This window comes from Spermophilus citellus (assembly GCF_964194105.1).
Source record: "Spermophilus citellus genome assembly, chromosome: 14".
Lineage (NCBI taxonomy): Eukaryota > Metazoa > Chordata > Mammalia > Rodentia > Sciuridae > Spermophilus > Spermophilus citellus.
The window spans coordinates 68,957,581-69,101,759 of NC_138194.1; the positions used below are offsets into that span (position 1 = coordinate 68,957,581).

Sequence of the window (144,179 nt, forward strand, 5' to 3'; positions counted from 1 at the left end):
ATGCTAGTTATTATCACTCTTTAAATCCACAAGCAATTCACTCAAATTAGTTTTGGAGCATTTATAAAACATGCATGAAAGTCTAGCTATCTATTATATCAGTTTTAAAAAAAGCTTTGTTTTTCAAATAGCCAACTGCAATCCATTACAAAGTCCTGAAATGAAAAGAAAAACCATGATCCACTAAGAAAGCAGACTGTGACTAAGGATTTATAAATATTTTATTGGTGGTTTTACTTAATGCTGAATGCAGACAATACAAAGAAATCGGCACTGAAAAGGAAACATTAAGCTTTAAAAAGTGTAATATATTTACATATATTGACCAGTTTTGTATATGTTTAGGTTTACAAACAAATGTAAAACTAATTCCAAAGCTTTCATTCTGAATATACTTTGGTTCTTTTTTTTTCTTTTTTTGCTATACCAAGTATGATTAACTTTGTTTGTATCTAACCTAAAAGCAAGACTCTGCAAGCTGATCCTGAAACAAACAGTAAAGCAGGAATTTTAAAACAGCTCTTTAAGGGAGGATAAAGCCATATGAAAGAAAAAAGCCTCAATAACAGATATATAAATACAAAGGAGGAAATACCAAGGAGCGAAAAGAATCACAGAAGTACCAATTCTACACTAACTGTAATTTCTGGTTCTAGCAACAATTCAACTAGCAATAGCTTAGATGCTGTTGCTCTAGAAAATAAAGCCATTAATTCTTTCACTACAATTTTCAGACTTCACTCAATGGACAATTATTAAGCATTCAGATTCTTTTGTAATAACCTAAGAAGTGATTTATACATACAGAAACATTAACAAAAGAGGCCTTCAAACACACTGCTGAAAGCTGCAATATAGTCTGGGGGCCAGATATCAATGTACATGATGTTAGCAGTCAGAAAGAGTTGATGACACTCAGCACAGTATGGCTCAGGGCTGTTAACTGAGGAGTACTCCACCCGTTCCTGCCGTAGGAGAATTACTGACGTGGATGGGACTGCGACAAAAAGTCTGACAGGCCTCTAAATAGGACTCCACATTAAATAATTATGATACAACTGTGACAACACAGCTAGCTTATAGAACTGACGTTTTCAAAGAAATAGCACTACAGAATTCTAGTGACAATTAAATATGAGAATTATTTTCCCCTGCTAACTATTCAGTAGAAAAAGAGTTTGCTGACTGCATTTTTGATGAACAGGATACCTCTAATATATATACCAGAGGAAATTAGAAAGTGAGCAAAGTGAACTCCTTAAGTTGATTTTTTCAGATACTAACAAGCAAAGTAGTTTATAATAAACCAGAATCACCCTAAAGCAAAGATTAAATCAATCAGTTTTGAAGGAAATATAGTTCCTCTCAAAAGTTTTGTTTGGTTTGTGACTAGACTTCAAAATATTGAGATAAACCAAACAGATTCTAACAATATTAATTTGCTATACAAGATTTTTCAAATGTACTCTAAGTTGAAAGGTTTTGCCCTCTCCCCAGAGAAAGTAAATAAAAAGAAAAAAGGGGCTCTCGCAAAAATAAGCAAAACTAAAAACACCACCTAAACCATTCATAAAAAGAACACTTTTTTCTTTTTGGACACTTCAGTTGGTCCAAGATCAGGGTTTCTATCCAAAGGACTTCCTACCCTCTTCCCTTAGCTTCTATTCTCTAGTCATTTCCATGTTTTTATCAAACAGGCTATGAGTAGATTTTCTTAAGAAGTCAAGGTTGAGTGAGAGGTAGCATTAGGATGCCCTATACTTGACTATAGTATGAAGTTCAAATGAACACATTATTCTTCTAAAAGAATTACAATAAGTAAAAGTGCATAAAAAGAAATGTTCAGCTCTCGCTGCCTTGCACTAAGAAAAATTTTCAGAAACTGAGAATCAATGTTGGGAGCCAAGAAATAATCATTTGCCTCATCTCCTTGAGCTCCTTTAATGCACTAGTTCAGGCTGGTTTTCCACAAAGGGCAGCACTCCGCTCACATAGTAGGCAATGCCAAGAGACAGTAAAGCAATGACAAAGATCAGGAGCAGGACCCTCCAGAAGCCCAGATCCTCTACGAACTCCTGCCATGTGGTTCGAAAGCTGGAAAGGACTCCTTCACCTTGCTGTAGGTTGGGATTGAGGAGAGAATGGCTTTCCATGGCACTGTGGAAAGACAAAGAAAGACACATTTCACCCATTTCAAAAACATAAAACAGTATGTTATTTACAAAAGGCCAAACTTATAATACCAAAGTTACAAGGAAAAAACTGACTTATGTATATGCTCTCACTCACCTCCCTGATCATTCCCATATCCACAGGTATCTGGACAGTCTACCCCGAACTATAAATTGAGAAACTGCAGCGATTATTACTTGGTTTAGTATCTAGCAGAATCAAATTAAAAATCCTAATCATATGTCCCAAGAGGAAGTCTTGACATAGTTAAATGAGTTGTTTTCATCAAGATATAAACACACTTAATATTTAGAAGATTCAGAATGAAAACTCCTAATTTGAAATTTTATGTGAATGAAAATAAGCATTTACATATAAGTGTGTGAATGTAAATGTTGAATGAGAATTTTAATTAATTTTAGTTCAATAATCTGATCAATGAAGGAATTACTTCTTCAAATGTAATTTTGTAACAATGGAAGCTTATTTCTCAGTCTGATGTACATGTGGACTGGTCCAGTCATTAGGAATTCTTAATAGTTTCTTCCTAGTGGTTTTGGCCTTGTCTTATAAAATAATATTGAATAAGGTAGTGCAAACACTATCAAAACACTGATTCTGATATTTAAAACACTGTCATTGAGAAATATGGCCAGAGAGAAAACAGAATGTCTACTTTGGTATTTGAAGGAAGCACTATTATGAACTGAAAGCTTTATGAGATCAGCACCCATAGTTCTGTCACAACATGCAGGCCCTATAACATGGTATCATTTAGATTAAAGCCATAAAGATGAGAATCTTAGGCATGAACTCTCTATTAGTTATAAAAGCTCATTACTATCCTTCCTATACCCTTTCTCTTCACATTCCTCCAACTATCTAGGCACAGAATAATGAAAACAACAAAACAATGTCTTTAGAGTCTTATTTACCATGAACTATGAAAATATACAAAACTGGCAGTTTTTTTTAATGCTACAACATTATTTTACTTTTTGGCACTGTTAACGAAAGGTCCTTTAACCTTTATTGGTATTAGGGCTTCTCTAGTCACAGCCAGATGCCTTCCTCATGGGCCAGTCTGTTCAACATCCAAACTCTTTTCATATTAAAAATGCTTGCTCTCAGCCAGGCACAGTGATACACTCCTGTAATTTCAGCAATCAAGGAAGCTGAAAAAGGAGGATTGCAAATTCAAGGCCAACCTCGGCTGGCAACTTATTGAGATCCTGTCTCAAAATAAAAAATAAAAAAGGGCTTGGGATATATCTCAGTGGTAAAGTGCCTCTGGGTTCAGTACCAAAAATAAATAAATTTTAAAAATAAATAAAAGGGATGGGGAAGTGGCTTAATGGGACAGCACCCATGAGTTCAAACCCCAGTACTGGGAGGGTTGGGGGGAAGCAGCTTCATCTCTAAATAAGAGAAGACATTTTCAGTAGGGATCTACAATAATATGAGAATTGTATATAGATGTTTATACTGTGTATAGATGTTCATAGCAGCATTATTCATAATATCCCAGACATGGAAACCAGACATGGATCTACAATAATATGGGAACATTAGAACAAGCAAGTTTCAAAGATTAGAACATTGAGAAGACCTGAACAAGTGTTAACCATAAGCAGATCAAGTTCAGGACAGGTTTAGTTTGACCTATGTGAAGTTTTTTTGACTGTCTGAACTGACATGCTTTCATACTCAAAGATGTAAGGTATCAAATGAGAATTCAGTGAGCACTCTCTAGGAGATCAGGAAGCTCAGCCAAAATCAGATTTTCCTTTTGGTACTAGGTATTGAACGCAGGGGCACTTAACCACTCAGCCACATCCTCAATATATTTTTTTATATTGAGGCAGGGTTTTGCTAAGTTGCTTAGGGCCTCACTAAGTTGCTGAGACTAGCTTTGAACTTGTGATCCTCTTGCCTCAGCCTCTCAAGTCATGCACCTCCAAGTCATGCTGGTCAAGGCATGCACCTCCATGACCAGCCCAATCAGATTTTTTTAAAAATATTTTTTAGTTGCCAATGGTCCTTTATTATTTTTTTTTATTTATATGTGGTGCTGAGAATCAAACCCAGAGCCTCACATATGCTAGGCAAGCACTCCACTACTGAGTCACAACCCCAGCCTCCAATCAGAATTTTTGATAGAGAGATTATCCGATGAAATGCTTTCCACTGTTTGGAGGCTACCTGACACTAGTGTAATCGTGTGCGTGCATACGTGTGTGTGTGTGTGTGTGTGTGTGTGTGTGTGTTTAATCTTTATTTTTAAACATGTGTTATCTATACTTTCTCTGTCATCCCATTACTCTATAATAAAAAAAGAAACTAAATTAACCTTAGGATACTATGTAGGAGTAGAAAAATGTTATTCAACAACTTCATCTATAGGCCCCTAAACAGAAGTTAGGTTATGTATCTGGGAACCCCAAGGAAAACACTGTATTAAAGCATTTAAAACCTTCCTTCATCTTCTGCCCTAGAATATGTTAGCTCCTAGCTGAGCCATAATGCTGTATGCTAGCTAATCCCTTTAAACTTCTTTCTCCTACCTTTCTTGAGACATGATTTCACATGCTATAAAACTCATCTTTTAAAACTATACAGTTCAGGGGCTTTTAGTACATTCACAAAGTTGTAAACTATCTCCACCATCTAATCCCAAAATGTTTTCTTCATCTCTCTAAGAAATTCTGTACCCATCAGTTACTCCACATTGCTCCTCCCTGAAGCTCCTTGTAACCATTAACCTTACCCTCCTGTCTTTGTGGATTTGCCTGTTCTAGAAAAATCATATAAGCAGAATCATATGATATGTGGCCTTGTGTGCCTGGCTTCTATGCAGTATGTTTTCAATACTGCCTCATGTTGGAGCATGTATCAGATTTCATCTTTTTTTGGTGGATAATATTCCATTCAATGAACAGGTGACAGTTTGTTTATTCTTTCCTCAGTTAATAGGCTTGTGGTGGTTTCCATGTCTGGGATATTATGAATAATGCTGCTATGAATATCTATACACAAGTTTTTGTATGAACATATGATTTCAGTTGTCTCTGGTATGCACCTAGAAGTGGAATTGTTGGGTTGTTTTCTAAAGTGGTTGCACTAGTTTATGTTCTGTCCAGCAAAGTGAAGGTCCAATTTCTCCCTATCCTCCATAACACCTATTACTGTCTGTAGATGGACACAATACCTTTATTTTATTTATTTATTTTTATGGGGTGCTGAGGTTCAAATCCAATGCCTCACACGTGCCAGGTAAGCACGCTACCACTGAGCTACAGCCCTGGCCCCCTGTCTGTGTTTTTGATTATAGTCATCCTAGTAGATGTGAAGTGATATTTGACTGTGGTTTTGATGTACATTTTCCTAATGACACTTCCTTTAAATTTAATTTAAGCCTCAATCACTGCATTTGTACCACGACACTTCGGGGTCTAAATAAGGCAAGAAAGCTAGATAATAAAAGTATTAATGATTTAATTTTTGAAGAATTGGCTTTATGCAAAGGTGTAAATAATACAAATTCTCATGCTGAATTTAAATGACAGGTTTGTGAAAAAAAGCAGGGGTTAATATTTGATACTGAGCCACTCAGCAACTAATCACTTCTTAGTCAAGTAATTAAAAAGGAAAAAAAAAAAAAGCTAAAAGTGTATTTCTGATAAAAAAGGATCCTGGAAACTGGCTATTAACAAAATAAAGGTCTCAAAAATACACCAAGTAAAAACACATTCTTGGACATTCTTCATACTAAAGAAGCTTAAAATAATGTAATATTATTTTAGAAAGGTGAAGATAAATTTCAAATTATCTTGAAGGAACATGACCTTTAACAAAGAATAGTTAACATTGCTAAAGTGCTTACGACACTGACTGTTGACCCAGATCGTATAAGTGAGAGAAAAGGGCTTGCAAATGCATCTTTAACTTCATTTATCTAAAATTTGTCAGTTTTTGATGGTAACATGAAGAGCATGAGAACTTTAAGAGGTAAAACTCTTAAATTGCTTTAGGATAATAAAAAAAATGAGTAAAAGTATCTAAACAAAGTAGACCTAAGCTTAAAAGTGGCATTTTTAATGGTCCTCCGTAGTATACCAGCCAGCACAGAAAGGAGGAGGAAGGCAATCATGGGTGCAAAGAAATCAGATGAAGGAAGGTTGATGATGAAAAACATTTCATTTAGAACCTACAGATACCTGATCCCAATGGTCTAAGTGACTGGTGTCACACTAAAGTGAGTTCCTGGTCAATCAGATATTAAGTGAACAGCTGATGTGGGCTCTTTTGTTCCATTTGTATTCTACAGAAAAATTTGGGAACAAACAGTAGTAAACTCATCACCCTTCTCACCCCACTGTATAATGTAGAGGCCAAAACTCCAGGGTGATCCACCAAACTGCATGCTACTAAAAACTAGGCCAGGCCTACTGACTTCCCTTGTTGAGCCAGTGAGGCTGCACAAAAGATAATTTGCCATCTTTTCAAAACTTCCTGAACCGTGTTCTCTGCTGCCTCCAGATGAAAAGTGATGAGATATTTAGGACCTCATCAGTCACCACATCTTAGCTTCAATTACTTAGAGGAAACCCAACTTTTATTAGTTCTAACTCCTGTGAAAGCCACTTTCAATGACTGAATTGTGCGTGTGTTCAGTCTGATCTATTTTCCCTCTTCTTATTTCTCAATTCTACTTCCCTACCTTTGAAACTATCTTTTTGATCTTTCTAATATTGTCCAAGTTCTCAGTCTTATCTTTCTCTTCCTTTTTTGAAATTTGATTCTTTTTGTGATCTGTACTTAAAATTCTCAAATTCCTGTTTCCTTCTGTCAGATTCAGATTTTAACTATCTCTTCTCCCTTGTACTGCTAATATGGCAGGTGGCTGGCTGAACATTATGTGCATGGAGCATGAAAGTACTTTCTGTTAAAAGCTTCTCAATTGTAATCTGAATACTTAAAGACCTATATAGAGTTCAAAGATAAGTAAAAACCCTGCACTTGAGAGCAAAGAAACCAAATTCACTGAGGTCCTACAAAAATATCCAGGTACTTAGTGACTTGCCCCTTAAAAAATTATATCTCAAGTACCTTTCACTCTCAGCTGTCTGCATGGTCTCCAGTTTTGAGTGGGTTCCTCTGTTAAATCCTTTTACCTCCTGTTCTTCCAAAGATTCCAGCAATCGGATGACATCTTTATTCACTCCCCTGCGCTTTGCCAGAACTAAAGGAGTAGCACCTTGATGATTGCTAAGAAAATTCATAAAAATAAAGATATATAAGCAGTTATATTATCCTGTTAGTTCTTACTTGTTTAGATCTCAGTGAAGAAATGGGATCAATTAACTCAAAATAAACTTTGTAGCACAGCCAATGTTCAAGCCAGAAGCTGATGCTTGAATCAACCTACTTTCTTCTTTCCAGGGAAAAGGAAAAGGAGAATCCACAAGCAAAAGAATGGGTAAATGACAGTAAATAAAAAGAGAACATCTCAGAGATTAATGGGACAGTCTAGTTCTAGACTCACTGTTATTAGACACATTTTATTTTTAAAATCTTAAAAGAATTTTTTAAAAAGCTACTTTTGTTCACTCAGCTATTTAACAGTAGTACCAAGACAGAACCCTAATCACACTGCATCCTACAGTTAATTCCCACCACATTCTGTCCTGCAGTAACATTTACTGTCTTGTTCAGGTTCAGAAGCATTGCAGCATCAATAAACCAGGGCAGCAAGTAACTGTCACTTAAACCTCAAACTCAGTTTTAAAGGTGGCCTGACATCTTTCTCATACAAGAAACAGGCTATTACTAAATCAAATAAAAACCCATTATTTCACCAAACTTCCTCAGTCCAAAGACCCTGAGCCCCAGAGAGATTATGAAGTTGGTATATTATGTGACAGAAGGCAAATGAACTTTGGAGTCAGGAACTAAGTTCACATTCCAGCTCTGTCCCTCATAGCTGTGTGATCTCTTCTCAACTCCTTCATGTAAAAAATGAAGAGAACAAATTACTTTAAAAGCTACTGGTTCTGAGGATGAAATGAATTGCAACGTAAGCAACACAGTCTAGCTCACAATAGATTACCTTCTTTCCTTCTTTCCCCGTCTTTAGTTCTTTCCTTCTTTCCCCATCTTAACTATGCAATTAATTAGTAGAAACTAGCCACAATTTTCATTATTATAATGCTTCAGCATAAATCTAGAAGTTAGTCTCTTGTTCTCTCACTTGCCTAACAAGATCTCACTGTCTTCAATGCTTTCCTGAACCTGTCATTACAACTGATCAATGAGGAAACAAAATCAAGACTCTTGAGATTAGACCACTGGTTTAAAGACTAACGATAAAAAATTACTAGACTTCAAAAACTACAAAGAACTTACCATATATCAATTTTGAGTCCATTGGAAACTAAGAATTGGATGGTATCCACATGGCCACAGAGATGAAGAGCTGTGTTTCCTTGGTAATCTGTGGCTAGAAGGTCAGCACCAAATTTATGCAACAGCTGGCAGATGTCTACATTCCCTCGGGCTGCTGCAAGGTGAAGGCCTGTCCTGCCCCTGCTGTCACGGATATTTGGGTCAAAGCCACTTTCCAGAAGCCGTTTAGAATAGTTAAAGTCTCCATCAATACAGGCTTGTAGCAAGGGCACATTAGTTTGAGAAGAATCATTTACAAAAACGTAGGACATTGTTCTAATGTGAACAGGATATGCCTGTAATAAAATATGAGGTAAGTGAGATTTGATGAAGCCAAACTGAATCAAGACAATGAAGTCAACCATGAAAGTACTATTTCTTACCCTCTTGGCTGCTTGCCTATAATAAGATTTCTTTACTGAACAGAAAAAACAATAAGAAAGTTATCAATTATATTTTATTTTTCATTAAAATATACCATTTTCTTCATATTTGTTAGATCAAAATTACAATTAAATAACTATGAAGCTCTGTTTTGCTTTTTACCATGTAAGTAATTCACTTTCATATATTTGCTTTTCCTTGTATTTGTGATATTTTGTATGGTAAACAAAATTACTTGAATTAAAAAAAATAACTTAATTGGCACTCAATAAGGACTTGTTAGAATGTTGTTATTTATAGCACAAATTTCAAGTTTTCATAGAAGAGAAAAGTTAAAGAAAATAACAAACTGAATTTAAAAACTGGAAATATCATGAAATCAACACAGATTCACATACATTTTGACATTATCAACCCCATTGTGCTGTGTTGTGTGGTCATCTCAATACATGATTTCGCTAAACTCCCACTATCTGAAGACAAGAGAAATGAGAAAAAGTAGGCCTTCCTGGGAATGTAGAGGTGGGACAACAGCAGCAATCCCAACTGTGCCCACTGTAACATCTCTCTCTTTCTCTCTCTCTCTCTTGTGCCCTGGTTCACTGAAGAAAAAGTTCAAGCCTGTCAAAGAAAATTTTAATAGGAAACTAAAAACAAACCAAATCAAGATAATATAAAAGCTGAGAAGAATGCATTTACAGAGATTTCTTTCTTACTCTAAGGTTACAAAAGCTTGGGAACAAATGGGCACAGTTTGCATTTCTCAGGAGAAGTCTTTCTTTCTGGAACACTAAGGGAACTAACTGGATGCTAGACCAGTCTCATCTTGTGTCTAAGCTCCAGGGCATTCAGGAAAGCAGGACTGGCTGTGGATTCTGGTGGGACTGTTGGCCCACCCTTGTTTTAGTCTATTTCTGCAGCAGAGCCACCATCTGTCCAGGTCTGAGCTAACTTTACACTGAACTCTGCTGCTGCTGTGGGTTCTCTGGGGGAAAGAGAGGCAGTAACATAGACTGAGGCCCTGCTCTGATCCAGACATCAACTCAAGGCTTTTTAATGAACTTTACCTAAATTTCCCAAACATTCCATGGTAAAGCTTATTATTCTTAAATTTCAGTGAGAGTCACTGTAGAATTTTAAGTCATTAAAATTATTAAGAAATAGTATCACCTTCTGCCATTCAGAAAATGACTTGGATAGCAGCATGGAGGGGCTGGATTAAAGAGGAAAATACTAAAGGTAGGGAGATCAATGAATAGGTTAATGTAGCAATCTAGGCAAGAAATGATGAGAGTCTGACCTAAGATAGCAGCAGGGAGGAGGGGACATCCTGGAGAACAGATGACTTAGTCGATATGACTGAGTGGATGTGATGAGAGTGCACCTGGTCAAGATGATTCCAAATAAGGGGAGAAAGTGCTTATGATCAAGAATTATAGAGGTCAAGATGAAATAAACTTCAGATTATAATACTAAATAATGATTTTTTTAAAAAATTAACTCCATGAAAAGAATTTACTCAATAAAATAGGAACCTGTTTTGGAGGGTAATCTCCCCATTTTCCCCTATAGTGTTTACTGGTTTGGATAATAAAAATAGGTTTTCACAAACTTTTGAAAAAATATAACACCATATATCAAGTGCTTTTTGATAAGTAATATATTCTGTCTAAATTCTGTAAGAATAGATACTGAAAAAAGATCTCCTTGGTGTTTTGACTCAAATATAGTAAGAATTCTCATGACTGTCAGAATGGGATTCCTTTTTAGTGTGGGCTCAGTAAGAAGATAAGCCTTTCTTTTCTATTCAATTTTAGCTCAGAATAAGTGTAGTGCATTTTGTCACCTTCTTTGTCCCTGAGAAACTTGCAAACCTTACCCCCATGTTTACTAAGCCCAATACAGATGAACAGTGTTGTTCATCTTGATCACAGAATCTCCTCTAACACGAGGCCACAGTTTACTAAGGGTTTCACATATTGTGAGGGAGTCCCCAGCAGAAAGTACTTAAGCCAGGTATAAGATCAGATCTTTCCTCCAGTGGCCACTCAACAGTTTCTCTGAATTCTTAAGCAGGTTCAACAAAAATATTCAGTAATGTGCCAGCAAGGATCTACATACAATAAAAAAAATTTTTAAGTTATAGCTAAGGTGTGGCATGAGAAAGAATGTGCTGTCTATTCCACACCGACAGACCCAGTGGGGCCTGTGGGCATTCTCCAGAAAACCTGCATGTGGCAGCAGCTCTTCAGGCTAGTGAAGTAACTGACCAGGAATAAAGCAGTGAAAAGCAAGAAGGAAGGGCTTAATGTGGAGCTGCAATGTTGCCCACAAACAAGAAAGCATGAAAGAAGAAAAATGAAAATATGTGCCATCAGCAGAGAACAAACTAGGTTCCAAAAATATACTCGCGGTCATTTTTTTTTTTTTTTTTTTGTACCAGGGATTGAACCCAGGGGCACTCAACCACTGATCCACACCCCCAGCCCCCCCTTTTTTTTTTTTAAATTTTATTTAGAGACAGGGTCTCACTGAGTTGCTTAGCACCTTGTTGGCTGCTGAAGCTAGCTTTGAATTCATGATCCTCCTGGCTCAGCCTCCCAAACCACTTGGATTACAGGCCTGCACCACTGCACCTGGCTCACAAATGTACTCGCAATCATTTTTTGGAATTCAGAATGCATACCTTTTTACATTATAAATGGAGGCTGGCTCCCAAATCACACCACAAAAGCACTGTTTTACTTCTTTAAACTCTTTTTGAGGTGCTGGGAATTGAACCCACAGCCTTACACCTGGTAGGCAAGTACTCTACCACTGAGCCACATTTCCAATCCTTAAAAAAAGCTTTTTTTTTTTTTTTTTTTTGTACAAGAGATTGAACCCAGGGGTGCTTACCACTGAGCCACATCACCAGCCCTTTTTTATTTTTATCAGAGACAGGGTCTCACTGAGTTGCTTAGGGCCTCAATAAGTTGCTGAGGCTAGGTTGGAACTCACGATCCTCCTGCCTCAGCCTCCCAAGTTGCTATGATTACAGGCATGCACTACAATACTTGGCTTACAAAAGCATTTTTTAGAAATAAAATACTATTTATGAGAGTGTGGAGGAACAGTGAAAACAGCCAAGAGGATACAGTTAAGAAAAAAATACTTTTATATGGGTGTGGTGGCACTTGCTTTCACAGGTGGGGAAAGGAGGGAGAGACATAAGACATGGTCTGACTCTCCTCAAAGAGATTACCCTTAGGAGCGTACAACAGAGAGGAAGTTTTCCTGTTGGTTGGAGGCTGTCAGGAGCTTGACCACTTCACCTAGAATACGAGTGGAGCTGAAATTCCTGGGTTCGAACCCCAGCTCAGCTACTTACCAGCTGTATGACTCCAGCACTCAATATGCAAGTTATTCTCCTCACAGGCTGAGCACAATACTCTGCTATACTGAAGAAAGCTTGCCTAGAACCTCAATCCTTTAGTATCAGGGCAGCTTCTAGGATTGAGGAGATATCTAGATATCTAGATAACTCCTCCACCCCAACTCCCCACAAGAGTGAACTGGTTCCTGGCAGGGGAAAATCACCAGGCCTGGTGATACAACAGCAAACAACACCTTCTAAAAAGCAAAACAAACAAACAAACACTAAGCTCTGCACATTCTCACAGATGTTAGGTAAGAAAAAAAAAAAGTTATAGTTCATCTTAAACTAAAGATGGATTTTAAAAGACTGGGAAATAAAGTCCTAATAATTGTATGGCCAGGATTCCAATTCCTTGAGTCTTCTGTCCTAAATAAAGATAAACTATGAAAATATTTACTTTGGGTTCTTGAAAAAGAAAAGGGACATCCTCTTTCTGAGAGTGTAGTAACAAGTAAATTAAAAAGAGGAATTGAGACTATATCCTTTTAGGATATCCCAGTACTCTGAAAAACATTAGAGGAAAGACATTTTTTAAGTAGAATCTTCTAAATTATATTTTCAAAGTACAAAAATAATAAACATTCAAAAAGAGCAATTTTGAGATAGAGCTGAATCCACCACTAACAGATATACTTTTTACTTTATACCTAAATTTGTAAAGAGTTTACACTTTGTGGTATATGTAACATTTTAGTCTACTTTGGCTGTGTCTAAAATTCCCATTATTGTGATTTTTTTCAACAAGATATCAATTACTCCATAATTAAAATTTCATTAACACAGTAAAGAAGAAAATTAATTTGAAATGTGTGAATACTTTTTATAATAGGGGATTCATTATGTAATACGCAGTTCATTATGTAAACATAAACTTAAAAGTTCATATACTAATTATAACTAGGTTAATCAGGTATTACTTAATAGATGTTGTTAGGAAATTAAGCTTAATAAAAAGAAAAAGAATATTTTTTTGTCTGTTATTAGTTGTTATAATATTTTTGACACCTATTAAACTATTATACTGCAGATACTAAGTGTTTTTCCTATGATAATTAATTTAACCCTTTCAGAAACCTTATAAGTTTAAGTACTAAAATTATCCTCATTGCATGAGTGAAAACACCAAGTTATTAAGTTTGTTTTGTAAGATTCTTCTTTACATAATGAATTAGCTTAGCAAACTTTTCTACCAAAGATTACGTAAAGGTAAATATTAGTCTAGCATATACATTCCAAATTAACTCCCTATAACCATTTCATTCAAAGTGAACTTCTTTCTAAACCATAGTAAAATACTATCCAGAGATGTTTCTTCCTTTATAGGAAACAGCCTAGCACACATATTCTGAAGTAACCTTTTGTAATCATCTCATACAAAGTAAGCTTTTTAAAGTATGTAAAAAACAATAACATATTTGGAAATCTCTTCCATATGCAGGAAATAACTCATTTTTCTCAAGTATTTAATGGTTGACATAAAAAGAAAAGCCTTACCTAAATTCTTCTTTCTCCCAGAAAAATCAAAAAACACCAACCAAGGATTTCTGATGTATTTCTGTATAAATATTTGTTACTATTTTGTTTGAATTATTAAAGTTTAGTTATAATTCAACTTTTAGAAATCATATTAGCTTAAAATAAATAAATTGTTCACAAAATTAATACTGCTTTAAAAAAAAAAAAAAACAGGGATTAAACCAAGGGGTGTTTAACCATTAAATCACTTCCCCAACCCTTTTTTATGTGTTATTAGAGATAGGGTCTCACTGAGTTGCTGAGGTTAGGTCTGAACTCGTGATCCTCCTGCCTCAGCCTCCTGAGTTGGCTGGAATTACAGACATGTGTCACCATGCCTGGCTGATATTTTGTTTTATTCTAATACTTTTCAGTATTTTGCAGAATCTTTATTATATAATTTTGCCACATTTAAAATTCTTAGCAAGGGATCTCATCCCTAGGAAGTTTCAGTTTATTTATTTTGAGTACTGGGGAATGAACCCAGGGTGCTCTAGTACGAGCTACATCCCCAGCTCCTTTTTTATTTATTTATTTTTTTGAGACAGGATCTTGCTAAGCTTTTGAGGCTGGCCTCAAACTTCCTATCCTCCTGCCTCAGGCTCCCAAATTGCTGGGATTACAAGTGTGTGCCACCACTCCTGGTGAAGTTTCTAGTTTATAATCTGTAACCATATAATGAAAAATTAAATAAGCATTGGAAGATCAATTGGAAGTTTTTTCTATACATGTATTACTTCTGTAATAAAGTTAATTAATTTTTTACAAATGACATTTTTTTTTTTCCTAGAAACAGCAGTACTTCATTCAAATGGCTTAATGGTGCCACCTTGTGGCCTACCTACTTTTTGAGTTCAGCTTTAGCATCTGGTAAGTTGAAAAACAAAAGGAACACTTTTGGGCAACCCCTAACCCCTATCTAGTCCCCTTGTATCCTACATAACCTTTGTCTCTTTTTCTTCTCACTTGAATAAATCCTCTTTTACACTCAAAAAAAAAAAGGAGCACCTTTGAAAGTTTTCTTCATTTCATTTCAGTTACTTATCATAAGCATCACTGATTATAAACTTGTGAACATTCAGAATTGGGATAAAGTTAAATTTTTCTTTTAGAAAACATTTACCAAGAAAATTTATAGGATAAGTGATTCCAGCTATTCTAAAATCCAAACCTCATTAAAGTCACCTTAGCAGACTAATGTATATATAAAGTACTAATTAACGATATTTTAATTCATTTATTCAGTGTTTCAAAATATAGGAACTACAATTTTCACAAAATTTTCCTTATTTTCTAAATATCTCACAAAATTTAAACCAGTTGGAAGGCACAAGATTGTGTTCTTGGAAGAAACTTAACTATTTCCTTGAGATATTGTAGAGCTGGAAGGGTCATCCAGGGTCATCCAACCTAATCTCTTCATTTTACTAATAAGGATACTCAGAATCAGAGAGCTGCAACTTCACAGGCTACTGTACTCATTACCCATCACCCCCAAGGTTCTAATCCTATACATGATTCACTGTAGGAATATAAAGTATATTGCCTTCAATATGATAGTTTATTTTTCACAATTCTATTGTAATTTGTCCCCTTCTACACTCTAAATTTGTGCTAGGTGGGTGCTAGCATCCTTCATGCAAAGTATGCATTCTAGTGACAAGAGGATAGACAAGGGCCTTCCTCCCTGGATTAGACCACCCCACAGAGGATTTCTGAGGTGTGGACTCATATCTAAAGCTACACACATCACTCTAGTCTACTACATTTATGGCACAGGTAGAACCTTAAAATTCAGGAACTCCTTATATGCCCTTATTGAACCTACATTATACCCCAACTTCTAGTGGCCCTTGTAAATAAGTAGGACATACAATAAAAACAACTAGAGAGTAGACTAAGAAACCAACTTAGCCAAATGACCAAAGTGGTATGTAGAGGAGCAAAAGCTATGTGATGGAGATAAGCTAGGCTTTTCAACAAATGATGCTAGAGTTAATGGACATTTGTGGTATAAGAAAACATACTTGGTCTTTGTTCCTGATTGTAGTCACAGAGCTAAAATCATTAGAATTTCTTTAGAAAAGTGTCTCCTGCTATTTGTAAGAAGCCCTTTCAACTACACTTGAGTTTGTGCTAATGAGCTGTTTCATTAGCACAACCTTACCCTATCTATCTCCTGATTTGTAGCCTTTATAACATTAAAAAAAAAAACATAAAATGATCAAAATTTGACAGAAAAATTCACTACATAGGGAGAAATTTCCTCTTTCTGCCCACTGGATATAATAAGCTTTAAAGATGAGACCCTTGCAGGAAGAAATAAATGACTGATAAGGAAGAGAGCTTAGGAGTGCCTGACACCTTAAAGGGAGCCTTTGGTTCTTTTTTTTTGCTTTTGGCTAGGAGTAACCTACTGGGGAGGCATCTTTTGATGCCCAGTAAAAAAAAGTAGAAAGTCTATGCTTATAGATGGCCCTAGGTTCAAGAAAGAAAAATAGATTACCCTCACCTAGGTTTCCTAGCCCAGATTATGAGGATGATAGGCAGAAGTCGTATTTTTTGGCTAAAGTTTTCCTTAAGCTGTCACTTAGGAATCTAAACAAGAAGTGGGAAACACCAATATTCTAATGCAGAACTGACTCACTCAGCAGTCCCAATAGCTTCAGCAGAATAATGATTTTGAGTGGAAGAGCAATAAATGACAACAGTTTTCTTCCTGATTGAGACTTGGTGTCTCCATTAAAATGGCAGATCTATGAGTTGGCTTTGTTTACATCTAGTACTCAGAGAGTTCTGAGAAATCTTTCAGAAATGGGAACAGACAATAATAAAACCCTATACCAGTTTGTCATGGAACTATTTTTAGACAGCTCAGAGACCCATCAGGCCATTGTGCCAATGTGGAGAAGGAAAGAGTAGTCAGTGACTAAGGATCTCAAGTTTTAATAGCTACATGGCTCTTCTAGACTTGCTGCATTCCAGGCATGTCTATTAAATAAATAGTTTTTGGGGGGATTTTGTACACTGTCGATTAAAATAGCTTGCTAGTTTTAGCAAATACAAGCCTCATTTTCCTTCTAGCTCTCCTCAATTTCTCAAAACCACTTAAAATTTTGTCATTTGCTCTTTGACAAATACCAAGGAGACTGGAAATAATATATTAAAAATAAAAGTTCTGGGGCTGGGGATGTGGCTCAAGCGGTAGCGCGCTCGCCTGGCATGCGTGCGGCCCGGGTTCAATCCTCAGCACCACATACAAACAAAGATGTTGTGTCCGCCAATAACTAAAAAATAAATATTAAAATTCTCTCTCTTTCTCTCTCTCCCTCTCTCACTCTCTCTTTAAAAAAAATAAAAAAATAAAATAAAATAAAAGTTCTATATGGCCTGAGGTTAGGAGCATGATAAACTATAAAACTTGAGAATTATTTTTAAGAAACTTTAAATGATTGCTACTCTGAGTTTTTGTTCTGGTACTAAAGAGAAATGCATTAAGAATTATGATAGGCAAGCTGTTCTTTAAAATGCTATCAACAGATCATGACTTCATAGTCTTCAAACAATAAACAGAAAAATAAGTTTCTTATTTTTAAAAAAATAGAACAAATCTACTTCCAAAATTCACAAGTTTTTGATTCGGGGAAATGATCTATAGTATGAAATGTTTAGTCTCTTAAATTGCAGAAAGTATATGAACAGACACAGCTGGGTATGATGGAGCATGCCTGAAATCCCAATGACTCAGAAGGCTGAAGCAGGAGGATTGCAAGTTTGATACCAATCTCAGCAACTTAGCAAGGGCCTAAGCAACTTAGCAAGACCCTGTCTCAAAATAAAAATGGGCCAGGGATGTGGCTTAGTGGTTAAGCACCCCTGGGTTTGTGACAAGGAAATAAACAAAAAAAGCAGACACAGAAATAAGAACGAATTAAATACAAATTTAAGTTCAAGTTAAAATACACAATACCTTTATTTTTATGCAGTGCTGTGGATCAAACCTCACATGTGCTAGTCAAGCACTCTACCACTGAGCTACAACCCCAGCCCTCAAGTTAAAAATTTACCACTGATGTTTTAGCATATCTCCTGTAGCAATACTAACACAAATGTATCTAAAATATTATCTATCTGGGGCTGGGGATGTGGCTCAAGCGGTAGCGTGCTCACCTGGCATGCGTGCGGCCCGGGTTTGATCCTCAGCACCACATACCAACAAAGATGTTGTGTCTGCCGAGAACTGAAAAATAAACGTTGAAAAAAAAAAAAAAACAGATCTTTCACACTGAGTCAAGCCTTCACGTGATTGCAGCCCCAGCCAACATCTTGGCTACAATCTGAGGAGAGATTATGATCCAGATTTCTGGTACTCAGAAACTGTATAAGAGAATACATGTTACTTTAAAAAAAATAAATAAATTAAATAAAATATTATCTATCATCTAATACCATGTCCTTCCATACAACTTCTATCTTCTTTAGCCCAAATTTTAGTTTTTAATTCGCTTATTTAATGATTTTAGGTATGTAATTTATCCACATAAAAAAATAAACCCAAGAGTTCCTCAGACTTCTTAACCTAAAATACCTTTATCTCTACTTCACCTCAGTTGCCCTTACTTGGATTTTGCACATTTGGAAGTTAGTTCCACCACCCAGACCTTGACCCACAACTCCATCAGGATCTTCCATCTTTTCTACTCCTTACACTATGAATTTTTCATTTGTTTCTCAATCTCTCCTTTAGCCCCCTTCTGGCCACCCCAAGCAGGAAGAAATCTGCCTGTGCAACCGACTCTAACTCTATTCAGCCAGCTTCTAAGGCAGATCACTGAAATTGTTCAATATGAAGGCTTTCAGATTGGTTTCTTTCACTTAGGAACATGCATTTAAGAGCCAGTACATGACTATAACCCTAGCTACTCTGGAGGCTGAAGCAGGTTGATTCAATCTGAGGCCTGCCTGAGGAACACAGCAAGACACCACCCCCTGCCACCTAACAAAAAAGAGAAAAAAGGAAAGAAAAGAATACACATGCATTTAAGTTTATTCTATTTCTTTCATAGCTTGACAGTTCATTCCTCCATAGTGCTGAATATTACACTGTCTGAATGTGCCACAGTTTACTCATTCAGCTACTGAATGGCATCTTGGTTGCTTCCAACTGTTGGCAATTTTGAAAAAAAAAAAAAGCTACTGTAAACACTGTGGGCAGGTTTTTGTGTGGACCTATGTTTTTAACTCCTCTGCAAACAAAGATGGTTTTATTTCCTTTCCAATCTGTATAGCTTTTATGTCCTTATCTTTTTGTACTGTTTCATCTATGATTTCCAAAACAGTGTTGAAAGGCAGTGGTAAGAGAGAACATCTTTGCCTTCTTCTTGATCTTAATGGAAATGCTTCAAGTTTCTCACTGTTAAGTATGATGTTAGCTGTTTTGTCTATATGCTTTATCAAATTGATGAAGTTTCCCTTTATTCCAAGTTTACTGACAGATTCGGTTTTTATCATAAACAAATATTGGATTTTGTTAAATGCTTTTTTTGGCATCTACTTGATCATGTGATTTCTTCTTCTTTATTGATGTAATGAATTACATTGACTTTCAAATGTTGAAACTACCCTAGGGGACCTGGGATAAACCCCATTTGGTGGTGGTATATAACTTTTATATTGTTGAATTTAACTTGCTAATATTTTGTTAAAGATTTTTGTGAGTGCTTCCGGTCTGTAATTATTTTTTTTTTCTTGCAATGTCTTTGGTTTTGGTTTAGGATAATACTACACTAACAAAATGAATTAAGTATTCCCTTAGCCTCCATAATTTGTAAGAGAGAGCTGGTATAACTTTTTTATTTAAATATCTGGTAGAATTCATCATCCTGGCGCTGTTTTAGAAGAAGGTTGGTTTTTATTCAATTTCTTTGAAAAATACAGGTTTATTCAAATAGTCTATTTCTTCTTGTTTGAATTATGATCGTTATATCTTTTAAGCAACTGGCTCATTTTATCTAAGCTATCAACTTTGTGGGTATAGAGTTCATTTCTTTTATTATCCTTTTAATGTCTATGGGATCTGTAGTGATGCCCTTTCATTCCTAATATCAGTAATTTGTGTTCTTTCTTGGTTTATTGATCTTTTTTTTTATTGTTGGTTGTTCAAAACATTACATAGTTCTTAATATACCATATTTCACAGATTGATTCAAGTGGGTTATGAACTCCCATTTTTACCCCGTATACAGATTGCTGTGTCACATCAGTTACATTTCCATTGATTTACAAATTGCCTTTCTAGTGACTGATGTATTCTGCTGTCTATCCCATTCTCCACTATCCCCCCTCCCCTCTCCTCCCCTCCCCTCCCCTTCTCTCTCTCCACCCCCTCTACTATAAATCATTTCTTCCACTTATATAATTTTTCTCCTACCCCTCCTTTCCTCTTATATGTAATTGTGTATAACCCTGAGGCTCACCTTCCAGTTCCATGCAATTTCCCTTCTCTCTCCCTTTCCCTCCCGCCTATCATCCCTGTTTAATGTTAATCTTCTTCTCAAGCTCTTCGTCTCTACCCTGTCCTTGGTTACTCCCCTTATATCAAAGAAGACATTTGGCATTTGTTTTTTAAGGATTGGCTAGCTTCGCTTAGCATAATCTGCTCTAATGCCATCCATTTCCCTCCAAATTCTGATTTTGTCATTTCTTATTGCAGAGTAATACTCCATTGTGTATAAATGCCACATTTTTTAATCCATTCATCTATTGAAGGGCTTCTAGGTTGGTTCCACAATCTTGCTATCGTGAATTGTGCTGCTATGAACATCGATGTAGCAGTGTCCCTGTAGCATGCTCTTGTTAGGTCTTTAGGGAATAGACCGAGAAGGGGAATAGCTGGGTCAAATGGTGGTTCCATTCCCAGCTTTCCAAGAAATCTCCATACTGCTTTCCAAATTGGCTGCACCATTTTGCAGTCCCACCAACAATGAACAAGTGTACCCATTTCCCCGCATCCTCGCCAGCACTTGTTGTCGTTGGACTTCTTAATGGCTGCCAATCTTACTGGAGTGAGATGGTATCTTAGGGTGGTTTTGATTTGCATTTCTCTGACTGCTAGCGATGTTGAGCATTTTTTCATGTACTTGTTAATTGACTGTATGTCCTCCTCTGAGAAGTGTCTGTTCAGGTCCTTGGCCCATTTGTTGATTGGGTTATTTGTTATCTTATTATCTAATTTTTTGAGTTCTTTGTATACTCTGGATATTAGGGCTCTATCTGAAGTGTGTGGAGTAAAGATTTGTTCCCAGGATGTAGGCTCCCTGTTTATCTCTCTTATTGTTTCTTTTGTTGAGAGAAAACTTTTTAGTTTGAGTAAGTCCCATTTGTTGATTCTAGTTGTTAACTCTTGCGCTATGGGTGTCCTATTGAGGAATTTGGAGCCCGACCCCACAGTATGTAGATCATAGCCGACTTTTTCTTCTATCAGACGCCGTGTCTCTGATTTAATATCGAGCTCCTTGATCCATTTTGAGTTAACTTTTGTGCATGGAGAGAGAAAGGGATTCAGCTTCATTTTGATGCAAATGGATTTCCAGTTTTCCCAGCACCATTTGTTGAAGATGCTATCCTTCCTCCATTGCATGCTTTTAGCCCCTTTATCAAATATAAGATAGTTGTAGTTTTGTGGATTGGTTACTGTGTCTTTTATTCTGTACCATTGGTCCACTCGCCTGTTTTGGTACCAGTACCATGCTGTTTTTGTTACTATTGCTCTGTAGTATAGTTTGAAGTCTAGTATCGCTATACCGCCTGATTCACACTTCCTGCTTAGCATTGTTTTTGCTATTCTGGGTCTTTTATTATTCCATATGAATTTCCTGATTGTTTTATCTATTTCTACAAGAAATGCTGTTAGGATTTTGATTGGGATAGCATTGAACTTATAGAGAACTTTTGGTAATATCGCCATTTTGATGATGTTAGTTCTGCCTATCCATGAACAGGGTATATTTTTCCATCTTCTGAGGTCTTCTTCTATATCTCTCTTTAGGGTTCTGTAGTTTTCATTGTATAGGTCTTTCACCTCTTTTGTTAGGTTGATTCCCAAGTATTTTATTTTGGGGGGGGATATTGTGAATGGAGTAGTTGTCCTCATTTCCGTTTCAGAGGATTTGTCGCTGATATACAGGAATGCATTTGATTTATGCGTGTTGATTTTATATCCTGCCACTTTCCTGAATTCATTTATTAACTCTAATAGTTTCTTTGTAGAGCCTTTTGGGTCTGTTAGGTATAGAATCATATCGTCTGCAAATAGTGATAATTTAAGTTCTTCTTTTCCTATTTTTATGCCTTTAATTTCTTTCGTCTGTCTAATTGCTCTGGCCAGTGTTTCGAGGACTATGTTGAACAGAAGTGATGAGAGAGGGCATCCCTGTCTTGTACCAGATCTTAGAGGGAATGCCTTCAATTTTTCTCCATTCAGAATGATGCTGGCCTGTGGCTTATCATAGATTGCTTTTACAATGTTGAGGTATGATCCTGTTATCCCTAATTTTTCTAGAGTTTTGAACATAAAGGGATGCTGTACTTTGTCGAATGCTTTTTCTGCATCTATCGAGATGATCATATGGTTCTTATCTTTGAGTCTATTGATGTGGTGAATAACATTTATTGATTTCCGTATATTGAACCAGCCTTGCATCCCAGGGATGAATCCTACTTGATCATGGTGTATAGTTTTTTTGATATGATTTTGAATCCGATTCGCCAGAATTTTATTGAGGATTTTTGCATCTAGGTTCATTAGAGATATTGGTCTGTAGTTTTCTTTCTTTGAAGTGTCTCTGTCTGGTTTAGGTATCAGGGTGATGTTGGCCTCGTAGAATGTCTTTGGAAGTTCTCCCTCTTTTTCTATTTCCTGAAATAGCTTGAAAAGTATTGGTGTTAGTTCCTCTTTAAAGGTTTTGTAAAACTCTGCTGTATACCCGTCCGGTCCTGGGCTTTTCTTAGTTGGTAGTCTTTTGATGGTTTCTTCTATTTCCTCTATTGTTATTGGTCTGTTTAGGCTGTCTATATCTTCCTGACTCAATCTGGGCAGATCATATGACTTAAGAAATTTCTTGGTTTATTAATCTTTTTAAAAAAAAAAAAAAACACAAACAGCATTTGGTTTGACTGATAAGTAACTTCCTATTTTTAATTTCACTGATTGTTCTAATTCTTATTTATTTTCCTCTTAATTTGGATTTTATTGCTCTTCTTCTAGCTTCCTAAGGTAGGAATTTAGATGATTTTACATCTTCTTTTCTCATACATGCGTTCAATGCTATAAATTTCCCTCTAAGCACTGCTTTTGCTGTATCCCACAGATTTTGATGTTTTCATTTTCATTTAATTAGTAATATTAATTTCTCTAGAAATTTCTTCAAGCCATGTGTTATTAATCTCCAAGTATTTTGAGTATTTTCCAGCTATCTTTGTTATTGGTATTTAATTTAATTGCTTTGTGCTCTGAAAGTAGATACTATATTACTTCTGGTTTTTCACATTTGTTAAAGTGTGTTTTATGGCTATGAATGTGGCCTATCTTGGTGAATGTTTCACATCCTTGAGAAGAATGTGCATTCTGCCATTTTGGATGCAGCAGTCTAAGATGTCAATTTTACCCAGTTGATTAATGGTGTTGCTGAGTTCAAATATGTCCTTAATGGCTTTCTGTCTGTTGGACCTGTCCATTTCTTTTTTTTTTTTTTTTAATTTTTTTTTATTGGTTGTTCACAACATTACAAAGCTCTTGACATATCATATTTCATACAGTAGACTGAAGTGGGTTATGAACCCCCAATTTTTACCCCAAATGCAGATTGCAGAATCACGTCGGTTACACATCCACAATTTTACATAATGCCCTATTAGTAACTGTTGTATTCTGCTACCTTTCCTATCCTCTACTATCCCCTCCCCTTCCCTCACATCTTCTCTCTCTACCCCATCTACTGTAATTCATTTCTCTCCTTGTTTATTTTCCCATTCCTCTCACAACCTCTTATATGTAATTTTGTATAGCAATGAGGGTCTCCCTTCATTTCCATGCAATTTCCCTTTTCTCTCCCTTTCCCTCCCATCTCATGTCTCTGTTTAATGTTAATCTTTTCTTCCTGCTCTTCCTCCCTGCTCTGTTCATAGTTGCTCTCATTATATCAAAGAAGACATTTGCTATTTGTTTTTTAGGGATTGGCTAGCTTCACTAAGCATAATCTGCTCTAGTGCCATCCATTTCCCTGCAAATTCTATGATTTTGTCATTTTTTATTGCTGCGCAGTACTCCATTGTGTATAGATGCCACATTTTTTTTTATCCATTCATCTATTGAAGGGCATCTAGGTTGGTTCCACAGTCTAGCTATTGTGAATTGTGCTGCTATGAACATCAATGTGGCAGTATCCCTGTAGTATGCTCTTTTAAGGTCTTCAGGGAATATGGACTTGTCCATTTCTGATAGAAGTGTGTTAAAGTCTCTGACTAGAATAACAGATTCATCTATTTAGCCTTCCAGTCATACAGTTTTTGCCTCATGTACTTTGATGCTATTTCTGGGCACATACACCTTAAGGATGTTACATTTTCTTGAAGAATTGTTCCCCTTTATCATTATTCAATGACTTTCTTAATCTCTGATAGCTTTCTTTGCTCTGACTGAAATTATCATAGCCACTCTTGCTTTTTAAAAAATTAGTTTTAGTATGATCCCTTTCTCTATCCACTTACTTTTAATCTACATGTCATCAGATTTAAAAGGTCTTTATTACATACAACATATAGCAGGATTTTGTTTGTTTTTTGATCGACACATAATGTTTATGCATATTTATGAGGGACAATGTACAATGTGATTTTGACTCATGTATACATTAGAAAGGTATCTTGCTTTTTTTGATCCAATTTTTAATTGATACATTTATGCCACTGATATATAAAATGACTATTGATATAGCTTGGTTAATATATTAGACAACATATATATTCATTACTATTTTCTACTCATTGACTTTATTCTTTGTTCCTATTTTTATCTTTCACTCTTTTTTCTGCCTTTTGTGGTTTTAATTGAGAATTTTATATTTTTCCATTTTTCTCTCTTAACATATTGGGTATTTAAAAAAACCTTTTGGGAGCATATTTTTATACAAATTTTTCTAGCTGCTGAAAGATCTCACTGTATTAACTGGAAGCAATATAATGGTACTGTAATTTCACATTGTCTGATTCCTTCAAAACTTAAAATATTCTCTCTCTTCTTTGAGATCTCTTTGACTAATTCCTTTTTTTTTCCTTTTCTTTTTTCTTTCTTTCTTTTTTCTTTTCTTTTCTTTTTTTTTTTTTTTTTTTTTTTTTTTTGTAGCAGAGTTTGAACTGAAGGGTGCTTAACCAATGAGCCACATCCCCAGCCATTTTATTTTGAGACAGGGTCTCACTAGATTGCTTAAAACCTTCCTAAGTTGCTGAGGCTGGCTTTGAACCTGTGATTCCCCTTCCCTCAGTCTCCTCCCAAGTCACTGGGATTATAGGCATGAGCCACCACACCTAGCAACACTGATTCTTTATTTTACAGAAACTGAAATCTTATTGATGAGTTTTAGCTTTTGTGTCAAAGAAAAATTCTCAATTTGTCATCTCTTAATTTCATCAGGGTTATGTGAATCAATTTCAATACTGTCAATTTCACACTTTACTTGGAAACTCTGAACTTAGAATTATTTTGTAATAAAACATTTGATATGTATTAGTATTTGCAAAAATTATTTTTAAATAAACTACTGCTTTTATTTTTATAACTGGCTTTTAAAATACAATTTTTAAAATATATCCACAATTCTTTGATATACCTCTGTTCAGTAGGTAGAACTTTATTCTGCTTCCTGTCTATATGGGCCAGATTTATTAACTCACATCTAACAAACAGAATATGGTGAAAGGGGCTTCCAGGACTAGGTCACAAAAGACACTGTAGCTCTTGTGTATCACTAGCTCTGAATAAGGCAAGATACCATGTTATATGACACTTTAGTACTTCAAAGGAGACCATGTTGTGAGGCACTGAGTCCTCTTGCCTTAGCAAGGAATTGAAGGTTCATTTTGTCTTGGTTTTGAAAACTATACATTATTACGATTATTAGCAGTAGAACAGCTATTTTATTTCCATCAATCATTGATAAAATAATCCAAGTCTAGCTACTAAGTAGCTGAAGTTAGAAGTAAAAATGAATAATAATGAATGAATATAATGCTTTCAAATAATTTATAAAAGATTCACAGCTAACTTCTCCCCAAAGACTTGTCCAAACTTGCAATCCCCAATTCCTTTTCTCCTATTTGCTCTTGAAACAACACCAATCAGGTTTTCTCCCTCTTACTCTTGAAAGTACTCTGCAAGGTCGCCAATGACCTTCATATTGCCAATGGCAATAGTTATCTTCTAGTCTTCACTTCATCAGACTTGACAAATCAGCAGAAGGCAATACTGTTGATCACTTCCTCCTTGATAAACTCTATAACTTTGGCCTTCAGCACTCCACACTCACCTTCTTTTCCACCTACCTTCAAAAGCTTCTTCCTGGTCTCCTCTGAACTTGACTTCTTTTTCTTTGTTTTTGGTACTGAGGATTTAAACCCAGGGTCACTTAACCATACTCAGCCACATCCCCAGCCCTTTTTATATTTTATTTGGAGACAGGGTCTCACTGAGATGCTCAGGGCCTTGCTAAATTACTGAGGCTGGATCTGAACTCTCAATACTTCTGCTTCAATTGCCTGAGCCGCTGGTATTACAGGCGTGCACCATCACATCTGGCTCCTCTGAACTTCTTAATCCTGCCCATTTGTGAACACAGAAAGTTCCCCAGCTCAATCCTCATTTCCTCAGATTATATCTCAATTTCACAGTCTCAAATGCAGTCTTTCTACTGATGTGCAAATTTCTACTCCCATTTAAACCTTGCCTTTGAATTCTAGTCTCTCATCACCCATTTGAATAGGCATCTTAAACCTAACTAAATTAAACTGATTCCTGCTTCATCCACCTGCAGATACCTCTTCACCTTTGGTCTTTTTATCTCAGTATATAGCCACTGCATCCTTTCAATAGCTCAGGACAAAGGCCATGTCATGCTTCAGTCTTTCATTCTCTCATTCCAGTCAATTCATTATCAATCCTGTCAATCCTCCTGGAATATGACTGCTTCTTTCTATATAGTCCTCCTTTATCCATGGTTGCTTTCCATGGCTTCAGTTACCCAGGGTCAACTGTGGTCTGAAATATCAAATGAAAAATTCCATAAATAATTCCTAAGTTTTAAATTGTGCACCATTCTATGTAGTAATGAAATCTCAAGCTCTCCAACTCTGTTCCCAATGGAACATAAAGCATCTTTTTGTTCAGTGTATCATCTCTGTATATGCTACCAGCCCTTTAGTCACTTAGTAGCTTTCTCAGTTATCAGATCAACTGTTGCAGTATCAGTGTTATATATGCTTATATTCAAGTAACCCCTATATAGTAGTCTACATCACTATGCCTATGTCATTCACCTTGCTTCATCTCATCACACAGGCATTGTGTCACAAGAAGGGTGAGTATAGTATATCAGAAATTTTGAGAGAGACCACATTCACAAAACTTTTATTATAGTGTAATGTTATAATTCTTATTTTATTATTGTTTTTAAATATCTTACTAATGCCTAATTTATATAGTAAATTTTTATCATAGGTATGTATGTATAGGAAAACACAGCAAACTATATGTGGGATTTGGTCCCATCCAAGGTTTCAAGCATCCACTAGAGGTATTGAAACATATTCCTCACAAATAAGAAGTAACTACGGTACCTCTATTACTACCACCTGGTCTAGGACACTACCATTACTTATATTATAGCACCACCTCCTGACTGGTCTCTGTTTCCAGGCTAGCTCTTACAGTTGATTCTGAATATAGCTGCCACAGTGATACTTTAAAAACATTGTCAGATCCCCCTCATTCCTCTGTTCAGATCCCTCTTACCACCTCCCTCCCATTGGAAGTAAAAGTCAAAGTCTTTACCAGGATCCATTAGGTTTCTGACCTCATCCTCCTCTCTCCCCGCCATGCCCATCCCCACTATCCATCTGTTCAAACCCAATGGGCTCCTTGCTGGGCCTCCAATAAAGCTGGCAGATTCTGGGCTTTTGTACTCACTTGATATGCTCTTCCTCTGATGGATCATGGTTATTCCACACTCCTTCACTTCGCTCAGGAGCGTTCTCTAAGGCACTAATCCTTATTTTAAAACACATCTGCTCCTTCCATGGCACTTCCTATCCCTCTTAACTACTTTTTCTTCTTAGCAACTGTTACCACCTAACTGGATATATTTTAATTCTTAATATGTTTATCATCCCTGCCTTATTCTGGTAGAATATTAGCTCTATGTGAAAAAGAAATTTGTTTTGTCACTCTTAAACTTTAGAATGGCATCTAACCATGAAAGGTAATCTGTATACATTTGCTGTTGAATGTTGAATGAATATTGAATACACAAACTCAAATCCTGAGAAGGCTAACAGACTTGGGATGCTATAATATCCAACCTCTTTCCACAATGGGAAATACAATTTCCAGTCTAACAATGATAGGAACTGTGAAAATCCTTTATCTTCCATATTAACTAATTCAATTTGCTCTAAGTAACACAGTGAAAGTCTATTTTTTTTAATTTCACAGCCTCTCTCCAATATGCTTTGTAGAGCCTGTTAAATATTAACTTACTGCTATATCAAAAAATCTTTAATTTCTTTCTGATACTGCTAACATAATATTGTGAAAGCTATATGAAATCATCAAAACTGATATGGAAACAGAAGTAATGAAGCATGTTAACAACCAAACAGGTCTCTCTCTATTTCAAATCAGATTGTTCTGAAGTAGTGAGGACCACAATCCAATATTAACTTCATTATCACTATAATCCTTGGTGAGCAAACATTTTTCTCACTAAACTCCTTTTAAATAAAAAGTAGTTGGTACAGGACTCTTGCTTATAGTCACGAATATTAAGTCTGAGAGAAATCAGTTTGAGCTACAAATCAAATTAGTAAATAAAAATTACAGGGAATTACCATGTTTGGACCAATAACAGAAGCAGACAATAGAATAAGGGAGATGAAGCTCAAATTCTGCTCATCCTTTGCCAGTTGCCTGACCTCCCACAAGTTAATTTTGACTGTGCTTCAGCTTCCTTATCTGCAAGTTGGAAATGGTATCTTATAACATTGTGCAAGGATTCAATAAAATTAGTAGTATTTAAAACACTTGGCACAACAGTGACACAAAATAAGCACTGAAGATAGCTACTATTGTAATATAAAGAAAATCATCCCCACACCACTGATAAAACAGCTCTTTAAACCAAGAATCTCCTAGGAAACTACTGTTCCCTGAAGAATGAAAAGTGTTACAATTCAGTGGCACACGTTTACCTTATGTTTGGCAGCCAATTCTGAACACAGTGGAACGTTCTAAAGAATAAATGCCTTTTTCTCAAGGCAGCTGGACAATCTGGAGAGAAAATGATCTGCTTCTTAGCACTGCATATTAATTAGGAGTGGAGGTCTGTGATCACCTGAGGCCTACGTGGAAAGTGTGCAAATCCTGTCTTATCACGGACACTCCAGGGCCACATGCCATTCTGGACAGTGCACTCACATCTCCACAGCTTCCATTTACGGACTCCTCATTACTTTCCGTGCTGATGAAAGCACCAGGTGTCCTAGGACCAGGGCAGGCTTCCCGCTGAACCCCGCGGGAGCGCGTCCCCACCGCCCCAGGTCTCCCCATCGCGGCCGCGGGTGCACAGGACACCCTCTCAGGACAAGCACAACCATGGTCCGCAAAAGCAAGCATGAACCCTCGTGGACCTTTCCCCGGCCTTAACCGACAGCACAGCCCGCGAGGAAGCCCCCTCGGACCCGCGACGGCCCCCTCGGCCTGGCTCCCCGCGGCCACCGGGCAAGGTTCGGGGAGCCCGGCGCCTTCGCTTTTCAGGGCCCACGACCAGGTCTCAGGCCCGGCTCTGCGGGCCTGATTCAGGGCTGGCCTGGGGATATCAGGGATTCCCGCCCAGGTACAGCCTCGGGCCCCTGGCCCAGTTACCTGTGAGACAAGCAGGGCGACAGCGGCAGCAGCACCTCCCAGCTGGCAGCAGAGGAGGAGTTCGTCCACTGAGACAGACAGAGTGCTCGCTGGGCCAGAGCGGCCTAGCTGCACGGCTGCCGGCGCGCCCCCTGCAGGTGGGAGGTCTGCGCAGCGGCTCGGCCTGCTCCGAAATAAGGGAAGATCATCTAACAGAGGTTTATCCAGTTGGAGCCTGGGAGCATTTTGCACTTTTTACCTCCTTTTCTAAGTATACGTTCTACCCCCTTGATTAAATGGAGGTTTCAAAGGCAAGGGCCGTTTTATTAGGTGTTATAAGCATCAATAAATAGTTGCTGGCCACTAGGCAAATCTTGCACAGAACCCAAATAGCAATAGCCAACTAATGGCTAATAGTTCTTATTCTAAAATAGGACCCAGATTTATTTTTCAAAAATAGATTGAATGTTCACACCTCACTTTGTAGTAGTCCTTGACTTATTGCAACATGTGTACAGCCAAAACTAAAAGTGTGGTGGGAAGTTCATGACCCAAACATTCTTTCATGCAAAACTTTCTTCTTCTTTTTAGTTGACTAACTTGGGTCCTACATCCAAAGACTTCCCCTCCACAGTAACCGTGCCTCATCTGAATTCCAGCACCACTCACTCAACCAAGCCACCCTCTAAGATGTCTCAGGTCCATCCATTCAAGGACCATCTAGTCAGTCTACTAGTTCTTGGCACAATTATGTAAATGTTCAGGATTTCTATCAAATTTGAGGAGATCACAATCAAATTTTTTCATATAAGAATTATAAGATCTCCAATCGAGGAGAGGAGGGAAAATAATGGGAGGGATGAAGGAAAGGAAAAGGGGGGGGTGGGATTGAAATCAAATTCCTTGCATGTAGTATTTTGTCAGAATGAACCCAAATGCTATGCATAATTATAATGCTCTAATAAAATTTTTTAAAAAAGAATTATAAGATCTCAGGGCCATTATAAGACCTCACATTTTCTTGTGTGGTGCCTAGTCATAAATATTACTCTTTGAGTTAATGACACATTAATCAATTTGCCATTGATGTCCTCCTGGTGGTCATGTATTGAGTTTATATCTTCACTGATGTTAATAAATTGTGTCAAATCAGCAAGTAATTTAAGCCTTTCTACAATATATTCATACAATTACTTCATCTTCATTAATTGGTATGTCAAATAATCTAAGAGGTTATTCATTACTTACATTTAAATTTATCTTTTCCTCTTCATGAATTACTGCTTTGATTCGATTTTTTTTTTTAAATTTTGGGACTCTGAAGATAGCTTTTTCTCCTCTGATGAGATTAAAGAAATGAACTGCCAGCAACACATATACTGACAGCAACACATATACAGTGGCTTCTTCATGTCACTGCACCTGGGGACTATGACATAATGGGTACTAGGAGTGTTCATGGAAGTTACTCTTCACTCCAGTAATAACTTAATGCCACATGGAAGTGACCATGAACCACAAGAATATATCCTGCTAATATAAAGCAAGTATTCCTAAGCACTTTTCTGTTTAGCAGGAGCCCCCAAAATACCTGTAACCACCTAGTGCTGCTATCTAGGGGAGAAGAATATCTGGGGATATCTGAGTGGAAAGATAACAGCAGTCTTAGTTGTAGCTAAAATACATTAATTTTGCAAACTCTAAAAAAGTGAATCATACTTCTGTGAGTCCTGTTGTGATATGAACTGATTAATATAATCAATAAGTAAGTCATAGACATAGAAATGAAAGCTGTCTTCTTTTTAAAATTTTATTTTTCTGTACTTTGTACCTCACAGAATGTACCCAACTCAGGATATAGTGGTGGTTGTGGTGAACTACATCCTGGGTTTGAGTACAGTCATGGGTCTACATGACTTTGAAATAGATTATCGCCCCCCCACTCAGCTGTTTGGACCTGAGACACAGTTAATTAAGTTGTAAGCTAACTGGATTTTTTTTAGCTTCTGTAACTTGCTTGCTTGCATGATGCTTAGAAAAGCCCTTAAATTGTAGGTTTTGTCCTTAAATTCCCAAGACACAGGCCTGGAAATTGCTGTTCTCCCACAAACCATAGGTCTCTATGGGTGGGTAACAGTCCCTGGCCAGGTAAATAAAGCTCTCTTTTGTTTGAGTTAGGATTTAGAGTGTTTTCTGAGGCAGCTCCCCATGACAGTCTTTCTAAGGGACTATGTGAATATACTTCAAGAGTCCCTCCCAGGGTTCTAGGAGGGCCTCATACACAGGAGGACTGTGTATTAGTTTCCTATTGTCACTGTAACAGATTATCACCATTTAATGGCTTAAAACATTTTTTATCTTACAGGTCAGAAGGTCAGAAGCCCATGATCCATTTCTCTGGACTAAAATCCAAGTTCAGCATTGTGCTCCTTCTGGAGGCTCTCAGGAGAACCCGATTCCTTACCTTCTCTTGCTTCTAGAGGCACCTCCATTCCCTGGTTCCTGGATCCTTCCTCCATCTTCAAAGCCAGCAGCATAGCATCTTATGTTCTCTCTGGATTTTGCTTCCATCCTTGTGTCTTCTCTAATTTTGAGTCTCCTGCCTTCTAAGGGCTCTTATGCTTACATTGGATACACTTGGATAAACCAGAACAATCTCCCCATTTTAAGATCTTAATCACCTCTACAAAGCCTTTTTACCATGCAAGGTAACATTTTTATAAATTCTGGGGATTAGGATATAAACATCTTTGAGGGACTTGTTATCCAGCCTATCATAAGGGCCTGGAAGCTTACATTTCATTCTCTTCAGATAAATCTGCCTTTTTGTCTTCACTATCCTAAGTCTGGTTCAAGTTCTGCTTGCGATGGTTCTAGGGGGGAGGCACACCTGTAATTGCAGCTACGATGGGAGTTACAACGGGAAAGAAGGAAAATACTATCAGGGCAAACAAATTGGGATCTAACTCAGAAGGTAGTGATGTCTTTGAATGGTGACATTTAATCAAGACTCAAAGCATAAGGAGTTCTTTGTGTAATGACAGGAGAAGTGATATAAACAGAGGGGACAGTTTGTGTGGCCTGTGAATGGTGACATCAGAGGGTCAAGGTGGCCAAGTTGTATCTCTAACATTGAATCCTTGGCATTGCCACAATGACTGGCACATAGCACATATTCAGGAATATTAGCTTAGTAGTTCTCAACCCTGGTGAGACCAAGACAAAGGACAGGTAACTGATTATCAAAGAAATATAAATGAGTAGATAGCACTCCCTATCCATCGCTTGGTTGCTCACAACCTCCAGGGGAAAAGAAGGATCACATTTTCCAATGCAAGCAGTCACCCCCTGGACAGCCCTCTTTCTGCCCTTTTGGTCACTTTTGGTTATGTAGGCAGAATAAGAGGAGGAGGAGGCGGCATGAGAAGAGAGGCAACCTAAAATCTATAAAAGAGGCAAAACACCCCCACTCCCTTGGGCACCAGCTCTGGACCCCCTCTTCTCCAGAGGAGTCAGAGTCAGTCAGAGTTTCTCTCTCTCTCTCTCTCTCTCTCTCTCTCTCTCTCTCTCTCTCTCTCTCTCTCTTTCTCTCTCTCCCTTCTATCCTTTAATTAAAACTTTTGCTCTTGCTTCAGTATTTCTAGATATTTAATCTTCAATTCCAGGGGAATGAGGATCTGGTCCTGATTTTCAAGACCATTTTCTCTGGCAGCACATTACAGTCACCACAGTTTAAAAATACCAGATCCTGGGCTGGGGATGTGGCTCAAGCGGTGGCGCGCTCGCCTCGCATGCGTGCGGCCCGGGTTCGATCCTCAGCACCACATACCAACAAAGATGTTGTGTCCTCCGAGAACTAAAAAATAAATATTAAAAATTCTCTATCTCTCTCTCTCTCACTCTCTCTCCTCTCTCACTCTCTCTTTTAAAAAAAAAAAAATACCAGAACCTGGTGAAGACCAATTCAGAATTGTTTAGAAGCAGGGCCCCAGCATCTGTATTCTTACTGATTTTATTATTTTATTTTTTGCATGCTGGGAATCAAACCCAGGACCTCACGCTTGCTAGGTAAGTATTCTACCCACAAGCCATAATCTCCAGCCCGACATCCATATTTTTAAAAGCTACTCAGGAAATTCTAATGTGCATCCAGGTATGGGTCGAGAACCATTGTATTAGATATAGCTGAGTAAATGAATGAAGGAAATAAAACATTTGCCCAGGGTAGGATTTTCACTTGGGAAGTTTCCTTCTTATCAGGGAAAAAGAAAGCTTTTGGCTTTACTGGATGCGGGCTTCTGTGTAGTCTTAGAAAATGCAGAAGACTCTCAGAAACATTTGAACACTTATCAGGAGAGGCTCAAAGCGATCTAGGAACCCATCAGCATAACCAGTTGTCTTTTCAGAAAAGAGATGTGGTCAGAAAGGGGAGGGGTTTCAAAAACACTATGTACCTGCAAAGGAAGGGGCACTTCTTACTGGGTTTGAGTTTTGCTCCCATGTTCCAAAAGTGCATTTTGTTTGTAATACTGAGGAATAACCAGAAGGGGGAGACATGTTCCAGAAAAGTGCAGCTTCTGCAGGTCTCCCTTCTGCCTCCAAGCCGGCTCCATCAGGTGTTTTAACACAGTTCTCAGGCACAGCCACAGAATGGGAAAGCCCCCGGCTATGAGCTAAGTGGTACTTATTTGTCTATGCCGGAGTTAGATTGATTTCAGCTCCATAGTAGTTTTAAACATTTAAATCATGGGGTCCGGGGGCTGGGGGTGGGGGTTGGCTTGGGAAGAGGCATGCCTGGGTGCCAGTCTTCAACATTGTCTTTGCAAAACAGTTTGAGGAAAATTTTGAAGCCTGGAAGAATGATACTAGTTATACAACCAGCATAACTAGCAAGTGTTTAAGCAAAACTTTCAGAGGGGAGCTCTCTCCCTTTGTTAATTGCAAAGTAAACATTTTAGATCTTGGAATTTTTGGAGTTACTGAGCTTAACAGCTAGAACTCTGGGAAGCAGGAAAAAGCCCAGCTTCTTGCTGCAACCTTATTTGGTGTTTTTCTTCACGTACCCACATATGCCAGAACCATGCAGAGTTTCACATGTACATGAAATAATGCATTCAAAAGGAACATATGCAGTCTCTCGCCCCAGTTAACCTTCCCTTCCCAAAGTTAAGTATCGGATTCCTATTTGCAAAAGTTTAAGCAAATGCTGTGCAAATCCCTACTGCTTCTGGGAGTCCTCAATCTAGTGTGTAGTAGTGGTCAACAAGGCCTGCAGTCAAGAAGAGCTAGAAGTGAAGTAGAGGGGGTCAGTCTCTCTGCATCTGCATGTCATTCTATCTGATTGTGAAAAGACCTTCAGAGAGTAATAGCCCTGTATGAAAAGGTCTCCCAATTTTCATGCAAAGTCCTCTTTGGATCAATTCTAAACTGGAACCATTCAGGAAAGGAGATTCTTAGTTCCCCAAGTAGCCAAATGGACCAAACAGAGCAGAACAAACAATCCAGGATTCGGTACAGATCCTTACAACTAAGTGTGCAGTGGAGGAAACTGAGGGCTAAGTCAGGGGACTTGCCTAAAGTCACATGGACAACTAGAGGCAGAAGGAAGCACAGAATTCAGTTTAGGAGGATAATATGGCTCCTCCCACTTCACTAAGTTGTGGAACTTAGATACTTTTAAGTATTGTAAGCAGAAACTGTAGAAAATTTTCATGCATCACTTCTGAGTTCCCTTGTGGGTTAAGAGTCTAATCAGTCTGCAGACCTTCTTTACTTCTCAAGCACTAGACTGCCTTGACTCTGTAATCTCTGGGCCCCTAAATTCCAGAGGCTCTTTGGTAAGGAGCAATGCCTGTGGCCAGCAGGTCTCAAAATCACTGAACAATGAGATATGAACTATTAGGCATTTAAAAGTAGAATTTTGACTGGATTGCAGCATATGTGAGAACTGGGATTCTGAAACTCCTAAGAAATCATCTCCCAAAGGCTATATCATCAAAAACGTCAATAAAAGCTCTCCTGAGTGTATAAGAAAATGATGATGTCAGACGCTCAGTCATTTATTTTATTCTACAAAACATGCCCCAGAAATTCTCAAAGTCAGTAGCCTTATAAATGTTCTCAGAGGCAGGCAAGCAAGGGCAACAGAAAATCAGATCAAAAAAGCTCCTAGTTCAGTTTACTCTTGCCTTTTCTCCATTTATTTTTTTTTTCTGGCCCCATTTCCTATCTAACCCTTTAATAAGCCCCCTCCTTAGAGACAGAACTAGTTAGGGCTTGTTATATCTGGGCACTGGAAAAGCTGAGGGTTCACGCTGGTCCTCAAAAGCCTGGGGATGTCTGCTTAGACCAGATAATGAGCAGCTTAGAAGATTCCAGTCATCCTGTGTGTTGTTAAGTGCTTACTTCAACCCTCACATGGAGCTTAGCTCACCCCAGGGACTCAAACTGAACTGAAAATTTTGGCTTAGAGGGATCTGAACTCTCCTCTTAATCTCAAAACAAACTCCTGGCGATTACTCAGACAGAAGCAAAGCACACTTCTTTCTCAGGTTAAACCTTGTCTATTCTGTTTTGCTTCTCTCAGAATCCTGATCCAACACTTTCATTTCTACCTTACAAAATTCTAGTACCAATGTCAGGGTAAAGCCTGAGGATGTTCTACTCTGACTTTTGAGAATCTAGCCATACTCTGACAACTATTTTGCAACCATTTCTGGACCAAGTGTCTATGACACAAGAGTAACAAATGCAATTTTAAACTTCTGCTCTTGACCAGCAAGATAGGGAACTTCTGGCATCTGTACGGAGAAAAAAAGGTAGGTAAGTAATAAAAACTGCTCTTAGCTTATGCATTTGTTTTGAGGCAAACAGAATGAGAAAAGACTCTTAACAGTGTACTACAAATTATTTTTAATTTTTTCAAAAATGTTAAAACATATTTTACATGTCTATCTTATTCTAGCTCACAAGGTACATTAAAAATAAATGGAATTAATTGATGTCATGATTTGAATGTGTCCACCAAACTCATATGTTGAAAAGTAATTCCCAATGTGAGAGTATTAAGAGGTGGGATATTTAAGGAGTGATTGAGTGATGAAGGAAGAATGCCCTAGATGGAATTATCACCTTATAAACGGACTTGAGGGAGGGATTTTAATCCTTCCATCTCTCCTGCCACATGAGGATGCAGCATTCATGTTCCCTGGAGGAAGCAGAAACAGGGCGCCATCTTGGAAGCAGATAGCAATTCCTCTTGGAACCTGCCAGCACCTTGGCCTTGGACTTCTTAACTTCCAGAACTGTGAGAAATAAATGCCTGTTATTTATAAATTATCCACTTTCAGGGCTTTGTTTGTTTTAGTGCCAAGGATTGAACCCAGGGCCTTGCATATGCTAGGCAATGCTCTGCCCCTGAGCTACATCCCTAAACTCCAGACCCAGTTATTTTGTTGTAACAGCACAAACCAACTGAACAATTACCTTTTCTGTTGTTCTTGTTCTGCTAATCATCAAGCCAGATTTTTAAAAAAGTCTCAGGGAAGGGATTTTGCAAAAAAGGAAGTAATGTTTTAGAATTTTTCCACAGTAAATTCACTGCACAGTCTATCTGTATTGTGAATCTCCAGATTGCCTGTCATCTCTGTTGTAATTTTTATTAACAAAAAGAGAAAAAGAGATGAAGGGGAAAAAAAAGAGAGAATAAAGAATGTCTATGACACAAGAGTAACAAATACTTTTAGAACATAGTTGATATAAATCCAGTTACCTGTAAAAATCTTGGGTTTAACCACTGTGATATGTACTCAGTCCATACATAAAAATAAACCTTGATCTACCATCTTACTATTTTCTTCCTTAATGCATTGATATATAAGTTATGGGAAGTAGAACCACATTCCCTTTGGGCATAGTAGGGTACTTATTGGCCTCTGGAAAGGGGGATGCTCCATCAGCTATTGTGAGGCAGTATTTAGGAATCAACTCAAAGTTGATTTTTTTAAAAATATATATTATTTTAGTTGTAGGTGGACACAATACTTTTATTTTATTTATTTATGTGGTGCTGAGGATCAAACCCAGTGCTTCACACGTGCTAGGCAAGTGCTTTATCACTGAGCCCCAGCCCCAGCCCTCAAAGTTGATTTTTGAAAAGAACTTGTCTCCAGGTGATTGACTTTCACAACATATGTAAGAAGCTTAATACTTACCATTCCACTTTTTTTACTCATCATTTTTCTTTTGTGGAAAATCAAGTTCTGGACTTCCCTTGATTGGGACCAAGAGTTTTCCATTATCTCTTTCCCTGCACACAAGACCTCATTACTAAGGGGAGCTCCCCAGAAATTCTGCTGGGACCAGTTTCCAGCAAGAATAAGAGCATGCATGTCCACGGCAAAGCCATCTCCCATGTACCAGTCTCCACTTGCCACTCCAAGTGCCTCCACCCACACAACTGCCGCAATCTAGAATCCATCAAATATATGCTCACATGGAAAACTCATCAGAAGGTTCAGACATGTCTGTGTTTCCACATTTCTGGGAAAGATACTATATTTGGTTGGTGCAGTCGTGCAAAAATCACTAGAGTCAGCACCTTTAAATCAACTGAATGAGTAACCTCTTTCAAGATATCACACAAGAAAAGACCATCTGGCCACTAAAGACTTGACCCTACAGAAAAGCACCAAAGACCCAAACCCACCAACAACATCATGCAATTTTCTATAGCTCTGATTTTTCTTATCTGGTGTCGAGTTTCTCACAACTAAACACTCAGGGTCACTCCAGGTGAACTGAGCTTCACGAAATAATTACAAAAGAGACAGAGATACCTTTTTCTATGGGTCCTGTGACAGCTCCTCCAACCTTAAGGGTCCACAGAAAGCGAGCACGTGCTGAATACTTTTACTGAGAAGAAGCCATTCAAATGCGGCAAGGAGTCGGGTTTCAGGAGGTTGAGTCTAGCTTCCTGATATCTGCTGTCAGCAGGTTGACTGACATCTAGGAAGGCCACACCCAAAGGCAGAACAAGAGAAGGGGACACACACAGGGCGTTTCCATGGAACATTCTATCCCAAACAGGAGAGAGAGGAAGGATTATGAAAGAATAGGTGAGTGTAGCTCAACCCCATGGATGACACACCTACACCTGAAGACACTCCTTCTACTTCCCGGACAGAGACAATGCCCAAGTCACCATGAAATGAAGTGATTGGTCAGAGCCTCTTGCTTCAGGACTGGAAGGCGTGGCTCCCCACAATCTGGAAAATTATTATACAATGACTTACTTCTTAAGAATACACCTGTTGGTCTGGGGTTGTGGCTTAGTGGAAGAGCGCTTGCCTCCCATGTATGGGGCACTGAGTTCAACCCTCAGCATCACATAAATAAATAAAAGAAAGGTACTGTGTCCATCAACAACTAAAAAAATTAAAAAAGAGAATACAACTGTTAGCTACTAAAAAGCAACTTATAAGCAAAGTGCAATTATACATCAATAAAGTGGGAAAAGGGACAACTATAAAGTTTAAAAGCCATCTTATTTTTTTTTTTAGAGAGAGAGAGAGAATTTTTAATATTTATTTTTTAGTTCTCGGCGGACACAACATCTTTGTTTGTATGTGGTGCTGAGGATCGAACCGGGGCCGCACGCATGCCAGGCGAGCGCGCTACCGCTTGAGCCACATCCCAGCCCTTAAAAGCCATCTTATAAGGAATGACTGGTTAGCTGTACTTTTTCTAAGTTAACTCAGCACCTCTTATTTTTGTGTGACAGCAAAACATACCTACCTTTTTTCTTGGCATTTTTCTTGGATCACTGACAACAGGAATGAGATTACTTCATGAAGGAGAAAGATATTTTCCACTCCATCTCCTGCAATCTTGGGTCCTCACAGGCCCCCGACGTCACTTGCCTGATGGGCCACTGTGCCCACACCACACCTGGGAGGAGGAATAACTAAACAGAACTCAGGAAGTAGAGTTACCTTTGTCGCTGAGTTTGCTTCTGTGATTTTTTTTTTTTTTTTTTAGGATCATTTGGCCACTGTTTTCCCACTGACGCTTGAAACCTATTTGGTTTCCACAAATTAAGACTGCTGAGCTCTTTTTGAATTTACTAATTGAAATGTTTAACATAAAATTTTTGTGGTTGTCATTATAGTTTGAATCTGGAGTGTCCCCAGGCTCGTGTATTGAAGACTTGATCCTCAATGCAGCAATGTCCAGAGGGGAGGCTTTTGGTGAGCAGTTGGACGGTGAAAGCTGCAATCTCATCAGTGGGCTAATCCATGGATGGATTCATAATCTGATGGCATTGTTTAGAGGTGATAGAAACTGAAGGAGGTGTGTCCTTAGAGAGAGGGGGAACTTGGGGGCATGCCCTTGGGTACTGTGTCCCCTCCCTGTCCCCTTTCTGTGTTCTAGGTGTTGTGGGGTGAGAAGCTTTCTTTTGCCGTGCCCTCTGCATGATGTTCTGTTTCCCCTTTGAAACCATGAGCAGAAATAAACCTTGCCTCTTCTGTTTTTCTCAGGTACTTAGGCACAGTGATGAAAAGCTGACTAATACTGTTGTCCACAAAGGGAGGTGTGCAAGCTCTAAGCACACCACAGGCTGATCCACTCCCCTGGCCCTGGGGAAGAAGCCAGCTCTGCAGACAAGGGCTGTGCCTACTTCCCCCCACTGGAGCCAACTGGCTCTGACAAAAGGACTGCCCACGATTTAATCAGCTCTCCCCTTTTATCTCATTATAATTTTTTTGAAATTTGCAAACTCAAGTGTTGTTTTCCTGTGGACAAATTGCTTATGCTAATTATTTTGGAAGATTAATACCTGTAAACACATGCATGTTTTAGTTTTAGTTTCTAGAAGTAACGTTGGTGAATGAGGTGTATCAGGAGAAAATGTGGCTGTCAGGCAACCATTTTTGCAGGTAGAGTTGCCCCTTGGTATCTGTAGGGGATTCATTCCAGGATTCCCTGTGGCTACTAAAATCCATGAATTCTCAGGTCCCTTATATAAAATGGCACAGTATGTGCTAGGAGCAGTGGTGCACACCTGTAATCCCAGTGGCTCAGGAGGCTGAGGCAGGAGGATCACGAGTTCAAAGCCAGCCTCAGCAATTTAGCAAGACCCTAAGCAACTCAGTGAGAGTCTGTCTCTAAATAAAATACAAAAAGGGGGGGGGCCTGGGAATGTGGCTTAGTGATTAAGTGCCTCTGAGTTCAATCCCTGTTTTAAAAAAAATGGCACAGTATGTGTATATAATCTACAATATACTCCATATACTTTAAATCTCTTTAGATTACTTACAATTCCTAATAAAATGTAAATGCTATGTACTTGTTGTCATTATATTGTTTAGGGAATAATAACAAGAAAAAAATCTGTACCTATTTAGCACAGACACAATCATCATAGGCTTAACTGCATTTTTGATCCACAAGTACACATCTCCTTCAGTTTCTATCATCTTTAAACAATGCCATCAGATTATGAATCCATCCTTGGATTAGCCACCCACCCTTAAGAGTTACACAAGGCTGTTGACAGTGGCCTACCTTATAAAGGCTGTGTGCAGACTGATGTCAGTACTGGGGTGGCTGTGCTGGTGGGAGGGGCCCTCTGTGAAAGGAGGTCGTCATCTCCAGGACTGACAGGGGTCCCACTCATCAACTCTCCCAGGGCCTGCAGCAGGAAGACCACTCTGGCAGTTGGAGTTGACTTTTTGCCCAATGATCAAGTATTTCAATCCAGAAGCAATTCAAACTCCCCAACTCCTTCTAGATTAAAAATAGGCCCAAGGAATACCCAGACAGGCTAATTGCCCCTTCTCCTCTCATAAAGCTACCAAGGGATGTGTATATGTCATTTTACAAATTAGGTTGTGAATCTTATTTCTACTATCCCTATTCCTGTAATTTTCCTGGTATGTAGCATGGAATGAAACTCATCACTTGTATTTTTCTTCTTGTATTCAGATATTTGATGATAACCTAACTGTTTTGAGAGAAAAAAAAAATGTCAAACAAATATTCTGGTTTTGCCATCCTCAAATCCTCAAAACTGTTCCATTTATATTGTCAGGACACTGTCTCAGTACGTGCGTGTATACTGATCCCTCTTACTCTGAGCTTTACCTGCTGACTACTCCATTAGCCTGCAGATTTGCCAGCACAGAGCAGCTTCTCTCATTGCTTCCTAAACACCGTTCTTATTCTCCCACCTGTATCTACATTTGCCTTTCTCTAATGTGCCCCTTCCTGCACCCCCTGCATCTCTACTCTTTCATCGCAATCTCTCTTCCCCTTGGTGCTTTACTGATAGCCCTGCAACTTCCTTTGACACACAGGCCACACTATACTTTTGACACTGACTACAAGGATCTGGGATTATTCTTCTCACACGTGGAGTTGAAACACAAGTAATGGACACAATGAAATGATACTTTTTCACCTACAAAGACAGCAACTCCAATTACTTTAATCTATTACATGTATCTTCCTTTTTGATTGTTTGTTTGTGTGGTGCTGGGTGGAGATTGAACCCAGGGCCTCATACGTGCTAGGCAAGCGCTTTACCACACTTTCTGACACTCCCAAACCCTCTTTGCATCTTCTTACAAATTCTCCTTACATTTGACAGTCCCTTACACTGCGTAAGTGTTTTCTACTAAAAAGAGAAAGACTTTGGCTATTCTTAAGTAAGCAAACTAGTAAATCAGCTTCCGGTATGACTATTGGTATTGACTTATAAACACTCTGATGTTTTAGTAGACTATATTTCAAAAAGACCATCCACAGAATTTTCATCAGTAAATTCTATATTCAACAGAATATATTTCATATTTATTATGTCATTTTACTACCAAGTTAGAAAATAACATTAGAATATCTCACTTTTTCCCTAATTACATTGTATAGATTCCTCTGTTCCTCTTCTTTATTGGGGTCCTAATTCTATACATAATTACATTAATTATCAAGAGACAACTGAATAAGGAAACTGTATAAGAAAACGTCTTATGATAAAACACACATATTTTTAAAGCTAAGAGACATAGAAGGTATTTGATGTCAAGTGCAGGGCCTTATATCTTTCTAAAATAAAAACATTCAGAACAGGTTGATGCTTATTGAACTGAATTCAATATTCTAAGGACAGAATGCAATTATAGCAGTGAAGAAACATAGGAGCAGGCAGCCTATTATTTTGAGGTCATCTGTACTATTAGGCCCATACGTAAGAGAGAAATCAGCATTTTACCCAACCCCTGTACTAGCTCTGTGGTTAGATCAGAGAAGTCTGGATTTCTTTTCCAGTGATTCCATTTCTTAGAGCCATGTTTTCCTCTGCTGATTAGTCACATGTTTAGAACATGACCCTGAACACAATTTAGAACAAGCCTTTCAGGCATGTAATGTCAGAACATCAGCAGATTTCATGAAAGCAGGTACATGTCCATTTTAGAAAAAAAATATAGAATGAATTTCATATTAGTTGACTCAAATCTGCCATTTGTTGTTGATGAGCCATTAAAAACAAACTGTAGCTTTAGTTCCTATATCTCTTTATCTTGAGATCTACACGGAGTACTGCAGTAGTCTTGATGAATGGTCTATCTGAATGTTGGAAAAAGTGGAAAGAAGTCAAGAAATTTCCTGATGGTAGGAAGCCCGTGTTCAACTCTCAAGTTCCTTCGCTGTCTTGAGAGCATTAAAAAAAAAAGTTTTAAAAGGTGAGACTTCTCTTCAAAGATCTTCTTCTTTTATGGTCCCAAAAACACAGTCAACTTCTGCTCTCTTAATCTTTCTTTTTCTTGGTAGAAAACTAGAATAGTCCTTCTGTTGTAAAGTAAGCAGAGAGATCAGGTTCATAAATAAGAGGAAATAATTTTCATAATAACAATAACAAAAAATTCAAGGATTTACCTGTTTAAGCAGTAGTTTTTTAAAAAGGTTTTAACCTGCCGGAAGCTTAATTTGGGGTTGATGCCCATCTGGTAGGGCCAAGGACAGCGCCCCCTGCAGGGCTTCAGAGGAAGCCATATCCTAAGTGGCTTTTTGAGCCCTGTCACTTCAGGAAAAGTTTAGCTCTGCCTGTCTTGTCCCTCTCTCCAATCTTAAAGTCATGTGACTTTCCATTTTTAACATTAATCTCAAATCTTCAGACCATAAAAACAAATTCTAAAATATCATTATGCTTATTTTCAAGCATTTTAAGAGGTCATGGTTACCACAAACCTTCAGTGAGCATGTAGTTTCCTTTCAGTACTTAAGAAATCTCAGAGACAGGGCCTTCGGGGACACCTCACCAGGCAGATGGGTTAAAACTATTTTCTATGAGAAATATGTCTTGATAAAGAAGCCCTTTAGGGGCTGGGGATGTGGCTCAAGTGGTAGCGCGCTCGCCTGGCATGCGTGCGGCCCGGGTTCGATCCTCAGCACCACATACAAACAAAGATGTTGTATCCGCCGAAAACTAAAAAATAAATATTAAAAAAAATTTAAAAAAAGAAGCCCTTTGACAGAGTGGTTGAAGAGATAGATTTAATTTGTTAAAAAAATAAAGACCACTTGGATTCAGACTCTGGCTCTGGCTTTGTGATCTTTGGCCAGCTACTTAACTTTTCTGTGTGTCAGTCCCGAAACCAAGGATAATAACAGGACCTGAGTTGTTAGGAGGATTAAATGAGTTTTATAGTTGGCCCTCAGAATCCATGGGCTCCATATCCACAGGTTTAACCAACCAGTGATGGAAATTATTTTTTAAATTTGCATCTGTACGGACCATGTAGACTTTTTCTTGTTATTCCCTAGAGAATTCAATATTATAAGTATTTCAATAATAAAGTTTTACATAGCACTTATACTGTATCAGATATTACAAGTAATCTAGAGATGGTTTAAAATACATAGGAAGATGTATATAGATTACAAGCAAATACTACGCCATTTAATTTATATAAAAGGCCTGAGCATCCAAAGATTTCAGCATCCCCCTTAGATACTGAGGGACAACTATACACGGAGATTCTAACTATGCCTGGCTCCAAATGAAGCCTTGCTCAATAAATTGGGATTCAATATATTTGGACATCAGGCCCCTTGCTGACAAGCTGGCCCTGCTCAGAACTTGAGCACATTGGCCTGTTGTAAAATTGCTGCTCATCTGGAAGGACAACTGAATTAGCATCACTGTCAGTCATGGCTGTGCTGTTTGTCCTGTGGTCTGTAGCTCCCCTTCCCCGGCCCCCATCAGACTCATCTGGAGGCTTGGTAAACAGATTGCTGGGCCCCTCCCCTGGAGTTTCTGATCCAGTAAGTTTGGAGCCCAAGAATTTGAGTTCAAATGATGCCCACACTGCTGGCCCAGGGACTATGCTTCGTGAACCACAATTCTAGCATAATAGTTCCAATCCTGGTTGTATATCAGAACCACTTGGAGAACTTTTAAAAATTCCATTGCCCAGGTTCTTCAGACCAATGAAATCAGAATCGCCAAGGTGGGGTCCAGCCATCCTTAGTTTCTAGAGCTCCCCAGGTAATTCCAATGTGGAGCCCAGGTTGAGAACCCCTGTTATACGCTGCCAGTATGCTGCTGCAACAGTGGAATCAAAATGATGAGGCTATTCCCCTCTATGGTTTGCAGGAAATGGAGCTGAAGCTTGGTGCAGTGTTGGTGCTTGTGGGTGCACTGGGGTGCTTGTTATCAATGCTGATTTCCAATGTCCCCACCGCAGATCTATTGCATCAATATTTAGGGGTGAGGACCAGGAGTCTGACTTTTAAGATGCACTTCAGGAGTCCCTGATACATATTTAGGTTTCTGGTTTCTCTGAAGACACATAGCTTATAGATGGTAGAGTTCCTGTCTCGGATCTAACCAGAAACCCTATCATGAAAGAGAAAGCTTTGGTTATGCCATTTTGTTTTCTGAGCTCACTCAAGAAAAGGACCTTATGTACTCACATATTTACAAATATATTCTTATATATGAGGGACCATTATATACATAACAGACCCTGAGACAGATGCTAGATGGATGATTCATCCCATTCAAACACTACTTAGAGGTCACCTTTATTTCATTGACTTACACTACAATTTGGACATAGAAAGCAATAATTAGCAAGTAGTTAAGGGCACAATTCTGGGATTAGACTGCTGGCTTCATTCCCCACTGATTACTGTTCAACCTTGGGTATGTCATTTAACTCTCTGAACCTTAGTTTCCTCAGTGGGTTTACAGAGATCTTTGGAGAGGACAAATGTGTTAATTCACAAAGAAGAGCTCAGAATAGTGCCTGGCAATAACAAATCCTTAATGATGTTGTTTATGATGATTCTATTATTGTTATCTACACGGAACTAAATACTCAAAGAAGTATCTTATAAACTTCAAAGTTGTTTCAAACAGGGTACATTGCTAAAAAAAAAAAATCTATGAAACGAAAACATACTGAATGCACTAAAATACATAAACTCAAAAGAGAACTTTCCAAAAAAATGCATGGGATGCAGAAGAAAATCACTAAGGAATTTTGTGTTCCTCTTGGAAACTTTTCATGTGAAAATTTCCTTAGCCCCGCTGGATGTTACAACAAAAACAACTGTACTTTTGTGACAGCCCTCGGATCTACACAGAGCTTCTGGGCAATTCTGGCTTATTCTTGGAAATAGAATTACTTTGGGTAAAGAGGAAAAAAGAGCAGATTTATCAAAATTATAATGTTTCAATTACATCCTTTTACTCACAGACCTGGCTTTGTTGAACATGGTATTTTTGACTTTTGCCTTGATCCAGGACTTCAATCTGCTAAATAGATTAGTAAAATGTCAGTCAGCACAGCCCAGAGAAAGCAAGCACACAAATCATCTATTTAACTAGCACATTTCCCTTCCACCATAATCCTCTTAATGGTCCCCAAGGCTGTCAGTCCCTAGGCACACATGCTTGTCATCTACGAACCCCCCTTCATCTGCCAGGATCTAAATGTCACAGACACACCAGTCCCCAAAAGTGCAGGGAGGCTCTGTGTTTAACACTGGCGGTTGGCTGCCTATGGATTTTGCGATTTGACACAGCGTTTAAAAGGACCTCACACGAAATGAAACTCGCTTCTAAATCCTGAGATAATCCACGGAGCTCCAATCCATATGCTGAATCAAAGCCAAGTGAGGCTTCGCTTAATCAAAAGGCACCATTAATCAAATGAAGAATCACACTGAAGTTCAAAGACACTTCACTATATCTCATGTCCATGAGGTAAACTTAATATACCAGTCAGGATCCAGGAGGAAACAGATGGTACACCCCTGGGGTAACCATGAGAATTTTAAAAGGAACTATTTAGCATTTAATGGAGGTGTGGGCGGGTTTAAAGCGAGTCAGCCCAGGGATGCTGGACCCCCTGGGGGCTGCAGGGAGGGTGGTGGGGGCGGGGATTCTTACCACCTCCCAGCTTGCAGGGACAGTGGGGGTGGGGGAAGAGCTACTACTGGAACCACCATAGCCTAGCTGCAGACTTCAGTAGAGGGATGTGAAGCCAGAGGGACTCACCAGGGACAGGACTGGAGAAATAAGTTGTCCAACCCCACTTTTTCCACTACTCTCCAGCCTCCTACTGGGATTCCCACTGGGTGGTTCCGTGGAAGGCAAGGTCAAAGTCCTCACTGATCAGTCTCAGGGCACAGCGCAGTGGGTGGAGAGTGAACCTTAGGGGCAGACAGTATCTGGCACATCTAGAGAATGTGACCTAACCAGGGCTGGAGGACAGCGTTCTTAGACTTTTCTTCATGGAAAAGAAAAGGATCATTAAACCAGTCTGCATCACGTGCATGGCTCCTGCCAGGCACAGGGCACGCTGCTCGACAATGGTGGATGTCTCTGCACTAACTGCTTTTCTGTTCCAACACACACACTCCTTGAAGCTGGGTCTTGGTTTCCAGCCAGCAAGTGGTAAACTCGGCCATTCATAGATGATAGGATGAAGGGGTGAAGGAGGAAATTCTTTACTGCTGCTTATCACTCACAAGACTATGGAATGGGACATTCCAGAATAACTGAGGTAAACATCATTAAAAGCATGATCTTTTCACTATGGTTAATTTTGCTGTAAAATAAATTGCTTTCAGGGGAAATACACAGGATTTCCTTTAGGTTAGCAGAACAGAAATGTTCATGTATTTGAAGCCCATACCTCAATAATTTTAACCAGTTGTTAAGTTTGGTAAATGAGAAATTAATATTCTGATGTCATATGTGTTTGCTATTTTATTTTTTATTATTTTGTAATATGTTAGAGTTTATAGTCTTGTGCTGTGAATACAGAACATGGGGGGAAAATTCTCATAATTTTTTTCTCCCCTATTCTCCTTCCTTGAGACACACCAGAAGCATCACCTGTTGCTGGGCACAGTGGCTCACATCTATGGACACCCACTTGGGAGGCTGAGGTGGGAAGATCACTTGAGCCTGGGAGTCTGAAGCCAGCCTAGGCAACATAGCAATACCCCATTTTCCAAAAAGCACCAGTTGCCTTTTGAATAATCTTGCTTTGCCCCAAAAACAGAGGTGGGATTGTTAGAAAGAGTGAGAGAGAAAAATACATATGATGATGGCAATTGGGGGTGGATGAGAGGTATGGATGAGGCAACAGGAATTAAAAAGCCACCTTGTTCTTGGCCACTTTTGAGAAAATCAATTTAAGGTGAGACCCACTATCAAGAACACTGAAGGAAGAAAACACAAAAAACTAGGTATAGATTAATCAAAATACAATTTTTATGTATTTTCAATTCAGAAAGTTATTCATCAGTCTATTCCCGATAGGACTTCCATGTATTCAGATTATGGTTCAATGCACAAAATAATAACCATATGCTTTCAGGAATCTTTAGTAATACATCTATTGTATAAAATACATCTACTTTCCTTTCTCAGTGTCTTTTAGAATCCTTTAGGTGGCAGAGGTTGTTGGTGGTCTACTCCATTATCCATTCTGCTCTCTACCCAGTTTTGTTTGGAAAGACAACACATCCTGCTAAAAAGACTACATTTGCCTGACTCCCTTGTGGGTGGAAAGACTGGCGCTGTAGCAGCCACATGGTGCGTGAGGTCTTTGGTGGCACTGTAGAACCACCATCTCAGCCCTAGACTGCCTACCTCTAGGCTTATTTTAGGTGAGAGAGAAACACACTTCTATTTTGCCTAAGGCACTTGCTTTGTCTTGTTTTGTTTTCTGTTATATGCAGCTAAACCTAATCCTAACTTTATTTTCAAATAAAACAATCCTTTAAAATTCTGCTCAAGTTAAAAGCAGTAGATATTAACAAAACTGATTTAGGCTCTTCTGTAGGCACATCACTTTTTTTCCTTCTCATGGTTAAAATTGCCTTTAAGAATTTAAGGTGATGTTTGTTGTGGTTGTGTGTTTACATCATTCTTTATTGAATTTATTTGATTTGAATTTTTAAAATCTCTTCATGAACAGGTCAAGTCTTACCTTTGAAGGCATTGCCTAGTGCTAACCTGCCTAATTAAATTAGCACGAAATTTCTTTTTTTTTTAATTTTATTTATTTATGAGTTATTGGCGGACACAACATCTTTGTTTGTATGTGGTGCTGGAGGATCGAACCCAGGCCGCACGCATGCCAGGCGAGCGCGCTACCGCTTGAGCCACATCCCCAGCCCCAGCACTAAATTTCTTTTTCTCATTCCATGTTAATAGGAAAAACCAGTACTTTTTAATTTAATCAGCTTCTAGGGACCCTCTGCTTTATTTATAGGGTTTATTTAGTCACAATTTTCTCAATTTTTCCCTCTTCCCCCAGATTCTTCAAGATTATCAAAATCTGGACTCAGGACCCACCTTGCCAAGTGGGGACGTCTGTCCTGGTGCACACAGACCTTCTATAGATGACATGTGCATGTATCAGTTCAGACTGTGTTTGCCTAGAATGGCACAGTCTTGCACTTATATAGTGTTATGGTTTAGATATGAGGGGTTCCACAAAGCACTTGTGTGAGACAATGCAAGGAAGCTTAGAGGTGAAATGATCGGGTTATGTGAGTCTTAACCTAATCAGTGCATTAATCCCCCAATAGAGATTAACTGGGTGGTAACCATAAGCAGGTACGGTGTGGATGGAGGAAGTGGGTCTCAGAGGCCCTGTCTTTGGGGCTTTTATTTTGTCTGTGATGAGGGGAGCATGTTCTCTCTCTCTCTCTCTCTCTCTCTCTCTCTCTCTCTCCCTCCCTCCCTCCCTCCCCCCACTCCCTGGTGCCACATCCCCGAGCTGCTTTCCTCCACCACTCTCTTCTGCCATGATGTTCTACTTCACCTTGAGCCCAGCAATAAAGTTGACGTCTATGGTCGAGACCTCTGAAATGGTGCACCTCAAAATAAATTTTTCCTCCTGTAAAATTGGTCCTGTGTGGTCTTTTGTTGGTAGCAGGGACAAAACTGACTAAAACATACATACTTAAAGTCATAAAATGACTCTAGTCCACTGTCCTTTGTGGAAGTTCAGCACTCGGTGAGTTCAAAGTGAGTTCCTCTGTCTCTGCTTTACCTTCCCCAGTCCCCATCTACCAGGAAACTCCAGATTGAAAGCCCTAGAACACACTCTGGAAAACTCAGTTTTCAAGAGGAAAGGGGTGTCGGTTCCCTTTCCCTTCCCCTTCACCCTCCCCATCCCTTGGTGGCCATGGGACTTTTCACCTGGCTGAAGAGACCTGGCCCTTAAACTCAGTCCCTAAACTCCACTTGGTTGGACAGGTTGGACGTGGTGATTCTCACCACGCCTACATCAGCCAAACTATTAGGCCACCCCTCTTGGTATCATGTTTTTCACCTCAAGCTTGCCCCAGATCCAAAGTCCTGGTCATCCCAATTGATGGGACCCACTAAACTCAAGATCACCTGTGAGCCTCCCACTTTTTTTCCTCTTGAGTCTGTTCCTACAGGTGCCCCCGACCTGAACAACGTTGCCTAATCCCTATTCCTAGCGTTTCCAGGTACAGGGGACCTGGGATGGTAAGACCCAGACATTAGGAACTGGTGATTGCCAACCTGCTGGTTGCCAAACAACTGTCTCCGTTCTATTAACCGGACTCAGTCTTTCTGACCGAGTGCCCCTCCTCTGCTTTATGACCAAACCAAGCGGTACTGCAAGTTCGACCAGATATTTATGGAGGATGTCCTCACACCTCCTGCAATATGCACAAGCTCAGAAAGACCACCCAAACCCAATTCCTATATACCTATTCTGGAGGTAGCACCTATCTGAACATCAGAGATCCCTGGGACAATTGCTGGGCCGAGAAGAAGAGGGTAAGCTGTACATCTAACCTGGGACAGCCGGAACTCTTTAAGATTTTCTGCACCTATACCCCTGTGATTCCTCAGCTCCCCCAAGAAATCCTCCAGAAAGAAACTGCCCTCACTTACCAGCTAGGGGCACATGAGGCAGAGAAGGAGACCCATTTTCATGGCTGGCCCTTGTATGTCACGGGTAACAACTCCTAAACTAATTCAGGGTCAATAATATTTCTGATTGTTTTCTGTGTTATGCTCTGCCCACCCTTAACGGCAGTCCCTCACCTTTCCCCTTAACATCTCCCAAGGGGATGATGCCTCTCTGCCTCTGATGGGGGGTCTCCCTCTTTGACAATCCCCTGTAGTAGCAGCAAAATCTTTCCATCTGCTATGCCTCACAAACCATTCCCAGGTTCAACGTAACTAATTATGGTGTCTTCTCAAGTCCATGAACCCCTGGGATTCAATGTAATGAGGCATTGATGAAAGTCATCAACTCCTCTACTGCCACTCCTTTCAATACCCCTGTCACCCTAATTCCTCAACTAACACTCTTTTTTCTTTTCTTTTCGTGGCTTCTATTTATTTATGGTTGATTTTCTTTTCTTTTTATCGTGCAACATTTTTTATTTATATATGACAGTGGAATGCATTACAATTCTTATTACACATATAGAGCACAATTTTTCATCACATTCCACCATCATTTCTAACCCCATGCCCCCTCCTTTCCCCTCCCACCCCTCTGCCCTATCTAGAATTCCTCTATTCCTCCTATGCTTGCTCTCCCTGTTCCACTATGAATCAGCCTCCTTAGCCTGCTTCCACCCACAAGATCTAAAGGGTCAGCCTTTCTTCCAGTGATCATAGGCATTTCCACCACCTTCTCCCTGGTCCCCTCAGGCAACGGGCTGGGGCATTAGGCTATAGCTTAACCACAACTAAAGAGCATGAAGAAAAATTATAGCTAGCAGTGAAGCCTCTGCCAACTCCCTGGCATCTCCCCAAAGACAAAGAACATCGCTTACACGGGTCACTCTCCAAAACAGGCGGGCCCTAGACCTGCTCACCACGGACAAAGGTGGTACCTGTCTGTTCCTCAGGGAAGAATGTTGCTATTACATGGAGGAGACCGGCCTAGCAGAAGAAAACATCGATGTGCTACCTCGGCTGAGTGAAGAACTGAGATGAAGGTGGCAGCCGAGCACCTCACTCCTCCTGGGCTGGTGGAACTCGGCCCTCGCTGCTTGGTTGGGTCTGATTGTTGGCCCCATCCTCATGATCTGTGTCTTGCTAATGATTGCTCCTTGTGGCCTCAGATTTATCCAAAAGCGCATCAGCAAAGTCTCACGGGTGGCGGTCAATTAGATGCTCCTTCACCCCTACAGCCGTCTTCCCAATGAGCCCCCAACTCCCGACCTTCTCTAGACGACGCCCTCCTACCAGAATAAAAGTAGCCAGATGAGACCGGGCACCCTATAACATCAAAGAGGTTGGGATGTCGGTGGGCAGCTTTCCCTTCCCATCCCATGGTGGCCATGGGCGGAGACTTTTCACCTGGCTGAAGAGACCTGGCCCTTAAACTCAGCCCCTAAACTCCAATCGGCAAATCGCTAATGGTAGTAACAATTTAGTTGGCCTAGGCCTTCCTACCTCCAATGACTTACGTAGGTATTATTGTCGCCTGGAGCTTCCGGGACTTCCCGGGTCCTCACCCTTTCCCAAACCAGTGAACCAAAACTCTTTTTGGTGCCTTATCCTTTTTTTTTTTTTTTATTTATTTTTTTATTGGATGTTCACAACATTACAAAACTCATGACAAATCATATTTCATAGATTAGAATCAATTGGGTTATGAACTCCCATTTTTACCCCAAATACAGATTGCAGAATCACATCGGCTAGGTTCCTGGCCTTGTGCGCCCTTTTCTGCTTTACAAGGGGGTCCTAACTTTTCCTTCCAAGAACCAAAATAAGAAGTGAAGAGTTTGTGAAAATAAAGCTTCTTGAATATTCGGTTTCAGCAATACAAGAGTATTGACTGGGGTGAGATTTTGCTGTTAGCCACAGAGATAAATGACAGATTCCAATTCATGTGCAAATGTAAGGATTGCCAACGCGGTTGTTTTCCTCGAGAACTTTAAATAGGTTATTTCCTTCTCTGTTTTATTGAGCTAACTCTTCAGCTATTCATCCTAGGAGTATTTCCTGCATCAAGTAGCTTACTGTTTTATTCATCCACATTTGAGGGCACTTCTCCCTTTTAACGAGGCTACTTCAGTTAATTACTTTTCTCTTTCTTCTGTTTCATATATATAATAATCAAAGCCTACGAGGGTCCATTCTGCCTAAGAGGTTGGTTTTTATTACTCTGTTTAAAAAGAGCCTCCTTCATTTAACTACTCTCCAGTACATTTTGAATTGTTCAATCACCAAGAGGCAGTGAATTTATTTCCCCTAGAAAGATATTTTTGGCTCTAGAAGAGAAATGAATTCAAAACAATCATTTTCTCAGGAAAAAAGCAGTAAAGATTGATGTTAAACTTAAGATGTCATCCCCCATCTTATAATGGACTAAATTTTACTAAAAGCCTTTCTGAATGTTTTCTATTGTATTTTTAAAAGATCAGTGTAATATTCTGAAAAGAATTAAATTTATAAATGTCAATGAGGCATTAGTATTTGTAATCATTTAAGAAAATCAAACTGTACTGTCTCATTGGGAACATGCATATTTTTTCAATATAATTTGAAAATTTTTAAATCTCAGCAATTTTTTGCTTTATAGCTTGCTTACCAACCTTTTCAGAGAGTTAGTAGGCCTTTAATGAATGAATGTAGACTCAAAAGTAACTTATTTTTTATTTTTCATTATTTGGAATTGAACCCAATGTGTAATACATACTAAGCTACATTGCCAGCCTTTAAATTTTTCTTTTTTTCTTTCTTTCTTTTTTTTTTTTTTAATTCTGAGGCAGTCTCATTAAGTTGCCCAGGCTGGCCTTGAACTTATGAGCCTCCTGCCTCAGCCTCCTGAGTAGCTGGAAGTACAGGTGTGTACCACCATACCCACCTAAAGTTATTTTTACTTTGAGAAAAAGGGAAAACAGAAAACAAAAACAACACAGGGGCTTGAGAGTTTCTTTCACACTCTGGCTTCCACCTAAGGCTAACGGAATTTCCACTTGGCACAATGGAAGTATCTGGAAGAGACTCTGGATTCTTTCTAGAGAAAACTCTAGAGCCTGCTTAAGATCCTCTGCACTGTATCGAAGATCCCTTCAAGATCCTGACTTCAGGATGTAGCTTTTATGACAAATCCAAAAGCTTCCATTTAGGGGAAGGAAGAAATAAAACATTACAGACAGAGTAGAGAGTTACACAGTGCTCAGTTTCCAAAGATGGCTTCTCATTGGGAAAATGGCTTGATTTCTAAAGACCCAGAGACTCCCACCTGGCCATCCTGACTGTGGAGCACCAGAAGCCAGAGGAGCTCACTTTAGCAGGGTGGACTCCACCATGGGGACCAGACCTGAGCCTGGGGACTCAGGGGTGCGGTCTGGTCTCCCCAGTGTTGGCTCACAGTGGGAACTTAAAGAGAACAAGGACACAGAGGACAGCACTTACCATTTCTGGACTCTCAGCAGCCAGTTTTACCATATTCTCTGAGATCATCTTTTTCAAGCAGCTACTCAGCAGAAAAGCCTATAAAATCCAGAAATAAAAACACTCTATTAAAGAGATTTTCATTTTCTTCCTTCCCTTGCTAGTGCCACGGAGCAGATTTTGAACTCTGCTTAAAATCCAATAGCATGTTTTCAAGAATTTAGATTTCTTCATTAACTTGCAGAAATTTGCATAAAATTGCAATTAGCTAACAAAACAAACAAACAAACAAAACTCTATAAATTCCCTCAACTATATAGATATATTTATGGTAAATTTTAAGGACAGCTAAAAATGGGCCCAATCTCATTACTAATATTTAAAAAATTCCTTTCTTACATATTTTCTATTGTTTTGCAAGCAGATCATGTTCTATGAGCATTACATTATGTAAACTACTTACTATCATAATCAAATAAACTGATGATATTTAATTGTATCCATCATTATTGAGAGACTTGTTATGAAGCATAAAGAGTAACCTGATTGAAAGAATATACAGGAACCTTATTACTTTTACTGAAATTTTTAAAGTGAGTTGTTTTTCTTCACTCTCATTTTAAAAATTTTTATCACTCATTTGCAAGGCAGGTAGCTGTCCCCTGATCATTTGTGGTTTAATCATTCTTACTGCTGAGACACTCACCACTGAGTGAGAATTACACAGTGCTCAGTTTCCAAAGATGGCTTCTCATTGGAAAATGGCTTGACTTTTAAAGAAGAGAAGTCAAGCCATTTGTACTTCTTGCTACCCAAAGGCGGGGACTTCCTAGTTCCAGGATCTTCACCTTTCTTGTCCTGCTCTTATTTCTTGGTTTGCTGTTTCTCTTTTGCCCCCTACGAAGGTCTGAGACTACTGAAACTCATAGCTTGGGGCTCTAGGACCTCAGCACTGGGTTGTACTCAGGGATAATCATTGTGTTGGAGAGGATGATGGAGAGGAGGGAGGGGACAGAGAGAAACCCAGGCCAAGGTGGCAGCCAAAGTGGAAAGGCCTTGGAGGACAGAACACAGATGGCAGAATTAGGCAGAGATGGGTGGCATGCAGGTAACTCTGCACTGTCTCGCAGGGCTACGGAGCACAAGATTGAAATGTACTTAAGGGGAAAAGGTGGAAAAGAGGAGAAATGTGACATGCAGACACAAAGTTTGACTTGCTAGCTTGGCTAAGAACTAGCCCCGTTTATCTGCACATATTCGTGATGCACACAAAGCCAGAGTATGAAATAGTCAACAATTAACTCCTGAACTGGTGCAGCCAGGGGGAAATTTTAGGATGCTTCAAGATACAGACTGATTCCACTTTCCACCCCATGTGCACAAATATGTTGGCTAGGACTCTACTATAAACCAAGTCAGGTTTATTCAACACAAAGACCTGAGCTTTTGCTAGGCAGTGGTGTACACCTGTAATCCCAGCTATTTGAAGGTGAGGCAGAAGGATCGCAAGTTCAAGGCCAGCTTTGGTAACTTAGTGAGATCCTGTCTTGTAATAAAAAATGAAAAGGGCTGAGGATGCTGTTCAGTGGTATAGAGCTTCCCTGGCATGTGCAAAGCCCTAGATTTGATCCCCAAATAAATCCAACTGCAAATAAATAAATAAATGAAACTAAGCTTTTGTTTAAAGAAATAAAAAAGATTTGGGCCCAAGGCTTTGTTTGTATTTACAAGGCACACAAGTCATATTCTGGCTGTGGTAAAAGTACATCAATAAAACTCACACTCCCAGGAAATAAGATCTTACTAGGAATCCTTTAAAAGAATGTTTATTGCACCACTCTGTAGTAGCGAAAACTCATTTGCTACTGTTTAGATTAAAAGGCCATCATAAAATTTAACTGCACTTAGCATTCTAAAGGGGTGGATAGGGGGTTGGTTTCACTGCCAAAAATCTCTCTGAGTTTGCAAGTGACTGCAAATCTTATCTCAGCAAACCATCCTACTATTTCCCTAAGATGTTTCATAGTTAAGATGAACCTAAAGGACCCATGTCTTCAACCTAGGATTGCGGTTCAGTACTCTATTTTTCAGAGGGCCTTGATGTCTGACAACTGTACTGGAAGTGGAGGGTTGGAAGAGGGCTTTGTTTACCGGAAATCAAAATGTTCTACAGAACTTAGTGGGACTCAAGTTAAACATAATGTCAATGCAAATGCTATTTTGATTCCATTTTAGAGATCCTGTATTTTTGAATCTAATTTGAAATAGTGTAAGTTAGTTTAGTAGCTCAGTAAAAATTTTTCAATTGGATTTGGTGTTTTAAAAATTAGCTTTTTTTGCAGGATGTGGGGGTGCCCACCTATAATCCCAGCAGCTTGAGAGGCTGAGGCAGGAGGATTGCAAGTTCAAAGCCAGCCTCAACAACTTAACGAGGCCCTAAGCAACTCAGTGAGACTCCATCCCTGGGTTCCAGGCCCAGTACAAAAAAAAAAAAGCCTTTTATCTGCTTAGATAAGGCCAAGGAAATGATAAAGATTCCAAATCATCTATTTTCAATATTCCTATTAAGTGAGATAATAAAATCTATATTGTCTAAGCCAGGGATCAGCAAAAAAAAAAAAAAAAAAAAATCTAACTCATCACCTGTTTTTGTAAATAAAGTCTTGTTAGAACCCAACCAGGCCCATTTGCTTATATATCATCTGTGGCTGCTGTTGATAGAGCTCAGTAGTTGCAATAGAGACCGTGAACCTCAGATCCTAAAACATTCCCCATCTAGACCTTTAAAAACTAGTTTACTCACCCCATGGCTCAGCCAGTTAGTTGAGTCTCTGTTACTTGGGCAACTGTTAAGATTTGGATCTTAAATGTCCCCCTAAAATGCATGTGTTAAAGGCCTGGTCCCCAGCTCATGGCACTAATGGATGGTGGTGGAAATGTTAGGGGGTGGGTCCTAGTTAGAGAAAGTTAGATCATTGGAGGCACGTCCTTAAAAAATATATTGGGATCTGGGTCACTACATTTTCCTCTTTTTGCTCCCTGACCACCATCGGGTAAAGAGCTTCGCTCCACCATGTGCTCCCTACTGTGATGTTCTGCTTCACTCCAGGCCCAAAGCAATAGGGTCAAGAGACTATGGACTACAGCCTCTGAAACCATGAGCCAGAATAAACCTTTCCTCCTTTAAGTATATTTGTCTCAGGTATTTTGTCACAGGGAAGGAAAGCTAGCCCAATAACTAAATTCATTTCTAATTGATACGAAGGCCATAGTGATTGACAAAATTAAGCAAAACAGAACCCAAAGAAAAGAAGAGATATTACAATCCAAAAAGAACGTGCATAGCACACTCGAGTCCCCTGCTCTTGTTGGGTTACGGTAATATGCTTTGTCCACCTCAACCAGCAGGACAGCATTCCAGCACAAAGGGTTATCATGCTCTGCCCTGAGAACTCACCTGTTTGGTGTAAATAACAAACCACTGCCAGCGACTCTCCTCGCTGTACTGAAATCTGAGCTCTAAGTTCTGATTGAGAATTCGCTGGGGTCCATCTGTATCCCGCAGAGTTCCCTAGAGACAGAGGAAAAGATAGTATTTGATTTTCAATAGAAATCTAAGTGCCTATTTTTGTGCTAGGCAAAATATCAAAATAAGATTGTCCCTACATCCAAGAAATTACTAGTAATTGAGAAGCCAGGAAGGTAAATCACCACAGCATGATATGGTAAATGTGATCAGGGAAGTAAACACAGCTCTAGGAAAGGAAACAGAATGAGCACCTGGCTCAGGCTAGGAGGGCAAAGAAAGGCCCTTGGGAGGGAGGGGCATCTGAGCAGAAGCAGGAGCTGTTCTAGTTTGTTGTGGTGGGGTTTTTTGGTGGGGGAGGGGGACTTTTTTTTTTTTTTTAAGGAGAGGAAAGTGAGGGGTGAATTCTGTTTGAAGAAATACAAATGCAAATCCCCTGAGGCCTGAGGGAACCTGGTGTGTTGGAGATGCTGTGAGAGATGGTGTGTAGCACAGGCTCCAAACTCACAGTCGGCTGGGAGAGGTGGGGTAGGGCCAGATCCTAAAATCCTGGCAGGGAACATCTACAATTTTTGACTACATAGCAAAATTTGACTCTGACTCTTTCTCCTAGTAAAAGTGTCTCATATTTTTTGGGAAAAGCATCCTCCTTCCACAGTAGGCTATCAAGGTGGGATTTTCAGAGAGTGACATATGACCCAAGTTTAGGCCAATTGGACAAATGTTCTCTGTGGCCCTATTTGATTCAAAGTCAAGAGATCCAAGCAGCAGATCCTGGTTAAACTCCTGTTTCCTAGAAACCTACTTTGGTTCTTGACTCTCTTGAGCCTCAGTTTCAGTTTTTTGAATCTGTAGGTTGCTCCACATCCTTCTAAGCCATGCGTCCCCTCCTTGGCTGGAGTCTGCTGTGTTGGTTTCTGTTGCTTGCCACTAACAAACCATAATTCTTACATGCTTTAGACACTACTCGTTAAGGATTTTAGACTTTATCCTGAGACAACAGACATCAAAGGATTTTAAAAGCTGGATAATTCCACTGGATTGATATTGTAGATATATATTGGTCTAACAGCACCGGTGTAAAAACATAAATTGAGCAACAGCTCTTTGCAGACAATGAACAATACATAATTCCATGATTTCCCCCAGCTTACTCACTAGAGGAGTTTCCAAGATGTAGCAAGGAAAGGGACCCCAAACAGAGCCCAGAGGGCTCGCTGAGTTGAGAAGAAAGAGAAATTTTCGAAGCAGTTGAGGTAAGAATTCACAGGGCAGAATACCCTGAACTACAGAGAGCTCCTCTCAACTCTGCCTGAGTAGTGATCTGAGCAACCCCGCCAAAAAGCAGCAGACTGAACAATTCTAGGAGCTGGCAAACAGGCTGGGCGGAGTTTGTATTCCCATCAACCAAGTACAGAGGCCGTACTAGGCAAGATGCTGGGCAGAGTCCTAGGGAGGTAGCTAGTGAGTAAAGGGTTAAATTAGCCCTAGACTAAAGATGATCCTGGACCTCCATTAAGTGTAACAGCAAGCCTCCAAAGAGTCAAAACAGTCTCAATGTTCTGCATTACAAAGCAAAGTCTAATATTTTTAAAGGAATACAAGAAAATCCCTCATTCAACAATGTGAAATTCACGTTTAGCATACCACAAAATACCTGGCATGCAAAACAGGTGAGAAACCAATCACTAAAAACAAACTCAGAAGTGACAGAGATGATGGAGTTAGTAGGCAAAAATATTAAAAGTTATATCCAGGTGTCCCTTAACAATGGAACTATGTTCTGAAAAATGTTCTTGTTAAGCATTTCTGTCATTGTGTAAAGATCACATAAACCTAGATAGGACAGGTCAATCACTTGATGTGACAGTTATGTGGGGGAGAGAGGGATTTAACCCTGGCCTTGGGCATGCTATGCAAATGCTCCACCCACATCGATCACTCAATGTGGCCTCTTGATGCAATCAAGGAATGTATAAAGCCACTATAAGTGCACCGTGGCCTGCTGTTTTATAGTAAACTTTTTCTTAGTAAGTAGAAGGACTACACTCTAATGATATAAGGTATAAGAATTAAATGAGCCAGAAACATAGTCTTTTATTATTACTATTGATTATGTATTGTACATAATTGTGTCGGCTACATTTTTTATATAACCAGCAGTACAGTTGGTCACACCAATACCACCAGAGACAATGTGGTATGGCATTATAGCAGCTACAACATCCCTAAGCAAAGGGAATTTTTCAGCTCCATTATCATCTTATAGGACACCACTGTATATGCAATCTGTCATTGTTCAAAACATCATTATGCAATGCATGACTATATTTAAAATATGCTCCACACACTGAAGAATTTATAGAAAATCATAAGCATGTTGAGGAGGAAAATGGAAGATTTTTTCAAAAAAAGATCCAAATGGAACTTCTAGAGATGAAAAGTATAATATTAGAAGTAAAAACATACTGGACAGGATAAACAGCACATTATGACACTAGAGGAGAAAAGATCAGTGACTTGGAGACATACCAATAGTGAGTGCCCAAGTTGAAGCACAAAGAGAAGAAAGACTGAAATAAAGAAAACCACAATGAGATATCACTTTGGACCCATTAGGCTGGCTATAATTTTAAACATCAGATAATGATTAGTATTGACAAGAATGTGAGAGGATTAGAACCCTCAACCACTACTGGTGGGAACTAAAATGGTACAACTAATGTGAACCACAGGCTGGCAGTTCCTCAAAGTTAAATGCAGAATTACCATTTGATCCAATAATTTCACTCCTAGGTTTATATTCAAGAGAAATGAAAACACATGCCCACCCAAAGCTGGTACACAAATGTGCATAACAGCTTAATTCATTACAGCCAAATATAGAAATGGATGATGACTAGACGAATAAAACGTGGTATATCCATTCATACAGTGGAATATTATTCGGTCATAAAAAAGAATAGGGTACTCATACATATTATAATAAATATGAACATTGGAAACATTATGCTTAGTAAAAAACTAGTCACAGGGTGGTGACAGCTAAAGGGTATGTGGCTTCTTTTTGACACAATAAAAGTGTTCTGAAATGACCATGGTGATACCTGCACAACTGTGAATATGCTGAATACCATCGAATTGTATATTTCATGTGGATGAATTGTATGGTACATAAATTACATCTTAGTAAGACTGTTAAAAGGAAAGAAAGCGATTGTGTTGTTCTGGTGGAGGAACAGACATATAGACCAGCGGAACAGAACAGAAAACTCAGAAGGAGGCCCACACAAATGGGCCTTAGTAATTTTTGACAAGGATGCAAAAGCCATTGCATTTAGGACAGACAGGCTTGTCAACAAGCAGACGTGGAGCAACGCAACTTCCAGAGGCAAGAAAGGGAGACATCTGTCTCATACCCTATACCAAAACCAACTCAAAATTACTTATATAGAGACTTCTATGTAAAACCTATAACTATAAAACTTTAAGAAAAGAAACAACAGAAAAAAAGCTTCATGATCTAGGGTCTGTCAAAGAGGTCTTAGGCTTGAAACCAAAAGCATAATCCATAAAAGAAAAAAAATGGATGCATTGCATTTCACCAATATGAAAAACTTTTGCTCTACCAAAGACCCTGCTATGTAGTTTTTCAAAACTACAGAGAGAGATAAAAACATTTGCAAATCAGATGGCCAGCAAAGGACTAGCATCTAGTATCCATAAGGCATTCTCAAGCCTCAACAGTTAAAAAAGCAGATAATCTTTGACTGGCGTGTAGCCCAGTGGTAGAGCACTTGTCTAGCATGGGTGAGGCCTTGGGTTCCATCTCCAATATCACAAAAGAAAAAAAGAAAGAAAGAGAAAAGAGAATTAAACAACCCAATTAGAAAATAGACAAAAGAAATGTTAAGAAGCATTTTACTGAAGAAGATAAACAGATGGCAGATAAGCCTGCAAGACACTCAATATCATTAGCTATGAGCAAAATGAAAATTAAAACCACAATTAGATACCATTACTGTTTTAGTCAGCTTCCTCACTGTAACTAAAAGACCCAACCAGAACATTATAGAGGAGGAAGTTTATTTAAGGGCTCTTGATTGCAGAGGTCTCAGTCCATATACAGCCAGTTCCATCATAGAGGAAGAGTAGGGCAGAGGGAAGCAGCTCACATGATGATCAGAAAGCACAGAAAGACATTCCACTCTCCAGATACAAAATATATACCCCAAAGTCATGCCCCCAATGAACCACTTCCTCCAGCCACCCCCTACCACTTCAGTTTCCACTCAGTTAATCCTGATTAGGGGATTAATTCACAGATTGGGTGAAGACTTTCACAACCCAATGGTTTCTCCTCTGAACCTTCTTGCATTGTCTTACTCATGAGGTTTCAGGGGACACCACATCTAAACCATAATAATTACATACCTACCAGAATGACTAAAATAAAAAAAATAGTGATACCACCAATTATTGGTGAAGATGCAAAGAAACTGGATCACTCCTATTGCTGATGGGAATGTAAGACGATACAGCCGCCCTCAAAAGCAGCCTGGCAGTTTCTTAAAACCTAAACATGTGGGGCTGGGGATGTGGCTCAAGCGGTAGCACATTCCGCTGGCATGCGTGCGGCCCGGGTTCAATCCTCAGCACCACATACAAACAAAGATGTTGTGTCCACCGAAAACTAAAAAAATAAATATTAAAAATTCTCTCTCTCTCTCTCTCTCTCTCTCTCTCTCTCTCTCTCTCTCTCTCTCTCCCCCCATTCTCTCTTAAAAAAAAAAAAAAAAACCCTAAACATGTAATTAACAATCAACCCAGCCATTGCACTCCTGGGCATTTATTCCAGAGAAATGAAGACTTGAGCTCAGATAAAAGCTGATTCATGAATATTACAACAGCTATATTCATAAGAGCTAAAAACTGAAAACAACCCTAAGTCCTTCAAAGGGATAGTTAACTGCACTTTAGTACATCCATAGCATGGACTATTGTTCAGCGATACAAAGAATATATTGTACCATCGATAAATACAACAACTTGGATAGATTTCCAAAGAATTATGCTGTGAAAAAAAAAGAAAAAAGAAAAGCCAATCCCTAAAGGAACTGACAGGTATAGACCATTCCACCCAACAGCCAAAGACACTCTAAGTGCATAAGGAACATTTACCAAGATAGATCCAATTGGAGGCTACAAAACAAGTTTCCCATAACTTTAAAAGAACTGAACTCATACAATGTATTTTCTTTGACTCCAAAGGAGAAAGAGTGAGGAAAAGAGAAGGGTTAGGATGCTATGCCATCCACCCACGTGGGGAATATGGAGACCAAGCTGTGAGGGTGGAGAGAAGGGACATCTTTGAGGGATGGCAAGGGAACAGACTGAGCAGGTCTCCATCGGAGACATCCCTGGTTGGCAGTCAGCGAGTGGGTGGTGGTGGAGGCCCCATTTGTCAACACAGAGAACACAGGAGGCCCAAGAGCAGCACAGGGTTGAGAGCAAAGGACAAGTCTGCTCCTGGGGAAAGGCTGAGTTTGTGATGTCATTGAGACGTCTGGAGAAGGTGGCCAGGGGCCATGGGAAACGCCAGGGATCTGGTAGTTGATTTCTGCAGAGAAAAAAAAAATACTAGAAATGGAACCCCAGAAAAAATGAGCCTTTCAGCAAGGCTCAGAGGAAGTGACCCACAACAAGAGCAGAAGGAAAGGAGATTGTGAAGAGGAAGAAATGGTTGACGTGTCAAGAGCCAAAGAGAGGTCAAGGTTGAGGGAGCTAATTGCTCTAGAAGCTCCTCTTCTGCCAATTTGTCTTCTGCATAAAGATGATAATCCCAGTTAGCTCACTGAGTACTGGTTAGAATTTAATTAAGTAACAGATGTGGCCGAGGCCAGCACAGGACCTGGTACCAAGTAGGCACTCCATACATCTGATCAGAAAGGTTTGCATTCAAGAAGATAGCAATGTAAGCAGGCTGCCATGGCTCCTCCACAAGGGCTCTGCTGGTCAGCATCCAGTTTCTTGCCAGCACTGAGCACACAGAAAGTACTCATCACTTCTGTTATAACTTCTGTTGTCACTCTTGCCACCGATCTGTTGAAGATCGGTGCCTCTACTGCCTCTATTGCTCCAGATGGGGAATCTATTTCCATTTTAGACAGGCTGTACTTCTGAGTGATGTTTAAAGTGGTTTAGATGCCTCTGCACGAGGTACCAGAATCCAATGGCCAGTCCATCTCCCTAGCATCAACTCTGTCATCCAAGAGCAACAGGATCTTAAAATCATGGGCAAAGCCAGGTGCCAAGATACTCACAAGGAAAGTGACCTGCCAGCACTTCACCCTGCTCATCTGGAAGGTGACATCCTGGGTCTGGTTGTCAGGCAGTGTTATGCAGCAGCTGATCTCATGATTGCCCACAGAAAGAAGAGCCCTGCAGCCTGGTTCCGGGTAGTCACAGGTGCATGGGTCCAGTTGCATGCATCCGTAGTGTCGCACCTCCTGGGACAGCTCCAAAAACTGCGGAGGCATGTGGTGAGGGGGAGGACAAAGCAAAAGACCACTTGAAGCAGGTGAAAACCTCATGTGAGAACCCCCTGCCATTCTAACAGCAGGCTGGATTTGCTGTTAGAATAAGCCCTGGGGAAATTCAAGGTGTGTCCTGCAGGGCAGGGTTCATTCCTGCCTCATTCACCACTGTGTCCCCAATGTATCTCTTTTTAGTTTTTAAAACTAACCTAAGCAGGGTGTGGTGGCACACACCTATAATTCCAGCAGCTTGGGAGGCTGAGGCAGGAGAATCGCAAGTTCAAAGCCAGCCTTGGCAATTTAGCAAGGCCTTAAGTAACTCAGTGAGACCCTGACTCTTAAATTAAACACAAAAAGGATTGGGGATGTGGCTTAATGGCTGAGCACCCTTGGATTCACTCCCCAGTACAAAAAGAAATAAAATAAAATAAAAATTAACCTGAGATCTAAATAGGAGGAAAAGTCGTCGTTTTTCAGGCTACTTTATATGACGGTGGAGAAAGAGACTTTGGAAATGGCAAGTTAGAGCACAAGTAGATCTCTTTCCTAAGCAAGTTGTGGACAGCGTCCAAATGCCAAGGGGTCACTTTTATGTTAATTGTAAAGTTTAGCTTTTTCATCTGCTTCTGAACTAACCTCAGAACAGAGGTTCACACCTGTGGTCCCGGCATCCTGTCCCATTAACATCTATCCAGGATTTTTAGTTTTTTAACCATGTATTATTATTAATGATTGTGTTAAAATGAGCTAACATGGGTTTGGTGACCTCCACCTTGTTTTTACAGCTGTCACCCTGGTCCTGGTCTAATGGAGTGTGAGATGTGTGTACAGAGAACAGAATTCTCAGTTTAGCACGTGGAAAATTAGAAAGACTACCACCCCGTGACAACCTTGCTCTTTCCCCATCCTTTCCTGAAGCAAGGGAACTTACATCTCCCTTTCAAGGACCATGTGAGGCGCTCTGTGATAAAGTGAAACACGCCAAAATGTAAGCAAAGAGGGTCACCAGACTCTCGATCTCACGATGATAGCACGAGCATTTGAAGCTACTGTCTCTGCCAGTCGTGTGGAACAGCTTCGGCCCATGCTTCACCTTAAGAGATGCATTCAGCCGCCTAGCCTCTGGTTGAGTCAGTAGAAAAATCAGAAACTACAGAGTGGGAGGACATGGTACTGAGTCTTTTTGTCACAGAAAAAAAGAGAGAGTTTAATGTAGTTTAGAGAGGCATCTGGATCACATTAAATATCACTTAATAGTAAAACCCATCTAAAGGTTTCCGGCATTTGCTAAGATACTTTCTTACTTGAGATGTGGCATAAGTCTTATCTGAAAACACTTTTTAAAATTGCAATAAACTCGTGGCTGCAATGAATTTGAAGAGATGAAAGTGTTTAATTAAAACTAAGGTTCCATTTTGGAAGGACGTTGATGATAAATAAGTAACTTACTCAACATACTTATTGGTATTTGTCATTCACAAAGGAATGCTGTGATATCACCAACTATATGAAAACCAGAAGACAGAAACCTGGAAGGATCATCTACTTGAAAAACTAGTTCTTTTAAGAAGAATATACCTGAAAAAGACAATTTCATATATATAGCTGCAGAAGATATGTTTGTCTATTTCCATTTAGAGCAGGGGGCTGGCAAAGTCTTCTGTAAAGAGCCATATAATAAATACTTCTGGCTTTAGGGACATATAGTCTGTGAAGCATCTTATCATCTCTGCCACTGCAGCCTTAGATAATAATACATAAATGAATAAGTAAGACTGGTGCCAATAAAAGTTCATATACAAAAGTGGCCCATGAGCCATAGTTAGCTTATCCCGATAACTATGCTGATTCCAATCAAATGACTCTTTAAGTTAATCTCACTCATTTCCAATTCCAAGTTTTTCTGTACATGTATATAAAGCAAAGCAAAAATTGTTAATATGTTTGTTCCATTAGCAGTAGAACTCTACAAACACTTAAATAATGCTGGTTATGGATTAGCACACTTAGAGGCTGTGAGAGAAAACAAGTTCATTTCATTAATGACTCAATTTTTATAATCTAATTTGTGTATTCAAAGTTTGTAAAAGACAATCACAAATCATATGGCATTTTTAGGTGAAATGTTTATCATAGAAGATAAAATTTGTTTTGCAGAAAAAAATACAAATACACATGCGCTAGAGCACAGATACATAGTAAAAACAGTATTTTTGCTAAAATAAGAAGTTAGGAAAAAAAAAAGAAAAAGAAGCCCACTGAGAAAAAAAAAAAAGAAGTTAGAGCTGGTATGCACTGCTTTGGTGTACACAACTTGTAACTGTGACCAAAGGAGCAGTATTACACATCAAAATAGAAGCTGTACTTGTCAAAATGTACAGATACACAAGAAACTGAACTCCCAGGGTTTTCTGTCTTAGCAAAGTGGAAGTGGAATACCAAGGGGGAAATGCTAAACTGGCAGTAGGTGCCTTTCCTTTTGTTTACTTTTTTCTTTTTTTGCTATCTATCCATAAATATCTCCAAGTATCTGAGCCTTTGCAGAATTATTTTCTAGGTCAACCTAAATCAAATGAGTCCTCTACATTTTGGTGGCATTTTGTTCAAACCAGTGCTGCAGTTGCAAACACAGGCAAAGTCTAAAGAATGAGAAAAAACAGCACGGTGAGGTAGAGGCCATGCCTTCTGCTAAAGCCTGCCTTGGACTCACATATCCTGCTCAGGGGCAGGAGGTATGTGAGTGGGTACTGCTGTCATATAAGCTTAAAAATGGATGTTCCCATGGAATAACAGAACACACAGCTAAAGGTGGAGATGTTGGCTGCAGTATTCTCAGAGCTTCACCAAGACCTGTTCCAGGTGCTGGGAACACAGAGAGTAGGTATAAATTAGATACAGTCCGGGACCTCATGGTGCTCACTGCCAAAGTGATTTATAGCAGCAAAAGCTAGAAACAACCTGACTCTAATAATAGAAATAGGCTAGCTAAATGATAACCCAACCACAAAACGAGGAATACTCTGGAGTCGTTAAAAACTATGTGGAGGATCTACATTAATTAACTTGGCAAAGAACTCATAACATACTGTCTGTATTTTTTAGAATCTTTAAGCAATAAGCTTTTATTAATTCTATAATCAGAAAAAAATCAATGAAAGTGTTCTCTTTTTTTTAAAAGAGAGTCTTACTTTTAGTATTTAATGGGTTTATAAATTATAGCAACAGCTCAATTGTAATATGAACTCCCTTCTAAGGATGTCTCTTGGTACAGTTTTTGACTCACCTTTATTTGATTGTTTTCTTTCTGGAAAGCCTCTAATTCCTGCCTCTGGGCCTGTGTGGGTTTGGCGCATTCTTCTTCAATGTCCTGTACTGCCTTCAAACAATGGAAATTGACAATTTACTGACTTTAGCAGAAATGAATTAATCTGACAAAAACATACTCATGTTTGAAGGGCTATAAAAATAGTCCCAAGCAGATCTATGTAGATACTTAACATGACAAGAAGGTTGCTTTTTAAATTAGTGGGTAGGAAAAGATTGTACAACAGTTTGGGGACAATAGGCAACACTTGGTTAAAAAAAAAATACCCCCCCACAAGAACCAGAAAAATAAAGGTGAGTATGTTTATCTGATCTTAAGGTAAGAACCATTTTTTTAAAGGTATACAGACAAAATGTCATAATAAAGGAGTAATCATATATAATTACATGAAAACATGAATAGCTGCACATAAACCCACCAAGAACAAAACAGAGAAGCAAGTGGTAAACCAGAGGAAATGACTGTATTGTATATGGCATGGAGTTAACATTGATCAAAGCAACAGGAAAAATGTAAATATCCCCAACATGAATACGAACAAAAGATATGTATTGACAATTGATCAAAAGGAATTCCAGATAACAAATATATATTCAGCCTTTCTAGCAATCAAAGAAATTTTTGCCTCTTAATTTGGCAAAGACTAAAGCACACAATCAGAATTGACAAGGGTTTGGGGAAACTGGACATTCCATATAGGACTAATGGGCTTAATTTGTAACTTTCTAGAGCTAATTTGGTGATACAAATATAAAACTACCTGTAAGAATCATAAGCACAGATGTGGGGAAAATATTTATAAAATTATTGCTGCTACTGTTTGTAATAATTTAAATTTTTTTAAATTTATTAAAATTGGCAAACCCACACAGTGTCTCCTCTGTATCCCTGGGTTCCACATTCACTGATTAAACCAAAATGGATAGAATACATTTTGGGGAAAAATGCATCTGTGCTGAATGTTTAGACTTCATTATTTTTCTTCATTATTTTTTAGTGTTTTTCCTTCATTATTATTCCTTAAACAACACAATCTAACTATGATTTACATAGCATTTAAACTGCATTAGGTATTATAATAATGCAATCTAGAAATTTAAGTATTTGGGAAGATGTGAGTAGATTATATGGAAATACTACAATGTTTTATTGAGAAGACTTAAGCATTCTTAAATTTGGTATCTGTCATGGGTCCTGGAGTCAATTTCCTGTGGATACTGAGGGACGTTTGTATAGTGCTCTCTATGTATCAGGCAAGGTTCTAATTTCTCTAAAACAAAAGTAATCCTTAGAGCCACTGTGCGAGGTAGGTGCTATTATGAAATACCCCCAAATAAGTAACTGATCATACATTTAAACAAATAATAGGTTATTCCCTCATTCAAAATTATATAGAACATTTTTAAAGTGGGGAAAATTGATACATGAAAAGAAGAATATCAAGTTACAAAATAAGAGTATAATAATAGACCCTAATTTTTTATAAAACAACGAAATAAATATATATCAAAACAATCTCGTAAGAGCATTACAAATCAAGGAAGTGGATGTGCATGTAAACTAAATATATATGAAATAAACACATCAAAAAAGTTAAGAGTTGGGAGTACATAGCTCATTTAAGGTTTTGGGTAACATTAACTTTTGTTGTACAGTTTTCTAGATTTGTAAAACTTTTAAAAGAGGAAAAAAAAATTTTTTTTTGCATGTTAAAAAATTAAAATTGAATGTGTCACTGGGCCCCATTTGCTCAGTTTTGTGTCACCACCATCCACAAATGTTTTCAAACTCCAAAGCCCTAGTGGGTTTCTCAGTTGTCTCCTAATCCAAGGTGGGTCCCAGCAGAACAACTCCTAGAAGACAACTGCCCCTGAGGAAGCTCATTAGAATTGCTCTGAAGCCAGGTAAAAAATGGAAGCCATTGGGTTGGGGTTGGGGTTCAGGGGCAGAGCGCTCGCCTAGCATGTGTGAGGCACTGCGTTCGATCCTCAGCACTACATAAATACATAAAAAATAAAGATATTGTATCCACCTATAAGTAAAAAATAAATATATATATTTTTAAATGGAAGCCATAAAGCCCATTGGCTACAGCCTGCCTGTGCTGCAGGGACCTTCTGGAACACTTCCCAGCTCCCTTCCCCTTGTACCAGCCTGGCCCCAGGAGCTCTGGTGTGAGGTGCACCTCCTCAACCACGTAGCTACTTCTGTGTCTCCTGATCAAAAAGCATTTGCCATTGTTCCTCAGTCTGTCAACCCTTCAAGGGAAGAACTGGTGTTTTTCACCTCAGTGCATCTGCCCAGGGTCCCGTATACAGCAAACACTCAACAGTTGCTCACCACTTACCAGGACTTTCTTTATGCCTTAGCCTGAACATAAGTCTGTGTGTTATGTCCTGGCTGGGTATGCCTTATCTCCAAAAGGAAAATGAAAGCTGAATAGATTTTTTTTTTTTGCATTTCTGTTTATATTAAAGAGAAGAAAAATAACATTTGTTGACAGTCTTTAGCTAGGTTTTCTCATTGACTTTTTCCTAACTATTCTATGGGACAGGAATGATTATCACCATTTTATAGATGAATAAAATGAGGTCCAGAGAGGGTATGATGTTCAAGATGACCCAGTCAATAAGTGGCAGCAGTTAGGTTAAACCCAAAGCCTTGTACTGTTGCCCAGGATGCTGAATTCTTACAGAGTAGGCAGCTCCCTCCCCAAGGCTTTCTCTTTGTCACTAAATGTCCTCAAAAGTGAACCTGCATACTGTACCAGATTGGAGCCAGAACGATCATTTTCATGAATTCGATATGATATTAGAGCCCCTAAGGACAGTGAACACAGGGTACAATGTCTGAGAGGAGGCATAGCTAATTAATGTAGATAAACAGCAACCACGGCAGGAAGAATTGGCTGAAGACTTATTCGGCATCCAGATTACCCAGGATTCTCAAACACTGAGATTTAAGTGTCCTTTAATGTAAGCAGGACAACTGGTTTTGTTTGGCTATCTTTCAAAAGAGATGGCCCTGATGATGGGTTCACAAGTCATCACTTAAATGCATCATGTACAGGACCTCCCTCCCAGATGGTCAGACCATGGGGGAGTCAAGACCAGACAAATGTCTCTACTTAGTCACATGGGGCTTGAACACTGGCTAATGGGGACTCATGCAGAACCTAATTTTAACAGTCAAGCAAAATCACAAAAGTCATGGTTTTTAAGAGCTTCAATCACACATGCTCTGCAGAAGGTACAATGGTGAGAAATGGAGAGCACATGTGTGTCCAAGGAAGGCCTCGGCTACTCCACTCTGGCTGGGTGAAATCAGTACAGGAAGACCCGGAACATGTGTGCCTGCATGTGACCTCACAGTGCTGGGGGACTAGGGATCAGCCCACACCCCCGTCATCAAGTCACTGCACTGACAAGAGGCTAGCCCCTTTGAGGGAAGGGGCACACCTTTTTCTAACTTCTTTTACTGTTTCTTTGGTCTTTTTTGCGGGGGGTTCTGGGGATCAAACCCAGAGCCTCACACATGCTAGGCAAGCACGCTGGCCTGGTGTCCGTGAACACCTGGGAACGGCCAGCAAAGCAGTAGAAAACTGAGGAGGGGGTCCCCAGGGCGCATCAGAGGCAGGATCTGCTACCATTTCCCTGCCTGGCAGAACCTTTGCCACACAAGACAGGGGAAGGGAAAGGAGACTGAACTCTAAATTTACTTTTTGGGGGGTTAGGGGGTGAAGGTAAGCAGGACCAACTACATATTTTGCAGGGCTTACCGAGCACAAAAGAAAATGCAGAGGCCCTTGTTCAAAAGTAATTAAGAATTTAAAAATGGCAACAGCAGAGCATCAGACAAGCCCAGGAGGGCCTCCTGAGCACTGGACACATATGACTGCACAGGCTATGTTCTCATAAAGCCAGCCCTAAAGCAGGTGTGCCCTCTCCTGGCTCAGGGAACAGCAGATTATGTAAAGTGAGATTTAGGGACCATGTGTGGCCTTACATTTGCAGGGTTTTCCTTTCTAGTCTCATCTTATTAGCCTAAGTGACAGGGTCACCTGCAAATTCACAGAGTAACTATTAAAATAAAGATTGAAATATTATTTCCCTCTTCTAAACTGCTCTACTTTTTAAATTTTAAAATTGTGATAAATATATGCAGCATAACATTTATCACCATTCATAAGTGTTCAGTGACACTGTATACATTAACAATATCGTGTAACTGTTACCACTATCTATACTGAAATTATTTTCACTATCCTCCAACAAAAAATTCTGTACCTGTTAAATAGTAACTTTCCCTTCTCTTTTCCCCCAGTCCCTAGTCACCTCTACTGTAGTTGACTCTGCCTATTCTAAGTATGGAGATACAATCCTTAACTATTATATATTTTTTAATGATTCTAAACCAAGTGGCCTAAATACACAGGATTCTCACCTGCATGTACAGCAGATCTACGGCTGCTCTGCAGTCCATCAGCACAGAGTCAAGGGCTGGATCCATGTACCTACGTAATTTAGGAACATTACATGAATTTATAAGACAGGCTAATGGCACACCTGGGAGGAAGTGCTTTTGAAAGCAGTGGCCCCTTCTATCACAAAGCCACCCCCTCTACCCCCTGCACTTGCCAAGCCTTCACTGTCTCCCTCCAGCCCTTCTGTTTCCATTTTTTTTTTTTTTTTTTTTTTTTTTTTGGTAATGCTATGAGTCTTACCCGATGAGCTCTGAGAGTAAAAACGCAAAAAATAAAATAGTAAAGCTTTGGGAAAATGGTCTGCATTCCTGGCCCCACTCAGCCTCACTCTTGGCCTCCCAGTTTTGGATTCCCCACCCCTCAACACCTAGCATGGTCACCTGCCCCACATCTACCACCATTGCCTACTTGGCCACCCTCACTACTCACTTGAGCTGCTTAAGGAAGCTCCTTCCCAGGCTTTCTGCCTCAGTCTCACGCTCACAGTCCAACACAAGTGGCTGTTGTCTGATAGTCAGAGTTGTAGGAGTTGGGTCATTTATTCTGTTTACTTCTGAGGTCCTTTGTGGGGCCACCCCTGCCCTCACTTCCATTCCATCTCTTATCATTCCCATACCCAACTCTACATTCCAAGTGAGCTTCTCTGCTCTCCTCCTACCCCGACAGAGCATGCTTCACAGCCCTCCTGCCCTGACTTATCTCCCTTTTTCTGCAAGCCTCCCCAGGGGCCCTGCTCCCCAAGCCAGTGTTAGCAATCCATCTTGTGTGCCTTGTCAGCATCTAGCTTATCCTGACCACTGCTCTGATCAAGTTTTCTTGACAAGAGATGTCAAGACCCCAACCTCTGTTGAGAAGTGCCCTCCTGGGTCTTGGCAGAATGAGTGGCAAATAGCAGGGGCTCCATTTCTGTCTATCAGATCCAGAATCATCAGAACAGACTGAAATTCAGAACTGTGTATGCACAGCAGCATGCTAAGAATGGGCGGAAACAGGAAGGGCGTGCCCTTCCTGATCTACTGATCTACAGTCAACCGGAAGGCAGAGGCAAGCAGTGACTGTTCTGGGAAGCACAGTGTGACCAGATTGGCAGGGATGACAGACTCAGAAAGGGATGAAAATGGAGATTGAGGGTCAACTTCATTTGGGGGGTGGGGAGAAGGAACTGAAGCATTCATATGGTAAATAGCTAAATACAAGTGACATTGCATTTAGCTATTTACCATATCCCAGAGGATCCTGTGGAGCACAGAATAGTGTCTGTCACACCAGAAAGATGGAGGTCCCAAACCCATCCTAAGATGGGACTCTGGAGGCAGTGGGGGATACAGAGCAGGCACCATCTAGTCTGGAAGAAACCATATCATCACTGGAAGAAGAGGCCTTACCTACTGGAATCACACAGCTCTTAGAACTGGCCTCCCTACCTCCACCTGATAAAACCTCCACTGGAAAGAGGGGGAGGCATTGTGGGAGGCTCTGCCAGGCTCTCCCCAGGAGATCTCTCTGCTGAGGATCTGAAGACCTGATCCTCAGCTCTAGGAACAGAAGCAAACTCCCTTCTTTCCACACTCACAGATGATCTGCTTAGCCCTGCTGCTGGCTTATGATTGGCAGGTATTTTATCTCGAATTTACCATCTAGGATTTATTTTTTAAATGAAGACATAGGCAAAGCCTGATTTCTAATTCAAGCCTCAAGGTTAGGGACAGAATCCTCCTCTCTCCTGTGATCTCAAGTGAAAAAGCTAAGCCCCAAAGACTTTTATGGTTGCTATGATCATCAATATCATCAATATTATGATTAAAAAAATGACCAAAACTTTTGGAGCATATATAATCACTCTACAAGAACCCTAAGAGGGCCAGGTGTGTGAGTTCAAAGCCAGCCTCATCAACTTAGCTAGGTGCTAAGCAACTCAGTGAGACCCTGTCTCTAAATAAACTATAAAATAGGGATGGGGGATGGGAGGATTAAATGAACTCCAGATAGGGCAGAGGGAAAAAGGGGAGGGAGGAGAAGGGAGGGGGCACAGGGGTAGGAAAAACAGTGGAATGCGATGGTCATCATTACTCTAAGTACATGTATGAAGAACGAAGGATGTGACTCTACCTTTTGTACAATCAGAGATATGAAAAACTGTACTCTATATGTGTAATATGAATTGTAATACAACCTGTTGTCATTTACAACAAATTAAAATTTTAAAAAAAAGAGATGGGGATGTGGCTCAGAGGTTGAGTGCCTCTGAGTTCATACCCAGTACCAAAAAAAAAAAAAAAAAAGAAAGAAAGAAAGAAAGAAAAAGAAAAAAATCCTAGAAGAAAACACTATTATTCCCATATTACAGATAAAGAAACTGAAGATTAGGGGCTTAAATAACTTGGCTAAGGTTATGAAGCTGAGAGCTGGGACTTAGGTACAGGAACTCTGATTCAGGAACCACCATGCTCAGCCACTTTGTAGTAAGCAGCTTACAAACAGTTATTCTCTAACTCTTAGATGGACCCAAGTCCTTACCTACTTCTCAGGGTTTTTTGATGATTTCTCAGAATACTTCTGAGCAATTAACTTCTATTCTTGCTGGGGATATCCTAAAATTCAAAACCATAAACTGGAGCTCTAGTAAGGCATCACAAGGTCAAGTTATCTACTATCCCCAGATTTTGAAATGCCTTTCTTTAAGGCTTCTGCACTCAGGTTGCAGAATAACGGGGCTGGGAGAAAGCAAACTTAAGTAGCAAAGGTAATAAAATCTAGAGGCTACAGATGATAGGGTTGCAGGTGTGTAAATGTCCTGTTTCTCATTGTTACTGTCTGTCTGATGTTCTCCAGAGGACCCCTGTCTCTGGGGAACGATAGGATTTTCTGCAGAGGAACACTTGCATTCTATTGATCTAGAAACATGAGTAGCCCTGGTACATACAACCCTGGCATAGCCTTTATGAATGCAAACTGAATTCTTAAGAGTTCAAATTCACTGCAAATTGGTTGAGTTCACCTTTTGCCTCCAGGGAATACTACAGTGCAATAATAGATGAATCAGACTTGCTGGGTAATTATCAACAAATCCTTGCATTAATACAGTCAGGAATCCATTCCAGAGCAAACCCATGACATCTTGCTCCCATCTACTCTGCCCCTACTGCTGTCTCTCAAGGCTTCCTTTCTTGCTTGCCTTTCAGCAGAACGGAGGCCACAGTCCTCATTACAATATCCCCAAGGATTCCCTTGAGACTGGTGAAAGTCATCCTGCACATCTTCTTTAGGACAAATATTACAGTTCATGTCACCCTCTCTCTTCCTCATGACTTTCCTTTTAATTTCCCCAAGTTCCTGGTCTCTCTCCTATGGTGGGGCTGTGGGCAGGCCATGGTGAGACACTGATATGTTCTGATCCGCAAGGGTTTCTGTCACCATAACAACTTACCACTTTCTGAGTCCAACCTTACAGTTTTCCACCTCAGCATTGCAAAGACAAACGTAAGGGAGTTCAAAGTCTGCCAACTTCTTCACAACTAGAGAGAGGGGAAAGAAAGGCAGGCTGGTCAAAACAGCACACAGAGGTGACACACAGAAGCTTTCAAATGAGAAAGGAAGACATTACTTTTGGGGGGAAAAATCACACTAAGAATATTCTCTTGTATGAGGATATAATTTTTTACCTTTCTCAAGTTCATCAAAAAATAAATACTATTTGATCTGCATCAAATCCCAGGTCCTTGGGTAGGATATTTACACTGTGATACAGATGGAGAAATAGATCCAGAGATGCCCAGGGCTATCGCTGGCCTTAGCTCCTCGGGACCAGTCTCCCACATCCCTTGGCTTCCATCAAACCACCTCCCACTGCTTCTTGAGAAAACACAGAAACTAAGATAACTAATACCATTTCATATCTTTAAAAGTCTTGTAATATGTAGAATGAATCAGAATGGAAAGCAATAGCCATGGAAATCAGACTGTTATCTCTCATTAGAACTTTTTTTTTAAGGAATCTAAAAGTTATTATATCATCCACATTTGATAACAAATATTCCCTAAGAAGGAAATGTCATACTGTATGAGATGTCCTGAAATCTGGGGTCTAGCACTCACAAGGAAGGTGAGGCATGGCCTGTGGCCAGAAGCCAGGACAGGCCCAGGGGTGAATGGGAGAGGACATTAGATTGGAATTGGCAGGCACAGAAAAGAACAGGTACCAGAATGACCAAGGTCTTGCTCTTAACAACTTCTGTTTCTCTGGGGCTACTCATCCCAGCTCACTCTGAACAAGAACACAATCGCTTATTCCCCATATTTTTGATCCAGAGCTGAGAACAGTGGTCCCAACACCACAATCCCTTCGCTATGACTCTTGCATCTCCTGGGCTGAACCTCTGTTCACACCTACCCTCTCCATCCCCAGGCTGCCCATACATACTCCTTCTTACCAGAAAGCTTGCCCTCCTTGCAAAACCGAATGAGAAAGAGGCCAAAGTAGCCCACAAGTTCTTGACGCAGTCCAAACTTGTGCGACACCACCTTTAACCAGAGACGAGCAAAAGGAAGAACATCAGGGAGCCATCCACACATCCTAAATGTGATGTGAAGGACTGGAGTGACCTACACACGTCGGTTACAAGTGCTTTTGTGAGACAGTAGACATAGAAATCTTTCTGGAATCTAAAAATGACACACGCTCATTTTAGAAAAGTTAGAGTGAAGAAAATAAAAGCTAGTCCCACCACAGTGCTCAGTGACTGGCTTCTGTCAAGGATGGTTGTCACATATTGGGTGTGGACACCACATGTCCTGCCTCATTTTGGTGCTTATTGTACCCTGGAGGGCGGCAACCATTCTCTATAAACATCTGTCTTCTGAAATATCTGCCCCTTTAAGACTGGGCTCCCTTTCCTTGAACTCCCAGTCTTTTTTTCTTTTTTAATTCCCATTTATGGGGACTCATACAATGGTATGATACATATATACATTGTGTAAGGTTCAAATCGGGGTAAGTAACTCTTTTTTCTCAAACCTTTATATATTTTTTTCAAGGCAAAAGCATTTGAAATCCTTTCTTCCAGCTATTTCAATACACAGTACATTATTATTATTTATAGTCAACTTGCCATACAATAGAGTACCTAATTTTTTCCTCCCATCCAACTGTACGCTGGTACCTAGGCACCTTGGTTTTCACTTGCCAGGTCCCCTCCGCAGCCCTGGAGGATCCGCCTCCTCCGCCCCGCACACTCGGAGGCTCTAAGCTCCGCTCCAGTTCTCCAGGTGGCAGTAGGATAAATGCCAGCCTCAAAGGGGTACTTTTACTGTCAGAGATTTGTAAATTACCTCTTGAGACAGTCTGACTAGGTGCCTGGTGTGGGTGTGTGTTCTTGGCATGGCTGTAATAAATAGCGTGGGAGCGCTCTCACACATGCTGCTCAATGCGCATGCGCTTTCCTCCACCCTTTGTGTATCAGAGGTTGAACTCAGGGTGCTTAACCACTGAGCAATTTCCCCAGAATTTTTTAAAAAAATACTTGTTTACACAGTGTCTCTTTAAGTTGCTTAGAGCCTCTCTAAGTTGTTGAAGCTGGCTTTGAACTAGTGATCCTCCTGCCTCTGCCTCCTGAGCCGCTGGGATTACAGGCATGAGCCACCACTCACGATTCCGCTTCCTTTTTCTCTCACTTTTCTCCCTTACAAAACATCCCAGACTGATGACTGATGACTGATGACTGATGAAGGGCTCCCCCATATGCATGGGTGAATGTGTGTGTGTGGTAGGAAATAGCGTCACAGGCTTCTTTTTCCTACAGTAAATCTGGCCCATGTCCTTTTGCGATCCACTTAGCAAAAGCCACAAGAGGAACACAAAAGCTTTCTAGAATTGCTAGCATTTGGATCTGGAATGCTGTGTCCCTCCATCCCCGCCCGACCGCCCCAAGGCCCCTGTACTAAAGGCTTAGGTGGTAGACCTTTAAGAAATGGGACTGGAAGGCCATGGAGACATGCCTTTAAAGGGGATTGTGAGACCCTGATGTCTGTCTCTCTTCCCACCTACCTCTCCCCTGGCAATGAGGTGAGGGGCGTCTTGCTCTGCCACACACTTCTGCCAGCATATGCTGCCTCACCATAGGCACAGTGCAATTTGGCTGACCAATCATGGACTGGAACCTCCAAAACTGTGAGCCTGGTTGTCCTATATTGGGTGTGGACACGTGTCTTGCCTCATGTCGGGGAGGAGGGACCTTCAAGAAATCCCCTGTCACCCTCCACCAGGACCTGTCACCACCATCCTAAGTATGGCCTGTTCCAGACTCAGCTGGCACCATCCCTCTGTCTGTTCCCAACCCTGGTGCAGCCCACAAAAAATCATTTAGCATATTTCCAGGTCATATCCTAGCTAAGTTCCAAAGAGGGGACAGCAGCCTTAGGAATTCCCTCAGAGCTCTTAGGAAAATTGACACCCACAGAGCAGCCCTGAAGGATTGGCTAATACTGAGTTTCCTTGGTCAGTCTTCCAGGAAATCACAGCAACTCCTGTAGGTAAGTCATCCACAGCATAAAAGACCAGGCAGAAAACTTCTGGAAGTTAATCATGTACCAGTCCCCTGCTTTTAAAGTAGAATTATCCCTAGATTCAGCTCTGGAGCTGGAGTTTAAACAAAACTTACTTCTAGAATTCTTTCAGCCATATCTGATGTTAGAATTTCCACTTTAATACTCCTTCCATTGGGCAGAAATATATCCAGAGCAGCTTTCTCCGTAGCAACATCAAACGTGTTCTGTAAGTGACAGGAAAACAGAGTCAGCCTCCACACTCCCTGCAGGAGGGAGTGACCAGGGGCAGCTTTACCTGCTGCTCTTTAGGTAGACAGTTCCAATGAGAGAGAGCCCACTGAAGAGATTTTTGGTGGGAGTTCTTCTGGGGGACAAAATGGGGGTGATAAGGGGTGTGGAAAGGGGCCAAGACAGAGCAATAACACAAAGCTTGAAAATTTTTCAACAACAGAGCATCCATTCTGGAAGATAATTTTTTTTTAAATAAAATCATCCTCAGTGATCTCAGAGTTAACTCTCACCATTTTTAATATTAAGCATCCCTAAAAGTCTATATCTCATATTTTTTTCTGACATTAGCGTGTGTGGCCTTTCCTCATAGCAGCTAATTCTCTAGTTCTTGGATGCCAAACGAGTGTCCAACAACTTAATTCAGTTCTAATATAACTTAGCAGGTAAATGAGCAGATCCCACAAAGTAAAGGTTCAGTTTTACAAAACTGCCCTGCTTCAGACCAGCTGCAAATGGGGCGTTAAGTCTACTCACATTTCTTCCCAGGTGACTACAAATTCAGGATCCTATGACTCCCTCTCAGCCTTCATAATTTTCTAGAATGACTCAAGGATTTCAGGAAAACAGTCTACCATTACCAGCTCATTTTAAAGAATACAACTCAGGAACAGCCAAACAAGACATGCAGAGCACAAGAGTCGTGGCACTTCCAGGCCGCCCCTGGGTGAGCCAGACTCCCAGCACCTTCAGGTCTTCACCAGTCTGAAGCTCTCCAAACCCCACCATTTATAGGGTTCATAGAGGTTCCGTCACTCATGCCATGTGACTGTGTGCAAACCTGGGCAAGTAACTCCCCCACTCCATACCGCATTCCTTCAGCCCTAAAATAAGAATAATTTAGTGCCCATCTTAGAGGGTTGTGGTGAGGATTCATGGAGGCAATGCAGAAACAATCTGGAACATCCCTTATCACAAACATTCATGGTGGCTTCATTGTTTCAATGCAATAGGAAGTTACATACCTTTGATTTGATTTAGTATTCATAGGTAAGAAATAAAGGGAGTTGAGAAAGCTTTAGGAAGTGTTTTCAACACTCCTATGCAATGAGGTACTGAGATTGCTAATTCATTATCTTAAACCATCTCTGAAGTCCATCTACATGTCTTCAGCTCCAGCACTTTAGACCCATCTCTCACCTCCCCTGGCCTCGACTTCTGCACCAGCCTCCTTAGCAGGTCTGCTTCTTTCATTCTTCTTCCCACAAAGCAGTCCCCACCAGCAGCCCGAGAAGTCTTTAAGAAAGCAAACCCCAAAATGTCTCTTTCTTGCTCAAAATCTCCCAACGTCCTCACATTGCTCATGGGACACCCAGCTCTTCACCACCAGTCAGGAGGAGACAGGTCGGTCGGCTATTCCTCCTCACCTCCTTTATTCCTTCTCTCCAGAACATCACCCAGAGGAGTTCCCTGTTCATTAGATGGAAGATTGGGGCTCACTCCTTCATCTGGGCTCTAACCTTACCATGCCGCAGAACAGGGGCTCAGAGAATGCAGTCTACACAGAGGAAAGCAGCCCCTGGGGTAGGAAGCAAGAAGAGGGAGCTGACCAAATTTCAAATTTCCATGATTTTTCAATCAGATGAATACATTTCCTTTTTTTGATTTGTATCCCTATTTAACGGTAGTTTAAAAAGGACTGATGAAAATGGAAGCCATTGAGCTCTACCTTATCTACTAAGTATTTGTTGGTTGAATGTTCTTGACTTTTCAATACTTCATTTGCTTAAAGTGAGGGAGATATAAAAGGACCAGGGCAAGATGGCAAGTGAGGAGGTCAGGGGCAGGCTCAGAACAGAGGAGCATGGAGAGGGTCTTCCGATGAGGTCAACTGACAGAAGTGCTTGTGGACACAAGCTGGGGAGCCAATCAGACAGACACTTCTGTTCTCATGCTCCTAAGCAGGAGAACCAATAGAAAACCTAAAATAGACATATGGACACAGGGGTGGAGGGCACCAATCAATAACAGTGAAGAGAGCATGGTCAGGGGAGGAGATAAGGAAAGAAGGAAACTCCAGAGACCATAGAAAGTACAGGCCAAAACTCCCCACTGGACTCCCAGCTCCAAGGCCCCCTTTCTTTGGAGAAGTCTGTTACTGTCACTTTTCCAAAAAACCTGCTGCTTGCTTGCTATCTCTATGTCCTGCTCTTCAATTCTTTGCCGAGCAGAGACAATGAATCCAGCATCCCTAGATGGTAACAAAAACTTGATTAGATTGTAAACTCCTTCAGAGCAGGATCGTGTGGACAGAGTACTTGTGCTAATATCAATAGACACTTGAATCTTGGTACCATATTCTCAAAATAATCCAAATGAGAGATAAAAAGAAGTAGAATCGTGGCACCTAAACTGGAACATCTGAAAATGAATTGTTTCTGTGCATAACCTCCTTCTCTAGCCCAACAGAATGTGCTTACCCTACAGGTATTTGAGAAAAGAACACCAAGGTTAAGTCTCTCCAATGTTCTCTTTCGACACCATCACACTGGTGTTGATTGGCAGAACCTCTTCTCAGTGGATAACTGCTACATTGAGGGATGTGATGGGTTAAAGGGGCACCCAGATCTTTGCCTTGGTCAGATGAGCAAGTGCTCCCTACACGTCCCAGGATGGCCTCACCCAATGGCATCTGACTCACATTCTAGTCCAACCTTCTCCACTTTTCCCAAGACTCCAGCCACACCCACCTCCTTCCTGTCCCCCCTTAACCTCACTTCCCATAAGTCACAGAGAAAACATCAAGATGTGAACTTAATCTACTTCTGCTCATAGTCACAGTCCAAGCTTGGACTATATCTGTAGCTTCACCTATTCTTTGCCTGTGTCTCACATTCAGTTTTAGAGATGGCCTTCCTCTGCCTGACTCCAGGTGGTGTTAATCATCCTTCCTCAAGGACTTGGGGTTACTGACTACCCAGGCCCTCCTGCCCACTCCCCTCCTCTCCTGGTTCCTTCCCTACCAGGCAAAGTCTCATTCTAAACAACAGAAAGACAAAAGCTCTTGGTGGATCATTTCCAAGAGAGAATCTGACCCATTTGACCCTGGAGAAAATTCTGATTTTAGCACTTCACAAGCATCAAAAGAGTTAGTCATACATTTAAGCACAAATATCTATATATCTATATCTATATCTATCTATCTATCTAATCTCTAAGTCTTTTAATGGTTCTGTTTAACTTGAAGAAAACTCAGGTTGTTCAAGAGAAAAAAATATTGCTTGGTTCCGAAGGAAAAGTATTTTGAAAACACCAACTAAGGATTTAATTTATTAAAATTGTGACATAACAAAGTTAGGGAGAGGGTAGGTATAGAAGAAGAGATAGAAGAAAGCTGAAGTCCCCAGCCCCATAACACTCTGTGGAAAATGTTGAAAAATTGAATACAAGACAGTCTGAGATAAGCAAGCACATGAAAGCATAAAGTCTAAAGACTTTAGTTTTAGTTTTGCCTTTTCAAAAGTTCCTTATCTCTAAAGTGATCACAAAAATCCAGAGTTTAGTGAGTCGTGCAGGGGGGTTTAGACACACAAGACAAAGGGGATCATGTGGGGGCAGGGTTGGGTAGGTACCTCCACTCTAGAAATATCTCCTAACATGAAAGGAGCCAAGGCTCTGGACCCAGGCTCCATGAATGTGGACCCCAGTCTTCCACTCTCCAAAGGTGAGTTCTCAACCTCAAGTAATACTACCTCCTTCAACCAGTCATGAGAAACAGCATGAAGCACTGGGCCAAATCAGTGAAAAGCCCTTTTAGGGGTAAAATGCCTTTAATTTTTGCATCTAAGCTTTGACCATCCCTGATGGCAGCTTTCCTGAGAAGGATTCTTAGAATGTCATGTCCATACACACTTTTAATATAGTGTGCCCTTGTCCAGAGGCAGGAAGATGCTCTCGTATTTTCTGAGCCTTGAAGGGCCAGGCCTGGATTGTGTGATTATTTGTCAATAACCACCAGGAAACTACTGGCTACTGCACTTAGCAGATGAAGGGAAAATATCCAAGTGGGAAAACTCATCCCTACTTCATGGCAGATCCACAAATCACTGCTCATTCTGAGCCTCCTAGCCCCCCAGCCCCTCAGCCTCCCAGCCTCCCAGCCTCGTAGGAGTTATCCTGCCATAAGCTCCACTGGCTATTTCTCTCCTGTGTTGACTAACTCTATGCACTGCCATGGATCCTTCCAGTTCTGGAGGGCACTCAGGGGCAGGGTCTGCAGGCAGCAGGGAAGTGGGAGTCGGCTCACCTGCCACATGATGTGATCACTGCTTCCCTTTCACCCGTATTGTCCTGATTCTCCCCACACCTCCAGACACTATTTCATTGTTTCCTTCCTCCAAGGGAAAAAATTTAAAAGTCAGAGTGTATGTGATCTTCCTGCCCACCCTGGAAACCTTCAAAGAGCAGCTAAATGTCACTTCCTTTAGAACATCACCCCAGACATGGTCTCACCATGTCTTCCAGACACACTCATCTTGTGGTAATGCCTCCTGGCTGTCTTTTCACCAGGTCACACTTGGAAGATGACAGCATTTGCACTGCACACCGGGGTAAGTAGGCGTGCACTGCTGGGGGTAGCAGAGTCCGTAAATACCACATCAGAGTTGATGGGACAAAAATCTTGACACATTACTAACCGTCTCGGGCAACACAGCCCTGCACCATAGCACTCCGAGTATATCATGTGTATGGTGCATCCCAGTGCAGGGCCTGGTACTATGGCATGGTGCCCACTGCAGTTAATGACGTGCCAAGTGACATTTCTGTCTCTCCAAGAAAACAAACTCTGTGAGCCAGACTGGGCATCATTTATTGCTGTCTCATCTGCCTCTAGTGGAGGGTCAGCTCACAGCAATCGTCAACACATATTTGTTGAATGTAGAGCAACAGATGATGGGATAAACCAGGCAGGTACAATGAACTTCACTTCCCTATCAAAACCGTAATGTAAACCTCCTTTTTAGATATTTTCGAAAGTAGAACCACCTCTGCCCTGCTCTCCTTTTAGAGGCAAAGAGAAAACTATCTTGGATTAAAAAGTTAAAATAGTTCCAGGCCTGCACCACTGGATATTGGAGGGGCTGCCAAGCACTGATAACGAAGATGGAGGTGGGACGGGGAAAAGAGGACTCAAGAAGTAATACAGAAGCTCTCTGAAAGCAGTTCCTCAGGGAGGGCTCAGCAGGGCTGGGAGCACAACTCTGGGCCCCATTTGACACTGCCTAGATGCAGGGGAGAGTGAAGAAATGTGCAGAAACTCCATCTTTGCAATCTCTCAGCATGGTTGAGAAGAGAAAAAGACATTAGCTACAGTAGTGACTACCCCTTAAGCATTAACGTTGTTCCAGATGGTATTTAAGTGCTCAAAGGAGTATTAGTTCATTTAATCCTCAAAGCAACAATAAGAGAAGAACTCCTCTCCCCTTTACAGATGGAGATACTAAAATGCAAAGAGGCTAAAATTTTCTCAGACATATGACTTGAAAGTCAAGTGGCCAAAATTTGAACCTGGATCATCTCATTCCTGACCCTGAACTCTTTAACCACTACACTAGTTCAGGGACTGCTGATCTGAGCTAACAGAAGGATTTAAAATGCTAAGCCATGATCCAGGGAGCTGTGGTTTATGCTTCATTGCTAGACGAAACACTTGGGTCTTATGGCAGAGAATTAGTGAGAAAATGTTCAGAAACAAGAGGCAAGATCCAGAAATACAACAGACAGACTCAAGAGACCCAACTCAAGTCCCTCCCTACAGTTTAGCATGCATGGGCAAACAGCTAAGGCACAAAGCACAGCCCTTCCAAAGTTGAACAATAACCTGAAAAGAATTGCTAAGGAACCCATGCAAAAATCCTGCAAGATTATGCTAAGTGAAGCTAGCCAATCCCTAAAAAACAAAGGCCAAATGTCTTCTTTGATATAAGGGGAGTAACTAAGGACAGAGTAGGGATGAAGAGCATGAGAAGAAGATTAACATTAAACAGGTCTGGGTTATACAAAATTACATACAAGAGGAAGTGAGGGGAAAGGGAAAAATAATACAAGGGGGAGAAATGAATTACAGTAGAGGGGGTAGAGAGAGAAGAGGGGAGGGGAGGGGAGGGGAGGGGGGATAGTAGAGGATAGGAAAGGCAGCAAAATACAACAGACATGAGTATGTCAATATGTAAATCAGTGGAAGTGTAACTGATGTGACTCTGCAATCTGTATACGGGGTAAAAATGGGAGTTCATAACCCACTTGAATCAAAGTGTGAAATATGATATATCAAGAACTATGTAATGTTTTGAACAACCAATAAAAAAAATAATAATAACAAAAAAAAAAAACATTAAACAGGGATGAAAGGTGCGAGGGAAAGGGAGAGAGAAGGGAAATTGCATGGAAATGGAAGGTGATCCTCAGGGTTATACAAAATTACATACAAGAGGAAGTGAGGGGTAAGGGAAGAATAATACAAGTGGAAGAAAAGATTTACAGTATAGGGGGTAGAGAGAGTAGAGGGGAGGGGAGGGGAGGGGAGGGGGGATAGTAGAGGATAGGAAAGGCAGCAGAATACAACAGACACTAGAATGGCAATGTGTAAATCAATGGAAGTGTAAATGATGTGATTCAGCAATCTGTATACGGGGTAAAAATGGGAGTTCATAACCCACTTGAATCAAACTGTGAAATATTATATATCAAGAACTATGTAATGTTTTGAACGACCAACAATAAAAAAAAGAAAAAAAAATCCTGCAAGATTCTAAGAAGAAACACAATCCACTATCGGCATAAAATATATACCTGGGGGGTTGGAGTTGTAGCTTAGTGGTAGAGCACTTGCCTGGCATGTGTGAGGCCCTGGGTTCAATCCTCAGCACTGCATATAAATAAATAAATAAATAAATAAATAAATAAAAGATCCATTTACAACTAAAAAATATTTTTAAAAAATATGTACCTGAAAAAATTATATCACTAAGCAGGTGAACATGCATTAATAAAAATATGGCATCTCTGAATGAAGATCTTAAAGAACAGAGGAAGGCCTCAACTAAGAGGTGAGGAAGAAAATAATTAAAAATTGAGTTGGTAAATTCATGGGGAAAGTGGAAGAGAATAAGAAGGTCATTACAAAATTGAAAAATACTTCAGAAGAAGCAAAAAGAGATATTGCAAACTGCACCTGGGCTACTAGGCTTTTGTATAAAATTATAAAGGCAACATACTGGTGCTGGGGTTGTGGCTCACTAGTAGAGTGCTCGCTTAGCATGCGTGAGGCCCTGGATTCGATCCTCAGCACCACATAAAAATGAAATAAAGATATTGTGTGTCCACCTTCAACTAAAAAATAAAGATTTTTTTTTTTTTTAAAGAGAGAGTGAGAGGGGGGGAGAGAGAGAGAGAGAATTTTTAATATTTATTTATTTATTTTTTTAGTTCTCGGCCGACACAACATCTTTGTTGGTATGTGGTGCTGAGGATCGAACCCGGGCCGCACGCATGCCAGGCGAGCACGCTACCGCTTGAGCCACATCCCCAGCCCAAGATTTTTTTAAAAATAAAATAAAGGCAACATACGAAGAGAACTAGGCACAAACCTTCCAAGTTATCAGAAAAAAATATATGCAAAACAAAGCTCCGTAACATTGATACTCCATGAATGATTTTTTAATTTTTTTAAATATTTATTTTTTAGTTGTAGTTGGACACAATACCTTTATTTCACTTATTTATTTTTATGTGGTACTGAGGATCAAACCCAGGGTCTCGCACATGCGAGGTGAGCATTCTACCACTGAGCCACAACCCCAACCCCTCCGTGAATAATTTTTTTTAAAGCATTAAAAGCAAAATCCATATTGTATCCCCAAAAGAACAAGTCAAACTTATCTTTAAATGTACTGAGATAATATGACCCTCAAGATTTCAAGTTTTAAAAAGCAAGGCCCAGTGAGTTTTCAGACAGGGTGGGTATACTCAGTGGTAGGGCACTTGCCTAGCATACATGAGGCTAGGGTTCAATCCCCAGCTCCACACACATTCCCAAAAGTATACATGGCATGTGTTTATATTTTTATATGCAGAGAAATGTGTAGAAAGAACACATTGAACTGTGAATAACAATTATCCTGGAGAGTGGGGCTGGGGGAAGAAAAGATTATTTTTCACTGTATAAATTTTATTATTATCATCACCTCTTCGACACAAACTTTTCAAAGAAGAAAGTATGTATATATTTAAACCATCAAGTGTACGTGAAAATAAGAACCACTACACCATGGAAGGTTCTAGGGCCATATTTCAGATTAAGAGGGCCAGTCAATGGAGCAACACCCTTGGAACTCTGTCTAAATAAAATCTCCTCTGGTCTTAGCAAATCTGATCAAGGTATCATCTTTCCCTTTGCTAGGGGTCCAATTCAATGATAAATCATTATATGACTCTAATCACTTCAGAGTTCTACCATTCAGTCAAGCTCATGCTTTCAGGCACAAAAACATTTCCATATGTACAATTAGATGAATATGTTTTAAACGAAGGGACTTCACAAAATTCCGGCCTGTGGGGACAAGCTGCCAGTGGTTCTTCAAAGCATCCACCAAAAGGGAATTGCTGTATGTTACTCTATTCAGCCTGGATTTTCTCCATTTACAATAAAGTAGAGAATATAGAAGTAATAGCTGTTAAAACCTCCTGTCCTGATATCTTCACCATGACCCTCTTGGAAATCTCAGTGACTAAAACTCAGTATGGGGTCCGTTAGTGATAAAGCTGTACACTAAGGCTGTCTTCCTCAGGCCAATTTTTTTTTTTTTTAACATGGGCAGTAGGGAGGCTACTGGGGATTGAACCCAGGGGTGCTTAACCACTGAGCCACATACCTAGCACTTTTTTATATTTTATTTAGAGACAGGGTCTTGCTGAGTTGCATCAGGCCTTGCTAAATTGCTGAGGTTGGCTTTGAACTCACAATCTTCCTGCCTTAGCTTCCCGAGCTGCTGTGATGTGGCACCATGCCTGGCCTCAGGCCGGTTTTGACATGGATGATATTTACGCTACAGAAAAAAGGTATCTGCATATATATATATATATATATATATATATATATATATATATATATATATAAAGCCAAAGTTTCATTTTCCATATAGAATCTAAATCTTTGTGTTAGTTGGCTTTTCATCACTGTAATCAAAATATCTGACAAAAAACAACTTAAAGGAGGAAAGATTGATTTTTTGCTCAGGTTTCAGAGATTCAGTCCATGGTTGGTCAGCTGGCTGGCTCCAAAGCAGAAATATCATGGCTGAAAGGAGAGGGGTGTGTGTGTGGAGAGAGAGAGAGAGAGAGAGAAGCCAAGGACAACATATAGTCCCCAAGGGCACGCCCCCATTGACTTTTTTCCTCCAGCCATGTCCTATCTGCCTATGGTAACCAGACAGTAGTCCATTCAAATTATTAATCCATCAGATGGATTAATTCATTGATGAGGCTACATCCCTCGCAATCCAATCATTTCAGCTCTGAACACTGCTGCACTAAAACATGAGCTTTTAGGGGGACATTCCTGACCCAAACCATAATAACCTCCAAAATAGCAACTATCCTCCAATCTACTCAAAATGAATGTATTTCACCCAAGTCCAGGCTATGTGGAGTTGACAGTCAAAGTACACACATGTTCTACAGATATATAATGACCTCAATAAGGAAAAGCAGGCTTACCAGCTGTACCCGTTTTAAAAATTCAATGAAGACATCACTTCTCAACATGTTTGGGTCTGCAGTTACTGAAAAACACGAACAGTGAGCTGGGTTAGCACAGGCTGGGCTAAGCCTTGACTATACCTAATTGATCTCTCCTCCAGGGGACCCCCTGGACCTCGCCAGCACACAGTAACCTCCCTGAAGGTGATGGAGGTTGTGACCTCTCAAATGCAGAAAAATCCTCAAAGCTTGCCTCCTCCAGGCAGCCTTGACAACAACATGAACCCACCATGCCAAGCCAGGGTGACAATGTTCCCAGGAACCTCACTTCATTCATGCATGCCTGTGCTGCTCAATATCCACCTTGTTGTCTTACTGGGATGATGATAAAGTCAACATGAAGAATGTTGAGTGTTAAGTTCCAGGTGCTGGGCTAAGTACTGCACATTTTAGCTCATTTAAACTATATGAAGGGGCTGGGATTGTGGCTCAATGGCGGAGTGCTTGCCTTGCATGCATGAGGCACTGGGTTAGATCCTGAGCATCACATAAAAATGAATAAACAAAATAAAGATATTGCATCCATCTATAACTAGAAAAATAATTTTAAAATTTTTATAAAATCAACTCAAGAGGAACCATAAGGCAACCATTATCACCATTTCATAGCTAAAAACACTGAGATTCAGAGGAGGTAAGTATCTTGCTCAAGGTCATACAGTCAGTGAGAAGCAAAACCGGGATTTGACTCTGGAGTTGATTCTAGAGCCCAAGCTCTCAGTTATGACACTTGGCTGTGCTGTCCCCTTACTTGACCTTGTCAGAGGATGCACAAAACATCCTGATGATGTGAGGGAAGACCAGGCCTGGAACAGTGGCCCCTGAAGCACTGTGTGCACTTGTAAAAAGGCCAGTATTATTAAAGGTGTATTTTGCTAAGACTTGAGAAAACAAACCAAGAGAAAATGAAGAGTCAAAAGAGATACATTTTGAGCTTGAAAAGTCTTATTCAACAGGTCTAAAAGGAAGCATAGGTTTCATTACACACACACATAAAAAAAATCCTGGGAAATAGATGGTTTCTAGAATTTTGACTATATTAAAGAAAAATATGTAGTCATGAGTGGGGCATGGTGGTGCACATGAGTAATGCCAGTTGCTCAGAAGTCTGAGGCAGGAGGATCACAAATTCCACGTCAGCCTCAGCAGCTTAGCAAGGCCCTAAGCAATTTAGTGAGACTTTGTCTCAAATAAAAAGACTGCAGGTGTGACTCAGTGGTAAGGGACTCCCGGTTCACCCCAGTACCCACCCCCTAAAAAATGTAATCATGAAAATAATGAGGTAAATCTATAATTGCTCATGCAGTCTGATCTCTAAGATATATATATTTTAAAAGGAAAAATTCAACATACAGAAGAAAAAACTTTTTTTCTTTAACTATGAAGGACATCAGTGTGGTAGTTGTTGAAGTTTAAATAAGGTTTCTAGATAACATGACTGTATTTGTGTTGATTTTCTGATTTGGATAACTATATTACAGTTATATAAGACAGTGTCCTTGATCTTAGGAAAGACACACAGAAGTATAAAGGATAAAATGACTTAGGTGTGTAACATTCAAACCTTAAAAAAAACATACATACATCTATAACACACACATACACATACACAGATGGGAAAGAGAATAATAAAGCAAATGTAAAATGTTAATTGGGAAATCTAGGTGAATATATGGAAATTTTTTTGTATTATTTTTTGCACTTTTTCTGTAAGTTACAGTTTCAGAGCAAAATGTTATAAAGAATCAGGGACAGAAAAGTGTGTATAGTAAACTTCAACTTATGTTGAACAAGAAGAGATGGATATACATTCTAGTGTACACATGGATTGCTTCCAAGGAATACAGGAATCACTGGTAGTATTGTTTGTCTCTGGAGGCCTGGGGTGGGAGGGAGACTTACCTTTCACTGAATATTCCTTTGCATAGTCTCTATTTTTTAAAATATTATGTGTATAGACTGATTCCTAATTTTAAAATCTTTAAATATTTTAATGCTAATTTTTCTCTATACACTGAACTCCCTCTTTTGTATAAGAGCTTCATCTTGTCAATCACAGTCTTGCAGGCACAGTATTTGCAGGACCCAGGCACCAGGCAACACCGTGGTACTGTCGACCTCACAGCGGCCAGCTCAGGTCTCTGAGCATCCTTGTGCCTTCACAACGCTTCTTCCAAAGTGGAAGTGGAATCTCTGGCACTGTTGTTAATAAACACCTCTGATACCTCCCTATATTTTCCTGTGCACAGTTCAGCTCACCCCTTGTTCCATCCTAATCCAGGTCACATTTGTTTGATTTCTACAAAGTCAACATATGGCACCCAAGGGTGAATTTGAACATAAAGTATTTTTAAAACTCAATACAAAGAACACATATCATATGATTATATATATATATATATATATATATATATATATATATATATATACCAGAATAAGCAAATCTCTAGAAATCCAAATTAGAATATTGATTGCCAGGGCTGGTGGAAGAAGGCTAAAATAGGGGTGACTGCTAATAGGCACAAGGTTTCTTTTGGGGGTACACAGCAACATTTTGAAAGTAGATTCTGGTGATGGTTTCCCAATTATATTAATATGTTAAACCCCACAGAATTACATACTTTAAATGGATGAATTTTGTATTATGCAACTTATTTCTCAAATCTGTAATAGAATCCCAAATACATACCATTTTGCAAATATCGTTCCAGCTGGTCCCTCCTCTCCTCAGCCATAGATGGGGTCATTGCCAGATAGTACTTTGGTGGAAAAGGTGGTAGGCAATTTCCAAAGACCCGCCTCAGCTGAAAGATTCAGAAAATACAGTTAAGACAAGTGAGACTCGAATTCAAGGCTGATGAGATACTGAAGCCTCAGTGGGGTGTGGTGGTGCACAACCGTAACTCCAGCTACTTGGAGTGGGGAGAGTTGAGGCAGGAAGATCTCAAATTTGAGGTCAGTCTCAGCAACTTAGTGAGATTCTGTCTCAAAATAAAAAATATATAGGGTGAAACTACAGCTCAAATATAAGTACCCCTAGGTTGAATTCCCAGTGCCAGGGAATGTAGGGTGGGAGGATACTAAAGCCTCCCCTTAGAGCAAAGCCCAGTATTTTATTTAAAATTTACCCTTCTTGGTGGCCAAAAGGAGGAAAATAGAATGATTTTATTTTTTTAAAGGTGAATACAGTGGGCTGGGGTTGTGGCTCAGCAATAGAGCGCTCGCCTAGCGCGTGTGAGGCCCTGGGTTCAATCCTCAACATCACATAAAAGTAAATAAATAAAACAAAAATATTGTGTCCAACTACAACTAAAAAATAAATATTTTTTAAAAAGGTGAATACATTTCAGCATAAGCTCTTAAGATGCTATTTTACATACGTCACACACTGTCAACTCCAGTCTAATTTTGATAGAGTTGGGGTATATTTTGATTTTCTATTTGTTTGTAAGACTGCCAACAACTCTATATGAGACAAAATTTTCTTAATTCATTTTATAATAATTATGTGTTTTTGTGATTACAGTTACTCCTAACCCCATCTGAATCATATCTGAACTTGACAGGTATGCTTAGAGTTGTGCTAATGCAAAAAGCTACTAATAATGGTAGCTATGAACACTTGAAATGTGTCTAGTCTAAACTCAAGTACTATAAGGGTAAAACACACTTCAGATTTCAAAAACTTAGTTTGAAGAAAAAAGAATGCTAAATATTTCATTGATCACTTTTTTTTTTGGTACTGGGTATTGAACCCAGGGGCACTTAACCACTGAGCCACATCTCCAGCCGTTTTTTATATTTTACTTATAGACAGGGTCTCACTGAGTTGCTTAGGACTTTTCTAAGTTCTTGAGGCTGACCTCAAACTCACAATCCTCCTGCCTCAGTCTCCTGAGCCACTGGGATTATAGGCATGCACCACCATACCCAGTGGCTCACTGATAACTTTTCATATTGACTACACATTTGAACTGATAATACTATGGATATATTAAATTAAATCCATAATCTAAATTAATTCCACCTGTTTATTTTACTCTTTTTGATGTAGTTACCAGAAAGTTTTAAATTACATACATGGTGCATATATTTCTATTGGATAGTGCTGGTTACAGAATTCCTATAGAGCTGACATATAATCCTAATAGAAACCCAGCAGGTCCTTCCCTCCCACCTACCTATATATGACCCAAGACCACAATGGTAATTTTTTTATAGAAGATTCATAAAAATAATTTTAAAATTAAGAAACAATAGTTCCAGTGCTAAACTTGCAATGACAACTCAATCGCAAGGCAATATCAAAACTTCATCAGGTTTTATGGCATTTCTTGAGCAGGAGGGCTGAAAACAATTACCATTACTTACTATTACAGTAGTCTGTGGTTTAAAGAAAGCATAAGGCAGATCTAAGGGAAATAGAACTGCAAACAGGCAAAAATTCAAATTTTAATTTAATTGTGATTGCTTTTGCCACAATTAGTAGTGTGTATCTGGCAAATATTTTCCTTGCATAGACTCTAACTTCAAAATACATCAAGAATCTGACCACTACCTTCTTCTCGTTGTCCCTAATACCATTATGCTGGTCCAAGCTTTGCCATCTGTTTTCTAGATGACTGCAGTAGCCTTCCAAAGGGTCTCTCTGCTTCTTCATTTGATCCCCTTCAATCTATTCTAACACAGAATCTAAGGTGATACTTCAAAACTGTAAGTCAAATCATTGCACTGCCCTGCTCAAATCCTCTGTGGCTTCCCATTTCACTCAAGGAAAAGTCAAAATCTTTATAACCTAGAACTATGTCATCCAATATGGTGGCCATTCACCACCTGTGAGTAAATGTAAACTTAATTGAAATAAAATAAAGAATACAAATTCAGTTTCACAGTCATACTAGCCACATTTCAAGTGTTGCCTAGCTGCCTGAAACATGGCAAGTTGTTATTGAATTGGACAAAGCAGATAGAGATCATTTTCAACAGCACAGAAAGTTCTATTGGACAGTGTTGGTCTAACATCTTGAAAGATGGACTGTCAGTCTTCGGGCAAAATATAGCTCCCTGATGCATTTCATTTGGTTGATCAATTTTTAGAGAATTTTAACTTAATACCAATATTTATTTTTAAGATTTTAAAATTAAAAAACTTATATCCTGGAGAGAATGCAAAATATTTTAGCCACTTTGGAAAACAGTTTGACAATGTTTTACAAAGCTAAACATAGTCCTCCATATAATCCAGTGATTACACCCCTAAGTATTTATTTGAAAACTATGTCCACATAAAAAACTTGCATGTGAACATTTATAGCAGCTTCATTAATAGCTCTCCAAACTGAAAGCAGTAAAGATGTCCTTCAAATGAATAGATTAAAAAATTGAGAAATATCCATATAATAGAATATTATTCTTCAATAAAAGGAAATGAATTATGGAACCACAAAAAGACATGGATGCATCTCAAATGCATATTGCCAAGTGGAAATTAGGCAGTCTGAAAAAGCTATATACTATATGGTTTCAATTATATGGCATTCTGGAAAAGGAAAAGGCAAGACTACAGAGACCATTAAAAAAACAACAGTAACCAGGGGCTTGGGGCTTGGGGTGAAGGGGTACTGAATAGGTGGAGCACATGGGATTTTTTTCTTTTTTTAAAGTAATTTATTAGCATATATAATGTGATCACATGGAGGGGCTCAGATGATACTGAGAGGACTGTGTGTGCAGCACATGGATTTTTTTTTAGGGAAGTAAATTTATTCTGTATGATACTATAACTGTGGACATGACAATATACATTTGTTAAAACCCACTGAACCTTACAACGCAAGCTTAACAAAGCAAATATTTTTAATATTCATTTAGGAAGTGGAAGAATCCCAGGATGGTATACAGGGTGTGCCAAAACAAACTAATTATATTATCAATGTATAAAACCACAGGAATGAGGGCTGAAAAGGACTGACCTAAAGAACTTTGGAATTGAGTAAAGTCTGTAGAACCCAATGGCATGGCAACTAGCTGGACATAAACACTTGAGTTGATAAAAGTTGTTTCCCACAGGAGTATGAGTTAACAATTCTAATACTGCTCTATGTGTATACACAGCCAACAAGTTAGTAAATGACAGCAGACAGTGGGAGTCAGGTTTCTCACTGTTATTATGGGAATTCGCAGATAAGACCAGGAGGCAAGAATAACCAAGAATAAGATATCAGAGTTAAATGAACTGTCATGGGCTCACTTTTAGCTTAGCATAGATACAGATGGATACATATGGAAATACTTACAGGTAAGTCCATGTACATTGGTTATTGTATACACATTCACTTCCTTGCTGCATGGGAGAGGGCCTAGAAGCAGCAACCCTTCAGCAGCACTGAACACAGCTAGCACCTAGACCTTGGTTTCTAATGCCGTTCTTCAACAAAAGCAACCAAGGATCCATGGAAAATGGCTGATTCCAGGACTGAGATAGACATAAACAAGATGATCCCGAGTATCTTGTAACCCCAGGAAGTAAGGAAGTACTCAAAACAAAATCAACCCTGGGAGCATATCAAAGACACTCAGGAGCAAACTCAAAGAGCTCCCAAGGGCCAAAGTTGGGATAATTTGATCCAAAAAATAAAGTAGTATTGATATTGAGCCCAAAGTATAAAGTGAATATCCATCATTCTATACAGATAAAAATTATTGAATGAACAAATAGGAGAAAACAGACAAATCTGTGCAGAAGAATTTCTGAGACTCATTGCTCAAGGAGGGGAGCATAAAGCCTGCTCTCAGTGTGGGCTGTGCATAGTGACTTCCTTCCAAAGAGTACACCAGGAAAGGGAGAGAAAATTACAGTGGAGAAACCAGATGATGGGTAATGACAACAGTGATTAAGACATGTGGACAGTAGGTACCCAGGACAGGATGTGCTTAGAAAGGTGCTTTACCCAGTTCAATTCACAATAGCTGAACTATGGAACAAGCCTAGGTGCCCTTCAACAGATGAATGGGTAAAGAAAATGTGGTACATATACACAATGGAATACTATTCACCCATAAAAAGAAGGAAATTATGGCATTTGCTAGTAAATGGATGAAACTAGAGACTATCATGCTTAGTGAAATAAACCAATCCTTCAAAACCGAAGGCCCAATGTTCTCTCTAATATGCTAATGCTGATTCACAATGGGGTGGGGGAGTTTACTGGATTGGACAAAGGAGAATGAAGAGAAGGGAGGGGGAATGGGAATGAGAAAGACTGTAGAATAAATCAGATACTACTTTTCTATGTTCATATATGAATATGCGACCAGTATAACTGCACATCATTACAACCTCAAAAATGAGAAGTTATACTCCATTATGTATGATATGTCAAAATACATTCTACTGTCATGTATTAGAAAAGAAAGGTACTTTACCTCTGAGGTCTTCATCCCTTCCCAAACTTATAACCTTATTCTCATTGTGTGAAAAACATAAGATTCCAATAGAGGGGCATCTCATAAAATATGTGACCAGTACTTTTCAAAACTGTCATATTGTTAAAAAGCAAGGAAAGTCTGAGAAACTGTCATAGTCCAAGGAGCTTAAGGAGACAAAATAACTAAATATAGAATCCTGGCTGGGGTCCTGGATTAGAAATAGGACAATAGGCAAAAACGAAGAACGTCTGAATAATGTGGAGTACATGGGAACTCTCTGTACTATCTTTTCTGTAAACTAAGACTGTTCCCCAAAAATGAGGTTTGCATTTTAAAAATACTTGATGTACTTGCTTCTCTTGAAAAACCAGAAGATCTAGAATCCATGGATTCACTCTCTTATGCAATCCCAACTGACTGATAAGAGACAAGCAGTTCCATGCTCTGCTTCTCACCTCCTTTAAATTGCTTGCCTGTCCCCTGGAGCCCTGAAGTTTGCCACCTTTCATGTAACTCTAGCACAAAACATTGTTGCAACCATTGTGTTTCTTTGAAACTCAAGGAAATATTCAGCCCTGCCAGAGACTGTCAAAAGGCACCCCAGCTGGAGCTCCATGCTAGGCAGGGCTGCTTAAACAATCCAGGGATTTATGCACCCCATCTCTGCTAATTCCACTCAGCAAAGCAGAGACCTGTCTTCTTTGCGTGCAATTATTTCTTGATTAACTGATTAAATGATCTTTAAAAGGCAATTGTCTTTTTTGGCATGTGTTCATCAATGTCACAGATGCTGCCAAATTGGTTCTCATCCGAGCAACCTTGAGACAACAGGGCTTCCCAAGGTTTGCCTCTGCAGGAGGGCATCAGGGGGAGCCCCTGTCTGAGGCCAAGGGCTGTGGGGAAGTTAGCAAGGATTAGGTTTTAATACCCAATACAGAGCAAAAAGCATCCCAGAAGATTTTCAACCTGACCTGACTTCTCAAGAAACCTTTTGCCTCCCTTCTCTAATATGGTAAGAGGTTAAACATATAGTAAACAGTAGTTAATCTGCAGGAAGTCAATGCCACGGCTCAACTCTATCACCACAGAACCTTCTCGATGGGTTTCAGATAGCACATAGTCTAGCTATGGAAACCTCTTGCATACTAAGAATTAGCTGGTATAAGAGTTTGGCTCAATCCCTCTGTCAAAAAAAAAAATGTTCAAAAAGATCAAAAGGAAAACACAGCTCTTACTATGAGGCATTTTTTTGTTAGTTTCAGTTATTTTTTTTTTCTGGAGGACCCTGTTCAGAATTTTTTCAAATCTCAGAACCTCTTACACTGAACTTCCCCATTGTGCAGTTCTACTTTATAACATAAGTGGGACCATTCTGACCAGCTGAAAGTGTCACCTCCTTCCCTGCGCTCACACAGCGCCCATATCAACTCCAGAGGGGTGAGAACCTGGAGCAAGTGGAATTAGAGATATAAACACAGAGTTTTCTACAGTCTCTGTTTTTAATGTTGACTCATTCATCTCGCATCTCCAAGTCCCAGACTCACCAGAAAAGGGCACAACTCAAAGCGATATTGGTTGGGGCATCTAAATTCGATGTGGGAGAAGAGTCAGAGAAAGGCATCTCATGCAATCAAGGGGGACTTCCTGGGAGAGGTGGGACTTGAGAAAGGACTGGTTCCTGACAGGTGGACTGGAAATTAAGAGTACTCCAAGCAGGGGAAATAAGTAAGGCAGGGGCGATGATTGGGCCGGCCTGTTAGGAACCAGAGATTCAAGTAGAGAAATGAGGAGATCATGTTAGGTCAGTGGGAGGAAGGAGCCAGGTAAGACCTGCAACTGGCAGGGAGGGGCAAAGAAGCAGTGTGAGAGGTTTGCACAGCCCTCCCCTCCTGCTAAAGTATCCTCTGCAAGCTTTCCTGACTTGTCCCCATTGCCACGTCTGATGCTGCCTGATTGCAAGAGGCAAGCACCCTGTTCGTAGAGCCCAGCATCACTTCCACGACACTAGGCCAAAATGAGCTGATTACATGTTGCCATCATAGATTTTATGGCTGTTTGGGAAGGGTAGTGCCGGCAAGGCAGAGGTCTGAATCAAACTGGTTTAATTATCAAAAGACCCAGAGAAAAGGTGGCTCAGCCAGTTCAAACAGCAAAGAAATGTGAGCAGTGGTCAGCAGTACAGGGACATGCTGCCAGTCCTCCGGGGAGCCTCACTGAGGGACGGGACTCAGGGGATGACATCAGAGAAAACGAGTCACAGCTGACTTCTTTTCTTTCCCAGGTCCAGTCTTATGCATACCCTGGAGTATTAGGGGGATGGACCAGAAGTCACTGCATCTAGGCAGGTGTACCTCCTCAATCTCAGAAGTATCTAACATACAAAATACAAATTAAATTATTTGGGGGGCGTGCTGGGGATTGATCTTGGGGGCACTTGATCACTGAGCCACATCCCCAGCCCTATTTTGTATTTTTTTTTAGAGACAGGGTCTCACTGAGTTGCTTAGTGCCTCACTATTGCTGAGGCTGGCTTTGAACTCACGATCCTCCTGCCTCAGCCTCCTGAGCTACTGGGATTACAGGCGTGCACCACTGTGCCCAGCTATAAATCCAATTCTTATAGCCAAAAGTTACATATGCTAAGGTCATAGTAGTCGCTTAATTTAAGTACACAGCGTACAATAGGAACTTTGTAAGTATTTCTCTTTTTTTGTAAAATATTTATTTTTCAATTTTCGGTGGACACAACATCTTTATTTTATTTTATGTGATGCTGAGGATTGAACCCAGCGCCCCGCGCATACCAAGCAAGCGTGTTACCGCTTGAGCCACATCCCCAGACCCAGTATTTCTTAATAAATATGCTAGTAATAATCTTATTCTTACCACAAACACCTGTACCTGGCCCCTCCCCACACACATACACACACACAAGACTTTTCTACCATTCCATTTTTTTACAGTGTTTTGTATTAAATCAGATTAAGAATTTGGAAGTTTCATATCCTCCACAGACCAGGAAAATAAAAACCAACAGAGAAATGTCTGGAAAAGCTCACCCAACCTTTCAATGTCACACTCTGGTGATCAGTATAATACAGGATGCCCAGTTAAGTATGTCCCAAAGAGTACATAGGACATCTTATATTTTAAAAATTGATTATTTACCTAAAATTAAAATTTAATTGGGGATCCTGTATTTCTCTGTGTCAAATCTGGCCACCCCACTCCATTCTTTATCTATTAAATGGGAATGACGATGCCCTGGTGGGGTTGCTGGGCAGCTCCAGCAAAATCCTGGGCAGCAACTCTGATGACAGAAAGTAGGTCCTATGGCCTGGGGGCCAGGATTGAATGGAGGGAATCAAGGGAAAAGAGGACAAGGAAACTTCCTTCCTTCCTTCCTTCCTTCCTTCCTTCCTTCCTTCCTTCCTTCCTTCCTTCCTCTAGGATTACAGGAGTCACTGCATCTCACAGTTACTGCACTACTAGGGATTGAACCCAGGCCTGCTCTACCACTGAACTACATCACTAGCCTGTTTTATTTTTTTATTTTGAGACAAATTCTAGCTAAGTTGCTGGAACTTGCCATCCTCCTGCCTCAGCCTCCCAAGTTGCCTGGCCACCATGTCTAGTTCAAGGGGACTTTCAGAGTGATAAAACTGTTCTTTGTCTTGATTATGGTGGTATTGACTATGTACATTTACTGAAAGTCATCAACTAAACACGTACAATTGGGTAATATCATTATGTTATTCCAAAATATAGTAAAAGCAAGTTGGGTTAGGACTCAATTGTCTTACTGATAATTTATTTTTGTCAAATTTAATAAGAAATCATGTAATGTGGCTGGGTGCAGTGGCATAACCTATAATCCCAGTGACTCAGGAGGCTGAGGCAGGAGGATCCTAGGTTTGAGGACAACCTTGACAACTTAATGAGACCCTACCTCAAAATAAAATATAAGAAGGGCTGGAGATGTAGCTCAGTGGTCAAAGTGGTAAAGTGTCCCTGGATTCAATCCTCAACATTGAAAAAAAGAAGGAGACGGGGAAGAAAAAGAAGAATGAGAAAAAAAAGAAAGAAGAGGAGGAGAAAGAGGAGGAGGAAGAAGAAAAGAAACCACAAAAGGTAAGGGTCAGAGTATGTTCTAAACATCAAATCCTGGCCCCTAACTGTCACAAGCACCCTAAGAGGTTGGCATCCATACGTAAGTGCTTGCTTATTATTTCTGGTGAGAAAACTGAAGGTCAGAGGAGAGGTGAGCAGCCTGGAAGCAGAGGGTCCCACATTCTCCCCGCTGCCTCCTGCTTTGCACTCTTGTTGGCCCCTTCCTCATTACCCTCTCACATTCCAGGAAGAGCCATGGAGGCAGGAGAGATACCCTGACTTGTGCTACCAAATGTCTGAAACATCTCTCCTTTCTCTTCCTTCAAGATCTTCATCTGCCCACCTGCAGCTCCCCAAATGTGTATTGGTCAAAAGCAACTTCTCATCTTTCAGAAATCTGAATGCACAGCTTCTTTATCCAGACATTTACCAATCATTCCTGAAGGTCCTCTGGGTTGCTGGCACTGGTAATACACTCAAATTATTGCTAGTAAACACATTGCAATGTTTTTCTTGTTAAGTCCAGAGATATTTAATCATACCTTGAAAATGGACTTTTCCAATTCACTACAACATATGAACGAGAAGACTTGCCATAGTAACCCTTTCTTTTTCTTTTTGTTATTAGATCTTTATGGGTATACATAGTAATTGGGTTCATCCTGATAAACTTAGACATGCATGGAAATCTGTTCCTTTTCCCTGTCCCTTTCCCTTCTCATCCCCCACTTCTCTTTTGTCTATTAGACTTCCTTTTGCTGGTCTATGGATTTGTATTTGATGGTTTTTTTACACCTTTTCAATAGTAGAAAAACGTATCTGTCCACCATCAGAAGATGGTTAAATGAAATATGGCATCACTGTTCACTAGGAACCCAGAGACTTTCTCTGGGTTTCTCTGAGCTACTGGGATTACAGGCGTGCACCCAGACTTTCTCTGGGTTCCTAGTGAATAGTATGAAATAGTTCCTAGTGAACCTGTATGAAAGGTCCCCCTTCCAATGTTAATAGCTATTGCCTTCTGTCATCTTTATCCTCTTTTTAACATGAGGTATGTGTTCTTTAAAATCTAAACTCTAGAAAAAGAAAAGAAACAACTATTTGTGGAGAAGAATGGAAGAAGAATTTGAACTTTATTTCCCAGATTCCACTTACTTCTCTAACCATTTGGAAGACTTACACCTCCTCATAAAACCAATAAAATCCATTAGAGCAAACTAATAAATCCACCTACCACCCAGAGAAAATAGTAGGCACACCAGGGTAAGAAACTGCAGTGAGAAATGACCTCCTAAATTGGTAAGTCATATGTTTTCTGGGTTCCCCAGTTACTAGGATTTGAAATTTATGATTATGGTCATTTGGAAACAAAAACAGACACACATTTTTTAAAAGGAGGCAAACTTAAAAACTCTAGAGAGAAAGGAGATTGCTCATGTTCTAGATTCCTTAGACTACACTTTTGTCTTGATTTAATTTGCTCATTTTGAAAGGGGACCCTGCCCTGGAGAACAGTAGGCACTGAAATGAAGCCCACCATAGATCCAGCACCCTACAGGTGGGGCTGGAGGGGCTGGGTGATCTGAAAGTCACGTGTGCCCTGTTCCTCATCTCATATCTGTAAGTGACTAGGAGCCATAACATGTAATCATGAAGCTGTATGCCAAGCAATTCACATTTAATCCTTACCTGTTTTAGGGATTAAGAACCCGAAGCCCCCCAAAGTCTAAAATCTTAGTCACACAACTAGAGCTCAACTAGAGCTCTTTGGGCAACACTTTCCCCCACCTGTCTCAGGTGGGGGGTCACTACTTGTTTCTGACCGGCTCACCTGTTCGTTCCAACGGTGTAGCTGGCTGTAGCGCACCTTGCAGAAGAGGAATCCGTCCAGATACACGGAGTACAGCTACAAACACACAGACCCCGGCCCGAATTAGCTAAGGGAGCAGGTGAGCAGGGTCACCCTCTCCCCAGCCACTCAGCCCGACCCCGGCCCCAGGCGCACCACGTAGCGGCCTCCCAGCGAGTCCGACCGCTGCTGGGACACCGGGATACAGAAGTGCATCTTCATGACGGGAGCAGCGACCCCGAAGGAGCGCAGGGAGACCGACCCGCGGTGGCGACGCGATCAGCTATTCTGCACCGGACAGCGGTGGCGGTAGCTGGGCTGACCTCGCCGCGGAGGCGGGTCCCTGGGCCAGTTAGCCCAAGCCCAAGCCGTCCCCAGGTGGGCGGGGCCGAGACGGTGACCGGGTCCCCCACTCCCTCTCTCCCCGCGGATCTGCAGGCTCCCAGGAGGGACTGGGGACCGGACGTAATCCGGTTAGAGACCCAGGAGAGCGTCAGAGGTCTGGATTGTTGGAGGTTCCTTGAAGGGTAAAGAAAGTGTGTGTGTGGGGGGGGTGGGGTGGGCAGTAGGATCTCCTGGTGAGAAGGTCTAGAGTTTTGATCAGATTTGCATAGGATTCCTGGGACCAACCCACCAAAATTAATCCCGGCTGTATCAGCTCCAGCTGCGGGCAAATCCTGTCCAGGTGCCAGTCCAGTCTCCCCAACTACACCCCACCCCACCCCAGCACAACGCCCCCAGGTGAGGCTACTTACTCCCTGCTGCCACAGTCCAGGAGAAGCTGGCCTTCTCCAAGGGTCTCTGTGACTTGCGGAATGTCCATTCCGCGTTCAATTGGTGATTCAGGAAGGTGTGTGACAACACCTTCAGACCCCACCTCAGCCTCGACTGCTGACATCACTGGATGCCCTGATGGCCTTGAAAAAGTTTCTGCACCATTACTCACCAACACTGGATGCCGGGCACTATGAATTAAAAAAAAAAAAAAAATATATATATATATATATATATATATATACACACACACACACACACACACAGAGAGAGAGAGAGAGAGAGAGAGAGAGAGAGAGAGAGTCTGCCACAACATATGTAACTTAGTTTTTTAAAATCTTTTTTCCCTTTAATATTAATGTATTAGAAACCTCCAAAAATGGAAGCGACTTAGGACTCTCTTGATCCCAGAGAAGCCCTGGTTTCAAATAGTTGCTTCACCCTCTCAACTGGGTTCACCTTAACTACCTGCTCGTCCCAAGTTCTTTCAACAATCTCTCATTTTTAATTTCTGTGAAAAGGAGTCCTTTTAATTCTCTAATTTTGGCTCAGTTGGAATAGAATTCCTCCCACCTTGCCAGTGGTCCCTGGTTGGAGGAAGAGCCTTGTGGACCTGATAGACCAGCATTTGGTTGACTCCATTCTTCCTTCTCTCCTTAATCAGCCCATAACTCTTCTGGTTTTAGATCAACATCCTACAATGACAAAACGGACCCAGAAAGTGAAATAACTTTTCCAGGGTTACAGGGCATTCCCCCGCCCTCTCCACATACATCTGAGAAGTTTACTGAAAGATTTGGGGATAACCCTTGAAAGCTCTTGAAGATGCCTGTCAGCCTTGGGAAGAGCTGGCTGTTGAAAGGGGAATCTGGGACACAACAGGTGCCAGGCCCTAACCTATGTATGCCATTTAATTTTCATAGGAACCTGTAGCTAGGAACCTCTAAAGTGTCTGGCTTTACAAAAAAGGGAATTGAGACTTAGAGCTGTTAAATGTGGGTGGTGTTGCCATGCAGTGGTTAATTAAAAGAATTTAACAGGAACTTGTCTCCTCACTTGGTGGCTTCTAGTTGAGTGGTCTTGAATAAGTTAGTGGACTATTTAAGCTGTACTTTCCTCTTCTATGAAAATGTGTTAATACCTGTACTCATTTAAGGGAATCTTCAGTGCAGGGTGGAAGAGCATTAGAGTTTATTTCCTGCCATTGATCAATGGTCTGGAGGCATCTCACAGTGGCTCCTGGAGCAAAAGCCAATCAGGGAGGCCCTGGAATCTGGTTCAGTCCACAGGGCACCAAGATAGAGTATCTTTGTCAGTCCCAGAAGTGGCCCCAGCCTTCCCTGGAAATTTCGTCCATCTGTGGATGGCCTGGTCTCTGGCTCTGTCCATTGGCAATGTCTAATCAGGATCATTTCCTTTCTCTCATTGTGCACCCCACCCCCAAGCCAAACTGGAACAGGTCCGGCCTCTGTATAAGTCCTTGCCTTCCTACATTCCTGACCTCTGGTCCACTCGGCAGCTCTTTTGAACTCATCCAGTCAGTGGATACTACTGAGTGCCATCTGTATTGTGATGTGTTGGATGCTCTAGGGTCCTTTGGGATTAGCAGGAATATAAAAAACCTAGGCTGCACAGGACAGGTGCACAATTGCACCAGTAATGGGCAGTTCTGAAACGTCCTTGGTTCCTGGATGATCTTCTGGTCTGGAGACCAAAGTTGCCTGAATAGTGTCCTCCAAGTATCCATGTCTACTTGGAATCTCAGAACATGACAATTTAGAAGTAGGGTTTCTGCAGATATATTTAAAGTCAGGCTCAAAATGAAGTCCTATTGGATTAGCGTAACTTTAAAGCCAATGGGAGTGTCCTTATAAGACACAGTAAAGGAGATACAGATGCAGAGGACAAGGCCATGTAAGATAGAGGCAGAGAGGTGGAGATTGGAGTTTGGCTGCCACAAGCCAAGGAACATGTTAGGCCACCAAAAGCCAGAAATAGGCGAGAAAGAATTTTCCCCTAAAGCCCTCAGAGGGAGTACAGCCCCGCCCTTGTTCCAGATTTGTAGCTTCCAAACTGTGAGAGAATAAATTTCTGTGGTTGTAAGCCACTTGGTTTGTGGAGCTTTTTTATAGCAGCCAAGAGATAAAACTACACTAACCCTATGGTCACAATCACCTTCATGCTAGAGCTAGCTACCAGCACCCTGGAGAGGCAGGCCAGGTAGGCCGAGCCCCTGGTACATGCCTTTGTATGGGCCTATGAAAGGAATGAACAGATGGAGGGTAGCCCATAGGAAAGGAGACCTGTGATTGAGGGACATTGTCTTGAAAATAGTGACAAGACTGGCTAGCCCCATGTAGCCCCACTATGGGCCAGGAAGGATACTATGTGTTAACCTGCACAGACTCATTTTACCCTTGAAACAACCACATGAACTTGAAGTGATGGCTATCCCTGTTTTATAGGAGATGAAACATGGTGGAAGGAAATTAATTAATAGTCATGTTTTAGGTTCCGAGTGACTACTTGGAGGACAATATTCAGTCAACTACAGTAGGTCTCCAGGTCAGAAGATCATCCAGGAACCAAGAACATTTCAGAACTGCCCGTTACTAATGTGATTTTATACTTCTCCTGTGTATCCAAGACTTCTTTTTATTTCCTCAAATCCCAAAGGACCCTAGAGCACATAACACAATCAATTCAGGGCAAGTCAAGACAAAGAGAGATACTCACCCAAGTCCTGCAGCCTTACCTTTTGAGCTGTTTGAACCTTAAGGGAGTGAAGGAGACACTGACACATGTCCTGTACGAGGGAATCAGGATCCAGATTCATCACATCACTGAAATAACTTTCAGACTATTTTTTTGTATCTTTTTTTTAAAAAAAAAATTAATTTAATTTAATATTTTACACAAATGGAGCGCAACTTTTCATTTCTCTGATTGTACATGATGTAGAGTCACACAATTCCTGCAATCATACCTGTACATAGGATAATAATGTCCGTCTCATTCCACCATCTCCCCCACCCCACTCAGCTTATTCTTACTAAGGGGATAAAGTCTAGAAAATCAAGGGTTCCAGATGTGGGGGAGGGCATTAGGAAGGGTGTACTCTATGGAAGTGAAACTGCAGGGAATGGAGTCATTGCAGAAGTGACCCTCCAGAGGGGCATGGGAACGTGCTGCCTAGCAGCTCAGTTCCACTCAAGGCCTTTGTGCAGACACCGCATTGAGTGCGGGAATGGAAAGATAAAGACCAAAGATGGGGGTAACTGCTCCTGCCACTGCCTCCTGGAACCATGTACACAAGTTGCTAGCTACCAGCACCCTGGAGAGGCAGACAGGGTAAGGTCTAGGTCAATTATTCTTTGAATGTGCAGAGAATTAATGAAGGCCATAGCATACCAGAGGCAGCCACCCAGCAAGGATACTTGTCCCCAAAAGATATCATAAAACACAAGTAAGGTGCTCCCTGCAAACAGGGTGCACTGGTATAGGAGGCCTGGGAAAACTTGTGATCATCCCCACTTGGACAGTCACAGGGTTCTTTAGCGTATTGAGGGCTCTGAGCTATCTGCAAGAGAAACCCAGAACTTTGTTTTAGGTCACCCTATGGGGGGGGGCTGATGGCCTGGAAAAGCCCGCATGGTGCAGGACAAGCTCAGGCATTTAGAAGTAAAGAAAGGGGCAGTTAAGGGAGACCCCAGGTTGTCTCAGGATTCCTCAGGGTTTGGGCAGGAGAAGTTTAATGGATAATAGAGCCACCATCTGGGGAAGTAACAGGTGTGAGTGTGAGAGGCAGGGTTCAAACTGAGTTTGGACACACTGAGTTTGATGTGCTGGAGGAGATCAGTTGGAGGTCTGGAGTGGAGGGACAGGATTGTGAAGGGGAATGCAGGTGAAGTTAGCTTTTCATCATTGTGACAAAATGCTTCACAAGAACAACTTAGAGCTGGGTGTAGTGGTGCATGCCTGTAATTCCAGCAGCTCAGGAGGCTGAGGCAGGAGGATGGGAGTTCAAAGCCAGCTTCAGCAAAAGCAAGGTGCTAAGCAACTCAATGAGACCCTGTGTCTAAATAAAATACAAAATAGGGCTGGGATGTGGCTCAGTGGTAGAGTGCCCCTGAGTTCAATCCCTGGTACCCATTCACCCCTCAGAAAAGAACAACTTAGATTAAGGAAGGTTTAATTGGGCTCATGGATTCTGAGGTTGCAGCCCATGGCTAGCTGGCTCCAAGGCAGAAACATTATGGCTGAAGGACTTGGTAGAGGAAAGCTGCTCAGCTCACAGAAGCCAGCAAGCAGAGAGAAGGAGGAGGAGAAAGAGGAGGAAGGGGCTGAGAGAAGATAAACCCTTCCAGGGCACAGCCCAGTGACCTACTTTGTCCACCTCCCAGTGGTCCATTCCGTCACAGCCCTCGTTATACGATCATTGTCTGAAATCCTCACTTTGATCCTGGCTGCCTTGGGACCACACTGTCAATACAGAAACTTCTGGAGGACATTCCAGATGCAAACCATCATAGTGTCATAGGAGAGGACAATTGGTGAGGGCACAGAGTGGAAGAAGGGTAGCAGACTGATGTTATGGGCCTTGGGAAGAACCTGCCAGGTGTGGCCAGGTGAATTGGTGGCCTCTGGGGTGAAGTGAAATGAGATTTGTAACCTTGCTGCATTGTTCCTGCTGTGAGCCTCTGGACAAGGAATGCTAAGAGCAGCTGGGTTGGTGGAGTGCCTAGGAAAGGGCCACCAAAGAACCAAGTTGCCTCCTGCCCTCACCCATGTTCTATCCAAGGGAGGAGGAGCACCTGTCTCATCAGCACGTGGATTCTAACTGCCAGCCTTGTGGGGCAGGGAAAGTTCATCAGGCTTCCATACAGCCAGGGTAAGATCACACAAGACCACCCAGTTTCCTCTGCTTAGACCAATGATCACTGGACAGCCTCTGAGCAGTCATTTGGGGAGTGTGAGGGGCAACGCTCTGGTGAGCCCATGGAGAAGAGCCTTCCCCCTGGTAGTTCAAGGCACCAGAGCCCATTGGTACATGGGTTTCCTATGTGCCTGGTTCTTGTGTCTTTCCTGAGCCTGATTCATTCTAGGTCTCCTGCAGGCCTGTGGTGATGGCGGGAGACACCTGCTGTGATGCTGTGTGAGCTCCAGAGGGGACAGGCAGCAAGCACCCCCTTCAGCAACTGTCCTTAAGGGCTGCACAGCTTTTTGGTGGAAAGAATTAGCTGTGCACATCACAGTTACCATCAATATGACGAATGAGAAGGATACTGAACAAATGACCTTTTTTTTCAAGAAACAGGATAAAGCTGGGCTCAGGGTACATGCCTGTAATCCCAGTAGCTCAGGAGGTTGAGACAGGAGGGTGTACAGTTTAAAGCCAGCCTCAGCAACTTAGTGGGACCCTAAGCAACTTAGTGAGACCCTGTCTCTAAATAAAATATAAAAAGGGATGGGGATGTGGCTCAGTGGTTAAGTGCCCCCAGGTTCAGTCCCTAGCATCAAAAAAAGAAAGAAAGAAAGAAAGAAAGAAAGAAAGAAAGAAAGAAAGAAAGAAAGAAAGAAAGAAAAGAAACAGGATAAAAGTGAATATGTGCTATTAAACTATTGCCATTCTATAGATCACAGTCATATACACGCAGAGTTTTAAGGACCACCCAGAATATGACCCAAAAGCTACAGTGGAGTTTCCTGCCTTTCAAAGGTGACATGAATATTACCAAGAAAAATTTCATCCAAGTTGCAGAAGAGTCTGAATAACAATTGCTACTTCATTTGTCATATTGATGGTAACCATGGTGTGCACAGCTAATTCTTTCAGGATTTCCTCAGGAACAAGCACTTCCCACTTTACATGTCCTGTACTGACCTACTTCATCCCTATGGTGACCTTGAGACAGATACTGTTGTCTCTTTTCCATTTGAAGAAACAGAAGCACAGGGCCTCAGGAGCTTCCCAGGGATTCAGCTGATGTCCTTTCTGGACTCTTCTGGGCTACCCAGCTCTCCACCCCCTCTCCATAGTTTCCTTCCCTCTGCTGCCTGGCCTGGCTTCCTGTGTCTCCTTCAGCACCTACTGGGGGGTTGGATGTTTACCTTTCCTGTACTAATTCTCCACAAAACCTCAGGAACAAGGCCACTTCAGGCTCAGATGAGCCACCTGGCCAAGTCTTCTCTTTGAACTCTTGGAGGGGGTCCTATTGAGTGATGGGCACGTGTTAGCAAATAGGGAGGTGATTCCCTAAAACTCTATAAAATGTCAGAACACAAACAGGACTACCTGGAGATCCCCCAAACCAAATACCTCTCACAAAGGTCAGAGAATTCCATGAAGCTCTGACCTCCTCGGGGGCCCATACTGGATCCTTCTCTGACCCCCTATCTCAACAAGGTATTCTATTAGCATCCACTTGTACTTTTCAGTATCAACATTAGCCAGCACCTATGATTCATTAGAGTTTGTGGAAACTTTCACAAATCCATGGGATTTTGTTTGGGCCTCAGTGGTGCTATTCAGCTCTGACTCTAGGTTAGACTCACTGAGGGAGCTTCACAAAAATACAAATGGCTGGGTCCCACCATTAGGGGTCCTGATTTAATAGGTCTGGGGTATCTATGGGTATCAGAATTTTCATACTCTCTAGGTGTGAAATCAACTGGAGCATGAATAAATCCCACTGTGGTTAGATCTCTTCACAGCTAGGAGATTTCTGCAGATTGATTTGGGCTCTGGCTTGTGCCCGCTGGGGGTCTGGTCTTGAAAAAAATGCTTCCCTGCAGGAGAATTTCAGTCATGGGACACCTCTAGTCTGTCAACCATCACCTGGACTATATTCAAAGTCCTTTCCATCCATATGCAAAATAAAGATTTGTTTGACATGCTGCCAGGGACCTACTGAGAGGGAATGGAGGCTCAGAAGCTGAGCAGAGACATTAGTCAGGAAAAAATTAAAAAAAAAAAATCATAGGTACATGGTGAGTACTCACAGGGTGCCAGGCACTCTTCAGAGCACCCAAAATTATTAATTCATTTAATCCTCACAACAAACTGCAAAATAGATACAGTTATGTATATATTACTGATAAGAAAACTGAAAACACAGAGAGGTTAAATATCTTTCCCAAAGTTGTCCAGCTGGTAAGCTCTGCAGCCAAGATTTGAAACTCGACTTGCTTTGGCTCTGCAGTGATATGGACCAGAGTGGACTTTGTGTGAGTCCACAGGGGAATGCTTCTGGGGACTGCTATACCCAAAACCTATTCCTAAATATGAGACCAGGCATCTATAGTTTTATAAATTGCCCCTGGTATTCTTTATGGTTGAGCATGAATCAGTGATCACTCTCGATCACACTATTTGATCACTACTCTGTACTCTGATAGATTTGAAGGAATCAGGTTTCAGTCAGTACAGTGGTTTTTTTTTTTTTTTTTTTTTTTTTTGGTCTGTTTTTTTGTTGTTGTTGTCTGTTTGTTTTAGTACTGTGGTTTTGAAGAAAACTTAAAGGCAGAAATTGTATCAATTTTAAGAATTTAGACTCATGGATTACAGAGTAATATCAAGAAATAAGGAAGCCAGTTCGGTGGTGCACACCTGTAATCCCAGAGGCTCCGGAAGTTGAGGCAGGAGAATCTCGAGTTCAAAGCCAGCCTCAGCAAAACCTTCACCGAGGGGCTAAGCAACTCAGTGAGACCCTGTCTCTAAATAAAATACAAAATAAGGCTGGGGATGTGGCTCAGTGGTCGAGTGCCCCTGAGTTCAATTCCTGGTACCTCCCTCCTCCCCCTGCAAAAAAAAAAAAAGAAGGAAAATAAGGATGTTCAGAGGGACATCACCGTCCCTTTCATTTGGGAGTCAAGGTGGTACAGCAGGACCTTCCTAAGCCCTCCTGGTGTGGCTCTCAGAGGTAGATGCCCACATAGGCTAGGTCTTAGACCTAAAGAATTTTAATTATTTTTCTGTTTGTTTACAACTGATGGCCTTCTCCGGGGGGGGGGGGGGGGGGGGTTATAAGGAACAAGAATGTGTCTTGCTTTCTGAACAAAAGAAGCAATTCCATGGTTGTCAGAAACATCTTGAATTGTAAAAACATGTGTCTTATAGCAAAAGCAATGTCGATTCATTGGATCAAGTTCAGAAAATACAGAGAAGCCAAGGGAAGAAAGTAAAAAGCTTCCTGTGCCCCAAGACAAAGAGGAATTACTCTTGGAGTGTTGTTGGTTTGTAGGTTTGGCACACGTTTGGTACAATTTTAGTTTGTATTTTCTTAGTCATTTTAACTCTGGGTTTATACACTCCTTTCCAACCCCAAAATGAAACTTTTAATACACTTAATATTAAAAGATTAATAGTTTTAGAGCCTTTATTTTTTTTCTTCAAGAATCATCTTCCTTCCTCTGTCTCCCCTTGTTCCCTGATAATAGGTAAAGTAAGGAAACAACTGTATCATTTCTCAGGATAATGAAAGAGTTAATAATAAACAACAGGAAAAACGATTCTGTGGAGAACAGCAAAAAAGAAAATATAATTGATACTGCTCCTTGGCCAAAGTAAATATTATATCAATTATTATTGTTACTCTTTTTTTTTTTTTTGGTACTGGGGATTGAACCCAGGGGTGCCTAACAACTGAGCAACCCCAGCCCTTTTTATTTAGAGACAAGATCTCTCTGAGTTGCTTAGGGCCTCATTAAGCTTCCTTAGCTGCTGGGATTATAGGCATATGCCACCTCACCCAGCTATTATTGTTACTCTTAAATTACCATTTATACAGCATTTATTATCTTCCAGATACCCCCCTTTTTTTTTGCCATACCAATGTTCACAGAAGATCTCACACATGCTAGTCACACATGAGTCACATTCCCACAAAACTACCACTGAGTCACATCCCCAGCCCCAGATGCTATCTTCATGTGTGTTACCTCATTCAACTCTCATGCCTACCTCCCCAATCAGAAAATAGTAATTGTTATAATAGTAATAGTATACTGATTTTAAAGATTAAAGAACTGAGGCAGAAAGGAGTGAGCTTCCTCTAGATCCCACCATTTAACACTGGGAATTGAATTCCCGCTTCTAAGGCTAAACTCTTAACAGCAATTTCTCTAATTTATTTTAAATTTACGTCATTTGAGCTATTCACTACTGATTTTGTTATTGCGAGATTGCAAGAAATCACTGAGTCGATCTTAAAGCAGGAGATGAAACTTCATTCTCCAGCGAGGGGTCTGGATCCACCAGCTGGTGGCCAAGGGGAAGGCGGCAAGTCCATACCCTTAAGCCCTCTCCAGGGGTTCGAGTACACACCTTTTATACCATAAGTAAAGCATGTCAGTGCGTTAATCAGAAGTGGCTGTTGCTATGACTCAAGACCATAAACAAACATCATGAGATCTCAAATCATAAGCAGAGAGGAAGTGGGTCAAAACGACCCTAGCTGAGTACAAAGTAAAGAATGGTTCAGGGAACATTGCCCAAGAAAAATGGGAACCAAAAAGAGAACAATTTTCCATTGTATAAGAATTGCCATTTTGTGTTGCCAAACATGCTATGCCAAGCAACTGTTGATGGGTACAGAGGCGGGGTGTTCCCAAGGGAGAAGCATTTCTTACATGATATGGAGTCTCAGGGTAAAATGAAGTCTGTTTGGTCATGGCCCATATAGCCTGGCCCATAACAATTTAAGCTGTTGCCTGTGAATATGATGTTTTGTGCACCCCACGGGCTCTTTAGAGTGGTATGGAAGAATCATTTTCTATACGGCAGATCAAGCCAGGTACAGCAATGTCACTCATTCATGGAGAGGCAAGATCCCTGGCTCCACAGCAGAAGTTACAGACTTGACACCCAGAGAGTGTCCATATGCAGCCACCCCTGCTAATACCGTCAGACGCTGGCATTCTCGCTGTGAATCTTTCCTCTCCAAAGACCAAAAGACTAGCCAGAAAATAAGCTAACAAAGGCATTCACACTAAAATCGTAGTCAAAATAGTATTTACAAAAGGGTCGCTTTAAGGGGTACTGGGTGAGACTCCTAAAGTGCAAGAAATAAAATCAAGAATTAATAAATGGGATGGATTCAAACTTCTTCTCAGTCACAGAAACAATCAATAATGTGAAGATAGATCCCACAGAGTGGGAGAACATCTTTACTACATACACATCAGATAGAGCACGAATCTCCAGGATATATAAAGAACTCAAAAAACAACACCAAAAAAATAAATAACCCAATCAATAAATGGGCTAAGGAACTGAACAGACACTTCTCAGAAGATATAAAATTGATCAACAAATATATAAAAAAAAGTTCAACATCTCTAGTAATTAGAGAAATGAAAATCAAAATTACTCTAAAATTTCATCTCACTCCATTCAGAATGGCAGTTATCAAGAATAAAAGCAATAATAAGCGTTGGTGACAATGTGGGGAAAAAGGTACACCCATACATTGCTGGTGGCACTGGAAATTGGTGCAATGGAAAGCAGTATGGAGATTCCTTGGAAAACCTGGAATGGAACTACCATTTGACCCAGCTATTCCACTCTTTAGTCTATACCCAAAGGACATAAAATCAGCATACTATAGTATGCAACATCATCAATGTTCATAGAAACTCAATTCACAATAGCTAAACTGTGGAACTAACCTAGATGCCCTTAAACAGACGAATGGATAAAGAAACTGTGAGATATATATATATATATATCACACACACACACACACACACACACACACACACACATAGATGTATACATACATACATATATACACACACACAATGGAATATTACTAAGCATTAAAAGATAATAAAATTATGGCATTTGCAGGTAAATGGATAGAGTTGGAGAATATCATGCTAAGAGAATAAACCAATCCCAAGAAACCAAAGACCGAATATTCTTTCTGGTAAGTGAATGCTGATCCATTATGTGTGTGTGGAGAGGGTGGAGAATGGAGGAACTTTAATTGGGCAAAGAGGAAGACAGGGAAGGCAAGGGGCGCAGGGGAGGAAAGATGGTTGAATGAAAAGGACATCATTACCCTAGATACATGTATGACTGCACATATGGTGCAATTCTACATTGTATCCAACCAGAGAAACGAAAAAGTTGTGCTCCATTTGTATAAATCAAAATGCATTCTTCTGTCATGTATAGCTAATTAGAACAAATTTTGAAAAAAGAAGCACTGGGGTCCAATTCTGCTGGCCCTTCAAGAACTGGCCCACACATCAGGTATTCAAGCCAAGAGAGCCTGGACCATCCCATTTACCATCCACTTGCTTGACTTGGTCCAGTTTTTTTGGAGCACTTTGATGAACATTTCTGCATTCAACCTTCAGGATCCCAGAGAGGCAGGTTAAGTATTATAATTCTAGATTACTGATGGAAAACGCTGAGGCCCAGAGGGGTTCTGAGGACTGGTAATTGATAGACTCATAAACTTTTGTAAGTGAAAGACAATCAAAAAGTTCATGTTAATCAGGGATAACAAATATTCCTAGAATATCGAGGGTTGACTCTGATCCAGGGAGCCCCCAGCTGGGGCACTGCGTTAAGAAGGATGGAGTTAGTGGGAAATAGGAACAGCTAATATTTCTTTTTTGTTTTTCTTAGTCGTGGAGTTATAAATGACACAATAAATCACACACGCTTAAAGTGTACAATTTGGTAAGTTTTTGCACATACGTATACCTATAAAACCATCATCACAATTAAAAATGGGGAACATATTGATCACCCCCAAAAGTTACCTCCTGCCCCTCTGCAATCTTTTCCTCCCATCTCTCCCTGCCTCCCTCTGCCCCAGCAACCACTCATCTGCTTTCTTTCCCTAGGATTAGTTTGCATTTTTAGGAACTCTATAGAATAGATTCATATGGCATGTACTTTGTTGTCTACCCTCTTTTTCTTAGCAGAGTTATTTTGAATTCATCCAGGCTGCTGTGTGTGGTTAGTGCACGCGTGCGCACACACACACACATGAATAACCTTGGGCAGGTTCCTCAAATATATATATTTGGCTGAGTAGTATTGCATTTATTTTAATGATTTTATCTCTTTTCTTTGCTGAGTAGTATTCCACTGTGTGTCTATACCACAATAACTTTATCTATTTATCTACTGATAGACATATTTGGGCTGTATCCATACTTTGGCTTAAGAGTTATTATTTCCCCAGCACTTAAGTTTGGGCCACTCACACACAACACACCATGGAGCATTCACCATTTCCCATCAGCATCTCTGGCTTCCGGGGAGCTGCGGCTCATCGCTACCCCCAGCATGTCCAGAGAAAATTGGATAGCATGTTGATAGTCAATGGAAGCATCAGAATTCAGCTGGGTGCAGCGACACACATTTGTAATCTCAACAGCTGAAGAGGCTGAGGCAGGAGGTTCATGAGTTCAAAGCCAGCCTCAGCAACTTAGTGAGACCCTGTCTATAGATAAAATATAAAAAAGGGCTGGGGATGTGGCTCAGTGGTTAAGTGGCCCTGGGTTCAATCCCAGAGACAACAAACAAGCAAAAATCAAAATTCAAAAAATTTGAAGTACAACTTCTACTGAATGCATGTTACTTTTGTTCCATAGTAAAGTTACAAAATCATCAAGTCAAACTATCAAAAATGGGGAGACTTTGTATATTGAGTCATTTAACTGCCCAACCAACCCCGTGGCATGAGGTAGGTGCACTTCTGCTCCTACTTTACTGATATCTGACTGAGGCACTGAGTGGTTGAGAAACCCGCCCAAGGTCATGCATCTGTTAAGTGACAGATCCAAGATCCAAGCCCAGCCAGATTTGTTCTAGAGCTGACATTCTCAAGTGCTAAACTGCTACAATTACTTGGCAACACATGTATGGGGCAGAGGTGCGGAGTGATGGGGAGTGATTTATTTGTCCCATGAATCTGTAGCATCCATGCTCTGACTGCCACACTCTCATACCTACATTGTCCCCCAGATGTTTAAGTCCACTCTACCACATCTGTCGGCTGCAGAATGTTTCCAACTATGAATTTGTTTTCTGTTTCAAAAATAGACTATTCTAACACAGTTGGTCTAATGTTTTTTAAATGTGCTTTTGACTTCTTTCAAAAAGAGATCAATGAAAACAGGAACGCGTGACTGTCAATGAGCAGTATCTCTGTGTTTGAGAGTCAAGAGACCTGAGTGGTCCTCTTCTCCACAGTACTACTGGCAATGACCACCCAGCCCCTCTCTGAGAGCACGGGCATTTGCTGATGCCTTTTCGGAGAAGTTGTTTTGTTTCTGCTTTTGATTCTTTTTGGCTGCTCTTCCTCAAGAGGAAGGGGACTACATGAATTCCAGCAGTGTGCCTCTCAGCTCTGCAGAAGGGATCAGTCAGAAGTAGTTGGAGCAGGGCCCTCCCTGCCCCTGGCAGCCCCATCATTTGAGGGTTCACATAAAAAGGATTTTGTTTCTTCAACAGACATGAGGGCCTTGCTCCCTGACGGGGAGACAAAGGAAGGGCATTTCCAGCCCTGCCCCGTCCTGTGCACTGCAGACAATACCCTGCTTGGGTAAGTAAGTCCCTCCTGCTGAGCCTGTTTTACCATTCAGCGATCACACTTTGATTCCCGTAAACAAACATGAACTTGGGGACAACCAGCTTTTCCGCATCTCTAGTCAGGGAGTTGTAGGAACAAGGTTGAGCTGGTGGCTTGGCGGTCAGCTGTCCAGGCAAGGTGGCCTGATCTTCAGCCAAGATGGGAGAAGGGGCACATCGAGCAGATTTCTTCTGTGCACCTAGCACTGTGCCTGGGCGGTGGGGGCTACAGTGGAGGTGCCAGATGTTGCCCCTGTGCTTACACAGTCTCAAGGGGAAGCTCAAGTTCTGCAGGATTGCACTGTGGAGGGCGGACACAGAGCGCAGAGCACATGCATGGTGGGGTGTCTGGGGACCGGGAAAACTCACCTGCACTAGGGACCCTTAGCGGAGCCCTGAAGTGGGAGCCTGGATTAGCCAGACAAAGGCCTGGTAGAGGAGAAGGTGGCCAGAAAAGCCACAGGTGTGAGAGAGTTTCAGAGAAACAGACTGGCAGTGAACTTGAGCAGAGAACAGCTTTTAAAATGCTCCCATGGGCTGGGGATGTGGCTCAAGCGGTAGCGCGCTCGCCTGGAATGCGTGCGGCCCGGGTTCCATCCTCAGCACCACATACAAACAAAGATGTTGTGTCCGCCGAGAACTAAAAAATTAAATATTAAAATTCTCTCTCTAAAAAAAAATTAAAATAAAATGCTCCCTTATATATTCCTGTGAGCACTGTTGCTATGAGCTCGGGGTTATCTTCTTCCCCATCCTAGTAAGGAAAAAGAGGCTCTGAGAAGTGACCTGAAGCACTCCTGTTTTTGCAGAGGGACTCCTCCGGGCTCAACACTCACCTTTGTGCACCATTTCACTATGTCACTCCACTTTCTGGAAATCTTTTAAAATGTGCCCATTTTAAAGAATAAACTGAGGCTCAGGAAAAAATTTTTGCTTAAGATGACATACTTTCTAAAACTTTCCCTTTCTCTTTTCCTGCAGCTCAGCTTTCCCTATTTCCTTAAATCATGGAAGCAGCAGAGCCATGTGGGTGCTTCCAAATCTCCCTCTCTCCCTCTCCCTCACTCTCTGTTTTTCTGTCCATTTGTCTCTACCTCCCTCAACAGCAGCTCACAAACTTGAGTGTGAGAAAATACTAAGAACTTTAAACAGATAAATAGAGGTCAGGTGCTGGGGCTTCTCCCCCAGATGAACTGATTGGTGTGCCCTTGAGCAAGTCCTCAGCACCCCACCCCCTACAGTTTCCATTGCATTGTCCCTGTGGGAGGTCAGTAGATAGAGCCTAAGTCAAGAGAGCCACTTCACAAGTGTGGAATTTGGGACATGGACTTTATCAGCAAACCCAGGAAAAGGTGTCTCTTGAGAGAGGCTATGGAATGAGGCCTGAGACTCCAGTTCTCACCCAAAATCTTGAACTAGTTGACTCTTTAGCCAAAGGCAGTTCTCCCCTGGATTACAACTTTGAAAATTAGATCCTCCCACTTTCTATCACCTGTGCTTTGTCAGAATTTCTGATTAAAACTCAAATCCAGGAATATTGCCTGTTGTGTGGAGAACTGGTCCCCTGAAACACAGTAGATCTCACCTCCCAGGCTGTGAGCGCCTCTGATCTACGTTGACCTAGTTTGATGCAACTGGAGAACTTGGAATGCGTCTAGGAATAAGGTGTTAACTCACAACTCTTTAGAGGCAAGTCAGAAACAAAGAGGGGAAATGTGCTCCCTGACCCAGGGGTCCCTGAAGAACTGCAGCCAGGATACAGTTGGGACTAGAGAAGGAATAAGTCATGGAACTGGAAAGTTGCTAAAACTCTCTCTTTTTCTTTTCCTCTTTCTGTGTATCTGTAGCTCAGCTTTCCCTATTTCCCTAAATCATCTGGTGGAATCCAGGCAAGTCAAAGCTGTTCCCCTCGTCTAGGTAAACAAAGCATTTCTTGTAAAATTTTAGAACACACTGAATTGTCCTTGATGTTACCATGTGTAACAGAGGGAAAAATGTATTTTCTTTTGTCTGAGATGTTTGATGTTTTTATGTTTCAGAAATCCCATCTCTGATGGCTCCCTGGTTTTCACCTCACTTGTAACAATCCCAGCCATGGAGCTCATGGAGGCCCTGGTTTGAAGTTTCTGGGAAAGAGAATTTGGTCCATCCCTGGAGCAATGAGCTGTGCTCAGAGAACGTGGCCCTATCATATGGATATGCCTGCTAGGACCTCTGTGTATGTGTCTGTGGGAAAAAGAAAAGGTGAATCTTTTGCTCATAGGCTTTCCTGACTCTGACCTACTGGGACATATCAACCTGGAGATCACTTCTCTGCTCTAATGCCTCTGTCCTGATTTTTTTTAAAAATCAATAGTAATAATTATTAAATAAAATTTATAGAAGACCCTTGTTTTGGACTGAGTGCCTACACTAGGGTCAACTGGTCAAACCAAAATGGAGTCACCACACCAAAATCTTCCAAGAAATCAGAAAGACAGAGAGAGAATAGCCAAACCCCCAACAAGCCATTTTAGCTGGTGCTCCCTCTGCTTTAACCTTAAAAGAAAAATAACTCTGAAACAACCTGTCTGCTTTTTGTTCTGTTTCTGCTTTCCTCAGCCTCCCCTGTCTATAAAACCAACCTCTTTTGTTCAGCTCACTGAAACCCTCTATTTCACAGAAGAGGTGTTGCCCAATTCTAGAACGGCAAGTAAGAGCCAACTAAGATCTTTAACTAAATTTGTTGTAATTTTGTCTTTTGACATAGTAAAAATCATTTAACAAGGAAAAAAATTAAATGATATGTCCAACTGCCTTTTGAACTATGTATTAGATTGATTTTTTTTTCAGTTATGTATGTCAGAAACTGAACTCAATATAACTCAAGCAAAAAGGAAATTAAATGCTCATGAAATACAGATGTTATCTGACTTCAGGCATTCATGACCCAGGAGCTGCCTCTCTCTTGCCACCGCTCAGTTCTGCTTTCCTCTCTCTATTGGCTTCATTCATGTCTACCAAGGACTGCCTTCACTAGGCTCAGGAAGATGACTGGAAGCAGCTCCAGCCTGTGGCCCTAACAGCTAATACTCCCAGGACAGTGCTTCTTAATGGGAGCCCTGGATGGTTAGTAGCGCCCCCTAGTTATCATCTAGGAAATTTGTAAGGACGGTTTTGGTTGTCACAATAATGATGGGGAACGACTGCATGAATTTAATGCTTGACGTGCTGCAAAGAATTGTCCTATACAAAGAAGAATTGTCCGGTGTCCCAAATAAACTGCTAATGCCCTATTGGACTTTATTTGGGTGGAAAGCCTATTTATAACTGATTCTAGGCTTAACCCTATTTTGTGTATAATCAAAGTATTTTCTTGCATGTTTTAAGATACACTGAATTGGCCATGATATTACCATGTGTAAAGCAAGGGGAAACTGTATTTTCTTTTACCTACAGTGTTCCCAAAGGTATTTTGCTATTCTATGTTTTCAGAAATCTTATTACTGATGATAATGTCCCTATGGTGCTGAAGAGTCATACAGCACACCTACACATATCTCTTCTGCCCCCATCCTAGTCATGGAGATTCTACACATTTAGAGCAAGTGTCTGACTCCTTAATTGTGTATTCTAGCATAGGCCTGCATCTACACATTGATGCATTATTATTATTATTTGTTGGGGGGTGTGTGCTGGGGATTGAACTTAGGAGCACTTGACCACTGAGCCTCATCCCAGCCCTACTTTTGTATTTTATTTAGAGACAGGGTCTCACTGAGTTAGTTGCTTAGCAGCTCACTAAATTACTGAGGCTGGCTTTGAACTTGTAATCCTCCTGCCTCTGCCTCGCTCGGAGCCACTGGGATTACAGGCATGCACCACCTCACATGGCAACTATTATTTTTTATATATTATTTTCATAACTGATTTTATGTTATTATAAGCTATTTTATTTCTCTTTTGTATTATTAACTTTTTAAATGGCATGCACATTATTGATAAGTTTTCTTTTAGTATATTAAAGAGATGATTAAAAAACGTGGGATTTGAGTGAGAGAACCACTGTGTGAGAGAACACAGCCCACTCTTTTTTCTTTTTTGTCTTTCTTTTTTTTTTTTTTTTTTTTTGAGGTACTAGAGACTGAAACAAGGACCTCATGCATGCTACGCAGAAAATCTACCTCTGAGTCACATTCCAGCCCTTTTTTAAAATTTTGAGACAGGGATTCACTAAATTGTGGAGGCGGGCCTCGAACTGCAATCGTCCTGTTGCATGCAGCCTCCAAAGTAACTGGGATGACAGGTGTGTGTCACCGCACCCAGCCCAATCTTTTAATGAATATCAACTTGCCAATTCATAAACAAGAACCCTGATTGCAGGGGTCTCTGTGACCAGAGGAGGCAAATGCTTTTCTCAGCTAATTTGGCTAGCTGTGCCCCCTTTGGGGCACAGGTAAAGAGGGAGGCAGAGAAAGCCAGACCCTAAGATACATAGCCCCACCAAGGCCTTGGGGGAGTTGGGGAGGAGGTCTCCAAAGGGAAAGAGCATCCCCATTCCTATATGAAAAGCAGAAGGGAAGGCAGACAGGCCAAAGCAGCAATTATCCCCAAAACCCAACACACAACTTAGAAACCTAAGTCATAGGAAACTGTCGTGTGACACATTCCCTAACACAGCCTGCAGGGCTAACAAACCAGATTGCAAAGAAGGAACAAAAGCAGAATGTTATCATTGGAATGCAAGAAAACTGCAAGGGAAAGCCACGATCCCCTGTAAACAGCACCGATGAAGCGACCGTAACAAAGCTTCCCGCTGAAACTTGGCAGGCTCTGCAGCTCCGGGGTGCGCACACGCACAGCCGGAGATGGCAAGGCCAGCAAGCAGGTTTGGCAGTCAGGCCCCTGGCTAAACGTTGAATTTGTCCCCAGGAAACACTAGCAAAGCACTAATTTTGGTAACCCCTGACTGCAAGGAAGCAGTCGCACATCATAATGACACTCTAGGGACTTGTATCCACTCACTTAGAAGAACCAAGCCAAGGATTTGCATTGTTCTTATCAATGGGTGGCCCATCTGGACAGTCCTCCTTGGGGGCCTGCAGACTATATTTTTTTTATAAAAACAAAGCCTTAGGAGATCTCTATAAATACCAGCTCTCTCAGTTGGGTTTTGTATAAAACTAGAGAGTGAACAGCTGAGCCTAGAATATTGATATTCTCATTTACTGATGGAGGGGGCCAGACGTGGTTAATAATGAATTTTTCTTTATTTGATAAACATACATAGAGCCTATTTCATGACCTGACACAGTATCCAGTGATACAAAGGTTGGAGATGCACACAGCTTGGTGGGAGATCAGAATCCACAAACAGATAGGCTGGGGACACAGTGAGCTCTTTCCCCTGCTCCCTCCACCCTGCTCTTTCCCAGCCTTTTCCTGAATCTACCAAGCAGACTCCTGCCCTAGGACCTTGGTTTTTGCTGTTCTCTCATCCTGAGCATTTGATGGATCTATCCCTCTCTTCAAGGGGTCTCTACCCTTTCCTGATCCTCCCAGCTAACATGACCCCTCTCCCCTTCCCTCCCAACCTCTTCTCTCTCTGCCATCTCTTTCATCTCCCAACCCAGGTTAGCTTTTCTTCAAAACATTCTCAATACAGCTGGGGGAAAAAAGACTTTCCATATCTGATGTTAAAACAATATGGCTCCTTCTTAGTGAATATTTTCTATTTATCTGAAATTACTCCAAGTATTTTACATGAGTTAAATGAATTTTCCCAATGACTTTATGAGTCGATACGACACTATTTTTATCCTCTTTAAAAAACGATTTTGGAGCAGTGTTAAATTGAGCATAAAGTACAGAGAGTTCCCATCCTCGTTCCCCTCCCCTCACAGGTACAACCTCCCCACCATCAATATCCCACACCATAGATAATAATCATAGAACTGGGGCTGGGGTTGTGGCTCAGTGGTAGAGCGCTCGCCTAGCATGTGTGAGGCATTGGGTTCGATCCTCAGCAACACATAAATGTAAAATAAAGATATTGTGTCCACCCAATATATATATATATTTTAAATCATAGAACCTATACAGACCTGTCATCAGTTAATATTAACGTTCGCTTTTGGTGTCATACATCTGTCCTCATTTTACAGATGAGGGAACTGAGGCAAGGGTGTTAAATGATTTGTCAAAGTCACACACAACCAGGTGTGGGACCCCAGCTGGCTGAATGCAGGCTCTTACCCACCATGCTCCACACTGTTGCTGTTGTTGGCTGCTGACTGTCCCCCAGTAGAATGTGAACTCCAATAGAACAGAGTTTTGTGCAATCCATTGCTGTACCCCCAGGGCCCTGGGGAGTGCCTGGCACTGAGTTGGTCCTTAGTGAGCACTGGGGGAGTGACTGAGGATGGTAAATATCCCTGCCCTGGTGCCAGGTGTCTCAAGATTCTAGTTTCCTGAGTTCATTTAGAAAGGTCTGAGAAGCCGTGGTCTATTTCCATGCTTAACAAATGTCATGGCGTCCAGCCACAGGTCATAACCCTGGCTGTTCCCTGAAATTACCTGGAAGCTGTTAGAACTCCAAACTCTCTGTAGAAAAGGAAAAATGTTTTCCTTCACCATGGAAAAAATATACTTACCACTATCCTCTTGAGCTGTGCTAGGAGTCCTACATTTTCTTTTAGAAAACAGCAAATGAATATCCATGTTATGTTTCTAAAACCTTAAGGAAAGTCATGTGGCTTAGCGGATAAGAAAGTTTGTCGGATTTAGAATCACATTATGTGAACTTGAAGCTCAGCCAGGACACTTGGGCAGCACTCTTACCTTAGCTGAACCTCTGCTTTTTTGCATACAGTGGAGATAATTTTGCATACAGTGGAGATAAATCCCCCACTGAATCCAAGAACTCCTGAATGCCTGAAACTGTGGCTAGTAATGTGCCCTGTATTTATACACTATATTTCTCTCTATATATTTATTTATGGTAAAGTTTCATTTATAAATCAGGCACAGTAAGAAGTTAAAAATAATAACTATCATAAAATAGGACAGTAAAACAAGATACTATAATAAAAGTTATGTGGCCTTTTCTCTCAAATTTTCTTATTGTATGTTCACCTTCTCACTTAAAGGAAGTACTTTGAGGCTTCTCTTTGTTCAAGTCTGAATCACTACTCTGGCCTCTGGGGCCATGATGAAGTAAAATAAGGCTTACTCTCAATAAACACAAGCACTGCGATACTAAGACAATCTCATAACTGAGGTGACTATTAAGTGACAAAAAACAAACTCAGGTGCCTCAGTGTCACCTCACGTCAGTGAAATCAGGATTTCTTAATGCGACACTGGCCTTCATGTTCACAAAGGTCTGCAGTTGATTGACAGTGCAGTCAAGTTTGAGAACCACACCCCCATAGTGAAATCTGACCAAATTGTGAAACAACGTAGATGGGAATGATGAAGTACTGTCTCCTCAAATCTGAGGATAAAGTCAGTGGAAATTATAAAAGAGTTGGGCAGTGAGCAGTCGGAGTAATTTGAATGTGGGGGTTATTAGACATCCCCAACCAGAACCTACTAGAATGGCTCCTTTTTGTTAAGGAAAAAGAAGAAAAGAAGGGGGGAGGAAGGAAGAAAGGAAGGAAGGAAGGAAGGAAGGAAGGAAGGAAGGAAGGAAGGAAGGAAGGGAAGAAAAGAAAAGAGATTAAACTCTCCCCAGATCTCTGCATCTTATAGAACTTAAATCCCAACCAAACCATCTGATTGGTCAGCAATCTTAGCCCAGGTGATAGAAGGTACCCTGGTCCACCTGGGATGATAATGCTGTTTACTTACTAGGTGTGTGACTTTATCCCAGGAAAGTCTTGGGCTTAATCTTAGAGATAACAGTGTTGAATTCATCGTATTAATATTTTTGTGTTAACTCTTAACAATGGTCTGCGAAACACTTATCAACTGGTTTCTCCAACATTTGTGACATGTAAGAGGCCTTGGCAGGGTGGAGTATGCGACATACCAGCCTTGTGATTCCAACATAGAGTGTGTAATTGGTAATCAATCACAGACTTAAGGTTTATGGGTGTAGCTCGGTGATGAAGCTTCAGCTGAGCATGAGTCGGGCCCTGGGTTCCAGCACCAGAGGGGGGAAAAATAAAGAAAAGAAAAAATTAAAGGCTAAAGTAAAATAGAATTTATCCAAATTTACTGTGTTTACTCATTGAATTCATTATATTTTTCTAAGGGTTGTTTAGGTCCTTGGCAAGGTTTGGTGTGTTAGGCTAGCATTTGAGGTGCTTAAAACTGAATTCATTAAGAGCTGGGAATGTCGTTCAGTGGCAGTTGCCTAGCATGAAGGCTGGGTTCAATTACTAACACCCCAAACACACACACAAAAATTAAATGTATAAACACAACCTAAGGTATTGCCAGGACTTGAAATAATTGTAGAAGGGGCTGGCATTTACTTTGGGATCAGCCAGGACGCCTGCATCTCCCTCCCCACTTGTCTGACCCATTGACAAAGCCTGCATTGACAAGAGCCTTCTTGTTTTAAAAATACACCCAGAATCCAACACTTTCTCACTTTCTGCTATCCCCACCCTAGTCTATCCATTTTCTCTCAATTAGATTAATAAAAGACATCAAACTGGTCTCTCTGCTTCTGCCCTCTTCCTCCCCTGCTCCAGCTTCCAGGGTGCACTCAGGGTCATAGCCCACTGTTCCTACTCCCTTTCCAACCTCCCCTCTTACTGCTCTCTCCGGTGCCCACTCAGGACTCATGGCTGAGCCAAGAACACCTTGTTCTATAGCATTCGCCCTTTCTGTTTTCTCTGCCTAGAATGTTCTTTCTCCTGATGGCACATGGATAGTCCCTCACCTTCTTCAGATCTTGCTCAAATGTCACCTTCTCAGAGATGTTGTCCCTGGCCAGCCCATGCCAATTCCCCCAGCCCCTTCATTTTTCTTCATAGCACTTACCATTACCCAAGAGATGATATTACAGTGAATTTGTTTTCAAAAAGTCCTGGACATGAAACTGCCTTCAAACTGGGCACGGTGGCACACACCTGTGATCCCAGGAGGAGACTGAGGCAGGAGGATCGCAAGTTTAAGACCAGCCTCAGCCACTTAGCAAGTCCCTAAGCAACTTAGTGAGATCATATCTCAAAATAAAAAATTAAAAGGGCTGGGGATGTAGTTCCATGTGAGAGCACCCCTGGATCCACTTCCAAAACAAAACAGAAACTGCTTTCAAACCCAAAAAAGGTCACACTGATGTGTCAAAGGGAAATGATTACATTTAGAATGGTTTCAGCACTGATATGTTTTTAACATTGATCACTCATATGTTTAAAAACAGAGAAGAGCACTGAGTGACAGAAATGGACTTTTAGGCTTACCACCTGCTAGGCATCATCCTAGCTCAATCCTCACCATTGCGTTAGTTGACTATTATTGCTAGACCCATTTTTCAGGTCAGGAAATTGAAGCACAAAAAGCACACATGTCCTCCCTAAGGTCACACAACCAGGGGTGGCAGACCCGTGATTCCAGGTCAGGCCATCTGGCCCTGAAGCCCACACTCTTAAACACTTTGCCAGAATGTGTTATTGAAACCTGTGCCCTTCACAGGAAAGGTCCAGGCTTGTCTTGTAAGGGTAAAATTTCTAAGCTGATTCTAAGCTGCAAAGCCTGAGTTAAAGTGTAAAAGACCGGGCATTGTAAAGTTTCCAAGCTGCAGGGCCTGAGTTAAAAAGTGAAGGACCAGGTATTGTTAAAATCCTCTGTTAGGACAATACCCGAACTGCCCAGTAAATATTCCCACTGACTCCCTGGTTGTCTAATAACCTGGGACTCTGTGTAGTTTGTCACGTAGTTATTTAGGACCTAAACTCCCTCCTGCTTATTGCATGAAGCCAGTCTCTTGTGGTCTCTTCCTCCGACAGTTCGCCGGACCCTTACAGTCTCTGCCACCAGGCAGCAGGGTGACCTTGGAGAAGTGCTTGCCCTCCATCCATCTCATCTGCACCAGGGCTCCCTTTCAGCTCCTGATTAGTTGGAGTTGGGGAGCAGCACATTCTGCTTCTGAGAAGCTGCTGCAGAGAAGGGAGTAAGAGGAAATTGGTTTGCAAGATGAAGGATCTGGCTCACAGGAGCACTTAGAATGGAGACCCTCTCTCCAGAAAAATATACCCATGCCCACAGTTGTGTTAGCCATTTTAGGTGGTTTATAAATTCCTCAAAGCTCTGGATTCCTGGAAGCCCTAGTATAAATGATATGCTTCAGACCATGGAAAGAGTTCTGAAGGAATGTGGATGCTCTTTTTTCCTCTGGGGCACTGGGGATTGAACTCAGGGGCACTCGACCCACTGAGCCACATCTCAGCCTTATTTTTTATTTATTTAGAGAGAGGGTCTCACTGAGTTGCCTAATGCCTCGATTTTGCTGAGGCTGGCTTTGAACACACGATCATCCTGTCTCAGTCTTCTAAGCCACTGGGATTGCAGATCTGTGCCTGGATCCTCTTCTTTTGAAGGGATTTTTGAAAATAAGGGTGAGTTTTAGAAGTTTGAAATTATCTAGATATATTGAAGTGGAAGAAGGGAGAATGAGGACCTGCAGCACTTTCTGAACCTGCTTGCTCTGCATCCGAGTCTCCTCCATGGATGTTCTCTTCTGGGTGTTGTGGCTGTCTTCACAGGGGTAGTCGGGGAGACCACCCTGAGCACTGGAGGGCATTTAGCAGCATCCTCAGCCTCTGTCTACCAGGAGCATCTCTTCTCCAGGTGTGGCAACCAAAAATATCTCCCTACATTCCCAAATGTCCCTGGCAGGAGGTGGAGGTGGAGGTAGAGGTGGGGGTGGGGTTGGGGAGGAGTCAAAATCACCCCTCAATTGAAAACCACTGACCCAGGGGAACACTCTAAATATAAGGCTTGTCTGTAAAAAGCTGTACATGAATAATAATTATTATTTGTAATAGTCAGAATATAGAAAAACCCAAATATCCATCAAATGATGAATTGATAAATAACATGGGGATCATCACACAAATGGAATATTACTCAGCCATAAAAAGCGATGGAACATTGTTACATACACAGCAGAGATGAGCCTCGAAGATGGCTGTGGAAAGTGAAAGAAGCTAGACACAAAGTGTGTGATTTCCTGAGTATGAAATTTCCAGAATAAATAAATCTATGGAGACAGAGAGTAGATCTGTGGCTGCCTAGGGCTGGGGCAGAGGGGAGACTGGGGAGTGGCAGCTGATGAGCAGAGTTTCTCACTGGGGTGATAAAGATGTTCTGGAATTGACTTCAGTGTTGCTTCGTAACTGCGGATATATACTGAAAACCACTGAATTGCACACCTTCCATGGATGAACTGTATTGCTTGTAAATTATACCACAAGAAAACTATTATCAAAAGAAAGAAAGAAGTAGGAGGTTGCCCCCATCCCAACCTCCTGCTCCAGGCCATTGAGTCAGCTTTTGAGGATGGAGCTGCCTGATGCAGCCAGCTGGCCAGTATTTGGGAACCTCCACCAAATCCCCGGTTCTCTCCAAATCTCTGGATAAGTAACTGAGCCTCTTCCTGTAGTCTAGAGAGTATGAATTAATGAAGACCAGGAAAAACACTCCATTGAGCTAAACGGCAGGGTCGTCATTGGACTGTGGGCCGGAGTTGTTTCTGATCTTCTGGTGGCTGGTGATGGAATGGAAAATTCCACAAATTATGAATGGGCGTGCAATGCCCCCCTGTGGACTACTGAAACGAGAAGTCTCAGTGCTGACGTTGCTTTGGGGTTTTTAACCCGGGTTCCACTTGCGACTTGCCCGAGCAGGTGTGCTTTGTCTGTATTGACTTAATTAATAATCAAAACAATTCTGAGAGGTGATGTTCCTGGGATCTTCGGTGGAGGAAACTGAAGAGCTCAGGTCAATTGTCCAAGATCAATTGGCCATGAACAGCTCGTGCTGCAGTGCACAGGGGCAGCTGGGTTGGGTGTCATTTGCCTCATTCTCCGAGTCCTATGCTGGTCAGTTGAACTGATCCTTGACAATGACTCACTGTAGTGGCTAGCACGTCCACACTGGAATTTTAACAAGGGTCTTCTGGCAACCAAACTATAAACCCCTAAACCAGATCCTCAGTGCTGGGTTTTCAAGTGCTATGACTTATGTGGGGGCAAGAGGGTATAATTTATGGTAGGGGATCTTTCCAGGTGGCCCTCAAAGTAACACCTGGGCACATAACATTTACTGCAAATTGCTGAATGCTGTCTGTTGGGCAGTTCATGTATTTTATCTCTTCCAGTCTTCCTGATCACTCACCCGGTTATTATTATTCTCCTTTTACAGCAGAAAAAAAAACTAAGTGAGGCTGAGTGGACTGAGCATCAGGGCCCAGGTTCTCCACTCTTCTTTTGGGCTAAGAAGGCTCTCGTGCACTAACCATTGTACTGCACGGCTCCTCCTGCAGCCCTGCCAGAGTTAGCTCCCTGACAGTAGTTTTGAGCACTTCCTCTCTTATTTATGTCTATGCCGTGCTCCTCAGTAAAGTGTTCTGTAAACCTTTCAAGGAGACTGAATCTCACTGGCTCCATGTTTCCTGTAGCAATTATATTGCTCATAGGAAGTGTGAATTTCATGTTGGTTGTATTAATGGATCGTTGGTTAGATACGTAGCTGCTTGTTTGCTACAGAGATGTACTTGGCATTTAAATGAAATACTTAAACCATGCCTAATCACTGGCCCAAAGATGAGGGGCACCTTACCTACAGCATAGAGCAATGCATTCATGTAGCCTAATTGTGGTAGGCAAAGTCAGCCATACCAAAAACAATATCTAACTTACCTTTTAGCCAACTGTTTTAATGTTCTAAACCAATGCCTTTCTATTCCTGGGTCTCTAGGCACAGGTTAATGGTTAAAATTGCCTTAGCCAAGGGTCTTTTTTTTTTTGCAAGTAGCAAAACCCCAACTCTTTTAAGCTTACAGAAACTAGAAATCTATTGATTTTCCCAACTGGGAATGGCTTGGGAGGCTTAGACAACAGAAGGAAGAGCTTCTAAACTCAGAACCCCACTTCTCTCCTTTCTACTTGCCAGGCTTTGTTTTGCAGAGGGGTGAAAACCTTAAGGCAAGGAAGATGGCCATCTGCACCTCTGAGTCTGCCTCCTTGTATCTTTTGAGTTCAGAGGAAAAGGGAGAAATTGCCTTCCACCTTTGATTTGGGAAATTCTAGGGAAAGGCTTCAGTTAGCCTGGCCTATGTTGGATGCCCACAGCTTGGACCAATTCATTCACTCTCAGTCATTCGGTATATATTATGAGCAAAAAGGACACCATGCCTAGCCTCATGGAGCTCATAATTAGTGGGGGAGACAAACATCAATCTCTTGGCCAATAAGTACACACTTGCACTCTGGCAAATGCTCTGAGGAAGAGAGGTGGTCCCAGGAGAGTGTACATGGGGGTCAGGGAAACCTCCCCAGAGGACATGAGGTTAGAGCTAAGATCAAACAAAGGGATGAGTCACCCAGGTGTAGAGTTAGGGAAGGGCTTTACAAAGCTGTAGATTAATTCCATGGCCTGGGGCTGCAAGAAGGCCCAGGTAGCTTGAATGAAAAGAGCCGATGGACAATACTGCAAGGTGAGACAGGAGAATGGGGAAGGAGCCATCCATGGGGTTTGTGGGCCACATTAATTATTCTGTCTTCTCCTAGGGCCACAGAAAGCCAGGGTAGAGATGGGGAATGAGTAGGGTGACACCGTTATATACTCCGGGGCAGTGGACTGAACAGAGGTGGCTAGAAAGGATGTAGGGCCATCTGCTAGGAGGCTCCACAGTTCAGGAGAGAGATGACAAAGGCTGAGACCAGGGTAAGTGGGAAGAAGACAGGATAGTAAACTTGGAGGCAGAGTTAACAGACTTTGGAGCATCGCTATGGCAAGAAAGCACAAGGCTGTTGTCAGTGATGATCTCCAACTTTCCAGTTTGCTCAGCAATGCCCAAAGGGATGTGGGACCGAGACTGGCCTGGATGGGTCACCTTGTCACCTCCATGGACAGGATCAGGCACTGTGGCTTGTCAAAGTCACTGGGTTCACCTGAAGTTGGGGAGAAATTTCTCCAAGAAAAGGGGGGTACTGTTACCAGGGGTACAGTTTTCCCATTTCTAAAGAGATCTATTGAACAGATCCAAGCTGTAGCTATCACAGCCCACTGCAGAAATAACATGGCGGGGTCCAGACTCTGGCCTCTATTGGAGCAATATTCCCCATTTATCACTAGTTTGTACATTTCATTAGGCAAGACACTGAAAGACACAATCCTGCTGCTTCAGGAGGCTCCTCGGTGACATTTCCTGTTGTCAAGTTCACTGTCACGGTCACACACCTCTATGGGTGCTCTTACTCTTCTCAGCCTGTCCCCTGCAGTAGCCAACCAAACACCTTGGTCCCAATGAAATCAGAGGTTAAAAGGGCAGAGGATTAGTTCCAACAGTTTCAACCAACCTGGGAAGTGGCAGAAGGATCTAAAGTCCTACAGCACAGGAGCATTTAATCCTAGTTTCGCTTAAAAACCCACAAGAACACACTGACCCACACACTCTCTGGCATTCTTTAAATGTTTTCCTGTTGTGTCATGGAGACATGGGTCTTGAGAGGAAAAAATGCTCTTTATCCTAGGTGGTACCTAGACGTCACTGGCAACTATGTTAAAATTATAAACCAAAATGAAAAGCCAGGGAGGAGGTTAAAAATAACAAGAACTGGTCTTTCAAGGTCCCTTAAGGTACTCAGTCAAATCAGTTGTATTCATGACAAAGTAAAAGAAGCTAAGTTGCCCAGGATGTTTGTCTAAATGATAGAAAATGATAGAGTCGCTCTTTGAGTATCCAGTGATGGATCTGGACTTTCCAGGGTTTGTTAAATCTTTGTAAAGGGGCAGCAGTGGCTGCAGCCTTAATCTCCAGAGAGGATGTGTGCAAAGGGAAGTGTTGTATCTCACCACATCAGTCTGTGGGCTTGTATTTGTTTTTTAAAGTACTGTTTTAAAAATATGTTGGAAGTAGTTCAAGGAGTCAACAAGGGAAACCAAAACTCAGGGTAAAAAAAAAAAAAGATGCTGCCCACAGAATCCCAACAAACCAGGGAAGTCTTGGGAATTTGTCATGAGGAGGGAGAATGGTGAGTGGAGCTGGCAGTAATTTTTCTAAACTGGTAGAAACATTGGGCTTAAAGTATTAAGTAAATTGATGGCACTTTCAAGTTGGTGGTTTCTATACTTCCTGTAGAACAGGTCTCTGGGCCCAGCCCACCATTAGCAACCTCCTCCAGGGAGGTTCCCATCTTTGCTTACGGAAGTTTTGCTCAGTGATAAGAACTGATGTTTTTGGAGGGTTCAATGTGGGCCAGGTGCTCCAGAGCTTATGTAACAGTTATTTCCATTAAATGTTCACAACAAATTGAGAGATAGCCCTGTACTGTACCCTACTTAACACAAGGGCTCTGAGCCCTAGAGAGTGGGCAGAAGTTCCTGAAAGTCCCACAGCTGATAAGCAGTAGCATAGGGATTTGAACCAGGACTGCTTGATTCAAATCTGCTGGCTGAGCTACTGTGCTAAACTGTGTCTTCCAAACTTTCTATTCTACCTTGTTTTTCCTTGAATTCTGGCCCTAGCTCTAGTCTAAGGCCAGGCAAAAGGTGTAGATGGTGGACATAAAGACAATAGTCTATACACAACGGGGGGTTTAGTTAGGGGGTCTTACATGTGTGATTCAGCTCTGGGTTGACATGCTGACCTCCCTGCTGGCCTCACATGGGTGGCTGGTTACTTTGCCCAGTGTTGGGTGCTGCTACTGACAATTTCCCAACTTGCTGAGAGAACCAAGACCGAAAGGGCAGAGATTCTTGTAACTTTCCCAATGGGCCCAACTAAAAGATTAGATTTCCCTGCCTCCTTTGAACGTAGCCATGTGACTGCATTCTAAGCAATGAGAGATGCACAAAATTGTTCTGAATGACTTCTGAGACTAAACAGAAGACTCAAAAATGCAAGTGAATCTATTTTCCTCCTTTGCTACTTCCTGATATACAGGTGTACTGGCTGATACTCCAACAGCTGGCTTGGAGAGTGAAGACTACTATGTAGCTAAGCATAACACTTCCCAAACTTTAATGTGCCTGTAAATCACCTGGGGATTTGTTTAAAACTACAGATTCTGATTCAGTAGGTTCTAGATATATTCCATCGTACTCAGCCCTGTTCACTGAGGGAGCTTAGGTAGAGTGATCCCCTAATGTATACAAGCACAACCGACACACAGATCTTGGCTTCTAAAGGCCATTTTTTTTTTCACTAAAAGGGCTCCTTGGAGGAGTGGCTAATTCAAGTGCTGGAATAACCAACATAGGGAAAAACTGGAACATCTTCTAATATAAATCCAGGAATTGATAGGAGTTGAATCGAAAGGACCCAGAAGCCAGCATGAAGGAACTGCCACTAGTCAACACCAGGGACAATTTGAACACTAAAATTAATGATAGCAACAGGTTATAGCTCACTGAATAAAAGAAGACATGAATCCATACAGATCTCAGTAAATCAACGAATAAACTGAACATTGGATTAGGAGCCAGATATTTACATAGTTTAGAAATATTAATTACAAGGAGGAATATAGCAACCTTACAATGGCAGAAACCCACTTCATCAAATGCTCAAGATGAACATCATCAGCAATGGGACAAAGTGAAATCATGGGGCCAACTGACAGGATGTAGGAGAGCGCAGAATCAAGCCTGTGATGGCTCCCCTAAAAAAGTATCTAACCTCAATCTAATAATAAGGAAGCAGCAGAAAAACCCACTGGAGGGATATTTTACAGAATAGCTGGTGCTTAATGTTCAGTAGTGTCACGATTATGAAAGTTAAGAATAGACTCAAGAGTTGCTCCAAACTGAATGATAAAAAGGGGTGTGACAACCAAATGGAACGACTGATTCTGAGCTAGGTCCTTTATTATAGAGGGACATTACTGAAACAGTTGGAGAAATTAAATGGGGTCTGAAGACTGGCTGGTAGGAGGGCCTGGATAGTGGTATATTGGTTATACAGGAAAATGTCCTCATTTATAGGAAATAAATACTGAAGCATTCAGGGCATGGAGCATTAGGTTGACAATTTACTCTCAAATGGTTTTAGAAAATAAATGTTTCATATGTGTTTCCAACTTTTCTATACCTTTTGTGATTGTTTCAAAGTAAATTAAATTGTCTTAAAAGTAGCACACTCTTGGCACTAAAACAGGACATTTTGATACAGCAACTCTGTTGTTGCATGGAATTTGAGGCTTGGACATAGGCTTGGTTGTTTTGATTAGGTCACATCAAAAATCTATCCTTTAAAGAGGTAAAATCACTCAGTGGCTCAGGAGGCTGAGACAGGAGGATCGTAAGTTCAAAGCCAGCCTCAGCAACAGTGAGGTGCTAAGCAACTCAGTGAGACTCTGAATCTAAATAGAATACAAAATAGGGCTGGGGATATGGCTTAGTGGTCTAGTGCCCCTGAGTGCAATCTTTGGTTCCCTCACCCCACCACCACCAGAAAAAAAAAAAAGGGTAAAATCATTCTTCAGGATGCAATGAACATTTCTGAGTTTTACCATACTCTGCTCCAAACATACACCCCGCCCCTATTATGAGGGACTATTCCTTTTGCTTTATTCTGGATTGATTTTTAGGAGGAGCTTTTATTTGTTAAGAGGAGAAGAAGGACAAAACAGTCAATACATTTTCTAATATGCTATAACTGGGCTAGCCCCTAAGGTTGTGCTGTTTGGTGTCCTTCCACCTCCCACAATCACATGGCAGTTTATTAAGTATAGGACCTTTGACACCTTTACATTGCTGAGTACCAAGAGAGACATGAATAGTATGAACCATAAGAAAAATCAATATATTGGACTTTATAAACATGAAAACCTTCTGCTCATCAAAAGACATCATTTAGAGAATGAATAAACAAGTCACAGAATAAGAGAAAATATTCCAGACACATATGACAAAGGGGCTTATATCCAGAACATAAAAAGAAGTTCTAGATATCAACAGTAAGGACTGAAAACCTGATTCAAAAAAGTCAGTCAAAAGACTTGAACAGATGCTTCCCAAAACAAGATGGCAAAAATGCAAGGAAAAAGCCAAGCATGGTGGCACACTCCCAGTGTTTCCAGAGGCAGAGGCGGAAGGTTCATGAGTTCAAAGCCAGCCTCAGAAATTTAGCAAAGCCCTGAGAACTTAGTGAAAACCTGCCTTAAAATAAAAAATAGAACATGCCGGGGATGTGGCTCAGTGGTTGAGCATTGCTGGGTTCCATCCCTGGTACCAGAAAGAAAAAAAAAAGGCAAGGAAAAAAGTGAAAAAGTGATCAGTATCAGTAGTCATTAGTGGTAGAAAAGTTTAAATTAAGAGGGCTCAAGGGGCTGGGATTGTGGCTCAGCGGTAGAGCACTAGCCTAGCACGGGCGGAACCCAGGTTGGATCCTCAGCACCACATAAAAATAAAGGCATTGTGTTGTGTGCATCTACACCTACAAAATAAATATTAAAAAAAAGAGTTTAAGAAAAAAAAAAGAGGGGCTCAAGAGCTGGGGTTGGGTTTGTAGCTCAGCGGCAGAGTTCTTGCCTAGCATACGTGAGGCAGTGGGTTCAACTCTTAGCACCAAATAAAAATGAAACAAATAAAATAAAGGCCCGCTGTTATCTATAACTATAAAAAAATTTAAGAAAGACCTATGCCAGCCGGGTGTGGTGGATTACGCCTGTAATCCCAGCAGCTAGGGAGGCTGAGATAGAAGGATTGCGAGTTCAAAGCCAGCCTCAGCAAAAAGCGAGGCACTAAGCAACTCAGCAAGACCCTGTCTCTAAATAAAATACAAAATAGGGCTGGGGATGTGGCTCAGTGGTCAAATGCCCCTGAGTTCAATCTCTAGTATATATATGTAAAAAAAAGAGCTATGCCAGCCAATAATTAGAGCCAAAAATTCAAAACAATTGAAAAAATATAAACACTGACTGGATATTCTATGATACTAAAAAAATTCTTGTCAATTTCTTTTAGCTAGGATGATGATATTGTGGCAATAAAGTATCTTATATAGATGTTTTCTGAAATAGTATAGAAAAATGTTACAATGTTTGAAATTTGCTTCAAAATATGTGGGTTGGGGGACAGAGATGCAAGAAAATTGGGGCTGGGGAAATAGCTCAGTTGGTAGAGTGCTTGCCTTGCATGCACAAGGCTCTGGGTTCAATCCCCAGAACCACACACACACACACACACACACACACACACACACACAGAGAGAGAGAGAGAGAGAGAGAGAGAGAGAGAGATGCAAAAAAATTGAAGGTTGATAGTTGTTCACAGTGGATGATGGAAACACTAGATTTATTACATGGTTTTCTGTACATTTATGTACGATTGCAAGTTTAAATGAAATGAAAAAAAGGGAGAAAAACGACAAAAAAAGAGAAAGGGAAATAGAATATGATCATTGGTTGTTAAATAGTTACTACATAGGAGTCAAAAGATACCATTAAAAATTGATAAACTAGGGCTGGGGATGGGGCTTAGTGGAAGCACACTTGCCTGGCATGTGTGAGGCACTGGGTTTGATTCTCAGCACCACATAAAAATAAATAAAGGTCTGTCAACAACTAAAAAAAAAATTGATAAACCAAAAAATAAAAAGATTTAACAAGATAAAAAAGTAATATAATTAGAACAAAATTCAATCTTTCCTAAGTATCAAAAGGAACATTTTAAAATAGCAAAAATGATATACCAAATAAAGAACAACAAATGTCACATTATACTTCTAGTGATTACAACACAAATTAGTTTGATAGAGACCAAACATAGCAGTTATATCATAAATGTGAATATGCTTCATTCACCTGTTAAAAGAAAGACATTTTCTAATTGGCTCATAAAGACTCAAATGAGCCAAAGGTCCCTTGTATATATAATTCTAAAGACAATTCACAATGGACACACACACACACACACACACACACACACACACGTTTATTTTAGACAATATACATTTATATATATATATGTGTGTGTATGTATCCTATCTGAATTATGTTTGTCTGTGTGTACATGGAGATACATATCTTTACCCTAAAGCCAGCCTCTTACATAATGGTGAAACCCTAGAAATATTTCCACTTTTAAAATACAGGGCAAAGATTTCTGCTATCTCCACTAATACTTAATAGTACATGGGAGGTATTAAACCGATACAATTAGATAAAGGAAAAGCATAAAAATTCAAAAAGTGAAACTATTTCTATTTGCACACAATGTGATAGTACACCTGAGACACCCTAGAGAAAAAAGATAAACTCAGTTTAAAAAAAAAATCAATGTATAGGACATAAAGTCAACATATAAAAATCAATAGCTTTCATATACACAAGTAATAACCAGTAACAATATATAATGAAATAAACAAACTTCCATTTACAAAAGCAACAAAATGTTAAAATAGGAATAAAACTTAACAAGAGGGATTGAAGGTTTAGCTCAGTGGTACAGCATTTGCCTAGCATGTGCAAGGCTCCAGATTTGATCCACAGCACTACAAAGAGAATGAAAAAAACTTAGCAAGAAATGTTCAAAAACCTATATGAATTAAACTGCAAAATACTTTTGAAAGACAAAAAGGTAAACTTGAATAAATAGAAAAAATACAGGTATTTTTTTGGTTAGGATATTTTTATTTCATTAAAGTTTCATTTGTAAGTTAATATATACTTTAATGTGATCCTAATAAAATTATCAAGAAATTTTTTTTCCTGGAGCTAGACAAACTGAAATGATCATACAGAAAAATAAATGTACAAAGACAGCTAGGAAAATGTTTTGAAAGTAGGGCTCTGAGGAGACACTGGTCACCAAGATATGAAATCATAGTAGAAAGCTGGTGTAATGAAGAGTATTGTACTGGAGTGTGAAGACACAGATTAAAGGAAGAGTTCAGAAAAATGCAACCAACGAATGAAAGTTTAGGATCTGATAAAGTTGCCATCTAAAGACACTGACAAAAATAGGCTTTCAAATAACAATTAGAAATGGACAGCCATTTGAAAAAAAGTAGAATTATTATTATTATTTTTTAGAGTAACGAGCATGAGTTTATTGAAGGGATAGCAAAAGGAAAAGGGGACACTCCCAAGGGAAAGAGTAGGACCTCTCAGGAGAGGAACGGTGTGCCTCTCCTGCACTCCAGTTTTACTGGAGAGCCCAGAGAAGATTCCAGAGAATCCTGATGTGAGAAATAGAAAGTCTGGTGGTCCATGGAAAAAAGTAAACTTAAGATGGATTTCTCATATTATACACAAGAATAAACTCCAAATAAATCAGAGATCTAGAAATGTAAAATGCAAAACTCTAAAAATGGCAAAGAAAACAAGAATGAATTTCTCCATGAAATAGATGTAGAAAGTCTTTCTGTGACTCAAAATCCAAATGAAATAAAAGGTAGACTCATTTGACTAAATTTAAAGAAAAAAAACTTGTGTGGCAAAGAGCCACCATAAACAAAAATACAAAAGACAAATTCAAAGTATATTTATCACAAATAAATGGTTAATATCCCTAATATGTAAGTCTTTACAATGAAAGTGGAAAAAGAACAAAAGCCCAATAGAAAAGTATATACATACACAATTCATAAAAAGAGATTTTAAAAATCATCCTTATATAAATAAAAACTGTTCAGCTTCACTCATGCTAAGAAAAATACAATCTAAAATTACACTGACCTACCTTTTTCACCCATCAGCATCGCTTGCACTCCCAAATACCATGCTGCATTGACAAGCACTGGCACACATTATTGGGGAATGCAAGATAGTATAAAAAGGAATTTGGTAATATATACGCATTTATCCTTTACCCAGCAGTTCCATTTCTAGGAATTTTCTGTAAGAGAAAAATTCCAGTATGCGTTTTAATGTTTTACATATTTTAAAAATCAAATGGAAGGCTGGGGTTGTGGTTCAGCGGTAGAGCGCTCACCTAGCATGTATGAAGCACTGGGTTCGATCTTCAGCATCATATAAAAATAAAGTATTGTGTCCACGTACAACTAAAAAATCAATATATTTTAAAAAAATCAAATGGAAAAGACAGGAGACAGAAAAAAAGAAACCCAACTGTATTTCAAATAAATAGCATAACTACCCTAGGAAGGTGGGGTGTAGGAATACTAATCCAAATAACTTTTGAATATGGGCCATTTGTAAATAAGTTTTGGACTCTAAGTAGTTATTTTGTAGAGGTATGGTTGTGCCAATTGTGAAACTAAACTGTATTTAGTTAAGTTTGAGAAAATGTGTAGATGTTGGGAAGCCAGGATTTTTACTGTGGAAGAATGGAGATATAGATATGGAAAATAAAAGAGAATGTTCTGGGGGTTGCGTTGGCTTTGGTGTATCAGTATAAACTTTTATAACTCTTGTATTTCCTCTCAAAGGCAAAGAAACATCAAATCAATGGCAGACCATACCTAAAACCTTCATCTTGCTTTTAAAGTATTTTTCTCTGCAAAAGAACCAGGTTCCTTACCAAAATGGCTGGTCCAGGGCTGGGGTAAGGAAGGGACAATATTTATATTTATATGTCCCTTAACTGAGTAGTGAGAAAGTGTTCAAAAACATGAGGGACTGTTACATGCACACAGGACCAGAGACACCCATTGGCCCAGTCTGAGGAAAAGTGGGCATAAAACTAAGGATATAAAAGATCATAAACCTTGGTATGAAACAGGAATTCCTAAGTTCAGTAAATATAGAAGGGATGTCATTATTTCATCTGATATGTGTGAAGAGAGTTGTGAAATTGGAAAAATCGCCATCTTCAACCAGTCTTCAAGAATTAATGTTAAATCTCGGGGTGGGAAGAGGTATGATAAGGAACAGAACAATCACACAAAGTGTCTCTCCATAGACTGCTTATTAGTTACAAAAGATAAAATAACTTGTCAACAGAGAGATCTGCATAAAGAATTAGGAAGAGAAATAAAAGCTAAATTAAAATTTAATAGCGCAGATCTTGAAGTCAGAGAGCTGGGAGTTCTAGGCCAGGCTTTGCCACTTATAATTATGAGTATGTGTTATTTCAAAGAAAATTTTCCTCATTTGTTGGAAATTTCTTCTTTAGTAGCAGCAATTGACATTTTATCCAACATATATCTTAATAACTGTTGAGAAAAGGTTGACATCTAATTGGCACAGAAGAGCAAATCAGGGTCAGAATGTTAATTCCACAGGTTTTTAAAACTCTTATGGTAATCAAAATGTTTTGATTAAGTCTATTTGCCCATTCTAAGAAAATCTAGAATGGGAACTTGAATTCAAGTTCAGAAAAATGATCACAGGGTCAAAGAGATGTTTGATGTTCCCAGGAAGTCCAAAATGCTCAGAGAAAGGAAAAGCTGATCTTGAATTTTGTGCTTAGCCTGGTTAGTTTTACTTCTTCTTCTAAACAGTGACTTACTCCTTTTTGATTACCTCAGAATGTGCATCTTGTTTTAACATTGCACTTTGATGAAAAATTGGTTGTGTCTCCCAGCCTATCATTCTCCCAGGCTGAAGGTTGCCTAGGTACCCAAGATCTTACGGAGTTTTACTATATTCATAGTAATTAGGCAGGCTATGCTGAGTTTAACAGCACAAACTCTAGAACTAGAGGCCTGGATTCAAGTCCCAGCTCCACTACCACCTACTATGTGACTATGGGCAAGTCACTCCTTGAAGCTTCAATTTACTGTTACTGAACCAATGTCATAGGGTGGTTATAAGCATCAAGTGAGTTAGTGCATACAGAGTTCATTTGAGGACTGAGAAAGTAGCTCTAGGGTGCTTGCCTAACATGTAAGAGGCCCTGTGTTCAATCCCTAGCACTGAAAAAAAAATTCACTTGATAAGTTAATATGCACCATACACTTAATACTAGCAGTTACAAAATTGGTTAAAAAAAATCAGGTACTTTTTCCATTATTACAAAATTGGGTCTGATTTTTATAGCTCTACACAGGTGCCCACAGGTGCCCTGGGATGCTTTTAGTGCAGCTTCATTCCTCACTTCACAATATTTTTTTGTAAGTCACAATTGTGTCACCTGGTATTAAAGAATTTTCACCAATACTTATAATTTATTTACCTATAGAAAATTAATTTAAGTTAAAAATTAAAAGGACATACAGTCTAGTATTTGCTTCCTTTTACATTATAATTTTTTATGCTTTAGAACAACTTCTATTAATTTAGTTTGGAAATATTAACTTTAAAGGCTTTAAAGCACTTTTGAATGTCAGGCTGGCACATCTAGTTGGCAATATGAAATCAGCATAATACAAATATTCCATGTATTACACATCTTTTCACTTGAGGTGGTTTTAGAAACAAAACCCTACCACCAACCATAAATCCATCTGTTTATATACGCTTTATCAATGACTATATATTTTGTGGAATCTTCCTGAAAAATAATACAAATATCCTTGACTTCCAAAGTGAAGAGCTTTTTTTCTCTACAGAAATAAAAGTTTAAACTAGTTATGTCCCATACTGTCAAGTTTCCTGAGATACTGTAACAAAGTAAACTGTTTTCTTTTCTTTGTAGATTATACATTTTTTCCCACATTTGCCACAATTGTGGTTTTGAATAAAATAAGGTACCAGCTATGATGTGAAAATTAGGTCACTCTGTTAACTCAACCAGTTACATAGCACTTGAAATTAAATGGCTGAGAAGACACAACATCTGAGATGTATCCAAGTGATTGGTGTACAACAGAAAGGTGAAAACCCAGAATCCTTAAATCCAACCTGAGATTAACTGAGGAGAGGTTACATTTAAGAGGGAGTCAATTTTAAGATTAAGAATTCATTAGTTTAGGGCTGCAGTTGTAGCTCAAAGGTAGAGTACTTGTTTAGCATGTGTGAGGCACTCACTGGGTTCAGTCCTCAGCACCCACATAAAAAAATAAAGGTATTCAATGGCACATGACTGTAATCCCAGCAGCTAGGAGGCTGCTGAGGCAGGAAGATCATGAGTTCAAAGCCAGCTTCAGAAATTGTGAGGTGCTAAGCAACTCAACGAGACCCTATCTCTAAATAAAATACAAAATAGGGCTGGGGATGTGGTTCAGTGTTGCCCCTGAATTCAATCCCCAGTATAAAAAAAAAAAAAAAAAAAAATCAACTTCCAACTTGAACCAAACTCATTTTGCTTTCATGAGTCCTAGTCTAATGCATTCATTAAACATAAGTATCCAGAACCTCTTTGGTTGTATACTCCAAGTGAATAATCTGGGGCCACGGTTCCACATCAAAACCAGAGAATTTCAAAGTACTCTCCATCTCTCTCACTTGTGGTCTATTTGAGCTGAAGGGCAAGGAATATGATGAAAGATAGCATACTGTAAATAACACACGATTTTATCTATGGAAGTCTTAATATACATGCTGAATTGGAGAAAAGGAAAAAAAATCTAGGCTACAGGTTAGGTTCTAGTACTCAAAAATGTCAATGTACACCTAGTTTGTCAAAACCTCCAAATGATGTAGCCTTACATATGCCTTATAAGGAAAAATAGATGACAGTTCAATGTAAGTTCTGCTCTCCACCTCAAATCCTGTGAAACTAGATAGTTTCAACTACCACTGAATGCAAAACTATGTACGTACTTGGGTATAACCAGTGAATTCTCATCATTCAAGGAAGTTATTTCTGTAAAGACACCAATACTGAATGAGTAAATACTGAATTCATTGCACCCAGAAAAAATACAAGGGGTAAGGTTCCTATGAGCCCCTCATGTAATTAACAGTAGATCAATACATAGCCTAGCTTTTTACATTGTTTCCGTTAGGACACTTTATATATTAATTAACATTGAACTCACAGCTAACACCAGGATAACTCCTGTCTGGGGGCCATTCTGAACTGCAAAATCACCAACTTAAAGCTTACAAAATGTGAACATGGCACCAGATAGATCACAAAAAGGGACACTTGGTATGATAGCCAAAAACAAGAAACCACCAATCTCATCCAGGAGAATGTCAGATGACTTGATTTTTGTTGCTCAACACATATCCATGAATGACTGGAAAGTAGCATAAACGGCTATTTGGGGGTTGCAAATGATTTTTGTTCAGCTAGCAAATTTGTGAATACAGAATCCTCAAGTAATTGACTGTTGTTTCTCCTAAATCAACTCCTACAGAATCATAAAGGTCTACTTTGCAGATTTGTTGGCCCCGCCCAGCAATCATGTAAACTTGCCTCAACTAACACATTTCCCATAATACTTAATTCCAAACCACCATGTATAAAGCTGTCTATGCAAACCCTATCCATAACGCTTGTTTTGGGAACTTCACAGATTAAAAACTAAAGCTAAAGCCTGTTCCTTTAGAAGTTCAAAACTGGAAACTTTGTACTAAAAATGTTGAGAAATATGGTAACAGTCTCTGCCTCCCTTAAAGCACTTTAGTCAATCAGTGAACAATCACTCCCTCCAGGGTATGCCTACAGCAAGACTGTCCACTGGGTGCCCCGGTTTCAGCCAGAGTAGGAGAGTTTAGGTTTGTGTATCGTTTGTTTCAAGACTTGGCAAACTGAAAAACATTCCAGGTCAAGAAGAATCATAAGGCTTCGTCATGCATAGCTGTCACTGTCACAAACCAGGGTTTTTATTTTATTCAGAAGACCTGTTTCTAGCATGGTCATGAGATAACCAGATATGCAACCGAGAAAGCCAACTTGCAGTAGTATGTAGAATGGGAGAGGGGTTAAAATCAAACCATTTTCAAAAATGCAAACTGCATGGGATCATTAGTTA

General features: G+C 40.5%; 2 protein-coding genes across 6 annotated transcripts; both read right to left on the minus strand.

Moving 5' to 3' along the window:
- Nucleotides 1-203: 203 nt before the first annotated feature.
- Nucleotides 204-30,212, minus strand: ANKRD46 (ankyrin repeat domain 46). 2 transcript variants are annotated; one of them, XM_081266153.1, is made up of 4 exons: nucleotides 30,123-30,212; nucleotides 8,578-8,912; nucleotides 7,282-7,440; nucleotides 204-2,157 (listed from the first exon to the last, which is right to left on the minus strand). In XM_081266153.1, exons 2-4 carry the CDS (start codon nucleotides 8,886-8,888, stop codon nucleotides 1,941-1,943), a joined length of 687 nt encoding a protein of 228 aa, XP_081122279.1. In that variant the 5' UTR covers nucleotides 8,889-8,912; nucleotides 30,123-30,212; the 3' UTR covers nucleotides 204-1,940. The 2 variants fall into 2 exon arrangements, with proteins under 2 accessions (XP_081122279.1, XP_081122280.1); XM_081266154.1 differs by lacking the exon at nucleotides 30,123-30,212 and adding an exon at nucleotides 9,000-9,072.
- Nucleotides 30,213-43,005: 12,793 nt separating this feature from the next.
- Nucleotides 43,006-103,171, minus strand: SNX31 (sorting nexin 31). 4 transcript variants are annotated; one of them, XM_081266150.1, is made up of 14 exons: nucleotides 103,039-103,171; nucleotides 102,865-102,939; nucleotides 92,185-92,299; nucleotides 89,454-89,518; nucleotides 79,562-79,672; nucleotides 77,336-77,426; nucleotides 76,333-76,420; nucleotides 72,866-72,935; nucleotides 68,381-68,473; nucleotides 64,885-65,088; nucleotides 58,493-58,606; nucleotides 55,057-55,134; nucleotides 46,867-46,920; nucleotides 43,006-43,949 (listed from the first exon to the last, which is right to left on the minus strand). In XM_081266150.1, the coding sequence occupies exons 1-14, from the start codon at nucleotides 103,102-103,104 to the stop codon at nucleotides 43,857-43,859; spliced, it is 1,317 nt and encodes a 438-aa protein (XP_081122276.1). In that variant the 5' UTR covers nucleotides 103,105-103,171; the 3' UTR covers nucleotides 43,006-43,856. The 4 variants fall into 4 exon arrangements, with proteins under 4 accessions (XP_081122276.1, XP_081122275.1, XP_081122277.1 ...); XM_081266149.1 differs by having other exon boundaries at nucleotides 46,867-46,923; XM_081266151.1 differs by lacking the exon at nucleotides 46,867-46,920.
- Between the last annotated feature and the right edge of the window lie 41,008 nt (nucleotides 103,172-144,179).

What these genes read in the sequence shown, in the direction of transcription:
- ANKRD46 (XM_081266153.1), bottom strand. Translation starts at nt 8,888, where the DNA reads ATGTCCTACGTTTTTGTAAATGATTCTTCTCAAACTAATGTGCCCTTG. An exon ending in GGACTCAAAATTGATATATG is followed by an intron (nt 7,441 to 8,577) that starts GTAAGTTCTTTG and finishes GAATTTTCTTAG; the next exon opens with CAATCATCAAGGTGCTACTC. An exon ending in CAGACAGCTGAGAGTGAAAG is followed by an intron (nt 2,158 to 7,281) that starts GTACTTGAGATA and finishes GTCTTTCCACAG; the next exon opens with TGCCATGGAAAGCCATTCTC.
- SNX31 (XM_081266149.1), bottom strand. Translation starts at nt 103,104, where the DNA reads ATGAAGATGCACTTCTGTATCCCGGTGTCCCAGCAGCGGTCGGACTCG. An exon ending in TACACCGTTGGAACGAACAG is followed by an intron (nt 92,300 to 102,864) that starts GTGAGCCGGTCA and finishes TGAATCTTTCAG; the next exon opens with CTGAGGCGGGTCTTTGGAAA. An exon ending in TTTTAAAACGGGTACAGCTG is followed by an intron (nt 79,673 to 89,453) that starts GTAAGCCTGCTT and finishes TGTCACTTACAG; the next exon opens with AACACGTTTGATGTTGCTAC.